The sequence below is a fragment of the Hemicordylus capensis genome, chromosome 6 (assembly GCF_027244095.1).
Source record: "Hemicordylus capensis ecotype Gifberg chromosome 6, rHemCap1.1.pri, whole genome shotgun sequence".
Lineage (NCBI taxonomy): Eukaryota > Metazoa > Chordata > Lepidosauria > Squamata > Cordylidae > Hemicordylus > Hemicordylus capensis.
Genome location: NC_069662.1, coordinates 28,191,119 through 28,330,097, shown reverse-complemented (window position 1 = coordinate 28,330,097; position 138,979 = coordinate 28,191,119). Strand labels below are relative to the sequence as shown.

At 46.1% G+C, this 138,979-nt stretch overlaps 8 protein-coding genes, 1 long non-coding RNA gene and 1 other non-coding gene across 30 annotated transcripts; 6 read left to right on the top strand and 4 right to left on the bottom strand.

Annotated features, from left to right (window-relative positions):
* Positions 1–9,717: 9,717 nt before the first annotated feature.
* Positions 9,718–25,980, bottom strand: LOC128330176 (zinc finger protein 397-like). 3 transcript variants are annotated; one of them, XM_053262602.1, is made up of 4 exons: positions 25,815–25,980; positions 19,423–20,418; positions 16,890–17,094; positions 9,718–12,158 (listed from the first exon to the last, which is right to left on the bottom strand). In XM_053262602.1, exons 2-4 carry the CDS (start codon positions 20,239–20,241, stop codon positions 11,422–11,424), a joined length of 1,761 nt encoding a protein of 586 aa, XP_053118577.1. In that variant the 5' UTR covers positions 20,242–20,418; positions 25,815–25,980; the 3' UTR covers positions 9,718–11,421. The 3 variants fall into 3 exon arrangements, with proteins under 3 accessions (XP_053118577.1, XP_053118576.1, XP_053118578.1); XM_053262601.1 differs by lacking the exon at positions 25,815–25,980 and adding an exon at positions 25,055–25,307; XM_053262603.1 differs by lacking the exon at positions 25,815–25,980 and adding an exon at positions 25,236–25,265.
* Positions 17,086–39,916, top strand: LOC128330179 (zinc finger and SCAN domain-containing protein 32-like). Of its 6 annotated transcripts, none has more exons than XM_053262609.1 (5): positions 25,380–25,819; positions 27,876–28,003; positions 33,306–34,258; positions 36,363–36,492; positions 37,967–39,916. In XM_053262609.1, exons 3-5 carry the CDS (start codon positions 33,425–33,427, stop codon positions 38,461–38,463), a joined length of 1,461 nt encoding a protein of 486 aa, XP_053118584.1. In that variant the 5' UTR covers positions 25,380–25,819; positions 27,876–28,003; positions 33,306–33,424; the 3' UTR covers positions 38,464–39,916. The 6 variants fall into 6 exon arrangements, with proteins under 6 accessions (XP_053118586.1, XP_053118584.1, XP_053118581.1 ...); XM_053262610.1 differs by lacking the exon at positions 25,380–25,819 and adding an exon at positions 25,979–26,091; XM_053262611.1 differs by lacking the exons at positions 25,380–25,819; positions 27,876–28,003 and adding an exon at positions 17,086–17,246.
* Positions 39,917–43,567: 3,651 nt separating this feature from the next.
* On the top strand, positions 43,568–56,876 carry LOC128330175 (zinc finger and SCAN domain-containing protein 31-like). Of its 2 annotated transcripts, none has more exons than XM_053262600.1 (4): positions 43,568–43,703; positions 45,298–46,268; positions 49,981–50,137; positions 52,254–56,876. In XM_053262600.1, the coding sequence occupies exons 2-4, from the start codon at positions 45,402–45,404 to the stop codon at positions 53,090–53,092; spliced, it is 1,863 nt and encodes a 620-aa protein (XP_053118575.1). In that variant the 5' UTR covers positions 43,568–43,703; positions 45,298–45,401; the 3' UTR covers positions 53,093–56,876. The 2 variants fall into 2 exon arrangements, with proteins under 2 accessions (XP_053118575.1, XP_053118574.1); XM_053262599.1 differs by having other exon boundaries at positions 52,251–56,876.
* A 97-nt stretch (positions 56,877–56,973) lies between these two features.
* LOC128330170 (zinc finger protein with KRAB and SCAN domains 2-like) lies at positions 56,974–66,664 on the bottom strand. 3 transcript variants are annotated; one of them, XM_053262587.1, is made up of 5 exons: positions 66,536–66,664; positions 64,370–65,241; positions 63,231–63,408; positions 60,276–62,216; positions 56,974–57,659 (listed from the first exon to the last, which is right to left on the bottom strand). In XM_053262587.1, exons 2-5 carry the CDS (start codon positions 65,153–65,155, stop codon positions 57,514–57,516), a joined length of 3,051 nt encoding a protein of 1,016 aa, XP_053118562.1. In that variant the 5' UTR covers positions 65,156–65,241; positions 66,536–66,664; the 3' UTR covers positions 56,974–57,513. The 3 variants fall into 3 exon arrangements, with proteins under 3 accessions (XP_053118562.1, XP_053118561.1, XP_053118563.1); XM_053262586.1 differs by having other exon boundaries at positions 64,370–65,256; positions 66,536–66,581; XM_053262588.1 differs by having other exon boundaries at positions 66,431–66,539.
* A 441-nt stretch (positions 66,665–67,105) lies between these two features.
* Positions 67,106–74,987, top strand: ZSWIM9 (zinc finger SWIM-type containing 9). Of its 3 annotated transcripts, XM_053258840.1 has the most exons (5): positions 67,106–67,854; positions 68,712–68,775; positions 70,128–70,404; positions 72,128–73,328; positions 74,229–74,987. In XM_053258840.1, the coding sequence occupies exons 3-5, from the start codon at positions 70,157–70,159 to the stop codon at positions 74,250–74,252; spliced, it is 1,473 nt and encodes a 490-aa protein (XP_053114815.1). In that variant the 5' UTR covers positions 67,106–67,854; positions 68,712–68,775; positions 70,128–70,156; the 3' UTR covers positions 74,253–74,987. The 3 variants fall into 3 exon arrangements, with proteins under 3 accessions (XP_053114815.1, XP_053114813.1, XP_053114814.1); XM_053258838.1 differs by having other exon boundaries at positions 67,107–67,854; positions 72,128–74,987; XM_053258839.1 differs by lacking the exon at positions 67,106–67,854 and adding an exon at positions 67,875–67,945 and having other exon boundaries at positions 72,128–74,987.
* Positions 74,988–76,754: 1,767 nt separating this feature from the next.
* On the top strand, positions 76,755–102,805 carry LIG1 (DNA ligase 1). Of its 6 annotated transcripts, none has more exons than XM_053260687.1 (27): positions 76,755–76,872; positions 80,939–81,095; positions 81,874–81,960; positions 82,986–83,121; positions 83,463–83,574; positions 85,083–85,190; positions 86,336–86,506; positions 87,118–87,238; positions 88,402–88,500; positions 89,410–89,466; positions 89,566–89,738; positions 91,507–91,673; positions 92,254–92,330; positions 92,599–92,690; positions 93,179–93,278; positions 93,882–93,967; positions 94,642–94,757; positions 97,803–97,898; positions 98,095–98,205; positions 98,555–98,626; positions 98,810–98,954; positions 99,079–99,161; positions 99,434–99,586; positions 99,921–99,974; positions 100,367–100,510; positions 101,762–101,854; positions 102,489–102,805. In XM_053260687.1, exons 2-27 carry the CDS (start codon positions 81,079–81,081, stop codon positions 102,564–102,566), a joined length of 2,748 nt encoding a protein of 915 aa, XP_053116662.1. In that variant the 5' UTR covers positions 76,755–76,872; positions 80,939–81,078; the 3' UTR covers positions 102,567–102,805. The 6 variants fall into 6 exon arrangements, with proteins under 6 accessions (XP_053116662.1, XP_053116667.1, XP_053116661.1 ...); XM_053260686.1 differs by lacking the exon at positions 76,755–76,872 and adding an exon at positions 76,946–77,075; XM_053260688.1 differs by lacking the exon at positions 76,755–76,872 and adding an exon at positions 77,125–77,264.
* Positions 102,806–102,865: 60 nt separating this feature from the next.
* Positions 102,866–111,950, bottom strand: ATF5 (activating transcription factor 5). The gene is made up of 4 exons (XM_053260697.1): positions 111,744–111,950; positions 105,809–106,169; positions 104,620–104,898; positions 102,866–104,015 (listed from the first exon to the last, which is right to left on the bottom strand). Exons 3-4 carry the CDS (start codon positions 104,795–104,797, stop codon positions 103,372–103,374), a joined length of 822 nt encoding a protein of 273 aa, XP_053116672.1. The 5' UTR covers positions 104,798–104,898; positions 105,809–106,169; positions 111,744–111,950; the 3' UTR covers positions 102,866–103,371.
* A 3,320-nt stretch (positions 111,951–115,270) lies between these two features.
* Positions 115,271–118,928, top strand: LOC128329452 (uncharacterized). The gene is made up of 3 exons (XR_008309654.1): positions 115,271–115,835; positions 116,781–117,014; positions 117,822–118,928. It is a non-coding gene; the product is annotated as an uncharacterized LOC128329452 (long non-coding RNA).
* A 7,687-nt stretch (positions 118,929–126,615) lies between these two features.
* On the top strand, positions 126,616–133,562 carry LOC128329450 (zinc finger protein 501-like). 4 transcript variants are annotated; one of them, XM_053260695.1, is made up of 4 exons: positions 126,616–126,758; positions 128,385–128,527; positions 130,154–130,912; positions 132,479–133,562. In XM_053260695.1, exons 3-4 carry the CDS (start codon positions 130,190–130,192, stop codon positions 133,292–133,294), a joined length of 1,539 nt encoding a protein of 512 aa, XP_053116670.1. In that variant the 5' UTR covers positions 126,616–126,758; positions 128,385–128,527; positions 130,154–130,189; the 3' UTR covers positions 133,295–133,562. The 4 variants fall into 4 exon arrangements, with proteins under 4 accessions (XP_053116670.1, XP_053116669.1, XP_053116668.1 ...); XM_053260694.1 differs by lacking the exon at positions 126,616–126,758 and adding an exon at positions 127,100–127,313 and having other exon boundaries at positions 128,390–128,527; XM_053260693.1 differs by lacking the exon at positions 126,616–126,758 and adding an exon at positions 127,100–127,313.
* On the bottom strand, positions 131,825–131,902 carry TRNAA-AGC (transfer RNA alanine (anticodon AGC)). Its single transcript has one exon. It is a non-coding gene; the product is annotated as a tRNA-Ala (tRNA).
* Positions 133,563–138,979: the final 5,417 nt, after the last annotated feature.

Here is a 138,979-nt window from a genome sequence, read left to right as displayed (position 1 = left end):
ATTCGTTTTGAATGTTTAATTGTATCTTTTCCACAATTCTCGGTCCTCACGCACTTTGTGAGTCCATGTTCTCATGGACTCACAAAGGGAAATAAGGCACTACTAGCGGACCCCGCACAGAGCATCTGTGTGCTTTGGGTCCGGCTGTTTCCCCCTCCTGCCCAGGTCTCTCCTCTCCCCCTTCCCTCCAGCCCCGAGCTCTCTTGTCCTCCCCCCTTCCGTTCCTCCTCCCCCCACAGAGCCAAAAAGGGCCCTGCCACCGCCGTTACCGCCCACTGCCCACTAACCCTTGCCAACGGCGCCTCCCGCCTCCTCCCAGCCCAGGCAGCGGCGGTCGCAACTGCAGATAAGCGCCACCGCTGCCTCCTCACAGCTGCCGGGCTGCCCTCAGCCACACCAAGTAGCAGGCAGCCAAAAAAGTCCCCTCCAACACTGTTACCACCCGTTCCCACTCACCCCTGGTGGCACCGCCAGGGCCAGTCTGTTCCGCTGCCTCCTGCCTATTCCCAGCACAGGCCATGGACGCAACGGTCACAATCACGGCTGGGCTAGGCTGGCAGTGGCCGCCGCCGCCGTCGCCTCCTCACAGCGGCCGAGCGCAGCGGGAGCTAACATGCAGCTACTGCCTCCTTGCTGCAGCCGCCACCATTTCCCCCTGTAGCTGCAGCTCAGCTCGCATTGCGGGCCGCCTCCACCCAGCCAATCCCAACAGCTCCTGCTGCCCAGCCAATCCGGTGCTTCAGCTGGGTTGCTGCCGGGACGCATCCCCACAGGCATGTCTACGAGAATTAAATATATGGATTCCTCCATGCCATTAGGCCAGGGCTGCATATCTTCAGCCCTCCAGTAGTTTTTGGACTACAACTCTCACAATCCCCAACTATGGTGGCCAATAGTCAGAGATTATGGGAGTTGCAGGCCAATATCTGCAGGAGGGGCAAAGTTGTTCTGCTCTGCATTAGACTGATAGACTAGAGGTTTTAAACTGTCTCTTAGAAATTCCAAAAGTTTCTCAATGTATCCGATATATATTACATAGCATTCATTCATTCATTCATTCATTCATTCTATGTATTTATATTCCACCCAAAATTTACATCTCTGGGCGGTTCACAATAAAATACAAATTAAAACAAAATAAAAAGGCTAAAACCATAATTTAAAATTTAACACAATGATAAAAACTATCAAAACTGTATTTAATTAAAAGCCTGGTGAATAAATGTGTCATATATTAAACTCAAAATTCTTCCCTCATTCTCAGTCAGTTTCATGGTGGTCCAAATAATATCACTGATGTTGCCAATTGCAAGTTTAGTGAAATGTGATCCTGCCAGGAGGGAGCACCAATGCTTAATAAGGAGAGGAAGAGTGTCGGGATTTCCTGTGTTCATCCATGAGACAGGGTTGTTTACCCAGTCAAACAGCAGGATGCCGGGAGAAACTGGGGGTTCCACCTGAGAAACCAGGGTGAGGCCTGGGTCCAGGAGTACTCCCAAGCTGCGCACCTGCTCCTTCTGGGGGAGTGTAACCCCATCCAGCACAGGAAGATCTAACTCACTCCTCAGATTCTGAGCCCCCACAATAAGCATCTCCGTCTTGCTTGGATTCAGCTTCAATTTGTTATCCCTCATCCAGCCCATTACTGCCTGTAGGCAGGCATTTAGAGAATGAGTGCCATTTCCTGAAGATGAAAGGGAGATGTAGATTAGGGTATCATCAGCATACTGATAACACCCAGCACCAAATCTCCTGATGACCTCACCCCGTGGTTTCATGTAGATATTGAAAAGCATTGGTGACAGATGGAGTCCTGAGGGACTCCATATAATAGCTCCTGCTTTGAGGAGCGAATGTCACCAAGCTCCACCATCTGGGATCTACCCAAGAGATAGGAACGGAACCACTGCAGAGCAGTGCCCCCTATTCCCAACTCCCCCAGGCAACCCAGAAGGATACCATAGTTGATGGTATCAAACGCCGCCGAGAGCTCCAAGAGGACCAACAGAGTCACACTCCCTCTGTCGATACCGCAGTAAGGGTCATCCATCAGGCCGACCAAGGCTGTCTCAACCCCATAGCCCGTTCTAAAGCCAGTTTGAAATGGGTCTAGATAATCAGTTTCCTCCCAAACTGCCTGAAGCTAGTTAGCCACCACCCTCTCTATTACCTTGCCAGGCCAGGGGAGATTGGCCTATAACTATCCATCGCTGAGGGATCATGGGAAGGCTTCTTAAGAAGCGGTGTAACTATTGCCTCCTTCAAATAGGGAGGCACCCTACCCTCTCTCGGCGATGTATTTATGATATTAACTAGGCCATCTCCATCAATCTCTCTGCTAGTTCGAAGCAGCCAGGTTGGGCAAGGATCCAGAGAACAAGTGGTAGGCTATACCGCTCCAAGCAGCTAGTCCACGTCATTAGGAGTCACAGTTTGAAACTGATCCAACCTAACACTGCAAGAGGGATCGCGGAATATCTCCCTCACGGACCCTGCAGAAATAGTGGAGTCCAAGTCGGCCAGAATACAGGAGATTTTATCCGCAAAGAACCCACTAAAGGCGTCACAGCAGAGTATCTCCAGGAGCTGATTTGAGGCAGAAGGAGCAGAAATTATACTCCTCACCACCTGGGATAACTCTGCCGTACGTGAACCCGCAGACGCAATGCGCGCCAACCAAAAATGCATTTTTGCTGCATGCACTGCCATTATGTAGGTTTTCAAATGGGTTCTGTGCTGCATCCGGTCAGATTCAAGCCGAGTTCTCCTCCACTTGCGTTCCAGTCGCCTACCAAGCCGCTTCATCCCCCGCATCTCCTCTGTGTACCAGGGAGCCATCTTAGAAGCAGGCCTGGAGGAACGCTTAGGAGCAATAATATCTACTGCCCTGGTGAGTTCTCTATTCCAGGTTCCCACCAGGGCATCGACAGAATTATCGGCCACACCAACATCGAAACCCTCCAAGGTCTTTTGGAAGCCTGCTGGGTCCAGCAGCCTTTTTGGGTGGACCATCCTAATAGGTCCATCACCCCTACAGGGATGGATTGTGACCCTGATACCAACCTTAACCAGGTAGTGGTCCGTCCATGACAACGGGGTAACCATCGGATCCCCCACCCACGGAACAACCCCCTGATCCGAACAGAAGACCAAATCCAGTGAGTGGCTAGTAACATGAGTTGGTTCAAAAATTAATTGGGATAGGCCCATAGTTGTCATGGCCTCTATGAATTCCTGAGCCGCACCAGACAAGTCAGTCCCAAAGTGGATATTGAAGTCCCCCAGCACCAAGAGCCTGGGAGACTCCAACACCAACTCTGCGACCAGCTCCATCCGCTCAGTTAGTGAGTCAGTTGGGCAGCGGGATGAGCGGTACACCAACAGAATCCCCAATCTATCCCTAGTTCCCAGCCTCAGAAATACACACTCAATATGTCAGCTGTCTCACAGGGGTTCTGGTAAGGGAGATAGTGTTTTTATGGACCACAGCCACTCCACCCCACCCATGCCACACCCACTTCCCCTAACCTGCTCCACAACAGAGTAACCTGGAGGGAGAAGCTGAGCCCACACTGGGCCACTCGCCTCCCCCAACCAGGTCTCAGTTATACATGCCAGGTTAGCTCCCTCATCCAGGATCAAATTATGGACAATTTTGGTCTCATTTTGAACTGACCTGGCATTACAAAGCAGCAAGGTCAGGCTCTGTGGGTAGTTGGTGCTGCTCCCCAAGGCCTGAGAGTTGTCAGAACAGTTGGAAGTAGAAATAGTTACTAGATTACTAATTTCGCCTCCCCTGTAACGGCCAGCTGTTCTGCCAGTACCAATTCTTCTATTCCCCGCCACTACAGCAATAGCTGCCCCAAGGCTGCCAGGCACACCCCCTGCATCATCCCCCTCAGGAAAGCCCAAACACATCTCATCAACTAGGCCTGGCACAACTCAGGGCAATAAAAACAGCACTTTGACCCCAAAATCCACCCACCCATGGAACATCCATCCCCCAGCCCTCAGTCCCACCCCCAAAGGCCACACCGCCGGCGTGCCCCTGCCATGTAATGTGGATATGCTTTCTATCCAATGGTGAGCACATTAGTTACAAAAGGGCACTGTCTATACCACAGTTTCTCAACCACCGGTCCCTGGACCGCTGCCGGTCCCCGAAAGGTTGAGTGCCAGTCTGTAACTGGGAGTTAACCCCACCCCCAAACAACTGCAATCAAGGCACTCACTTCCTAAATTTTGCACATGGCACGGAAGCGGAAGAGGAAGAGTATCACAGAGGTGTGGGACCCTGCCTCCACATGCTACTGAGATCTTCCTAAAGCTATCTTATTCCCTATCTTTACAGCTTCAAACTGTATGCAGCACAGGGGCATCGAGGAAAAGGTATGGCAGTGGGCACCACTTGAAGGGCTGCTGGTTCTTGCATGCTCATTGTTTGCAGCCAAAGGTTGATTGATTGAAACCCAGCTGCCTGTTGCGGCCGAGGAGCCTTGAGAGGGAACGCTGTTTCCCTCTTGCATCGGTGGGGCGTTGTGGTTCCTCAGTCCCCTGTAACCCCTTGGCCTGCACTGCTGGTGGAAGACGGCGGTCCCCTTTGTGACCTCGCCAGGGGGTGGAACCTCTGGCCGGGATCATGCCGCAGAGAGGGCTAAGTGGCAGAGGGAGGGAGGAGGACCGCCTTGGCTCGGGCTATGCAGAAAGGGAGTGCCGGTGGACCTTCCTCAGGGGAGGGGGAGCAAGCACGTGTACCAAGGAGGGCTAAGTGGAGGAGTGAGGCAGCGTGGTACGGGGAAGAGGCAAGATACCATTTTGTGCATTCATGCAAAAGGGTCATTGGATGAATGGCACTGGAAGGAAGTGATCCTGGGGATTTGATGCCCAGCACAGTTCATGTCCGATCCAAACCGATTTAAAACCAGCTGCCTGTTGCGGCTAAGGCACCGTGAGAGGAAACGTCGTGTCCCTCTTGCATTGGTGGGGTGTTGTGGTCCCTCAGCCCCCTATAACCCCCTGGCCTGCACTGCCAGTGGAAGACGGCGGTCCCCTTTATGAACTCGCTGGGTGCAGGGGACAACCTCTGGCTTGGATCATGCCGCGGTGAGGGCTAAGCAGAGGAGGAAGGGAGGAGGGCTGCCTTGGCTCGCCTCACAGGTACGCGCAGGCAGCATGTGGGACTACGTGAGCTGCGTGGCCCCAAAGGCAGGCTGGTGTGATTGGTGCACGCAGGGGAGTTGGGAGGGGGGCACAGAAGTGCACGTTGTGAGAGAGGATGGGGGAACACTTGCTACACTCTGGTGCGCAAGCACAGTGGCGGCAGCTCTTGGACCCAGGCGACCTTCCGAGCGCGGTCCGGTGCACCATTGCCTCACCCACCCTGAACAGTGCCTCGTCTCCCCAGCGAGGAAGATGAGGCATCCACCACTACAACGCCCCACGCCCTCCGCCATCTCAGAATCATCCCCTTCCCTTTAATGCCAGGTCCCCACCACTCTTCTTCACATTTTCTTTCACCGTTAAAAAAACAACAACAAACAATTCCCAGCACCTGTCATGTTACCATTTTTAAGGAGTTTTGGAGGAGCTGCGCAGGTTTCATTAGGTCCGCCTCACAAAGTGCACATCTAAGAGCAGGATCCAGATCAAGCCAGGTGATCATGACCAAGCAGCATTGACACAAATGAGAGATGACTAAATTAATTTCAGTGGGTGGTCCTGACTAACGTCGTCTGGATCCGGCCCTGCAACTACACAACTCCTGCTAAAACTCCTCCTCCATCATGAGAGGGTTAAACTGTAGACTTCCGGCTCTACTGAACTTGCCCAGCTCTCCTCTCACCTCCTTTTTGCTTTGCTTGACATCCAGCCTGATGAAGCGTTTTGGGGAATTCAAAAGCTTGCTTGTGTGTTGTTTTCATTGGCCCCATGTAGCTTTTGAATTTTTCTAATGGTCCAACATCCCCTCTCCATTGAGTAATCACAAGCACCCCCAGCCCCACCCCACACATACTGAAGACATACTGGAGACAAATTTGTTCACCCAGGCTTTTAGATTCAAGGGTTCTCAACCTTGGGTACCCAGATGTTGGTGGACTTCAACTCCCATAATCCCCAGCCATAATGGCCAGATGCCATTGTGGTTGGGGGTTATGGGAGTTTAACTGAGGGACCCAAGGTTGAGAACCCCTAATATTCCATGTTTGCAAAAGATTCCAAATTTAATGATTTTAATGCTTATATTATTTTAATTGTAAACTGCCCAGAGATGCAAGTTGTGGGCTATAGATAGGTAGGTAGGTAGGTAGGTAGGTAGGTAGGTAGACAAACAGACTTGAAACCCCTTTACTAACTGCTGGTCCGGGAAACTGAAAGTCCTTGAAACTCTGCATGAAGAATTTAGCGATCCTTGATTCCAAAAAGGTTGAGAAATACTGGTCTATACTTTGAGTGGCCACTATCTTGAAACAAGATGGCAGCTCATCATAAGTTAACCCTATTGGGGTTCTCTAGGGCCTCCTCCCAAGTGCTATGAATTTGATTTGTGTCAACTATTAGATGGGGCCCCACTCTAATAATTGAGAAAGGGGACACACAGACACATACATACAGAGTTTACATACATAGAGTCAAACTTTTCCTTTGGAAAGTAGGCTAAAAATGAGATAACTTCTTGTATAGTTGAGAAATTAATCCTTATGGATGTTCTTTTCAGATGCAAATGACAACTGCCAAAAAGATCAAAATGTAAATAAAGATCAGGTACATCAAAACTACATTTAACTCTTATGAAGTGTTTGTGTGATTCCTTTAATTTCCATTTCTGCATCTCTGTCTCGGTCACAGTTGTGATACTTTGAATGTTTCAAGTAGAGAGAGAGAGAGACTCCCAGCATGAAAGGTAATAAACAGAATCTCCCATTCTACTAAGTTTCTCTCCTACTTTGTTTCCTCTGCTCCTTGCTCATCAGCTGACCTGGGGACAAGACCAGCCTTCCCCAAAAATCTGCTTTGGGTGTCCTCCCTGTGACTGTTTCTCCTGTGCTAGTAAAATGATCACAGTGGCCTTCATGGTCACAAAGCCTAAATTATCAGAAAGTGGTTAGGAAATAATCTTACTGCATGTTGTTGTTCTCTGCTCTTCTCAGGCCCAGCATCAAGTCATTATCATTATCATTATTATTATTATTATTTTACATTTGTATCCCACTCTTCCTCCAAGGAGCCCAGAGCAGTGTACTACATACTTGAGTTTCTCTTTCACAACAACCCTGTGAAGTAGGTTAGGCTGAGAGAGAAGTGACTGGCCCAGAGTCACCCAGCTAGTTTTATGGCTGAATGGGGATTTGAACTCGGGTCTCCCCAGTCCTAGTCCAGCACTCTAACCACTAGACCACGCTGGCTCAAGTCATGGCATCCCTGGGCAGATGCTAAGGCCCCAGCATACTAGCAGGGCCCACTGACCACCACCAACTGCAGGGAGGATGGAGCTCAGTGTAGCAATTTTGTTTTTCTCACATGCTGTAGTGTTGTTCCAGTGCATTGTTGGTAATAAAATGCTGGGGGGGGGGCCAAAAAGAGGTGTTGCCATTTTTATTTCCCAAGATGTCTGATTGCCATGATGTCTAAGATACTGTAGGCAAAACAAAATAGTGCCAGCAGCTTCTAAGAAGCACAACGCTGTCACCAGTTCCTACATCTGCCACCAACACAGAAAGCTACCATATACTGAGTCAGACCATTAGTCTATCTAGCTCAGTATTCCCTACACAGACTGGCAGCAACTTCTCTTAGGTTGCAAGCAGGAATCTCTCTCAGCTCTATCTTGGAGATGCCAGGGAGGGAACTTGGAACCTTCTGCATGCAAGCAGAGAGGCTCCATCCCCTAAGGGGAATATCTTACAGTGCTCATGTAGTCTCCCATTCATATGGAACCAGCCAGGGCAGATCCTGCTTAGCAAAGGGGAGAAGTAACAAGACCAGTCCCCTATCCGTATTCTTCCGTTTTGGCAAGCACTTCACAGCTAGTCATTCTGAAATCGGAACACCAGAGGGAGCCAAAGCCATACTGTTGCAAAGCTGGAATCCTTTCACAAATCTCATTGCAAGTCTCAGGATCTAGTAACTACACACCTCAGATACAAATGGTTGTTAGGCAAGTCCTGACAATTGACAAATAACCAATTCAAACCCAAATTACAGGAAATGAGATACAAATCAGTAAAAGCAATAAAAATGTACTCCGAGGGCAACCAAAGAGGAAAACAAATCCAAACCCCACAAAATGCATGCATGCATCATGGTCTGTACGTGTGTATGGGCGGGGCGGTACTTGTTTGCATGCTATGACCTGTGTGCTTTATCATATAGTCCAGGCCAGACTATACATTTGGGGCTAAATGGACTTTAAAACACCAGTACTGCTGGCGCAACTTGCTTTGCTGTACTCTGGTTTGGATGCAAGCCAATTGCATATACAGCAGCCAACATCGTCATAGGGAAAGCAAATGACTGAAGGCAGAGCCATAGGACGATGTCCTCCTCAAGGGAGCCCTCTGAACACCAGGGCAGTTAGTTTCAGGATAGACTCACACCAGAGGAAAATAAAGCCACAGATATTAACGTTGCCCATCCCATGTTGTGAGAACTTAGGGGAAGAGCAATTCCATTGTATCCTACGTCAATTGTAGTTTCAGGCCTGTAGAAGGAGATTTTACTCTTCCCTCCCCTACATATTCCACTTCTGAAACCCTCTGAGTTGTGGCTAGGAAAATGAAACGTCAAGTCCCTGGTTCAAATCTTGTATTGATAGAAGAATCTAAATCTTTTATTGGCCAATTCTTATGATGGCTCTTAGCTCACCAGCAGTGTCCTCTCTAAGGTGTGCACATGCTCACACTTTTTTTTTTTAATGTCTGCTCAGTTCATTTTAGATCCCACTCAGGTTGAATCAAGAAGGTCCCACTCAGAATGCACGTGCACGCACACTGCCTTGATACTGCCGCCCAGAACAAAACTCCTTCTACACACAGATGGGGGGAAATTAAAGGACACTGCTAACCAACTGGCCTTAGACAAGCCAATCTCTTTGTTTCAGACTCCCACCTGAAATATGGGGATAACAATACTGACCCACCCTAGCAGGATTATGGCAAAAATTACTGAGATAACATCTTAAATCCAGAGAATATTAGTTAGGCTTCAGCACTTTTGAAATCAGTGGCTGGAGTCCAACTAAATTTCTCAATATTACTACTCAAGTTACTCTAAAGGATGACTAAATTTCAGTAGGACTTCCTCTAGTAAATTTAGCTAGAATATCAGCCAATGAAATGAGTTAGTAATGACTAACTTAAATCCCTTTAATTTCAGTGGGACTGAAGAGTGATTAACTTCCTCTGGATTGAGGCCACTTTCTTTGAAATGCTTAATATTACTATACTGGTTAGCAGAGGTTGAAGCATGGGTGACAGCAGCCAGAACTTTAGTTTCCAGCACCTCCTCAGAAACATTGCCAGGAAACCAGAAAGTGTCTCTGGGTGGGGGAGAGAAAGCCTTTTTAAAACCTTTTCAACAACAAGCACACCACAACAAAAACATTTCATATAGAAATTTTGTAATGTTTCTCTCTTGGATTCAGCTGTTGGTACCTCAAGTAGCAAAATGGTCTGACGTGTTGCAGTATATCTGCGGCACAGAGAAACGATACAAATATCATTGACACTTTAATTTTTATTTGGTTTTTTTAATGAGGTAAAAATATTTTTGTTATATCTCATCACCAGCATTTCCACATGCTCCTCACAAAAAGAAAACACCACAGGTTGTGAGCAATTGCATTAAGAAATTTCTCTCTCGGTCTTCATTCGTTCTCCCAGAGTGATTTCCGTTTTGGTTTTTAAACTGCCTTTGCTGAGGATCAGTGGCAAAGAAGATGCAAGCAAAGCCCTTCATACCACTATGGCCAGCAACTGACAATGGCAACTCCAGTGTGTCAGTAAGCCAGCCACTTTGCTTTGAAACAATGAGGAGGGGGCAATGGGCACGTGCACAATTGCACATCACACCCCTTGCATATCTCTGCTGGAGAGCCCCCCTAGTGGTACTGAGTGACTGCAACTCTTTAATGGTGCTGGGCAACTACGGCCCTCCCGCTGTTGTCAGACTACAACTCCCATCAACCCTGACTACTGGCCACTGGGTGGGGAGGATGGGAGTTGTAGTCCAACAAGAGCTAGAGAGCGCAAGTTGTGCAACCCTGCTTTCGTCTGTCTCTCCCCAGTTCTCAGTGCTCCCAAGCGCATGTTGTCAGGAACAGTGAACACGACCCATAGATGAGCCAAAACACAATGACTCTCCCACCCTCGCTGTTTTTACTCTGGCAAAGCCTGCAGCATTGCCACAGTCAGGGATGTAGCTATAATTGAGCAGATGGGTTCAAAGAACCCGGGCCGCCCAGCTCCTGAGGACCCCCCAGTTCCACCCCTCCCTACTTTCTTCATTGTCTCCCTCACACCAAGGGGCTGCTGGAGAGAGGGGTGAACACTGGGCCCACTCTCCCCTAGCTACACCCCTGGCCACAGTGCTTTGGAGAGCAGAGCAGGTCTTGTGGTAGCAATAATGGATTATCCCCTTTGCTAAGCAGGTTCTGCCTTGATTTGCATTTGGATGCAAGATGATGAGTGAGTGCTGTACCCTTGAGGGAACGGCTCAGTGTTAGAGCATCGGCTTTGCATGCAGAAGGTCCCAGTTCACTCCCTGGCACCTCCAGGTAGGGCCAGGAGAGACTCCTGCCTGTAATCTTGGAGGGTCACTGCCAGTCAGTATAGACCGGTGTTTCTCAACCACCGGTCCGTGGACCGGTGAAGGTCCGCGAGGCGCTGGATACTGGTCCATAAGGCATCACTAATAAAAAATCACCCCCCAAAAAAATAAAAAACAATTTTGGAGCCACTGCCGGGAGCTCACTAAAGCTTATTTCCAGGCAACCCTCACTGCTGGATAATGTTTGTTTTGAGGAAGCGAAATGAACGTTATCTAACAGCAAGGGCTGCTTGCCTAGAAATGAGCTCTGGATTGCTCACCTGGGCTCCGTGGACCTTGAGCCCCGCCCTTTCTGCATGTGACATCACTGGGGGTAGGGGTGGTGGCGAGGGGGGTGACCCTTTTAGTAACTGCTGGTCTGGGAAACTGCGCATGAAGAATGTACCAGTCCATGACTCTAAAATCATGGAGAAACACTGGTATAGACAGTACTGAGCTAGATGGACCAACAGTCTGACTTGGAATAAGGCAGTGTCCTATGTCCCTAAGCAGGATCTGGACCAGTATATTGTGTTCTATCAGAGACTGCTTCTGAAGCACTGCTTATGTTATCTCCAAGGAGACTGCAGATAAGAATGATTCCATCCCACCCTCTAGTCAGTACAGAGAGGGGACTCTCCCATCCTCATGGATCCTTTGGTGAGCGAGGAGATCCTTGTGCTTGCTGAAGCAGTCCCCACATGTGTCACAGACATAAGGCCGGTCCCCTCGGTGCCTTTTTTGGTGCTTATAGAAATTGGACGGGTCCCCAAAGGTTTTCCCACACTCTGTACAGTGGTAGGGCTTCTCGGCCGAGTGGCTCCTCTGGTGCTTGTAGAAGTTAGAGGCGTCCGCATATCGCTTCCCACACTCGGTGCAGTGGTACGGTTTCTCGCCCGAGTGGATCCGCAGGTGCGTGGTGAGGTGATACAGCCGGGTGAATCTCTTCCCACAAACGGCACAAGGGTAGGGCCTCTCCCGCCGGTGGATTCCTTTGTGCAGGGCAAGCTCTTGCTTCCCTCTGAAACTCTCCCCACACTCTCGACACAGGTGAGGTTTCTCCCCCCAGAAGAATGTCCTTGATTGGCTTTCTGGGGCCTTAAGTTTCTGCAGCACCACCTTTGTCTCAGAGGTCTGAGAAGGAAGGAATGAAGGACCTCTTCTCTTCGGTGCTCTTCTCTGGGTGGCAAGTTCGTCTTCTGAAGAGCCACCGCCCTCCTCACCTGCCCGCCTGTCCTCCTCCCACTCAGAGGAGGTTGCCTCACCCACATTTGCCCAAGTATCCCTGGGTATCTCCAAAGCTCCAAGGCCCTTTTCAGAAGGTTGGTCTGCAGCTTGGCTGGTAATGTTGGCATCTGCCGAGATTAAAAAAGGAAGACACCAATTTATTTTTTTCTCATCACCACATTCAAATTATTTCCAGCAATGGAATCAACTTCAGGAGCTGCCTGCCATTAAAAACAAAACAAACTTGGATTCAAACCCCATAAATTTCAGTGTTTGTCAGGAAGGGGAGAAAACAACAAAAAGTGGACAATTATGTAACACTATGTTTTCAGCTGCATTCGTTACACTGGTCTTAAATATGAATTAATTTTGCAAGGTCTTGGGGAGCAGTGAGATCTAGTCACTGCTGCAAGACAAGATTCTCAGCAGACTCCGTTTGTCTGCTCATTTTCAATCCCTGGCTTTTTTGCCATATTAATCACTATTGTTCATATAGCATTTCGGCCCTATTCACCCCAGCACAGTACCTCCAGTGACTGTTGCTGGTGTCTATTTTATGTTTCTTTTAGATTGTGAGCCCTTTGGGGAAAGGGATCCATCTTATTTATTTATTATTTCTCTGTGTAAACTGCCCTGAGCCATTTTTGGAAGGGCAGTATAGAAATCAAATTTATTATTATTATTATTATTATTGTTTTGAACACTTTACAGAACATAAGCCCCACACACAAAAAACAAACCCAAGTGTAGAGTAGAGTGACATAAGCCCCTGCCCCAAGGAGTTTGCAATGTGTGTGTCTTATCTGCACAGTTTAGATTGTAAAACTCTCAAGGCAGAGATTCACAGTCTGGTCAAAATATGCAGCAAATGGACAAGACTGAAGTGATAAAGTGGATTCTGCTATGTCAGACTACAGATGAACTGCAGATGATTTTTAATGCACTCCCACTTTTCCTTTTTCTTTTTCAAGGGGAGGGGCAGGGAACCAACCTAAGTAAAACAAAACCATATCAGGGAGAAAGGTTCCACTCGTTTTCCCTCCTTGCTAATTTTGTACTTGCAAAGGCTTTTTCCAAGTAGGAGGGCCTTTAATTCTACATGATGGCCGCACCTGCCATCTGAAGTAGTGCAGTCCACTATGCCACTCCATGCTGCTGCAAACGTACAGCACACCTCAGCCATGTCTAGTGACGTGAGTGGCAAGGAGTAATGCAGCTTTCCATGCCACACTGTTTTAAAGAGCTTTCTGGGTTTAAAAGCTTTAGGTGCTGTGTGTTCCTCCACTGCATTTGAAACTGAAGGGCAGCAGTGCCCATCCATTTGGAAAAAAGCACCAAGCCCCACTCATTGGCAGTCTCTCTCTCACTCACACACACACACAGACACACACTTTTGTGAATATTTGTTTCTCTTTCGTTTAGCCTAGTGTTAATACTTTTGAATTTCAAGGTTTGCTTCTCCAGCACGGGGAAAAATTCACACCCATACCAAAAAACTCCATTAAGCACAGAAGGAATGATGCATACTGTATTCTTAAACAGACGTGTGGGACTGTCACAATAAGCATTAGGCAAATATGAAGCTGAAACTTAAACCCTGTGTACGCATGATGTTCAACATACGGACAGTCTGTGTACAGGGAACACACACACAGATCTGTACACATGTACAGTTATTCAAACATTAGGTGTTTGACACATATACTATAGTACACTTCCTGTCTGTACCTTTGCCTTTGAGGGGGCCTGCACTTTTAAAATGAACACATGTACAGTCATCCACACAAAGACAAGGACATTTTAAAAAGTTAATCAAGACACATTTGTTCACCCAGGCTTTTAATTAGATTTACAGTTTTAATACTTTTAACTTGTTAAGTTTTAAATTGTTTTTAATGCTTTAATTTTGTTTTGATTGTGTTTTGATTGGAACTGCCCAGAAGTTTTGGGCGGTCTAGAAATTTGTTCAATAAATATGTCCAGACACCTGTCTGTACGGCCAGCATAATGCCCGCATAGGGCTTCCGTTTCCACAAATGCTTGGGAAAGCCCTGTTCCACACTCCAGCTTGTACCTGGTTTGATCCAAGCCCTTCAAAGACAGAACAAGATCCCTGCACCCTCAAGCACAGCCCCAGGGGTTGCTTAGCAACCATGTTGTCTCTGCTCAGGATACCACGTCTAGCCTCAGGAGCTTCCGGGTAGGCATCCCCACACCCACCCACTAAACCAGTCAGAGCCTGTACTGGTTTAAGGCTAGTATTACCTGCAAGGTGCAACCTGCACAAACCGGCTTAAGAAGCTTGCTGACCCAGTAAGAAGAGCAGCTGTGTGTGAAAGAGCACATTTATGTCCCCGTTGAAGCAATCTTGGTCTCAGCTGAGAGTGACTGGTTTGTCCCTCCGAGGGAAAAGCAGCCCACAAAAGCGACCATGGAGAGCAATCCAAAGGGATAAACCAGAAACTTTGCAAACGTTTTCAAACATGTTCAATGCACGGAGAAAGTCCAGGATATGCCTACACCAGCTGAAAAGGGGAAACTATGCCAAACGATGCCATTCATCCCATCTGGCCCGGATCTCTGCTCCAGGGCTTGGGGTTTTAGCATGGAGCTAAGCCCCCATTCAAGACATTTTAAATTTCCATAGCTGCGTGAAGGGGTCAGAAGTACCACCCCAACCCATCAGTCAACTTGTGCCCCACTGCTCATGCTTAAGAGTGGGGTTTGTCCGAATAGGGAAGTGCCATATCCGTAATGGTGGGTAGTTCTATGATTGTAAGGCGGGATCGTTCCAGTTTGGTGATTATGGAAGTGCCCACATCACAGAGAGGGTGCTTCCCTATTCAGACAAACCCCACCCTAAGAGTGGGCGGCAGGGCACGAGGGCGAATGAGGATGATCCACGTGTGGGACTTCTAACCTGTTAGTGCCACTGTAACCATGTACAGCTTTTTAAAAAATGTCTGAATGCAACCATAGACTCTCACTAAAGAAGTACTCAGATTTGTGCAACAATGCTTACTACACTAGTTTAGCCATGCTGTAAGGTTCCCTACCCTGGCCATTGTTCTGCAGCCATTCCTCTCTAGGATTCTTCTTAATACAACACTAAAGATGAGCATACAACTGAGCAAAGAGGCACCTTTTAAAGTGGCGATTCTCTGACATTTAACAGGGAGAGAGCAACAGGCCCTACCCAACCCCTCTACAGCAACCCTCCACTGGCTATCGCTAGGAGAGCCAGCATGGTGTAGTGGTTAGAGTGCTGGACTAGGACCGGGGAGACCCGAGTTCAAATCCCCATTCAGCCATGAGACTTGCTGGGTGACTCTGGGCCAGTCACTTCTCTCTCAGCCTAACCTATTTCACAAGGTTGTTGTGAGGAAAAATTTAAGTATGTAGTCACTGCTCTGGGCTCTTTGGAGGAAGAGCAGGACATAAAATGTGAATAATAATAATAATAATAATAAATAGTATCTACCTTATGTTCTTTCTAGATTGTGAGCCCTTTTCATACAGGAAACCATCTTATTTATTTTCTATAGTAACCACTTTGAGAACTTTTGCTGAAAAGCACTATTTACCTATTCATGTATTGCAACATTAGGCAGCTAATTTTGTTTTTCCTGACAGCACATAGCCCTGTAACTTCCAGGTTTTCCCAGAATCAGAAGTGTATTTGAACCTCCCTTTCTCCTTTTTAAAAATTTACTCATGCAAAGACACTGCTAAGCTCATGTGTGTCTATAACAGTCGTCTGGGCACATATTCAGCTGCTTTTTAAAAAGATCCAAAGCGCAGCCCATAGCCTTGCAAGGAAGAAACACAAATGACTAGGAAACATGCAAACAAGCAGGAAAGGAACAATAAAGAGAAAGAAATTTGTTAGCAGACAGAGCGTTGGACATTTTAGAGCAGGAAAACCTGGGATCAAATCCTACTTGCTAGGTGGCCTTCAGCAAGTGACTTTTGAAAACAATTTTGTGCTCTGGACAGCATGCTGGACTACGAGTGCCAACATGATGCAGTGGTTATAGTGTTGGATTAGGACCAGAAACCTGAGTTAAAATCCTCATTCAGCCATGAAACCGATGGGGTGACTCTATGCCTGTCACTTATCTCTCAACCTAACCTACCTCACGGTGTTATTGGAAGGATAAACATAACCATGATCTCCTTCCCAAGCATCTTTGCTGACACAAGTTCCTGGGGAGGATGGCTGGCCCCTGGGTAGCATTGCTGGGGTGCAACCACACCCTGCCAAAAACAATGCTTTCAGCCTGGAGGTCTCCCTGGAAGTGGGGTTTATAGGATATTTAGCACCCCAATAGAGATTTCCAGAGATGCATCTAGATTTTGGACTAAAGCTCAGACTTTGGGGACACCATTGCTCACATACAAACCTAGGGCACAAGTCTCCTGATGGGAGGTCTGAGCCAGCAGAATTAGCAGAAAGGAGAGCCTGATTTGCAGGTTATGTTCAACACTTATACAACGAGTGTGTGGTGTTTGAAGATAGAGATCCATATACAGATACAGTTATTCACACATTAACCATCCTGAGCCATTTTTGGAAGGGCAGTTTATAACTCAAATGAATTAATGAATAAAGCTGAACACAGGAACAGGGGTACACTTCTTAGCTGCACCATAAATTTGAGGGATCTACACCCAGGTTGGCTTTTAAAAATGAACACGGTATCAGTCATTCACACAAAAACCATGTGTAAGTGTTCAAAAAGCTGTACACTTGTTCAACATAATATCTGAATAGGGCTAAGGTAACCCCTAGATCTTTGAACATAGCTCTCGGGTGTGATACAAGGGTCTCTCTCACGCAAACACACGCAAACACTTACTCATTTTCTGTGGAGGCTGAGCTTCTTCCTTGGGGACACAGGTAAGCACATGCTGCTGCTGCAGTTCTAGGGGCTCTCTCCATCCCACTGCCTCCTCCGAGAAGCAATCAAGATGGGACCGAGAGCCAGAGACATCCCACAATGCAACAGGAGATGGCATCTCTTCCTCAGAGGTCACTTCCTCCACTTTCATCCGAACGGTGACCTGAGGAGGAACCAAACCCATCATTTGGAATGAACAGCAGGGCAGAGCAACAGTACCTCATTAACAGTCCCAAGAAAGCTCTCACTACAGAAGACTAAAGCAAAATAACTTTGATTAACTACTGGCCTAGGCGTAAACATCAAGACATCCAGGTATTTCTTTTGTTATTTCTAAGAGGCTTCCATTCTATACATTCTCCAGCAGATAAAGAGTGCATCCAACAGCAGGGTACTCCTCATTACTCGCTCATAATTAGGGCCAATCAGAAACCTCAACACCCTCCCTCCCTAGAGTAGGAGGAGCCTCAATTCCGCCTTGTCTTGCTTCAAGACAGCATGGGAGCCACAGTGCTCTTCATTCTTTCACCCTTTTGCCTTTCATTCCATTCCTTTATCAGACAGGAAACTATAGATTTCCCTTTTTTCACTCTCACACAGCAAAAGAAGAAGAAGAAGAAGAAGAAGAAGAACAAAAACAAAAAAAGGACCGTTGTGGTTGTCAATAGCCAGCCAGAGCATTTATTTATTTATTTATTTATTTATTTCATTACATTACATTACATTACATTACATTATATTATATACTGCCCCATACAGAAAAGTCCCTGGGCATGTCAAACAGGAAGTCAGCCCCTGACACAGACCGCTCTCCTGTGGGGGCTGGCCCACTCTCCACCCCACATGAGCTTTGCCGAGCAGGCTCCAGGGCCAAGCCAACCAAAAAAAGAGAAGAAAATGGTGGCTGGATCGGGCCCTGTTTTGCGTGCTGGGACTTTGGCAGTGCTGGGCACCCAGTTGCTCAGGCAAAGGGAAGGAGGCTCACATACTGCAGAAGTACCTTCCTCCCACTGCTCAGATTTATCACCAATGTTTCCCATTTCCAGATGCTCCCCGCTTGGGCCTACAGGGAGCTCAGTTGAGGAAGGGGATCCATCCAGTTTCAACCCCGTCCCTGGTCCTTGGGAGGATCACCTCTTCGGACCCCTTCTTTGGGGACAGACCCCTTCCTAATAATATCAAGCATTGGCTTATGGGGGATGGTGCTGAAGGAGGTAAAGAAAGGCTTTTCTGATCACCACCGTTCCCTTGACAACAGGGAGCATGGCCCGGTGTGGCCATCCAATTTTGGCACAAACAGCTCCTCCACGAATCAAGAGCCACTTCCCCGGCTCTGAACGGGGCTCTCCTCATCCCTTGGCTCAGATAGCCAAAGGGGGATTCTCATCCCAACAGACTGAAACAAGCCTCCTGGCCCTGGGGGGTCTCTCCAGGATGCCCCGCACGCTTGCGCAGGACATCCTGGAACTTCCTGGGGCTGCGCAGCCCCCAACCCCCACAGGCCCCGTTAGCTCTAGGGATGTGCACGGAACCACAGAAGCGTGGTCCGGCACTGGGGGGAGTGTCTCTTTAAGGGTGGTGGTGGTAGTACTCCCCCCCCCGCCGCTCTTCCCCCTCCGGCGCTGGTGCTTTAAAAAATCTTCTTGGGGCGGCAGAGTTCCTCCCTGCTGCCCCTGCCCCCGTCGTCGTCCTTCTAAGCTTTAAATGGAGAAGAGCTAGCGGCGCGCATGCACCCTGCACGGTGCGCTCACTCGTCTTCGCCGCTGGCGCGTGCGCACCACATAATGTGGCCCGTGCGCGCCAGCGGCGAAGACAAGCGCACGCACCGCGCAGGGCGCATGCACGCTCTTCTCCATTTAAAGCTTAGAAGGACAACAACGGGGGCAGGGGCGGCAGGGAGGAACTCTGCCGCCCCAAGAAGATTTTTTAAAGCACCAGCGCCGGAGGGGGAAGAGCGGCGGGGGGGGGAGTACTACCACCACCACCCTTAAAGAGACACTCCCCCACCCTTCCGAACCTCCGGACCGCCAGAATTCCGAACCGGTCCGGAGGGCTTTTCAATTGTGCCCGAACCGAACCATGCACACTACTAGTTAGCTCCGTGACGGAGCCGGCAGTCGTGTGGGTGGCCAATCCAGTTGCTAAGCCTGCTTTCCCCACAAATCCTCTGCAGGCAGGTCTCACCGTCACCAATTGTGAGACTCACCTGACTGTTTAGTGTTTTATTTATTCTTACTGTTTTGTTTTTCTCCGTATGTTGTTTTTATCGTTCTCTTGTTTTATTGTTATTTTAATCTGTTTTATAAGTTGTAAGCCAGAGCACAACTGCATCAGAGGAGCAGGACATACAGTACATAATAATAACTTATTTATATTATAATAAAATAAAAGATAATAAATAAATAATATTTTAAAAGTTTAAAAATCATAAATAAGTCATAAAATATTATTTTATAATGATAAATAAGTAGGAAGCCAAATTTTTGCTTACGTGCAGGTCTGATCTCTCAGTCTCCTGTTGCCTCAAGGCAAACTCCTCCGCGAAGGTCACAGCCTCAGCACAGGTCTCCGGGCGACATTCTCCAACCCAGGACTGCATTTCCTCCGGCAAAATGTTCAGAAACTGCTCCAGGACCAGCAGTTCCAGGATCTGCTCCTTACTGCGGATCTCTGGCTTCAGCCAGAGACGGCAAAGCTCCCGCAGGGATCCACAAGCCTGGCGAGGGCCCTCGGCCTCCTGGAAGCCATAACGCCTGAAGCGCTGCCGCCGGGTCTCACTGCTGGGGTCACAGGAGCACAAAATGGCGGCTTTCACCTTCCCATAGTCTCCTCTGTCTCTAGCACTGAGGCGGCTGTAAGCCTGTTGGGCTAACCCGCAGAGGGAGGGCACTAGGCGGACCACCCACTGTTCTCTTGGCCACTGGCAGGCATCAGCCACACGCTCAAAAGTGGACAGATAGACCTCAACGTCATCAGCCAACGTGAGCTGCGGTACTAGAAGGTTGCCCCAGGCGGGAGAGGAGCCCAATGTCACCTCAGGAGTGACAGTTTCCTGCCACTGGACTTCCCAGCGCTGTGGGACCTCCCGGCATTCATTCCTGGTCTGGTGCAACGTCAGCCACCTCAGAAGGTCCCCAGATGTCCCAGCCTGGATGATAAATGGAGGTTTTCCTATCCCCTTCAGTCCTTCTTCTGGCCTGTATTCTTCCAAGTCCTGCTCTTCCATTTTCACTGCTGGTGGGAAGCCCCGGTGAAGCAGAGCTTCATTTTGCAGGCCCAAGATTTTTACAGCTTCCTGCACTGCAGCCATTTTGTTGTTACCCAGTTCTAAAATGTGCTTTCGCACCTGAATCCGTATGTCGCCTACCCAACCCGCATGTGGGACCCCGAGCCTCAGGACTCAAACACAAGCTGTACATTCAAAATCCATATGGTATAAAGCTGACCTGTAGGACCATGTTGCTAGGAGAACAGTGGTTTTTTCTATCTAGAGATAGAAACAGAAATTCAGATGAGTATAAGAGAGCACATGAGGAACTCCAACTTTCATGTCCCACATCATCCCAAACTCAGCAAACTGGCCTCAAATTTAAGACTGCCAGAATGACAGGACAGTGCCTTTCATTAAGAAGAATGTCAGCAGCTGCAGCTTCTCCTCCCAATCCAATACTATAAGGGGAGAACTTGCACTTGCCAAAATTATCACTTGCCAAAATTATCACTTCTGATCGGCTTGTGTGGATTTTCCCCTGGTAAAGCCACCTAATGGTGCAGTGGGGAAGCAATCTGCCTAGAGAGCAGGAGGCTGTTGGCTCGAATCCCTGATGCTGTGTCTCCCAGAATATGGGGAACTCCTATATTGGGCAACAGCAATATAGGAAGGTGCTCAAAGGCATCATCTCATAGGGCACGGGAGAAGGCAATGGTAAACCCCTCCTATATACCAAAGACAACCACAGGGCTCTGTGGGCAACAGAAATCGACACTGACTTGACGGCACAACTTTACTTTAACTCTACATATCCCTGCTAGCTGGGCATATAGGCACAATTTCACATGGTGGTTTTTATTATATTTATCTGGGAAAGACAACTGTTCCTATTCAAAACCAGCATGCCTTCTGTGGCTGTTGCTGATGTCTGCCGTGTGTGTGTGTGTGTGTGCGGGGGGGGTTGTTTTGTTTTATATTGTGAACGCTTTGGGGACAGGGAACCATTTTCTTATAATTTTGCTATGTAAACCGCTTAGATAACTTTGTTGTTGAAAAGTGATCTCTAAATTTTATTATTAATCTTAATCATCATCATCATCATCTTTAAACTGCTCTCTCGCTTGCTCTCTCAAGACTGAGGGTGGGAAATGCCATGTAAGAATGTATTACATTTGCATTCTGTTGTTCCAAAAATATTTTTCATTTCACAATGATCCTGTTAAGTAGGTTAGACTAAAGACTATGAGCTGCCTTAAGGCCTCCTAGTTAGCTTCACAGAGAAGCAGAAATTTGAAGTGCTAGAGGAATTCCCCTGCAGCCACTGCATGCAGTTTATATGGCACCTTCTAATTATTTTGAAAAAATGCTTTTCTCTCATTGTTCATCTTCACAACAACAGGCAGGTCATTGTTTCATTTTTTACAAATGGATAACTTTGGCCAAGAAAAAGACTTACCCAAGGCCACAAAACAAAGCCCATGGAAGAGGTGAGAACCCAGGACTCCCAGACCCCTCTAGATAGAAAAAAATATTTGGTTTTAAAAAACCCAAAAACTTCCTTCCCTATGGAGCATAAAAATTTCACACGAATGAAAACAGCGTAGGACAAGCAACTTACCCAGCTTTTGAAGCGATGCAGAGTTGTGATTTTCAATTGTGTGTGAGCAAACCACCAGGTAGGCAGAGGTGGGAGTGATCCTGTGTGAGAGAGGAGCTAAGCCTTTCCTCCCACCTTGTTAAAATGCTGAGTAGGAGGGCTGGGTAACAAGGTACTGTCCTACCCAGCACCTGTCTCACAGATTATCACTCCCCCTCCTCTTACCTACTTATTTATTCATTTATGTATTGTACATATTTTTATACAACCCAAAACTTATGTCTCTGGGCGGTTTATAATAAAATATTAGTTAAAAACAAAAACAAAAAGTTTAAAAATATTACAACAATTTAAAAAATTTTAAGCCAATATTTTAAAACAGCATAAAACCATTAAAAAATATTAATTAAAAGCCTGGGTGAACAGATGCGTCTTTAAAGACTTTTTTAAAACTGTCAGAGATGAGAAGGCTCTTATTTCACTAGGGAGCGCATTCCAAAGCCTCAGGGCAGCAACGGAGAAGGCCCATCCCTGAGTAGCCACCAGACAAGCCGGTGGCAACTGCAGACGGACCTCTCCTGATGATCTCAATGGGCGGTGGGGTTCATGATGAAGATGTTCTCTTAAATACCCAGGGCCCAAGCTGTTTAGGGCCTTATAGGTTATAACCAACACCTTGTATTTTGCCCAGAAACATATCGGCAGCCAGTGTAGATCTTTTAGGATAGGAGTGATATGGTCTCTCCAAAATGACCCAGAGACCAACCTGGCTGCCGCATTCTGGACTAACTGTAGTTTCCGGACTACGTACAAAGGCAGCCCCAGATAGAGCACATTGCAGTAGTCAAGTCAGGAGGTGACCAGCAGATGTGTAGCTCTTTTACCTAGCACCTAGTTCTTTCTTCACACATGATCAGGGCTCAGGAAAAACACCAGTCTACTAGTCTGTGACGAGTGAAAAATGATGCCCGATGAATGAAAAACATCCTGAGTAATGTACCAACCATCTCAACGAGTATAATATTTTGTCTGGCTAGTGAACTGAACCACCACCAACAACAAATACTTATATACTGCTTTTCAACAAACATTTCCAAAATAGTTTACATAGAGAAATAACAAACAAACAAACAAACAAGATGGATCCCTGTCCCCAAAGGGCTCATAATCTAAAAGGAAACACAAGATAGACATCAGCAACAGTCAATGGAGGTACTGTGCTGGGGATGGATAGGGCCAGTTACTCTCCCACTGCTCAATAAAGAGTATCACCATGTTAAAAAGGTGCCTCTTTGCCCAGTTAGAAGGGATTTGCAACATTTCTTGATCCCTACACATGATTGAAAATCAGGAGTGTGCACAGCTCTCAACACATCCTATCCAGTTTTCGATTGTGTGAACTGCCTTACTAAACGATTATTCTGCAATGGGAGCTGAATGAACAGAAAAATTAGCAGATGTTCGTTTTGCCCTAAAAGTAAAATTCCCCCTCAAACATGGCAGAAGCTTAAAGCTCAAGTATGGACAATGAGCCTAATCTCTCAGCCCTGTCCTGACCCAGAAAGTCTTTTAAACACTTTCCTGACATCTCACTTCCAGTTAAGAGCAGGACACTGGCAGAAATCTTAAGTTTTTAGCAGTGGGACAAAGGAGGATTATTTCTCCCCTCATATCAATAGTTACGAGATTGAAACATATCCTAAAAGATACTCCCCCTTGTCCATTTATACTCAGGTAGCATGGTTCTGTGATTTGTGTTTTGGTTTTTTTGTTTGTTTAATTTTTATGTCCTCTTTGGCACAGCAACAAAGCACCTAGTTTTGTAGAAAAGCTTTCCCTCAGGCTGAGCCCAGGGTGTCCCGAGTTCAAATCCTGTGCCAATCCAAGCTGAAAGCAAGGACTTTTTAAAAAAAAAACTGGATTATAAGAGCAAGCTAGTACGGTGAAGAGAACATACTACTGAACTTAGACTATGGAAAACCAAGCTCACATTCCTGCTCAGCCATGAAGTTCACTTGGTAACTTTGACCAAGTTGAATAACTTGGTAACTTTGGTAACTTTGACCAAGTTGAAAGTTGAATAACCGCACAGGGTTATTCAAATTTCAACAAATATTTATATACCGCTTTTCAACAAAAGTTTCCAAAACGGGGTGTGTGTGTGTGTGTGTGTGTGTTCCCTGTCCCCCGAAGGCTCACAATCTAAAAAAGAAACGTAAGATAGACACCAGCAACAGCCACTGGAGGGATGTTGTGTTGGGGCCAGTTGCTCTCCCCCTGCTCAATAAAGAGAAACACCACTTTTAAAAGGTACCTCTTCGCTCAGTGAGCGATAATAAAATGGGGGACAACTTTACATTCTTTGAAAGAAGAGCAGGATCCAAATGTGATAAAGATAATTTTTTAGTCATCTTGGTTGCACAAAGCTTCCCCCCCCATCTAGAAAACATGCATTTTAAAATATAGATGCCACAAATCAGTTATCTTTTGCAGTATTTCACACTACTATCGCTACTACAATTTACAAGACTCTGAGCAACAAAGGAAGAATTTAGTGAAGGGTTCTGTGTAACCCTGAACAGCTTGCATATTAGTCTGCCAATTGAATATATGATAAGTGAGATGCATAACATACAGTTTGAACTAGGACACTTGCAGGTGGGAGGAATGACAGTGGCACAGGAGACTGGTAACAGGGGAGGAGCTTAATCTGAGTTAACGTCAACACCCAAATATGTCAAATCGTTCCAAAAAGTCATATCTGAGCATGCAAAAGGTGCCTCTTCTTCATCCACTGAGCTAAGCAATCACAAGCAACTTTACAATATCTTCAGTGAGTAGCAAAGACTTGAAGATATCCCAAGCACACTGGCGCTCCGGTAGTACGGTTGCCAACTGACCGGGGAAAATGCCTGAACTGCAACTGCTCTAGTTGCTTTTAGCATCAACCGGGTCTGCAGCAATCAAACTGTTTTTCCACAACGTTAAACAGGATCTCCTGCTTAAGTCAAACGCAACACTTATTAAAGGCAGAGCTTCACCACCCGCTTGAAAAGCTGGCAACCCTACTTGGCACATTTCCTTTTAAACGTGAAGCGCTGCCAAAGCAAAACATTCAATTTTGTTCGGGAAGTCAGTTCCCCAACAGAGGAATCTGCAGCTCGATCCGTACTTAGTAAGAGTATTAGAGCCCCAAAGCAAAGGATTTACGAGTTGGGTGGCAAACTCCTTTATCAAGAACAAACTTGGCACACATACAATGCAAAAGCCGGAGAAAATCGCTCCAAGGCTGCGACCCTACAAAAACACACTTACTTGGCAGCAAGTCCCATGGAACTCAGTAGACCTTTCCGGGGATCGAGCTGTTAAGTTTTGCTGCAACTTGTTCCTTGCCCTTCCCTGCTTGTAGACAGCTATTGTGGTTTATCTGGCCGACCAGCCTGCCTCTCTTGCTCCAACCCCACGCCTTTATTTCTCGCCGCCCCGCTAAACTCACCCTGGAAGGCTCTTCTTGCACTCCCCAAATCTGTAGCGGGAAGAGGAAATCCCAGCTTCCTAGAACTATAAGGGCGGCTCTAGGACCCAGCGGGCTCAGCCCATTTAACCCTTCCTCTTCTTGCTTAGCAGCAACTAAAGCTTCGTTTGAAGCAGATCTCGGCGCCGGGAGCTATTTTTCAAAGCCAGAAAGCTCAACTCTTGGAACACATGAAAGAGCAGGAAAGAGGAAGGTGCCTCTGACCACAGACAAAGTGCTTTCCCAGCGCCCCTGCACAACCACAGCCAATTTCCACACATCTGGGATCACCAGGGGGAAGGACTTCCCAGGTCAGAGGGATGTGGTTTCCGGGCAGCCTTGAGCCCCGGCACCTTTTTGTTATTTGGAAATTAACCGCCGGCAGAAGCTCCAGGCTGGCTCAAGGAAACTAGCTCACAACAGCATCAGCACTGGCGGAAGTTGCATTCTCAGGACCACTAAACACGGATCAGTGTTGCACCCTTTAGCCACCCTGCCGTGACTTGTGCTCAGTGTATACTGCTGCTGTTGGACAGAACTTTAATTCCAGCCAGGGCTCACCAAAGGTATAGTTGCACCGTCCTGAGCTCCAGGGTCCTGGATCCTTTGCGGCACCTGATCCTCTATACTGTTTGCTTAGCGCAGTAGTAGACCATAGGAATGGGAAGCTCATGAGCTACCTGGTGAAGAGTTCTGTGTAGGCTACAAACTTGCGGAGAAGAGATGGAGAAACGACCTCTCTCTCCAGGAGAAAGGAAGGGGGCGGAGGAACTAGCCATTGCTTATTTACATATGTTAATTTCTGTCACTTTAAAACTGTCCATTGCTTGGCTTTGAGGTTGAGCTTTAAAAAAACATACACAACAGGGGGTGGGGGGAGAAATCCTGTCAGACCAGCTCAGAACTGGTTAGAGGAAGATCTTAGGGAAGGAACGTTAATTTATTTTAACTAGACAGGGAGGGGCTGGAAATACTATTCAGTAGTAGCTTGTTTTATAACCTATAGTTTAGCAACGGGAGGAGTTAACAATGCTCTTCGGTATCACTGGGAGAAGTTACAGTTTGGTCATTAAATAGTAATCGTGCAATAATCGTAAGGCTGAAATGCTGCGCATTTATTTTAGAGCAAGTCCCATTGAACTTGGTACTTCTGAGAAAACATACATAGGATCAGACTGCAAAAGAATTGTTAACAGAATGAACTGTATGAGATTGTACTTTTATATTCCAGATTAATTAACCCAGGTTTTTGTAATCCTTGCACCTGTATGACCCACTCCTATGCATGTTTACTCAGGAGCACATTTTTCTAATTGCAGTGTAGTTTACTCCCAAGAAATTCTGTTGAGGAGTGCAGTTTCACTAGATTTGGAGAAAAGGGGACTTTTTCCTGCAGATGAATGAAAAAGCTGTACCTGTCAAGACTCCCTCTTTTGCACACCTTTAAGCCTAGTTGAGACTAGTTAATGGTCCAGGTATTTTTATTGAACTGAAGAAATCCAAATGAAGAGAATTTCCACCCTAGGGTTATCAACAACCCCTGATTAGCAGGGATGTGATGGAGTTCTGCCCATTGTCCCATATTTCAGCCCAAAATTGTCTGACCCTTACAGGATGCCATTTGTTCCTTATTTTCAGTTAATGGGGAGAAATTATGGCTCAGATCAAACCAGTTATTTTCACAAATAACAAAATAATGAGCCCCAACTCCTTTCCCTTCTCCCTCCCTGCCAGAGTACTCTGTGGTTCTTGTGGGCTGCAGGCCTAGGGGTTGCCAACAGTCCCATGTTGCGGACATTAACAGCCATCAGCGATTGACTAACTTAGCATTATCCAGATATCAGGATCATTAAAACCATTCAAGAGAGGACTACTAGATAGTGCTCATGTGTGAAACCCATTTTTACCAGCTAACAATGCTCCTCTTTCTAGAAAACAAAATGACATCACACCCAGTTTGGCTAACCATGGTTATATCAATAAGCAGAAGAGAAGCAATCTAAATTGTAACTTACACTGTAGTATAAGTTGAAAGTGGTTAAAACATATACAGCACTCAGGCTCCCAATTATTCCGTCTACTCCCCTCCTCCTGTCCCTTATTTGGGCAGTGGCATGTTGTTAACCCTGCTTCTAACTAAACTTGTTTAGGATTGCAGCTTACACTGGTAGCACACAGTTGGGCTCACTTGCTTGAGCCATTTGGAACAATTCCTTCAGTTTTCATTGCTCCAAAAACTTCTGCAACCTATCCTCTGCCTGATTTCTCGGAAATAAATTCTACATTTAAAATTTGTGTTAATAATAATGAGTGTGGAATTGGAGGGAAGTACTCTACAAATACAAAGCTAAACTTGCCAAATTTCTACAGTTATTAAATGTACAGAACTTCACCCCAGTGTACAGTGAGTCATTCTGTTTTACAATGCAATATATTGATACAGCTCTAAAATAAGTGAGGCAAGGCTCAGCTCTGGTATTCCTTTCTTTTGTTGCTAACCTTTATCTTATAAATGACAAAGTGCTTTTGAATTTCTGACTGCGTTTGTGGTTATAATATTAATTGGGACTGAAGTTTTTAATTGATCAGACTAATTGACTAAATCCTTTCTTGTCTACCTAGAAAGGCATTCCCAATTAATCAGGCAACACATATTTTTAAAAATATGTTAATTATTTGGAACATAAATACTTATGAAGGCTACAGATGGAAGCCATCCTCACACAGGAGAGAATGTCTCTTCTCAGAAGGTGCTTATTTATCTATTTACTACATTTATATCCCTCTCTTATTCCAAGGAGCCCAGAGTGGTGCACATGGTTATTTTTATCCTCACAACAACCCTGTGAGGTAGGTTAGGTTGAGAGATAATGACTAGCTTGGAGACACCCAATGAGTTTCATGGCTGAGCAGGGATTTGAACTTGGGTCTCCATTGTCCTAGTCAACTACAGCACACTGAGACATTTACATGCCCCATCTAAATACAAAGGGAGGGAGGGGGTTGCTTCAGATATATACGTCTGCAAGAATAACTTGTTTTTAATTGGGTGAAAGCCTGATTCTTCAAATATTATTCCCATTTTACAGAGGGAACTGAGGGGGACTGAAATGCCTTTTCCAAGTTCAATTCATTAACCACTGGTCCATGCTGACTCTCCAACTATTGTTTCTGATCCTTGTAACGGTATGTAAAGCCTAGTTCTACTGCAGGTTTAACCAGGCCTGGAACTTGGAAATCGTGCCCATACCATGCCAAGTTAGTTTTAAACACATTGGCCCAATTGGGCAACATCCAGGCTAAATTAGTCATGACTAAATCCCAATGAAATTAATGAGGCTTGAGTTAGTCCTGACTAACTTGTCATTTTGATTTCAATGCTTAGTCATGACAAACTAGTCTGGTGGTTGCCCATTGCTGATAATGTATATAATAATGCTTCCCAACATGGATAAAGTGTTTTTTCCTAACCAGTAGGATGGTCACCATTTAGCAGACCTCCTGTGTAGGATATATGGAAACTTGTCAGATGAAGTTTTTCTCAGTTACTGCCTCTCGTGCCTCTGAAGTGCTGCTGAATTTCTTCCGCTCATCCTGCAAGATAAGGATGAGTGGTGTATCTCTCTCTGTCCCTCTCTCTCTCTCTCTCTCTCTCTCTCTCTCACACACACACACACACACACACACACACACACACACACAAAATCTGGAAGCTTTGAGTCACCAATATTTTGCTTTTGTGGGAAGAAGGCAAAGATTGGGCCGTTGAGTCAGTGTTGATTCCTGGCGACCACAGAGCCATGTGGCTTTCTTGGTAGAATACAGGAGAGGTTTACCATGGTCTTCTCCCGCACAGTATGAGATGATGCCTTTCAGCACTTTCCTATATCACTGCTGCCCAGTATAGGTGTTTCCCATATTCTTGGAAACACACCAGCGGGGATTCAAACCAACAGCCTCCTGCTCTCTAGGCAGGTTGCTTCCCCACTACACCATTAGGTGGGACAGCCTGCCTATTCAGAGGAACCCAACCTTTGCATAATTTCTCAGATATAAATCTATATTAAAATCTGTGGAATCAAGGAGTAAGTGTGGAATCAGAGAGTGGGGCTGATATTTTAACTCAGGACTGCACAGCTTCAGCATTCCTGCAGACGTTGGACTACAGCCTCCATAGTCCCTGACTATTGGCCATTAAGGCTGGGGATGATGGGAGTTATAGTCCAGAAACAGCCAGCAGGCCAGAGTTGTGCAGCCCTGCTCTAACTTAATGTGGAGCACACTAATTGCACTTGCATATGTGGTAGGGATGTCACTCTTCTAGGGACTGAGATTCTCTGTATTTCATAGCTGCATGACAGATAGAAATCTTTGGATAAAGCTTTTTTTTATCACTGCATCTCCATGCAAGGAAAAGCTCCATGTGTGGTGTGGTGCAGCTGTTAAAGGGCACAAAATCTCAGTAGTAGTAGTAGTAGTAATAGTTGTTAGTTTATTATGAACTTGCCAGTATTGTTCAAAGAGGGTTTTTTATTTTCTTTCAAAAAAGACCCTACCTATAGGCTTACAGATCTTTAAGACCGGCTGTGAACAAACAATATTTTGCATCTTTGCATGTATTTGTGAAGGTGATTCTTGTAAAGTGAGGACAGAGGTCTGGAACAAAAAGGAGCCAAGCAGTCTGGCCTGTTGATGGCCCTCTTTTGTGAAGCCAAATCTCTCTCTTGGGCTGGGCTTTTGTTTGCAGCCATGCCAATTGCAGCTATGTTAACATTGCACTGCAGTTTGTGGGAAATACAAAATTACCTGAGAGCACATGGGCACAATGAGGCCTAGCCAGTTGCACAGCCTGCTTGATCTGAGCATGCTTGGGGAGGGGGGGGGTTGATGACATCAGCTTCCAGAGGGTGGGGAATCAAAAAAGCAAGAGCCAAGTGAAAAACTGGCCCCTTGAAACTAACTAAATGCAGCAAAGGAGAGCCCTTTGATGGACCTGATGTGCACAAGCTGACACCCCGTGGACTGATCCTGTATTCTTTGGTTGGAGTATGTAATGTTGCTTATGAGAACTTGACTTGTAAGATTTTTTCTCTCCAAACTGTTCTTCATTTTTATGTATTTATTTATTTTTATCCTTTCATGATCTCACTCTCCTTTCCTTTACTTGATTTGGATTGCTTTGGGACAGTTCACTTATCTGTAGGATTGGTTGACACTCTTTTGCTTTGCTTCTTTTAAACAGGAGCAACATAGAAATTTAGCACTCAGAACTTTTCCAAGCATGGAGATAAATATCTGTTGCCAATTCAGCTTCAGTTGCTTACTTTGTGTGTGCCAGGTTGCTGTTAAAGGCATAGGAACGGTGCCAGGGGGAGGAAATAGTAAAGCGTCCCTGCCTGTTTATTCATCTGTGCAGTTGTTCCGGGTGGGGTCCGTTCGTCTAATCAAGCCAAGTATTGAGAATGTCTGTTGAGAGGACCTGTGCTGCTTTGAGTAAAGGTTGAAAAGATTTGTGGTTGCTTTGCTCATGCCTCAGCTAGGCAATTACCACAAAACATTTTGTGTTGACTGGCTGGGAACTGAAACCACTGCAAAAGCAAACTTTGCCGGATCTGCTCGATGTGGTTATGGTGTTGTGAATTGACCTTACCTAGAGCAGGGAAGTCTTTTTCCCTTTTAGCTCTAGGGATAATAACCCCTCAGCAGAAACTTGCCTTCTATTTCCTGTGGTTTTCACTGTGTCCCGCCTGTGTGTTCAGTGGGGTTTGTGTTGTTCTTAAACTGAAGTGATGCAAATGCCCAGTTTGTGAGTGTTTTCCGAAATAGAAGGGACCCAGTATCAAAGAAGGCAGACTCCTATATCATTAGAAATTGTGTAGAAGGAGGAAGTTCAGCAGGTGCAGCCTTTCTCACTCCTGCGTGAAAAACTGCACCTGGATGCACTTCCCTCTTCTCTACAGTTTCTGATGGTATTGTGGCTTGGTGGGGGAGGGGGCCTTTTCTTTATCTTTTCTTAGGTTATTCCCAAGTGAGACTAGGGCATTTCTGTGCAATAGATAGAATTCTGTTTCTGATGGCTGCCTGTGGGTGGCATAGGCCCCTTCTGTGCCAATGTTGCAGAGTGTCAGGAACGCTTATTATCTTAGTTCATTTTGGAGGGGAGGCTGTATTGTCAATCTCTCTTGTGCTGGAGCACACCTCTATCCATATGGGGAAAGCTATGCATGCGCACACACATGCCTGCAGCATAACAAGATTGTGAAACCTCTGTGGGCCTCATGGGTTTATGAATGCAACTGGTGACTTTTGAGAGCCTAACCACATGTTACAGCAGGACTGCACAACTTTGGTCTTCCAGCTGTTGTTGCACTACAACTCCCATAATCCCCAGTCATAGTTATCCCTGCTAACTTGGCAAAGAGGCACCTTTTAACGTGGTGATTCTCTTTATTTAGCAGGGGGAGAGTAACTGGCCCTATCCAACCTCCGCACTGTACAACAGTGACTGTTGCTGGTGTCTGTCTTATGTTTCTGTTTAGATTGTGAGCCCTTTGGGAAGAGGGATCCATCTTATCTTATTTATTTATTCTTTCTCTATGTAAACTGCCCTGAGCCATTTTTGGAAGGGCGGTATAGAAATCGAATGAATGAATGAATAAAATTAAATAGTGCCAAGAGTGAGGGAGTTATGCAGCCCTGTGTTGCGTGTGCACACACATACCTGTGTTATTAAACTCGGGTGATTTTCTTCTTCTTCTTAAAGAAAAGCCTCTTTGGCAGGCAGTGATTGGAAGCATGGAGATGGAGTTGGTGCCTGGGCCTTTCCCCCCATCTGCTGCTTCTCTGCTCCAAATTCCCTTTGCCCAGCTGTCTCACATGGATTTGCAAGTGGCTGTTTACTCTTGCAAATGTATTTGGAGCCCTGCAGTGAGAAATGCCTGTTTTCAGGATCAGAGGGAATAAAGGTTGGGTTACATACATTGGTGTGGACCATTTACTTAGGCCCTGAGGCAACTGAAGGTGACTGTGCTTATTAGATTTTTATTTACACACATGACTGAACAAAACTACAGGCCAACATAGTTTTAGCTATGTTATTTGTGTAAATAAAAATTCTTGTTACAAGACCGATACACAGGGTTGCCTTTAGTTGCCTCGGGGCTTAAGTAGACTTATGCGTGGGAGATGAATGATGTCTTGATGTGTCTTTGTTTTTAGTGAAATACAGCTCCAGGGGCTCCAAATTTGATCACTGGGAGGGGGGTACTTGACTCTTTCCCCAGAGGTCATTTTTTCCATCAAAATTGTCCCCACCCACAGAAAAAGAAGGCAGCTTTGGGAGGATGTTTTTGACTGTGGAACAAAGACCCACCAGAGAAGGGTTAAACGGTAAAGTGTGCCATCAAGTCGATTTCGACTCCTGGTGCCCACAAAACCCTGTGGTTTTCTTTGGTAGAATACAGGAGGAGTTTACCATTGCCTCTTCCCATGTCATGATGTCTTTCAGCATCTTCCTATATCGCTGCTGCCCGATATAAGTGTTTCCCATAGTCTGGGAAATATACCAGCGGGGATTCGAACCAGCAACCTCCTGCTTGTTAGTCAAGCATTTTCCCACTGCACCACTTAAGGTGGTAGAGAAGGGTTAAGCAACCTTTTTTCCTCCCCCAGTTGCATTTAAAAGAGATGCATTGCTTGTTCCCAAACAGCAGCTTTATTTCACAAAGCACTGGTATGGCTCCGACTGAGTGTTCTTTGCATGAGCTCTGTAATCTTTATTTAAGTCAGGAGTTCTCAAAGTTGAGTCTCCAGATTTTGGATTACAACTCCCATCATCCTCAGCCATAATGGGGACTCAGCATCTGAAGACTCCGTTTTGAAACCCCCTGACCTAAGTGAAAGTATTGCCCAGAACATTAGGTAATTAAACTGAATGTTTAATTACCAGTTAATTGGTTAAAGCTTGCCATCCCATCAGTTATGTAGCTGAAATAGGAATTCTAATGGTCACTTTTATATTTACTTTCTGTTGTATGACTACTGTCCTTCTAGGTTGACATCCAGACCTGTTTAGGAACTCTTTTGCACAGTAGCCTCTCTTGTTGGCAAACTGGTCACTGGAAATCCTGCAAGCCTAGAGGGGCTTCGTAAGTTCAGAGGCCAACTTGAAAATGAGGAGGAAAGTAACAGCAAAGCGGAACATGGTGGCTCAGTATCTCCAGTGTCAGACACCACTAGAGCAAAGAGTGCAGCCATTGGTGAAAACGGAGAAGGAGCCAGACCCGACAGGTTCTGATTCACTGGGAATATCGGAGGGGCCAGTAAAAACCTATCGTATTGTGCAAGTCGGGACCACTGGGGGAGGTCTGAGACTGATAACGCCGCAGCAGTCCAGGAGCGAACGGCAGGAGGCACCCCAACGCTGGGAAATCCAGGGACAGGAATTGCCCACTCCAGAACTTACACCGCCAGTCCAGTCCCCTGCGTGGAGGAACCTGCAGGTGCCGGAACTCACGCTGTCTGAAGACGTCGAGACCTACTTGGCTACCTTTGAGGACGTGGCCGAAGCCTGCAAGTGGCCCAAGGAGCAGTGGGTGACGCGGCTTGTGCCGGCCCTCAATGGAGCCGCACTCCAGGCCTACAACAGCTTAGATCCCAGAGAAAGTGGCGATTATGGGAAGGTGAAGGCAGCCATCTTGCGGGAGGATTCAGCCAGCCTGGAGAGGCAGCGGCAGAACTTCCGGCACTTCCGCTACCAGGAGGCCGAGGGGCCCCGTGATGTCTGCAGCCGGCTACGGGGGCTCTGCCATCGCTGGCTGGAGCCGGAGAGCCGAACCAAGGAGCAGATTGTGGAGCTGCTGGTCCTGGAACAGTTTCTGACCATCCTGCCCGAGGAAATGCAGGACTGGGTTCAGGAATATCACCCCAAGACCTGTATCCAGGCAGCGACCTTGGCAGAGCATTTCCTGTTGAAGCAGCAAGAGGACGAGAGGTGGGATCAACAGGTGAGGGCTTTTCCTTCTGGCAGCAGGCGGGACATCTAGGACGCTGCAAGATCTAGCACAGTATCTAGTAGCTCAAGGGTTCCCAACCTGTAGTACTCCAGATGTTGGTGAACTACAACTTCCATCACCCCGAGGCACAATAAATTGTAGATGGGGATGATGGGAGTTGTAATTCACCAACATCTGCAGTACACCAGTTCACCAACATCTGCAGATTAGGAACCCCTCCTTACACAGAGCTCTGGGGAATCTCAGTTTTTATTTTTCAAAAGAGCAAGCCTCTGCCCTTTCCATTGTGGAGAACAAAACCTTAAACAGGCTTGTGCAACTTTCACCCTATAAATGTTGGACTACAACTCCCATCACCCCTGATTATTTGCCACTGAGGATGGGAGTTGTAGTCCAGCAATAACCAGAGGGCCAAAGCCATGCACTCCTGCCTTAACGTTATGTTCAAAAAGACAGTGGTTGCTGTGCTGGCACTGATGCTGCACTCCTTGATACCTAGAAAGCCTACTCCACTTCTTTCTGGCTTCTGAGATTTCATCCAGCATTGTCCAAACTCCATAAGGGATAGAAACTTGCCTTTTCTCTCATTTGAACTGAAATCTAATCCGGACTGCACAAATCTTTGGATTATATACCTGGCAGGCTGTGCTTGGTCACAGTCCCAGAATACACACAGCCTTTGATACAAACTGATATAAGGAGAGGCCCAATTAATGTGGGCCAACTCAGAAGTGAATACTCAAAGTGGTTCAGTCCTTCTGGAGAGACTGTAAAACCTCTAATTCAGCAGGTGGAGCTATTCTGAGTATTTTAATTCACCCTTGGTGGGCTGCATTCAGCTTGGTGGTTAACAAATTGCCCAGAGTTGCTTATGCTGATGTAAACTCAGCATAGATCAAGCCTTCCCTCTGACCACCACCCCCACCCGCTACTATGCATATTTGAATCATTCCTGAATCAAATTCATGACTCATCCAACCCAATACTGCTTTCCAGTTTCACAGGGGACGCCCTTTGCTTCCCTTTCTACTACTATTAGGTACAAATATTTATGTTTGAACTACTACGATGAATATTTAAACTGATGTCTTGTGCAATAGAGACTGAAACCCTGCAATTCTACTTGCAGCCTTTATTACTGTTTGTTTGTTTGTTTATATTTCTAAGCTGCCTATGTACATCTCTAGGCGGTGTACAAAATTTAAACTAATTAAAAATTTAAAAAATAGTATTGTTACTATTAAATAGTATTGTTGTTACTATTATAAATAGTTATATGCCAAGATCACTCCTGTCCTAAAAGGCCTCAACATCTAAAAAGAAACCCAAGGAAGACACCAGGAACAGCTCCTGGGAGGAATGCAGTAATGGGCTGAAAAGGAACAGTTTTCTCCTCCTGTTAAATAGGAACATAGGAAGTTGCCTTATACTGAGTCAGACTATAGGTCCACCTAGCTCAGTATTGTCTGCACAGACTGGTAGTAGCTTCTTCAAGGCTGCAGGGAGGAGAGTGTCTCAGCTCTACCTTAGAGGTGCCAGGGAAGGAACTTGGAACTTTTTGCATGCAAGTGCTCTTCCCAGAGTGGCTCCGTCCCCTAAAGAGAATATCTTACAGTGCTCACATATAGTCTCCCATTCAAATGCAACCACGGCAGACCCTGCTTAGCAAAGGGGACTGCTTGCTACCATAAGATCAGCCATCTCTTTATTTTATTATTTTACTTGTACTTTTGCATTTATATATCTCTTTTCCTGCAAGAGAAAGAGCAGTGTCCATGTACCAGAGCAGTGTACATGGTTATGTTTATCCTCACAACACCCCTGTGAGGTAGATTAGGCTGAGAGAGAAGTGACTGGCCCAGAGTCACCCAGTGAGTTTCATGGCTAAATGGGGATTTGAACTCAGGCTCCCCTGGCACTAGACCAACACTCTAACCATTACGCCACACTGCCTCTCATGGCAGACACCTCTTTAAAAGATGTCTCTTGCCCAGTTAGCAGGAATAACTTTATCCTCCTCCTTTCTTCGCTGATTTCTTCTTCTTCTCCCCACTGTATCCCTCTGCCTTAAATGGGGTCTTTACTGCTGTTTCAGGTGCTGGGACCATTTGTGCTTGAGGAGTCTGTGAGTTTCCCAGAAACTGAGCAAATGCCATTGGATGCCAGGCAAACGATGCTCTGCAGGGAGGCCAAGGAAGAGGTTAATGAGAACCCCACCTCACTGTGTAAGGATTTGGGGGACCTCTGCTGGGTGGGCCAATGGGGCAATCTAAGGAGAGGGGCCTGACAAAAGTTGTGCTACATGCGCAGCAGAATTGCGTGGAATGGTCCTTCGAGGACTGCATCACTCCAGAATGCAGGTGGAGTGCTGACTTCTCGTCCATATCAAAAGCTCTTCCCAGGTAGAAAATGGGCACATCAGGGAGGGGCCTAGGCTAGAACCCTTCTCCCTGACAGGCTAGCTTTCCACAGGCAGTTTTTTATGTAGGGGAACATTGCTATGCTCATCTGCATTCTGAAGTCATACACACTTAGGATGACCATACTCTGTGACTCACCTGTATGCATAGATTGGCTCTAAGTGTGGACACTGTGCCAACTTCACCAAGGAAAAATAATGAACGTGGAGGATCCTCTTGAGAAATGTGAGGATGCTCTTTGACCAGCATCTATGGGACAGATAGAATGCCTGAAGGATGCCATCTAGCCTACAGGTGGCCAACCTGAGGCTCTCCAGCTGCTGTAGGGCTACAACTCCCATCATCCCCAATCACATACTATAGTCCCAACAATAGCTGAAGAGCCTCAGATTTGGCCCCCTTTCATCGAGCCCATGGATGGATTTCTCTTCTTCTCCATCCCCAATTTTGGGTATGGGCGAGAGTGAGAATGGCTTGCCCTCCAACAGCGTTAACTTCCCATCTGCCTGGACCACTCCAGCCATGGAGTCATTGTTATTAGCAGGAAAAGGTCTATGGCTTGGAAGGCAGAGACCTGAGCTCTGTCCTTATCTCTCACATAGGGTCATAGATGGTGCACCTTTTGGAAAGTAACTTTCAGCCTCTGTTTTGCACCAGTCCAATGCTGTACAACTGTCCTCACTCAAAACCTATTTGTAAAGAATTCTTGGGATCAGTCCTATTTAAAGATGAGCCTTTGTCTAACCAGTATCATTCACAGTGTTGGCATCCTCTTGGACTTTCCTTTCTCCTGTGCTTGCAGCCTGGCTGGAGAGGACAACCCCTGAGCACGGGTAGGATCCCTGCCCCCTAACAAAGTGAAGTCCCAGCTAATGTGTCCCTACTTAGGAAAGCTGGGGAGGCAAGCTGATGTGGGTCAGAGCACATGGCTTCCAGCAGCTTATGAACATATGAAGCTGTTTTATGCTGAATCCGGTACATAAAACAGCAGTGGTCCATCATGCTGAAGTTTTGTCTGCACTGACTGGTATCAGCTCTCCAGGGTTTAGGACAGGGGTTTTGCTATACCAGGGATTGAACCACAACCTTCTGCATGCAAAACGTGCTCTACTGCTGAGCTACAGCTTCATCCCTGTGAGTTTAGAGGCTTGACACCTCTTTTTTTAGACATAAAGCACTTCTTGCCTTCAACAGTTGTGCAACCAAATATTCTAAAGCCCTTTACTAACTGGATCTGGTACATGAAATAACTGCGGTTAATGGGAATGTTTTCTTTCAGTCCCAGCAGGTGATGAGCTCCAGACCAAAAACGAGGAAGAATTTATAGTACAGGACGGTACAAAGGGACAGAGAAGCCGGCTGCTCCCCAATTCGCATCTAGTCCAGTATTCCTGCCAAAACGCCAATAGCCAGCTGCCTGTGAACAAGCAGGCCACTCTCAAGCAAGAAGCGATTTTCCCATGTCCTGAATGTGGGAAGAACTTTTCTCGTAAATCCACCCTCACCAGGCACCGGAGAGTGCACACGGGCATCAAGCCCCATCAGTGTACCGAGTGTGGGAAAAGATTCCTACACAAATTCAACTTAGTGAACCACATGAGAACCCACACACGCGAGGAGCTCGACCGTTGTTCGCTGTGTGGGAAGAATGCAAAGAGGCCACCGGGCCAGGGAGGGCAAGAGAAGAAGGGTGGATGTTGTGAATGCACAGGAAGTTTCGGCATGCAGTACAGTGTGGAGCAGAGAGTGCATGAGGGAGAAGAGTCACACAGTTGACTTGCATGTAGGGTGGAAATGTAGCTGACTTGAAATTGGGAGACATTTAGGAAATATGCTAAATCCAGGGGGTATTGCCCTGACCTGGGGCTTACTAGGAACAGGCACCATTTTCTGATGGTAAAGAGGCTACCCTAACATTGATCAAAGAGTGCTTTCAGCAGCTCAGTTGGGTTACATGTTTGTTTTTCATTTGCCTGTTGTTGTTTTGTACAGTAAAAGCATTTGGAAAGGAAGAGGGGGGAAGGAGTTCGAATCTACATTTATAATATCGCGTATGTCCCTCCTAATAACACCATGAAAGAGAATATGGACAGAGAGTGCTGATGTGCCAATTGCGTGTGACCTGGAGGGTTAGGCAAAAACTTTCATTATTATTTTTTAAAGTGACAGAGCTGCATCTACCCATGCACGTTTCTCAACTGACAGAGGAGCAGAGGCCATACATTATGAAAAATGCATTTTCTTCAGGATAATCAAATGCCCAGTGTAACATCTGACCATGAGCAGTGAAAACATGTTTCGCTTCCAAGATTTTCAGAGTTGTATGCATTTGCATGAATACAAACTGAAAACACCTTTGTTGGGTAGTATTGGGAAACCATATCACTGGCTGTTGTCCATTCATATTTTGACTAATGAATGATGTAATCAGAATTCAGCTAATTGGCAGCAGACCTCCAGGTGATCTGGGACTGAATGTTACCTCAAAGACCAGGGCTGCCTCCATGGTGATTTTTAGCTTGACATATTCGTTATAATGTAGATAAGAACTATTAGACTGACTGTCAGCTTTTGTTTGTGTTCCTTTTAAAATAGTGCCTCCATAAGAGGTGGAGCAGTTTTGAAATCATGTCTGTCAACTATTTGAGATTTTCCATTATGGATTTTTGTGTTGGGAACCCTCCCACCTCCAATATTGTAGGGCACTTTTTTTCTATCAATACATTTATTAGTTTTGTTTTGTTGTTTAAAAAATGTACAAAATTCTGACTAAGATCTACAAAACTGCACAAGTAGTTGCTACTTCAGACTCTGTTTTCTCAAGCGACGGCTCTCCATGGAATGTGGCAAACTGCTTTTGAAGCTGAGGTGACCTTAAAAAGTAATGAGTCATGGGAGTTCTGCTGTTCAAAGGGTCAAAAAAATTAACAATCTCAATGGACATGCCTAGAGTAATTTTCGGGATCCCTGCTTCTACATTTTTCTACATGCCTCTCAAATGAATTTCTAGTGTCAAGTATTCCAAGGCCTTCTAACACTACCATTTTTTAACCCCATAACACTGTTGATTTACCAAAACTGCATGTTTGGGAATTTGCAACGGTTATAGCTGCGTGTGTACATTTTAGATTTTTAAAAAAAGAAAAAAAGGAATTGTGTTTGTATATTTTTTATTAAAGCTTTATTTTTTGTAGTTTGCACATTAAAAAGGTTTAACGTTGTAATAAGACATTTTAGTTTATCATGTTCCGCTTACTCAGGATTTACCACTTTTCATTTTGTTCTTCACTTTTTTGCTTTTATACCTAGTGCTGGGCAGATTGGAACCACTTTATTTAAATAACTGGGGAGGCTATGGGCAGAGCTTGCCATTAAAGCAGAATGCAGGAATTGGTCTAAAACCAAAGGAAGTACAGTGTTTTAAGAATATAAGTAGACTGATGCATACCAAATCATTCTCCTGTTTTATATTAAATGTTTCTATGCAAGCTTTCGTAATACAATAAAAATAGTTTCCAACAAGTCAACAGTACAAGAAGACACCATAAAATCACAAATGCAGAATAAAATCAATACTATAATAATACTCCAATGAGGTTTGTTAAGTCCTCACACAGCAGAGTATGCTCTGGTGGTAAAGAAGTTTAGCCCAAGATATTATCTGGAGACAGCTGGTTGAATTAAAAAAAACCAAAGGTTTACTAAGAAGTGAAAACATCATGTACTGAGAGACATAGAATAACATGCACAAACAGGCACTAGCCTTCAACAACTGAATCTCACTCGAACTGCTGTTAAGAGACCTATTCCTCATGGTCAAAAGAGGTTACTGCGATGCTAAAAGTCAATGCTGTAGAACTCTTATTTCTAACAGTCTGATGGGGTGCAAAGCTATAACATCTTTCCCCCTAAGAAAAAGCAGGGGAAAGGACAGAAACTCATGGGAAGAGAGGTGCTCCATATAGACCAGGGCCAGCTTGTTTAGGGCTTTAGAGGTAAAAAACAGTGCCATGGATTGTGCCTAGGGGGCCAAGAAAGAGCCAACACAACTGTTCCACTATAAGTCTTATAGATTCCTGGCAACCTACCGTATCTAGAGTCATGGAAAGGGTCATCCTCCAGTGTTTCAGCAATAAAATGCAATGCTGGTATATTTTGTCTATTTTTCCAAACCTCCTCTCAGGCCTATTGGTCTTATGTTGGTTTCTGGTGGCTCAAATGGTTGAACCAAACCAGATAAAAGGCAATTTTCTGCAACAGATATGGGGAAGCCAAGCTAAGGAAACCAAGCTTGGAGGTCAGGAATCCTCCTCAGGATCTAACTTTGGGGTGGTTTGGGTATTATAACTAGTTGCAAAGCCTGGATGGAGAAGGAGAATCTCACTACGCTCTTCTGCCTCAGATTGTAATATGAACTTTGTTCCTAACCACAAACCCTTGAAAAGATGTGACTAAAGCCACTACATAATCCAGTGGTTCCCAACCTGGGTTCCTCCAGATGTTGCATAACTACAACTCCTATCATTCCCAGCTACAATTTGGCTGTGGGTAATGGGAGTTGTAGTTAAGCAACATCTGGAGGAACTCAGGTTGGGAACCACTGACATAATCCATTGTTAACTGGCCACCAGGTTGACTTCAAGCAGCTGGTGGCGGCAATGTTTTTCAAGATGCCATTGAAGTTAAAGGTCATGGAAACAATCCTAGAGTTGCCTTTCAGCATCTTTAACAGGGATTTCTAGCTTTGGGTCCCCAGATGTTGGCCTACAACTCATCATTTCCAGCCGTGAGGACCTTCCATGCAGGCATGGGATAATGAAATGTTTTGAGACAGCTCTGCATGCTGTAATTTTGCAAATATTCATCTGAATCCACCCCTAATATCACAGATTGTGTTTAGGTCTGAGGTCCCGGCTCTTTATTGACTTCTGTAAAACTTGGAATAACAATGAATTTCCCCCACTGAATGAATGGGTTAAGGTAAAGCTTGGGGGAAATGCATATACATTAGGGCAGGGGTGGGGAAACTTGGCCCTCCAGCTGTTTTTGAACTACAACTTCCACCATCCCCAGCTGGCTGGGGGTGATGGGAGTTGTAGTTCAAAAACAGCTGGAGGGCCAAGGTCCCCCCCCCCCCCCGCATTAGGGGTTCCCAGCCTTGGGTTTCCAGATGTTAGACAATAGCTCTAATTGACCATTGCAGATAGGGATGGTGGGTTGGGAATGTCTGAACTGGAAGGTGCTATTGAAACAATGATTTTATAATAATGTTCACCATGTTCCTGGATTCAAGAAAAAAATTCTCCTTTTTTGCTGGAGAGCTGGGAGGGAGTGTCCCAGATCCCTTACGCCTATTTTCTGGCCACAGCAAGCAGGCATCTAGTTGTTGCAGACAAGCAAACCAAAAAAATCACTGCTTTGTGATGTTTTAATGTTTTAATTTTGCTTTGTTTTTAATTTTCTCTGGGTGGCAAATTGGCTGTGAGCTTTGCTATGTAATGTTCTTTTAAAATATTGTGTATGGATGTGATCTCTGTTCAGTACAGCAGAGAATCTCAGATTCCTCAGTTTCAATCTTGTCTCTGCTATGAGCCCACTAATTAGTGTGCTCTCTCCCCCCCCCCCCGCCCTTAGTATGGGGATAACAATCCTGACCTACCTTATAGGGTGGTTGTTGTAAACATTACTGAGATGTATGTGAAGCACTTTGAATACTCTAAAAGCACTAGAGAAATGCTAATCATTGTTCCAGGGATATATCAACAGTACACATACTCATTAAAAAGTGGTTCAATCCTAGAGAGAAAGCCCTCAGAGGTCCAGACCTGAGTGCCACTATGCTTTAAAAAAAATATTATTGAAAGACTTACATAAAATAAACTTCCATCTGGTGCAACTTCTCCAATCATTATAGCACTGGGATAGGAATACCCAAAGTGAAATTTGCCTTTCTGGGCCCTCCCAAGGAGTCAGCTAATGCTACATTATGTGATTGATTGATTGATTAAGAGCTGTCAAGTTGGTGTCGACTCTTAACAACCACATAGATAGATTATCTCCAGGTTGATCTGTCTTCAGCTTGGCCTTTAAGGTCTCTCAGTGGTGCATTCATAGCTGTCGTAACAGAGTCCATCAACTTTGCTGCTGGTTGTCCTCTTCTTCTCTTTCCTTTAACTTTTCCCAGCATTATAGACTTCTCAAGGGAGTGGATCTTTGCATAATGTACATTATCATATTAGTAGCCTAAAAATAGTATGTATGTATTACATTTATATCCCGCTCTTCCTTTGAGGAGCTCAGAGCAGTGTACATGCTTATTTTCCTAACAACAACCCTGTGAGGTAGGTTAGGCTGAGAGATATATGCATGGCCCAGTGAATTTAATGGTTGAATGGGGATTTGAACTCGAGTCTTCCCGGTCCTAGTCCAACACTCTAAGCACTACACTATGCTGTAAACTGCCCAGGAATGTAAGTTTGGGGCAGTGAAGAAATATGATATATAGATTAAAAGAGATAAAATAGGCTTGCCGGTGCTGTTAAACAGATGCCAACATTTTTTTCTTGGTAGGGCTCCCATGCCTTTCATATTTCATAACAGGCTAACATTTCAGCAGGTTCCCCTTTCTTTGCAATGAGGGCTCAGTGATGGGGAATGCATTTGCCATCCAGCAGTTAACGACAGGAGTCCTGCGGTGAGGGAAACAGTTGGCAACCCCTAGCACACTTTTTCTGCCAAGTCTGAGAAGTTCTGCGTTTGCTACTGGAATTGGAGAGGGAGCCCAGCAAAGGGTTAATTAGTCCTAGTCCCCGTGACTGACACAGATCCCAGCCAATGCCAATGGCACGCGGAGGGGGGATTAACCCTGCGCACGCTGGTTCCTGTGCCTCCAGGAAGGAACATGATGCTGCTTGCTCTTTGTCTACCCCTAGGAGATGCTGCCGGTGCGGATCTGCCAGCTGCCAAGCCCAGTCCCTTAACTTTATCCACACCTGCTTGCAACCTAGGGAGAACAGGTGAGTCCGCCCGTCGTGAGAACTGCTCCCTTTGCAGCTGCCGGGCCAGATATTTCCCCAAGGCAATGGGGCAGTACGAGAGACCGAGGGGATTGTTGCATCTGCTGTATAGCCGTGGATTACACCGAGCATTATTTTTAACTCCCAAAGACAGAGTTAAAATACGGGTTCGATAGTACATATTTTACCCATATGAGACATGGGTTATACGGTGCATTGAAACTCTTAAATACAGAACTGCAGTAGAGGCTGGTAGTGCTGCCTGGTCACTGTAGGACTCTTTCACACAACAGGTGTAATTATATTTATTTTTCATTAAAACAATCCCAATGGCCTACGTTTTCCTTGGTCACAGCTGCTTTGGACAATGAAGTTCTCCTTTCAAATCTTGATCCTGCCACAGAGTCAGTAGACAAATCTGCCTTGTTGATTGATTGATTGATTAAGTGCTGTCAAGTCGGTGTCGACTCTTAGCGACCATATAGATAGATTCTCTCCAGGATGATCCATCTTTAACTTGGCCTTTAAGGTCTCTCAGTTGTGCATTCATTGCTGTTGTCTTCAAGTCCATCCACCTTGCTTCTGGCCGTCCTCTTCTTCTCTTTCCTTCAACTTTCCCCAACATTATGGACTTCTCAAGGGAGCTAGGGCTACGCATAATATTTCTGAAGTATGATAGTTTGAGCCTGGTCATTTGTGCCTCAAGTGGAAATTCTGGATTGATTTGTTCTATGATCCATTTGTTTTCCTGGCTCTCCTTGGTGTCCTCAAAAGTCTTCTCCAGCACCAAAGTTCAAAAACGTCAGTGCTTTTTCTGTCTTGCTTCTTCAAAGTCCAAACCTGCCTTGTAGGTTGTGCCATGGCTGAGGGAGAGTGACTGGTCCCAGATCACACAGTGAGTTTCATGGCTAAGTGGGGATTTAGGAACACAGGAAACTGCCTTGTACCCAGTCAGACTGCCGGTCCATCTAGCTCTGTATTGTCTACTCTGACTGGTAGCAACTCTCCAGGGATTGAACCTAGGACCTCTGCATGCTAAGCAGATGCTCTGCCACTGAATGACCAGGTCTTGTCCTCCAAGTCCTTGTGATCTGGTCATTCAGTGGCAGAGCATCTGCTTAGCATGCAGAGATCCCGAGTTCAATCCCTGGAGAGTTGCTGCCAGTCAGAGTAGACAATACAGAGCTCAAGGTCACTTAAATAAAATACCCTTTAACCACCATACCCCTGCTAACTGGGCAAAGAGGCACCTTTTTAACATGGCGATTCTCTTTATTTAGCAGGGGGAGAGTAAATGGCCCTATCCATCCCCAGCACAGCATCCCTCCAGTGGCTGTTGCTGGTGTCTATCTTATGTTTCTTTTTAGATGGTGAGTCCTTTGGGGACAGGGAGCCATCTTACTTATTTATTATTTCTCTGTGTAAACCTCCTTGAGCCATTTTTGAAGGATGGTATAGAAATCGAATAAATAAAATAAATAATAATAATAATACCATCATGCTTGTAATCATGTCCATTGCAAAGCTGATGTGTCCCATCCTTTCTAAATTTCCTGCTCTCAAAATTGAAAGCGTGTTTTCTCACCCTCCACAGGTGTTACGTTCTCCTTCTGATATCCCCGTGGTCCCATAGCTTTTCCCATAGCTGCTTCAGGAAAGTGGGATCTTCGAAGCAGAAAGACAGTGGGGCTACCCGAAATGCAAAAGCCAGACTCCACGCTCCAGAGTCCACGCATTACCATGTCTGGAGAGTACCAGGGCCGGCAGCTCCTCCTCACCCCGAACATGGCCATGCTTGACCACACCAGTTCAGCCGAGGTGAAGGCAGAAAAGGAGGAATCTGAGAACACCAAGAAGTTGAGTGAGAAGTGGAACAGAGCAGGAGACATCCTTCCAGCAGTGCTGCCCAACCAAGCAACTTCCTGTTCATCGCCACCTGAACGGTTGGAGGTTGGGAGAGGGCAACACAGAGTGACCCAGCGCTGGGAAGAACAGTGCCGGGAAAGTCTACGGGCCACCCCAGACAGTGTGTCTGCCTCAGACTACGTATCCTCTTGCCAGCTGCTTGAGTTGACACTTGAGGACGACGTTGAGGCCTACTTGGCCACCTTCGAGCGAGTGGCTGGCATCTGCCAATGGCCCAGAGGGGAATGGGTGGCTCACCTCGTCCCTTCTCTGAGCGGCAAAGCCCTACAGGCCTACAGCAGCTTGGACATCAGAGATGCTGGAGACTACGGGAAGGTCAAGGCTGCCATCCTTCAGGGCTGTGACATCAGCACGGAGATGCAGCGCCTGCACTTCCGGCAATTCCGTTACCAAGAGGCTGAGGGACCCCGTGAGGTGTGCAGCCAGCTTCGGGAGCTGTGCTGCCATTGGCTGAGGCCAGGGCGCCGCACGAAGGAGCAGATTCTGGAGCTGCTGGTCCTGGAGCAGTTCCTGATGATCCTCCCAGAAGAAATCCAGAGCTGGGTTTGGGTCCGACATCCAGAGAGCTGTGCCCAGGCCGTGGCTCTGGCAGAGGAGTGCCAACGGAGGCAACAAGATCCGGGGATGTGGGAGCAGCAGGTGAGGGGGTTTGTTTCCCCCTGTGTGGGTCTTGATAAAGCTAAGTTTGGGGGCTGCACGTGTTAAGGATCAAGGCCAACCATACCGAGAGATAAGGTGTAGTAGTTGCTTTGGGGGGTGATTCCAGGGAGGCGCCGTTTTCGAGCTTCCAACCTTTTATCTCCGTGAGTCACTTTTTTAAAAATTGACAGATTAATGGGGGCAGGGGGAGGTGGGAGGTAGTTCACCTTCCCTTTTTGTCACACGAGCAAACTGGATTTCTTTGGTCCTCTCTGCATTCTTGCAGCATGGCAAGAACTTACCACTCCATTGGCTGTAGCTGCTTGTATTTTGGAGTAACAACATCAGTTGTCCTTCCCGTATGGCAGGAGTTTCCAAGTTTGCCATTGTGGCTGGGGATGATGGCAGTTGTAGTCCAACAGTATCTGGGGTCCTAAGTTTGAGAACCGCTGCTATATAATATTATTATTTATTACATTTATATACCACCCCATCCAAACAGCTCTGGGCAGTGCAGATATAGGGGTTGGCAAATATAGTGTTTGCCTTCACATTCAAGGCCAACCTGATCTGCAGTTTGAAGGTTTAATTACCTCCTTCCCTTGCAGTGTGCAGATTCACTTATGTGCTTGAGCCACCTGGATTGTCCTATTTCTAAGCTACAGGTGAAACTCGGAAAATTAGAATATCGTGCAAAAGTCCATTAATTTCAGTAATGCAAATTAAAAGGTGAAACTGATATATGAGACAGACACATTACATGCAAAGCGAGATAAGTCAAGCCTTAATTTGTTATAATTGTGATGATCATGGCGTACAGCTCATGAAAACCCCAAATCCACAATCCCAGAAAATTAGAATATTACATGGAACAAGAAGACAAGGATTGTAGAATAGAACAATATTGGACCTCTGAAAAGTATAAGCATGCATATGTATTCAGTACTTGGTTTGGGCCCCTTTTGCAGCAATTACTGCCTCAATGCGGCGTGGCATGGATGCTATCAGCCTGTGGCACTGATGAGGTATTATGGAAGAACAGGATGCTTCATTAGCGGCCTTCAGCTCTTCTGCATTGTTTGGTCTCATGTCTCTCATCCTTCTCTTGGTAATGCCCCATAGATTCTCTATGGGGTCAGGTCAGGCGAGTTTGCTGGCCAATCAAGCACAGTACACTGTATACTTTTTGGAGGTCCGATATTGTTCTATTCTACAATCCTTGTCTTCTTGGTTCCATGTAATATTCTAATTTTCTGGGATTGTGGATTTGGGGTTTTCATGAGCTGTACACCATGATCATCACAATTATAACAAATTAAGGCTTGACTTATCTCGCTTTGCATGTAATGCGTCTGTCTCATATATCAGTTTCACCTTTTAATTTGCATTACTGAAATTAATGGACTTTTGCACGATATTCTAATTTTCCGAGTTTCACCTGTATATTTATTGTATTGCTTATATATAATTCAACATCATTTACGGTAGTGGTAGCTGAACTTTGCCTGGGCGCTTTCCAGATTACCCACTACAACTGAGGAAAATGCTTTGGCTTGGCAGGATCGTATTCACAACTATCCCCAGAATAAAAAAGTCCTACAACGGGAAAATACAGCAACCTTTTTGTGACGTACATATGATGTTGTAGCACTAAATCACAGCGATTAAATCCAAAGCAAAGCATCCGGAATGTAAACAGCATCCTGCTGACAGCATAGGGACTGCATTGTCACAACACAGGAAGTACAGAAGCACACTTAGCAGATACGCTGTGACCCTGTCGTAGGGTCTAATCTAGAAAGTGCCCTGCTCTTATTTTCTTTGCATCAGAGTTAACTAGGTTATTCTGTAAAAAAGCACAAGAGGGCAGCACTTGATCAGCAGCACAGGCCAAAGATGAGTAGGTAATAGGAAGCTGCCGTCTACTGAGTCAGACCATTAGTCTATCGAGCTCAGTATTGTCAACACATACTGGTAGCAGCTTCTCCAAGGTTGCAGGCAGGAATCTCTCTCAGCCCTATCTTGGAGAAGCCAGAGAAGGAACTTGAAACCTTCTGCTCTTCCCAGAGTGGCTGCATCCCCTGAGGGGAATACCTTACAGTGCTCACATGTGGTCTCCCATTCAAATGCAACCAGGGCAGACCCTGCTTAGCTAGGTGGAACAAGTCATGCTTGCTACCACAAGACCAGCTCTCTTCTTGAATAGAATGAATGAAATTTAGTAACTCTGCCCAACCCTTTTTGACTTTGAAAAACTCTTCTTCAGGAGAAAGAGACAACTTCTTCAGTTCAAATAGAAACTGTCATGCTGTATTCAGAAATGTCATTGCAAGAGATTCTCTTTATTGACGCCTGCGATCTGAATACACGTCTATAGTACCTGGATCGCAAGAACACATCCAAAATACCTACATCATTAGTTTGGAGAGGAAAAGAATCTTTTACAAGCTTCTGCTACTGGAAGTTCTCTGTAGTGTGCTGAATCATTTAATAAATGCCTTTTGGCATATTTTATCAGGCTTGCTCTGACATAACAATAATTGATCAACTTAAAACACCTAAGCTCTGATGGATGCCTTCTATCAAACCTTGCTGTCTGATTGACCCAAAACTAAAAGGAAAAGAAATGGAGAGGGAAGAGGACAATTAACAAAATCCAGTATTAGCTGTTACTGCATTATTAAAAAGTGGGATGGCCACTGCAGTTGGGGGGTGGGTGCGGGGAGCAAAATTGCCATTCACCCCCGCCAAGCCAGTGTAGAAGAGAAGCCATGGTGTGGCCCAGAGGTGGATCTTCTGTCTAGCCAGTAGATATTGTTGCCGCCTTGCAACCTGGAGTTTGGTCCGATCAATCAGTCCTACTTTGTAAGAAAGTTACTGCTGCACTTCACATCTTGTATCTTTCTCTTGCTCACCTTCTTCCCCAGCTGGTTTAGAACAAAATTCAAGTCCACTTGCTTCAGAGGATTGAAGAACTACAACAACAAATATTTATATACCACTTTTCAATAAAAGTTTCCAAAGTGGCTTACATAGATAATTAATTAATTAAATGGATCCCTGTCCTCAAAAGGCTCACAGTCTAAAAAGAAGCATAAGATAGACACCAGCAACAGTCACTGTAGGTGCTGTGCTGGGGGTGGATAGGGCCAGTTACTCTCCCCCTGCTAAATAAAGAGAATCACCACGTTTAAAAGGTGCATCTTTGCCCAGTTAGAAGGGATGATTGAGGAGGAAGAAGAGGGTGAGTGATGGTTCAGAAGGGACAGGGACAGAAGCTGCTTATGCATTGCTGAAGGGAAAGATTTGATCCCTTGGCTACACCCTGACAAGCCTACCAGTGAATTGGTTTCGTCGCCCCTGCCCCCAAATCCTCATCTGCAGATCAAATAATATCTACCAATACAGATGGTAGTCGCATTTGTACTTGTAGAGCCAGCGTGGTATAGTGGCTAGAGTGCTGGACTAGGACCAGGGAGACCCGAGTTCAAATCCCCATTCAGCCATGATACTTGCTGGGTGACTCTGGGCCGGTCACTTCTCTCTCAGCCTAACCTACTTCACAGGGTTGTTGTGAGGAGAAACTTAAGTATGTAGTACACGGCTCTGGGCTCCTTGGAGGAAGAGCGGGATATAAAATGTAAAACAATAATAATAATAATTTAGCCCTCTCCTCAGCCTCCATAGAGTCCTGTCTCCTGTTTGTTTCCAGGTGACAGTAAGTGTTAAAGTTGAAGATGTGGAGACCCCCGCAGCCTTATCTGAACCGCAGCCACTCCCTCAGCTCATGCCCCAGGCAAGGCCAATGAAGAACCAGCGCAAGTGCTCTGCAGGCCTTGGGAAGGACTCTTGGATGCTACAAGACGCAGGTGACTCTGGCCAGTGGTCACTGAGACCTTGGGGAAAATCATGTATCTATTTCAGGCGGGCGTGGCAACATACTTGGTTGCTTGTAGTAGGTGAAAATTGTCTCCAGGCAAGGTAAAGTTTACAAACCGTAGCTGCTTTTTTCATTTCGAGCACAAATAATGAACACAGGCATCTGACTACTAATGGAGCGTGTGGATAGGCAGGCTCAGAAAGTGAGAGAGAGAGAGAATTGGGAGAAGAGGGGTGAGGGAGGAAGAGAGAAAGGAACACAATTGACAGTCAGTGTTAACAAGACACAGGGTGCTTGCACACAATTGGAAGGGGGTGATTTGTGGCTTGGAAGAGTCCTTACCCCCACACTGTGCAGATGAGCAGAGCGTCTTTCAGATGAGCGCCACAGCAGTGAGCTTGGGGCAGGGAAATCTACCCAAGAATCAGAAGAACCTTCCCACAATGCACCATGCTTTCGGGAGGAAACCTTATAACGGCTCAGCTGTTCTCTGAGTGGGGAAGGAGGCAGGGCAAGCCCCATTCATGCTATTTCAAGCAAGTGGGCTGTGCAAAGCGGCACATTCACAGATCACAGCCTGTTCAGCTACAGGCTTCTTTAAAAAGCCCATGGCGGCTGGCTGCTGAGACCAGAGACAGGGTGGAAAGCACGCACACAATCCCAAGTGCCAGGGCCTCTGCTCTGCACTAACCTGGGCTAAGACCCAGGATTAGAAGCAGGGTTACCCAGATTCAAGCTACCAAGGCTTTGGGGTTTTGCCCTGGTTCACACAAGCATGCAAGCCTGGGTTAGAGGTAGATAACCCACGTTTAGATGCTTGTGTGAAGAGACTTAATGGCTGTATTAAAAAGGGGGTGGGGAGAAAATGCCAGACACAAAAACAGAGAGGATGTCTTAAAAACAAAAGGAAACTAATGTTAAGAAAAGAAGAAAAAACATTGTGAAAACAATAAAATATAATATTCCAAATGAGAAAACAAAGAGAACTCCTCTGATTAGACCCTCTTAACTCTGCATTTCACTTACCTGCTGCATATCAGTGCCCTTTTCTATCCCCTCCTCACCAGTTTAACACAACAGTTCAGATCGAATTCAATACTTCTAGTTGTGGGTTCTGCTTATTATTAGGAATATTTACATATTGCTTTTCAGTAAAAGGTATGTGTGGGCAATCAGGCTATTTTTTAATCTTTTCTTTTTTTTTTTCCCCTTTTGAGAATTTGTTAGCAAGGCTGTTATACTTGCAGTGCAACATAACTCTATAATTCTGACATTTTTGGATTGCATGAAATTTGGAAAAACCATAAAAAGCACATTACTGTATAGTGTAGTCTTCATGAAAGAATGTTGTCCACTTTTGTGAAATTTAGCACACTGCCATAGATGTAAAACACTAACTGGATTTCTGTGGGAGCAGGCATGAATTGTCCCCTTTGCTAAGCAGGGTCTGTCCTGGTTTGCATTTGAATGGGAGACTACAAGTGAGCACTATAAAATATTCCCCTTAGGGGATGGGGCCACTCTGGGAAGAGCACCTGCATGCTTGCATACAGAAGGTTCCAAGTTCCCTCCCTGGCAGAATCTCCAATGTAGGGCTGAGAGAGACTCCTGCTTGAAACCTTTGAGTTGCTGCCTGTCAGTGTAGTTAATGCTGAGCTAGATGGACCAATGGTCTGACTCAGTAGAAGGGAGCTTCCTATGTTCCTATGAGGAGGTGGATGCAGTTTTCTGTTTCTTTGATCTGGATGATCTATCTGGGTCTTGAATTTTCAGAAATCACTTACCATCTACCTGGTTAAGAGCCCAGGGCTTAAATCATTTCTGAGCGCTTAGGTGTTGTGAATGTGGAATGGAGTTTATCCTGTGGAAGTCACAATGTATTTATAGCTAAATTGAGCTTTCATGTACTGATATGATTCCTGGCTGACCACTTTTGGAAACAATGTACTAGGTTAAGGAGAGCTTGGTCAGATTCAGTAAGACAATGATTATGATTGGAGGTCTGAAGGACAGGTAGTTCTGGGTTTCATGGTAGATGCAAATCTAATACCTCTAGTAGGGGGGAAATTCAATGCATGAAGGTAATTCTCTTTTCTATCTAGCAGGGGAGAAGATTCTTCAGGGAGCTGCAGGGTCACCAACGGATGAAAATAATATGGCTCTTTCAAGAGTTCTACAAGGGGCTTTGAGAGAGAAGTCTGTCCAGGGAGAAGAACAGGAAGGACTTGGAAAGAATCCACAAGGAAATCCAGTCACAAACCTGCAGCAGTGTCTGCAGGGGAGACCTGAGAGTACAGGTGACCTGAGGAAGAACGGATGCCCCATTTTTGTGAGAGATAAGCCCCACAAATGCAGGGACTGCGGGGAAAGCTTTTGGGAGAAGCAGGAGCTGACAGCTCATGGGCGAATGCATGAGAAGGACCGGCCGTACCCCTGCGCCGAGTGTGGGAAAAGTTTCAGCCGGCTGACACATCTGAAGACACACCAGAGGACGCACACGGGGCTCAAGCCATACACCTGCGGGGAGTGTGGGAAGAACTTTGGCCACCTCTCCACCCTGACCACACACCAGAGACTCCATACTGGGGAGAGGCCTTACTCTTGTGACGAGTGCGGGAAGACCTTCACGAACCCCTCGGACTTGAACAAACATCAGCGGTCGCACACAGGGGAGCGGCCGTACCCTTGTGGGGAATGCGGAAAGCGGTTCAGTCAGCTGTCCAATCTGACCATGCATTATAGGAGCCACACCGAAGACAGGCCTTACCCTTGTGGGGAGTGCGGCAAGAGCTTCAAATACCTGGCTGACCTCACCGTCCATGAGAGGAAGCACACAGGCGAGAGACCTTTTCCTTGTCCTCAGTGTGGGAAATGTTTCAGCAACAAGTCCTCCCTGGCAAGACACCAGAGAATCCACACCAGAGCCTCAGCCCACAGCAAGTGAGCATCGTCCCAGGTGGAGGGTCCACCTCAGCCTAGTACTGTATATATAATAACATGAAGTCTAAACCGAACAAGGGGATCATAGCACAATCTCACTGGAAGGGAAGAAGACCACTTCCAAAGGAATTGCCACTTGTAAAGAAGGAACTGGGGTAGTTTCTTTGCGTCTGGCACTAGTAAAGAAGATAGTGCAGAGGTAGGCAACCTTGGCTCTCCAGCTCTTGTTGAACTACAACTCCCATCACCTCCAGCCACAACACATTGTGACTGAGGATGGGAGTTGTAGTTCAACAATAGCTGGAGAGCAAGGGTTGGCTGCCCCTGAGACAGAAGATGAAGGGCTACAGAACACTCAAAAGTGGGGAACAGAATGGGACAGAACTTGCTGTGGAAGTAGATGCTATAGGAACCCACATCTAGGGGCATCACAAAACTAGAATTCAGGATCCTGTTAAGGCAGGAGTTCTCAAACTTGGGTCCCCAGGTGTCTTTGCCGAAGGCTGGGAATGGTGGAAGATGTCGCCCAGCAACATCTGGGGACCCAAGTTTGACAGCCCCTGTCATAAGGCTTTTGCACCTTGTGCTGCGTCCTGCCAAAACTCCAAACAAGACTTCTTGGCTTTGTTTCTGGCCCTGCTTGCAATAATGTCTGGCATCTAGAGTAAGTTGCTCAGTAATACTACTCGGGAGTTACTCTAAAGCAGGGATTCTCAATGTTGGGTCCCCAGATATTTTGGACTTCAACTCCCATAATCCCCAGTCCCAGTGGCCTTTGGTTGGGGTTTATGGGAGTTGAAGTCCAAAAACATCTGATGACCCAACGTCGAGAATCCCTGCTCTAAAGGATTACTCAATTTCAATAGGACTTCTACTGAGTAATTTAGGCAGGATGTCACCCAACATTTTTTTAAAATGACATGAGTGAGATGACTTTAATCATTTTTTGTCCTTCATGCTAGCAAACCTGAAGCTGGAAGATAGGATTGGTTACATCTACCCCCTTGAACAGAGGTTCCCAACCAGTGTTCTCTCTAACAGGGATTCCCAGATGTTGTTGACTACAACTCCCAGAATCCCCAGCTGCAATGACTTTTGCATGGGGATTATGGGAGTTGTAGTCATAAGAACATAAGAATAGTCCTGCTGGATCAGGCCCAAGGCCCATCTAGTCCAGCATCCTGTTTCGCACAGTGGCCCACCAGATGCCGCTGGAAGCCACAGGCAGGAGTTGAGGGCATGCCCCCTCTCCTGCTGTCACTCCCCTGCAACTGGTACTCAGAGGCATCCTGCCTTTGAGACTGGAGGTGGCCTATAGCCCTCCAGCTAGTAGCCGATGATGGACTTCTCCTCCATGAAGTTATCCAAACCCCTCTTAAAGCCATCCAGGTTGTTGGCTGTCAGCACATCTTGTGGTAGAGAATTCCACAAGTTGATTATGCATTGTGTGAAAAAGTACTTCCGTTTGTTGGTCCTAGATTTCCTGGCAGTCAGTTTCATGGGATGACCCAATAGCATCTGGGAATCCCTGTTAGAGGGAACACTGTTCCCACCCCTGTGGTCCTCCAGATGTTTCTGAACTACAACTCCCATCATCCCCAGCCACAATTTATTTTGATGGGGGGGATGGGCACAGTAGTTCAGCAACATCTGGCGGACAACAGGTTGGGAACCCTTGCCCTAGACATTTAAAAGTGGCCTCACACCTCAAGTCCCATTATTTTCTGCCTAAAGGGTTCTTCCCTCCTGCAAAGCTCTGCTACCCCATCCAGCAGATTTTGAGTTCCCTTCCTCTTAGCACAACTCTCTGACTCAGCAGGATTGGACGAGAGGGACATAGGAAGCTGCCTTATACAAAGTCAGGCCATTGGTCCATCTAGCTCAGTATTGTCTACACCAGGGATTCTCAACATTGGGTCCCCAGATGTTTTTGGACTTCAACTAGAGCTCCCACCGTCCCTAGTCGCAATCACCTTTGGGATGATGGGAGTTGTACACCACCATCTTGTGGGGATCCAAAATTAAGAAACCTACAGGCAGCAGGCTTGGTGCCAGTTAGAATCCTCCCAAGTCAAGCACTGATGCCAGGTCTGGCTGCCTTGGCTTCCTCATTGGTGAAGGAAGCAATCAAACCCTTCCCGGAAGCACCGGATCTTCAGACTGTAATCCAGGAGCAGATAAATATCTTAGAGCAGGCCAGGGCTGTAGCTGCCCCACAGACAGATAGCAGCTGTAGCTCAGTATATTCAGAATGTGTCTGGGGCTGGTGCCCTGAGTGTCCACAACATGCTCATCTATTCTGCTTTCCCCCACTCAAAAAGATCATAAAATGAGACCAAAGGTGGATCGAGTCTAGGATTCTGCTTCCAGTAATGGCCAGCTCTTGGGAGCTCACGAGCATGGTAACTGCCCTCCTGTTGGTCCCTCGCATCTGATAGTCTGATCATGGTCAAATATACAACCATTGAACATGCAGATTTCATTCAGTTATCATGACTGATCAGCATTCTTCCCCAAAGGAATTCTAACTGACATGCACCATGTATCTTTTTTAACCCCACGACACTGGAACACAGAGCATAGGATGCTGCCTTATATCAAGTCAGACCATCTAGCTCGTGATTGTCTACACCAGGGATCCTCAACATTGGGTCCCCAGATGTTGTTGGGACTTCAGCTCCCATAATCCCCCAGCCCCAGTGGCCTTTGGTTAGGGATTATGGGAGTTGAAGTCCAAGAACATCTGGGGACCCGACGTTGAGAAATCCTGGTCTACACTGACTGGCAGCAGCTCTCCAAGATTACAGGCAAGAGTCTTTCCCTGCCCTACCTGGAGATCCAGGGATTGATCATGGGACTTTCTGCATGCAATGCAAATACTCTACCACTGAGCAATGGCCTTGTCCATCAATAGGAACCCTGTGAAGTGGAATAGCTGTGAGGGAAGTCCTGTTCAGATGTTATATTGTACCTGCATTGAGATATCTGTATACAGGTGCATGTTTTTGTGTGAATGGCTGTACCTGCATTCCTCTTAAAAGTGAACTGGGGTAGAGGTCCCTCAAATGCAGATACCAATAGGAAGTGTGTTGCTGTACCTGTGTTCAACATAACATGGACCTGTGTATACTATTAACAGTTGTATGAATACTGAACATAGTATGTGAGAAGGCCTCGAGTGACTCACCAAAGGACACTGGTGAGCTTCTTAGCTGAACAAAGAGGAGCCTGCATTTGCCAAATCTAAGAATGTTTTATTCCCATCTCTAGCAAATGGAAAGTATGCTTTCTGATCCCAACCAAAACATCTCCCACTCTCAAGTTTACCTTTGGGAATTTCCTCATGAATCACAATATTACACCCTGACTTCTCAAAAGCTTTCCCCCCATTCTTTACTAAACTCATAGTAGCTTCCAGCTTTACCAAGGGCAGTCTCCTGGAAACAGAATCATTAAGACTGTAAGACTTCACTTCGTGGCATGAGCTTGAAATAAGTGAACCGCACCTCCTGTTTTTACAATAAAAGTGATTTATTCAATAGAAAAGTTTGAATTAACAAAAGATGGGTCTAAAATGCTCCAAAAAAGATTAGCCCCAAAGGAACTGATGCTGCTTTAAAAACAGTGCTGAAAGGGGCTGCAATGTGGCTCAGAAAGCAGAGTGGTGGGGAGTGGCTAAGGATGTGGTAGCTGTGGCCCAATACAGTTGGGAAAGGAAAAACAGGAAAGCCAAAGGAATGGCTTAAGACTGGCAGCAGAGCCTCTTTGTAATCAGGGTTATGGGTATGCTGCGATTCTGCTGGAGTACCCACTCCCCCAAATGCCACAGAATGTGGTACTGGCCCCAGGACATGGCTTCTGGAGGATCTTGGCTTTCATTAAAAAAAAAGTAGAATGCCAAGTTTCTAGTTCTTATGGTTGCAAAGATAGGCTTGAAAGTGTATAGGCAATGCCTGATGAGGTTTCGGATGCCAGAGGACTTAAATAAAGTTTCCCAGCGGTCAAAGGGTGCCCCCTTGCCTCTGCTCACAACTAAAGCAGAATAAATCTTGCAAAGTAAGAAAAAGTGTACACGTGTGCTTATTTTCATGATGTATACAGGTCACAGAATTCTACTCGTTGCAGAATTTGAATTATCTTGATGCAGAATTTTGTTTGGGGGCTTTTAAAGCACAAAGAGCGCAGACAATCCTGATTATAATGTGGCCGCAAGGCATTTGCCCTGCTCTGCATGCAGGCTGTCCAGGACTCTTGGTCTGTCTTATAAAACTCTCCCCTTTGGTTGTTTTTCTCCACTTTTGCCATCCGTCTTCCTCTCTTGTCTCTCTCGTCCAATCCCAGCTCTACATTCTTCAGTTCTGTGCAGTTCCAGCAACATCAGAGCCCAGTCTTCACCTCACAGTCAGCTCCTCCTTCTGCATCCGTTCACAGGACCACACGCCGCTTGGTTTCTGCCATCTGTTCCTGGAAGGCTTTCCCCCGAGACCTCTTACCACGGCTGCAGGGACTCCACAGATGCCCATCACCACCAGATGTGGGCTGACCCAAAGCGAGGCCAGGAATCAGCCGCCCTGTTTGGAGGCAAAAGAGACGGACACGGTTAAGCAGGCGTGCAGCAGGGAAGTGAAAAAAAATGACCTTCAGGGTATGGCATAGCTCAATGACCGGGCACATGCCTTGCATGCAAGAAGGCCATGGCATCTCCAGCTTAAATAAATTAACTAATGTGGCTAGCACAAGGACCTCTACCTAATTCTTCAGAGAGCTGCTGCCGGTCAGAGTAATCCGTACTGGCCTCTAAGTGCTGTTTACTTTGGTTGTCTAATTTTTTTATTTTTTTACATTTTATATCCCGCTCTTCCTCCAAGGAGCCCAGAGCCGTGTACTACATACTTAAGTTTCTCCTCACAACAACCCTGTGAAGTAGGTTAGGCTGAGAGAGAAGTGACTGGCCCAGAGTCACCCAGCAAGTATCATGGCCGAATGGGGATTTGAACTCGAGTCTCCCTGGTCCTAGTCCAGCACTCTAACCACCTCACCACGTACACCTCTAGGTGGTGTACAAAATTTAAAATATTTAAAAATCACAGATTAAAATACATGACGATAGAATAGAATAAAATAGTTATTAAAACAAGTTTTCAACATTATTAAAATTTCTAATTAAAAGCCTGTGAAAACAGGAAACTCCTGAGGTTCTTCCTTAAAACAAACGGAGAAGGAGACGCTCTTATTTCAGTAGGGAGCATATTCTAGTCCAGCACTCTAACCACTACACCACCTGGCTCTCTAAGGCAGTTTTCTCCTGAGCCAGAATGCAGCAGTTGTCTCCATGCAGGGACTTGCAACTAGAACGGGCCAGAACCTGCACGGGAGGGGCGGGTGCCCTTGGCCAGCCCTCGTGTCAATGGGGCTTGCCCTGGAGACCTTCCAAGGTGCTCTGTGCCCCCATGAGCCACAATCAGGGCTGTCTGCACAGAACTCTTGGGCACAGAACTCAGCAGCCTGAGAACCTCCGCTGCTTTGCTGAGAACGACAAGTCTCTACTGCTGGTGGTGATACGCTTGAAAACATGAGGCCTAGTGCCTTGTCAAACCCCGAGAGAGTTCTGAGGAGGACATAGTCTGGGTGAAGGGGCAGGGCTTTCGCTCCTTGCCACGGGCAGCCTGCTGATGGGGCGTGGTGAGGTAGTCACCTCAAGCAGTGGAATGGCGGGCATGGCAGATAAGCTGCATCTTCCTTTACAGGACAGCAGCTTCTGCTGCCGCCACCACTCTTCTACAATGCTTGTCTGCCCTCTGTGAGGAATGGAGCGGAAGGAAGGGTGGAGTAGTCTTCCACACAGTTCCTTGCCCTGGGTCCCACCCGCTGCCTTTTCAAAGAGCAGGAAGAGCAGTGGCAGCTGCCACCACCAGGTAAAGGACGTTAGGGAGGAAATTGGTGGGGGAGGCGGGTAAAAGGCAGGGATGGGGACACTGCTGGACAGTGCTCCCCACGCTTCAGTTGGAAGGAGGGAATCGGCGGATGGCAGGGCTGGTGGTGCACAGCATGTCCATGGGAGTTAAGGCCAGTGCCTTGACACACCATCCCAGGGAGGCTTGGGTCAGGCCTCCTCTTCCTCCTTAGCTGCCCCCATGGCTAAAAGAATAAATTACCCTTCATAAGTAAGATTTGCTTAAGTAATTCACACTTTTGAGGCGCTTTGCTCGTATGGAAGACCCGCAGACCCTGTCATATTGGATGTCTGGCCTACGTATGCTTTCTTCCACGAATTTGTCTAAGCCACATTTAAAGCCATCCAAGCTGGTGGACATCACCACAGCCGGTGGCAAAGAATTTCACAATGATGTGCGGTGTGAAAAAGTACATACTTTTGCCAGTCCCAAAGTTCCTGGCCATCAGTTTCATGGGATGACCCCTGATTCTAGCATTGTGAGAGAGGGAGAAAAAGTTCTCTCTATTCACTCTCTCTGTACCTTGCATAATTGTATAGATCTCTATCATGTCTCCCGGCAGTCATCTTTTTTTCTAAACTAAAAAGCCCCAGATGCCGTAGCCTTGCCTCATAAGGACGGTGCTCCAGGCTCCTGATCATCTTGGCTGCCCTTTTCTACACCTTTTCCAGTTCTACAATGACCTTTTTGAGATGTGGTGACCAGAACTGTACACAGTACTCCAAATGTGGTGACGGAGCTGGTCTTGTGGTAGCAAACATGACTTGTCCCCATAGCTAAGCAGGGTCTGCCCTGGTTGCATATGAATGGGAGACTAGAAGCGTGAGCACTGTAAGAGATTCCCCTCAGAGGATGGAGCCGCTCTGGGAAGAGCAGAAGGTTTCAAGTTCCCTCCCTGGCAGCATCTCCAAGATAGGGCTGAGAGAGATTCCTGCCTGCAACTTTGGAGAAGCCACTGCCAGTCTGTGAAGACAATACTGAGCTAGATAGACCAATGGTCTGACTCAGTATATGGCAGCTTCCTATATTCCTATGACACCATCCAAAAGGCACTATAATCCTTTATAATGGATTGTTTGGATAGGGTCAGTTATCAGTAGTAATACAGAAGTTTCTCCCAAAAAAACATTTCCCAGAGCATAATGTTGCCACATGACCATCCCTCCCTACCCATTTCACCCACTGCAATGGCAATCCTATGTCACACAGACAGATACAATGCTGTTAACTTACTAGGGTTGTCCAGTCCAGCTGCCTCCTCCCTCTGTATTTGGCCAGCACTGCCAGAGCCGGGCAGCCAGGTCTCCACCAGGACTGGTACAAAAGTACAGGGCAGCATACTGGGAGAGACTGATCCTGCGTCATCCCCTGCCTTTTCTCCCTCGCTGTGCCCACTGCCCTTTGCACACCAACGCCCCAAGATAGCATCCAGTTCTTCAAAGTACTGCCACACTTGCCGGCCACGGCCATAGCGCCGGTTCTGGTCTTTAACATCTCGGTAACTGCGGCGAAGATCCTTGGCACGCTGACGGCACTGTTCCCAGTCCCGGTCATACCCAAGGGCTGCCATTTGCCCTGCAATCTGCTTGTACACTTCCTCGTTGCGGTACTGCTGGTGGAGTTGGCTCTGGACGCTCCCATGTCCCCAGATGCTCAGGAAATCCCGGGTCTCCCTCTCCCCCCACCGGGCAGCTCTCTGGCCAGGAGTCTGGCTACCGACATGCTCCGTTTGGCTATTGTCCACACTTTCATTAGTCTGGGTATCTGGCAAATCAGATGATTCAGCTGGGCTTGTGGTCCACGTTTGGGATGAAACACGGTGCACTGGCGGTCCTGGGGCACGTATCTCCATACAGGTGTCACCCGAAGCCATTTCTTCCTCGCTATGCCCACTGCCCATTTCGTACCACCGCCTCAGTATCATGTCCAGCTCCTCAAAGTACTGCCACATTTGCCGCCCACGCCCAGAACACCGGTTGTGGTCCTTTGCCTCCCGGTAGCCACGCCGAAGATCTTTAGCCCGTTGTCGGCACTGCTCCCAATCACGTTCATACCCCAGGATAGACATATCGGCTGCAACTTTCTTATAAACCTCCTCATTCCTGTGCTGGTGATGTAATAAACTCTGGACGCAGTCCTGTCCCCAGATGCCCAGGAAATCCCGGGTTTCTTTCTCCCCCCACTTAGCAGCCCGTTGGCAGGGCCCATAGCGGTCTTCTACCTCCTCGCTAGACCCTGACATCACATCAATCTGATCCGAGTCCTGAGCCTCCACCGAGCTCACGTTCTGTGTGGTGAGTCCCTCACCCGAATCGTCTGCAGAATCATCCCCCCAGCTCTGCATGCTGTTTATGTCACAGGAGGCCTCTGCACCCATGCCCTGGCCCAGAATGGTGTCCAGCTCCTCAAAATACTGCCAGACTTTACGCCCACGAGCAGAACGCCTGTTCTGGTCCTTGATATCCTTGTAGCCCCGCCGGAGGTCCTTGGCGCGCTGGCGGCATTGCTCCCAGTCCCGGCTGTAGCCCAGGGATGCCATCCCCGCTGAGACCTCTTTATAGACATCCTCATTCCAGTGCTGCTGATGGAGCAGTCTTTGGACCCGCTTGCACCCCCAGATCCCAAGGAAATCCCGCGTTTCTTTCTCTCCCCAGTTGGCAGCCCGCTGGAAGGTCACCTGGCTGCTATCCATCCCCTCGTGGAACCCTGCTGACCAAATACCACCGTGGTCCAGCTCAGCAGGCTCAGTGGAGTTGGCAGCATGGGGCCCCATGGATCCCCCAGTGCACGTGTCCTCACCCAAGTCATCTGCTCCATCTTCCCCTTCATATCCATTGCCCAGCTCAAACAGCGATCCAAGAATTGCATCTAACTCCTCAAAATACTGCCACACCTGTCGCCCCCGTCCAGAGCGCCGGTTCTGGTCCTTGATGTCCTTGTAGCCACGGCGAAGGTCTTTGGCACGTTGGCGGCACTGCTCCCAGTCACGGTCATATCCCATGCCGACCATTTGCACTGCAATCTTTTTATACACCTCTTCGTTCCTGTACTGATGCTGTAGCATCTTCTGGGTGCGTTCATGACCCCAGATACTCAGAAAAGCCCGGGTCTCTTTCTCTCCCCAATTGACAGCACGTTGCTTTCGGCGTGACGTTGCTTTCAAAGTCTCTGTTACTAAGGGGGACACCCCAAGCAGAAAACAGATTAAGTTCCTAGCAGACCCAACAGGCAAAACAGAAAACAATTCCCTTTATGAGTATAATCTAGGCACGGGCAAAAGATAGCTCTACTGACAAATTGTTGGATGATTTGTAGGAAATCGGCCAAAGGTTCTGACTCCCAATTGTTCACTGAAAGCAACAAAGATGCTTCCCAAATTAGGCTGTTAAGATCCCCAATTTACTGTAACTCAGATGCAGATTTGTATTTTTATAAGCAGGCCATCCCAATGTGCAGCTTGTGAGTTACACCGCTGGGACACCATTTTGCACCCGAATCTATTTGGTAGGCCTTGGGGTTGTCATAAGGAAGGTAGGGAAACAAATATTTACAGTTACAATTTATCCACAGGCAATAATTCAAAGAATTAAAGACCCAAAGCCCCAGAATGTATCATTTGGGCAGGCTTCAACAAATCTTCTTTGGTTCTAGGAACCAGTCCAAATATTTAAGAGCCAGAGTGCACTTGGAGGCCGACTCAGTGTTTGCTGCCAATAATGCAACCAGGAGGAGGAGTGAGCATGCAAAGTAGGGACAGTTTGCTTCCTCCTCCTCCTGGTCATGTCAGCCCATCATCTGGCTGAGCCAGGCAGATGCAAACAGGAAGAGGATGGAGTAGGCAAGGCTGGATGGGTGGCTCAATCAATCAATCAATCAATCAATCAATCCTTTCTTATGGTCTCTGACCAGCCAAGGGTGGATTGCTCACTTCCTCTTCCTGGTCGCATCCATCTGACTCAGACAATGGATCGACACAACCAGGAGGACTGAGCAGCCCACCACAGCCCTGCTTGCTCACTCCCCCTCCTAGTCGCATTCATCAACCTCTTGGTTTAAGCTGGTCGCATTTATCAACTGCCTGGTCCAAGTGCCATGCTGCAATTTCCAGGCACCGTGGTGAGTTGGCACCTGGAAACTGTCAAGCCCTGGGGCAGAGGATGAATATGTAGCTACCCATCCTCCTCTTACCTATTTCTAGTGGGTCTCGTGGCTCCTTTCCAAGAACTCTGGGTAACTCATACTCGCTCCGTCCTTCAACCTGTTGGGAGACTCCATCAGGAACAGGTTGGGAGCTGGGTGATTCCCAAAGGTTGCCTGGGAGCACCACTTCTGAAGTCATCCCCTCAACTTTCATATACATGGTGACCTATAGAAAAAGTCAACTGTGTCCTTATCAAGTGAAGGCCAGATACGCGAAATCTTGAAGTGAAAAATTAAATAGATTCACTCTCACTTCTTGTTCATTTATTATTATTAAATACGATGCACAGAGATTTATAAGAAGCTGCTTTATACTAAATAAAGCTGCTAGTCCATATCCCCCAGTCCCCACCCTGTTGTGTATAGAGTAAAACACATTCCTAAGCCAAACCCCAGACACCAGGGAGCCATGGCACCTAGAAATTCAACAGTGGTGCCTGGACTAGGATATTCAGAGGTAGAGTTATTTAATAAAATCTTTATTTGTCCCAGGCAGCCCTGCATTATATTACCTGTAAAGAGGATAGAGAGAAGTCCATTTATTCTCCCCCATTACCTCCATTCGGTAATTTTGTCAAATGTCCATTGTCTGGCTCCTAAAATTTTAGTCTACCTCCTAGATCCAAATAAAACTTGTCAAGGCCTATCCTAAGCACTTCATAAAAAGCTTTTTCACTCCAAAAGCCTCCCCCCGCCCCGTAAATATTTCTATCACATGCTGCAGCCGTCAATTCCTGTTTTCCACTCATTATCCTTTGCATTCAACAGTGTTATGAATTCAAAACAAGCAATCCTTAGAACAAAGGGGGCAATTAACAGCCTCAGGTGAGGTTCATATGCTGCATAAGATGGTATCAACTCAACTGCTGACCATGTCCATCTCAGAGACCCTGCAGCTCAGAGACAGAGCATCTGCTTTGCATGCAGAAGGTCCCAAGTTCAGTCCCTGGCATTTCCAAGGTAGGGCTGTGAGAGCCTCCTGCCTGAAGCCTTGGAGTGCTGCTACCAGTCAGTGTAGATAATACTGAGCTAGATGGACCAAGGGTCTGACTCGGTATACGGCAGTTTCCTATGTTTGTGTTCCCCAACAAGTCAATATGGAGGCCCTGAGAGAACCTTGTTCTCACCTGGTCTTCCCTGGCCTTGGTCTTGAGCTGCCCCTTTTGGAACTCCTCTGCCAAGGCCACTGCCTGAGCGCAGGTCTCCGGGTGACACTCCCATACCCATCTTTGCATCTCCTCCGGCAGGATCGTCAGGAACTGCTCCAGAACCAGAAGCTCGAGGATTTGCTCCTTGGTGCGGCTCTCTGGCTTCAGCCAGCAACAGCCCAGCTCCCAAAGGAGGCTACAGGCTTCACGGGGCTCCTCAGCCTCCTGGTAGCGGAACTCCCGGAAGCGTCGACGTCTCGTCTCTGGGCTAACAGAGTCCCTTTTCAAGATGGCTGCTTTCACTTTCACGTAGTCCAAAGCATCTCTGGGATCTAGGCTATTATAGACCTGCTGGGCATCTCTCCTAAGGAACGACACAAGCCGGGTCACCCACTCAGCTTTCGGCCACCCGCAGACTGTGGCCACTCGCTCAAAGGTGGCCAAGTAGATCTCCGGGTCGGCCCCCGGAGACAACAGGGGAAGCTGAGGGTTCTTCACAGCAGCTTCTACAAATGCCTGCGAGACTTTCCACTCCTCTGGCCACCGGATCACCCAGTCCTGAGGCAGCTCCTCCTGGGGTTCAGTAGCGCGTGAAGGAGCTGTCCACGCTGGACAGGACCTGATGCAGTCTCCATCTTGGCCCTTTCCCGAGTCAAGAACCGGAAGCTCTTCAGGCTCCACCTTCACCTGGGACAGCTCAGCCTGATCCACGGGGGCCACAGCTTGAAAGCCCAGTGGACAATGGCCCTCCAGCCCTGCAGCCATCTCAGGGCCTCTGCTCTCTGGCTCTCCCAGATCTCGGTGGATGGAGTGAGCTGACCTTCCAGGGTTGGAAGCCTAAAGCTGAAACACTGAAACAGACTTAACTGTGAGATGCAAAGGAAAAGCCGTGGTGAGAGCTCACTCTCTCTTTTGCTCACGCACGGATCTGCAAGGACCATCTCCCCAAATTCATTTCTGCTTTATTTATTTACTATTCTTTATTATTATTATTATTATTATTATTATTATTATTATTAACTGTTCTTGTTAGTTACATTTATATCCCGCTCCTCACAATAACCCTGTGAGAGAGGTTAGGCTGAGAGACAAGTGACTGGCCCAGAGTCATCCGATGAGTTTCAGGGCTGAGTGGAGATTTGAACTCGGGTCTTCCTGGTCCTAGTCCAGCACTCTAATCACTAAATCTACTTGGGCGTCTGGTGTGGGGAGTGGAGTCCCACCTCCCACCCCACCCTCGGGATTCATGGCTGGATTGATTTGGACTTGGAGCCATCGGTAGTGTCCTCTAACAGGGATTCCCAGATGTTGGCTACAACTCCCAGAATCCCCAATCAAAGACTCTTGCAGCTGGGGATTTTGGGAGTTGTAGTCAACAACATCTGGGAATGCCTGTTAGAGGGGAAACTGGCCATGGGCCTATTTATTTATTTGTATATACTTTGCCCGGCCCCAGAAAAATCCCCGTGGACACCCACACAAATACACCATCCTTTCCTGGCAGAGGCTGACCCAAATCTGTAATGCAATCCCCTCCCCACTCCCTCCATCCTGGTCCTATCTCTTTTCAAGCAAACCCACAGGTAAGATATTGCCACAGTAACCCGAGGGGCAGAGGATTACACTTGGGAGTTGTATTGCTCTCAAATACACAGGTCTTATTCAATAAGAAAAAACAATATTTACAAATCAAGATGCAGCACAAAGATAGAGTCGCTCAAGAACAGGCACAAGATTTGAATGGTTTTTATTCGTTTAAGGAAAATTCATACAAAGAACTGGAGGATGTGTGAAGCGGGGCATGATTCCCTCGCCCATATGTACTGTACACTAAAAAAAACAAAAAGATGCTATAGAAATGAATACTCTCCCCGACCCCTTAGCCAGAGGCCTCTTGCCCTGAAAAAGATGGATTACTCCACGCCTTTCATGGTGGAAGACCTCCTCAAACCCAGCCTCACTTCCTGACCTGCTTCTCCCTAACCTGCACAACATCTTGCAATCCCCCATGTAACACAACTCTCTTGCCCTCACACCCACCGGCGGCCGGTGCAGCTAACGCTGCTTTCTGCATCCCCACACACAGCACAAAAGACCTGGCATGGACGAGTTCGTGCCAGCCCGTGCATGGATCTTCCCACTCACCCTCCTCCTCTTCCTCAAGTCCGTAGGCTCCAGGTCGCGAACTCGCAAGCAGCAGTAGCACCCCTCCGTGGCTTCCAGTGTAGGGACTAGGAAAAAGGGAGCTCCCCCTGGCGAAAGGAGGGTTAATCTTCTTCCTTCCGAACGCGCCGTCGCCAGTGGTCGAGATGCTTGTCATTCAGCGGCGGAGGCGGAGGGGCGAATACTGGGCTCTCTTTCTGGGCAGTCTTGTACCACGTGTTGCTTGCTGCTGCTGCTGTGGCCGCATTTTCTCTCCACAGTCACCAATGTCGTCCCGTTCAGTAGACTTTTCCTTTCCTCCCCTCGCCGCTGGTCACTGCGCCCAGGCCCCAGACATCTCCTTTGAATGCCAGCTCGGTTCTCAGCCGCCTTGCAACGTGGGAAGACAAAAGCGCCCCCGAGCATGTGCAGAGTGCATTCACTTGCCAGTTGGCTGCCGCAACGTCTGCAGACTTTCAACAAGTGCAACTTTCCCCGTCACTGCTTCTCCTCCATGCGGCGGGGGGGGGGGGGGCGGGGAGAAGTCTCTGGGGTTGGATTTCTGCAGATCACAAAACGATTAAAAGGGCAGCAGTTCTGCGGGGGGGGTGGGGGGGAATCTAATTTGCGCTGATGGAGGACAACTAGAGGATATATTTGGGCCTCCTGAGCACGTGCAAAGTGGATTTCTCTCACTATTGGAAAAACTACATCCAGCTACACATACACACACGTGTCTGGGGATTAGACATTTTTTTGGATCTAAAAAAGAATAACCAGCAGGATCAGTCGGTAGAAATCAGGGCGGTAATATCCAGCACAAAAAAGATGTGTCCCCCCCCCAAAAAAGCCTTCCTGCAAGTCACGTCTTTCGAACAAGAAGCTCTTTAACCCCTAATCTCAGAGAGGCGTGAGCTGAGCTGTAGTTAGCAGTGAAGGGAAAGTACTCTGCACGTGGCTAGAGGCACTGTCTTCTTCATCGGTTATCCGCAGCGCTGCACAAAGACTGTCGAGCTCTCCTTGCGATCCTTTCACGGTGTCCTAAGTGGCCTCTCCTCCTCGGCCACCCCCAGACATTTAGCTTTATATTTATTTGTCTGTTTCCCCCAGCCGGTGGTTGCAGCGCCATCAAGCAGCTGGACTGCATTGCTGGAAGCTCCAGCAGGCGGAGCTCGCGACTCGCTTTTTTGCCCAGCCGGAATCAGTAAGCGGGGGACGGAGCGCCCGGGTTTGTTTCGCTGCGCGCGGGCCTTGTTGCGGGCTGCGGCCAGGACAAGCAAAGAACCAAGGCGCCTGGAAGGGGTGGGGAGAGAACCGGCCAGGTACGGGTCTGATCCGGGGTCCTTTGGCTGGGGAAACAAGGGCTGGGGGCCCAGAGACGCCTGGGGATGCTTTCTACAGCCGGGAAGAAAGGTTTGAGCTGCCCCCCAGGGCAACGGATCTGGGTTGGCGGAGCCTATAAACGCATGCATCTATATATATATATACTTGTATGCACTTCTCTTGCAGCATGTACCCTTCCCCTCAACACATAGTCATGTATAGTTTACATTTACTCCATTATGTATGAAATGCACATTTTGAGGTCCCTTGCAGTATATTATGTATGGGTTTATACGTGCACTTTGTGTGTATGTGTATGTGTATTCACATGCAAGATATGGGCTTGGTGTGGGGATCTAATTTCTGTAACGTCCCACCATGTATGTGTGTCATTTATATGTGCCCTGTAGAGAACAATGTTTTCAGCTCGAGGTACCTAAAAACTGCATCCAGTTGGGGAGCCCAGGTGACAGGTGTGTGTCCCTTTTCCACTCTTGCGCAGATACACAGCCATGTTGTGCTTCTTGTAGTGCGTTAACACCTCCACAACTTCGGATCTGAAAACTGCATTCTCCAGCAGACCCACCTCTGCATGCACAATCCATCTCTTTTGCTTATGAAAATGCTTTGAAAACTTTTTTTTGGTTGAAAAGTGGTATATAAATATTCTAAATAATGCTCATTGCCATTTCTTACCTCTTGCGGTCCTTACTCAGAGGCACCAAGTTGCGTTATATCATCAAGCCATCTAGCAGCTACTGGAGGTTTTATAAGTTTACTCAGTGTCACACACACTAGTATGTTCCCATATTTGGTCCTTTATTTATAAACCTACCTTCTTCTTCTTCTTCTTCAGGTTACATTTGCTTTACAAAGTGGCAAAGCATCTTAGTTCACCGAAAAGGCATCTTCTTGAATAGGTACAGTATCTGTTTAGTCACTATAAACTGTAGTTGCTGATATATACTCAATATCTAATGCTGAGGCATCTCCTCTAAGTCAGGGGTTCCCAACCTTGGGTCGCCAGATGTTGTACTACAACTCCCATAATCCCCAGCCAAGTGGCCAAATCCACTGTGGCTGGAGATTATGGGAGTTGTGGTACAACAACATCTGGGGACCCACGGTTGAGAACCCTTTTCTAAGTAGGAGTGCCAGATATTGTGCCATCTTTCGAGGTCCTTCACACAATCAAAAACTGTTCCACCTGGGTTTGGGAGCTGTATGTATTCCCAATTTTCAGTTGTGTGGAAGCAAAACCTGGGTAGAAGTGACTGTGTAGAAGCCAAGTAGGAGAAAAGCAGACTTCCTTGCTTCCACACAATCACTTCTACCCAGGTTTTCCTCCTATCTTGTTTCCACACAACCAAAAATTGGGAGCATACACAGCTCCCAAACCTGGGTAGAACACAGTTTTTGATTGTGTGAATGACCTCTTCAAGTACCAGATTTAGTAGGCTTTGTGCTGAAATTCTGAGATCAGGAGTTAGAACTCTGGGGAATGTTTTTTAAAAAAATAATCCAGATGTGTAGGTTTTACATAATGGATAGTATTTATAGACCACTTGTTCAAAGCAAAATGCGGGGGGATGCACCTTTCAGGAGTTATGGGGATGTACGTCTTGTAGAAAAGGAGAAAGTCAAAGAAAAAGGTGTAACAGAGAAGCATTAAACTTTGGGCATGGCTTGGCAAAGTTGATTTTATTTTAGTCCCACCAGTCTCAATGAGACAGTTAAGCACATAGTTAAATCTCTCCTACTGAAATCTATAGATTTAGGAGTGCTTAACTTTGGCTGGATTGTGCTGTAATTTGTACACAGTCAGTCAACCTGAACTGATGGAGTCCACAAATTCAGTATCTAGAGAGAACAGTCACCATAAGGCAAAAAAAAAAAGTTATTCTACTGCTGCAGGTACTTATTGATTTAAATCTGGCCTCTCTGATGAAATAGAGATGCAATTGTGTGAAATATGTCTATTGGAAACAATATTGCATTCCCTGTGGATGCATCCATTTTTGATCCCATAGAGTTAAGTTTGAGAATAAGTAGTCACTGAAGGGGTTTTTATCATAGCCTAGTGATGTGTTTCATTTCTTGGTGGCATTTTAGAGTAAATTTATTCAACCCTAAAGCTGTAGTGATTTGTGAGCTTCTGTTGTTGACAGGGGTAGGGGGAGTGACGGGTTTCCAAGTACACAAAATCATTTTTCCCATAAGCATCATTGTTGGAACTCCTCATCTCACCTCCTCCCACTTATTTTTGCTACAGTGTGGTTGGCTGTGCTGCACACAGGCGCCATGGGGGATCTAGGCCTGGGCCGGGAGTTCCACACTTGGCACCAGTTCAGCACGTTCTTTGACGACTGGTGCGAGAAGCACAAGGTGCTATTCATCATCGCCAGCCTGAAGCCGCTGATCTCGCTGCGCCAGAACCCGATACACTATCAGCCCACTCTGGCAGAGACGCTCCGCTTCCGTTTTGTGCGTCTCGTCTGTAAGCACAGCGGAACCTACGTGGGGCAGAGCACGGTGCAACGCAACCGCCTGTAAGTGTGCCTTCATATTGGAGAAGGGGAAGATATCTCCAAGTACCCTGCCAAGTTCCATAGAAAGCAAAAAGTGGAAATGACATCCTGGTGTATTGTAAGGGCTAAGATTGTGAGCCAGGTTCAATTTCAACTCATGTGCTTTAGATAAGGGATCCTCAACGTTGGGTCCCCAGAGGTTATTGGACTTCAACTCTCATAATCCCCAACCAGAGGCTACTGGGCCTGGAGATTATGGGAGGTGGAGTCCAATAACATCTGGGGACCCAACGCTGAGAATCCCTGCTTTAGATGACATAGCTCAAAGGCAGAGCACATGCCTCGCATGAAGAAGGTCCCGGGTTCAGTCCCTGCCACTTCCATTGTAAAGGATCTCAGATAGCAGAGCTGGAAAAGACCCCACCATGAGGTCCTGCAGAGCCAATCTGTTGGTCAGAGTAGATCAGAGCTGCACAATTTAGCCCCTCCAGTTGTTGCTGGACTACAACTCCCATCATCCCTGACTATTGCCTATTGTGGCTGGGGATGATGAGAGTTGTAGTCCAACTACAGCTGGAGAGCCAAAGTTGTGCAGCCCTGGAACAGACCATATTGGGCAAGATGGACCAATGGTCTAGGTCAGTAGAAGATTGCTTTGCAGATATCTAAGATGACCTTAGGGAAATCACTGTTTCTCATTCTCGGACCTCTTTCTGCAGTATGGAGACAGAAATACCAATCTATCATACAGAGTTGTTCTAAAGGTTATGTATGTGAGTTGCTTTTAAAATATGCTATAAATGCTATATATTAATATTAATAATAGGAATATCTTCTCACAAGCCTGCACCCCAAGTATCAACTCCAAAATTTAGAGACAAAAGGCTTAAAAAAAACTTTCCCCCTAACCTAACCCTCAAAAAATGTAAATTGTTTTTACCTGAATGGTACCCTATATCATTTTGCAAGCGCTTTATTTATTTATTTTGAGAACTAGCAGTGTTCCTATTAAAGAATTTGTCTGCACCTCTTGCTCAATCCATGTAACTTAAATACATTTACTGGCTTCTGACCAGATGTATAGAGATGGAAACAGATGTAATCACTTCTCTAAAGATGTATATTTATGAATATGTACAGAGAGAGAGAGAGAGAGAGCAAGCATCTTCTTTCAGAACTAGGTCAGAATGGGAAACAGTCCCCCTCTCCCCCACAAAAAACCAAACAAACCAGCAAGACTCCCTAGTAGACACAGGGCTAAGATTTGACCTAGATTCCTTGCTCCAGTATTGTTGAGTTTCTCATAGAGAAATAATTAGCCCCTTCAGAAGCAGAACAGGGATTTCCCCAGATGACTTCACTAGAAAGTACGTTCCTTATGCTACTACAGTGAATTCCTACTCCTGTACAAAAAGCAGACATGAATAGTGGGGAATTAAAGCAAACTCTTCTGGGGAAATCCCACTGCATTGGTTAACTTTCTGTTTTTGTTCCCATGTACACTGCCTGAGTTCCAAAAGCACCATAGTTCCTAGTGACGTTTGGCTTTGGAAAGTCACAAGATACTGTGGATATTTTTACTTTTTCCTCAGAGGTTTAGTTTCCCCCTAAAGAAAGAATGGACAGGGAGGTGGCAGTGACAGCAGGTCTGACCTCCGTCCCGTTAGAGTTCTGTGTCTTCTGCTGCATTCTGTAGACCAGTGAACTGACCCATTTTCCATCCCGCCCACCCTTGCCACTGCAGCAGTGAGAAGATCGACTGCCCAGCCTCCATCACTCTGCGCCTGGGCCCCAAGAAGGACCGCTTGGTGGTGATTGAGGCCAACCTGGAGCACAACCACCGTCTGTCAGAGCTGGAGTTTGCCCGCCACTTCAAACGGCAGCAGCTGAGGGCCAGCATGGGGCTACCTATCCGCATCACCAACACCATTTCCAAACGCTTCCTGGCACCTGACCTTATCGGGACCCTGGAAGACTACAGCAAAGCCAAAGACAAGGGCATGTGTGAGCTCCTGGCTGTTCTGGATGGGCTCTTCAAGAGAGATCCCGGTGCCAAAGTCAAACTGGTGTTCCAGGAGGACGTGGCTGTCCTCAACAGCATCTTCCTGGTCACCTCCCGCATGTGCGAACTGGTGCAGCGTTTCCCCGCCCGGCTTTTCCTGGAACGAGCAGCCTGCCTGGATGCAGACTTTGAGCTCTATACAGTCCTGTGCCAGGATGCCAATGGGCGTGGGCGCGAGGTGGCCTACTGCCTGGCACGCCAGGGGCTGCCCAACTTCCTCCTCTTTATTGTGGCTTCCCTGGTGCAGAGCGCCCCAGACATCAAGTTGCGGGTGAAGGTGGTGACCGTAGGGGCTGGCGTGACGGGGCTGGACGCGGTGGAGGAGGTGCTGCCCTGCGCCCGGGTGCAGATCTGCCGCCTGCAGGTCTTGGAGGCCCTCTACCTCAAGGCCTGCGAACTGGCTGTGCCCAAGGAGGACCAGATCCGCAATCTGCTGCTCAACCTGGCTAATGCTGACTCGCCACGGGTCTACAGCCAGTACTTGAGCGACCTTGAAGATGTGGCGCCACTCTCCTTCCTGCAGTACTTCTTGGAGCACTGGCACCCCCACAAAGGAATGTGGGTAGAGTGCTGGGCTTTTGAGAAAAACCAGGAGTGCTCCTTCCTCGACCACCTGAGCACCCACCGCCGTAAACTGCTGACAGTGCTCAGTACCCCCGTGGCACTGCCTGCCTGTGTCCAGGGCCTGCTAGACCTCCAGGCTCTGCACGTGGAGACTTCCACGTTCAACGTGGCACCTGTGACTGAGCTGTACCACACCGCCTGCCTGCCTGACAGCACCAGCCTGGTGGCTGAGGAACTGGACCTGGTGCCCCATGCCTACTACGAGCTCAAGGACACACCTGATGGGTACCTCCTGGAGGGGAGCACCTGCTCTTTTCTGGTGAGCCACGATCTGGCCACTTGCAGCTGCTCCATCTACGTGGCTCACCAGCTGCCCTGCCGGCACATCTTTGCCGCACGCCTTTGGGCTGGAGAGCCTCTTTTTGATCCCAGCCTGCTGCCCAGCTTTCCAAATGGGCATCAGGACATCATAGGGCAGGATGAATGTTAGCTGTGGTACTCATTGAACCAGACGCCAGCCTATGAAGATACCATGTGCATTGAATGGCAGTATGCAGGCCTGGCAGCCACCTCAGTCATTGCCAGTCAGGTACAAGGGTCTCTGTACTGCCACACATACCTTGAGTGAGAGTGATCTGGTCTGGGGCACTAGACAAGAGCCCACCTCTATGCCCAGGGTTTGGTGGCTGCTGAAAAAATATCACATGGACACAGCCAGGGTCTGGGACAGGCATTCTGTGAGCCATCACCGTGATGCCAGGGCTGAGAAAAGGGAACAGAAGGAAGTACCGTTGAAAGGGCAGTGTCTAGACGTCACTCACGCACATCTCATGGGGTTCGATCAGAACTCGCTGAATAACTTGCAAGCAGTTGCTGTGGAGTTTTAGACTTGGAAGCTAGTTTGTTCTGCAAATGAAAGCACAAAATCCTGCAACTGGGAGAACAGATTTCTGCTGGGTTTTTTGTGAGCAGAGTAAATAGGACCATGTACACTCTGCCTTAAATAAACATCTATCTGTAATAAGGTAGCCCAAATTTTATTCTTAAGACTGGATTTTTTAAACCTGTATCCATTATGCAGCATGCAGCACAATCCTGGTTAGAATTAGAAATAGAATGCAGCAGTTGAAATCAGGTTATGCTTAGGTGTGCCTAACTTTGCATAGGGTCAAGTTGTTAAGCATAATTGTTTGTTCTGTATCATTTATTTTGCTACTAGTTACAGGAAGGAGCAGAGAGCTAAGCAAGGAGCTGAAAGCCCATCTTGATTGATTGATTGATTGATTGAGTGCCGTCAAGTTGGTGTCGACTTTTAGGGACCACACAGATGATTCTCTCCAGGATGATCGGTCTTCAACTTGGCCTTTAAGGTCTCAGTGGTACATTCACTGCTGTGGTAATCAAGTCCATCCACCTTGCTGCTGGTTGTCCTCTTCTTCTCTTACCTTCAACTTTGCCCAGCATTATGGACTTCTCAAGGGAGCTGGGTCTTCTTCGCATAATGTGTCCAAAGTATGATATTTTTAGCCTGGTCATTTGTGCCTTGAGCAAAACTACCATTTGTTTGTTTTTCCTGGCTGTCCATGGTATCCTCAAAAGTCTTCTCCAGCACCAAAGTTAAAAAGCATAAATACTTTTTCTGTCTTGCTTCTTCAAAGTCCAGCTTTTGCATCCATAGAGGGTCATGTGGGAAAGCATTGTCCGAACGATTCTAATCTTTGTAGGTATAGACACGTCACGGCACCTAAATAGCCTTTCCAAGGCCTTCCTATTCCTTGGAAATCTTGTTCAACTTTCTTTATTTTCCTAAGCTTCTGAGGAAGTGCCCACACACTCCAGACATTAGTTCCAGGCCCCATATCAATTTCGGCACATGTAGAATATACACAGTTCTAGAAATAAGCAATGCGCACAACATTATGCTGTTTGATTCTCTGACCTAATAAACCCACCCGTTGTTGACTTGTTTAATTGTTAACATGTTTTGTTCAGTGCATTATTAAGAAGCATGGCTTACTAGCTTTCACACTCTAAGCTAAGCAGGGGGCAAAGCTATTTAGGTTAAAGAAGTCTTATGTGTAGTGGCTTCAAACAGAGTACTATCAATCAGAAATTGGAAACCGCTTTCAAAACAGCCGTTGAGAATTGTAAAATTTAGATTTCCAGTTTCAGAACAAATGTGCAAGTAAGACAACCTCAGACGTTTAAGCATATTTTTTAGTTTTGTAATCTCCAACGTAGCCAATATTGAATGAATGAATAGTTTATTATGGTCCATGACCAGTTAATAAAACAGGATACAACATAAAACATAACACAAAAGTTCAGAACAATAACTTAAATAAAAGTGAAATTAAAAGCTCACAACTGAGTTGTTCTCGTCTCAGTTTGCTAGCCGCTGCACATAATCTTGCTAACCTCTCTGTGATCTCCATGTGACTATCCATTAAAAAGTGAGAAACATAATAATCATCCGAGTGACCCGGCCTATTTTTTAATAATGGTTCTATCCAGATGGAGCGAATGGTCTTATAGAAAGCACAGTGTAGTAAAATGTGGGCTACCGTCTCAGTATCACCCCCACCACATGGGCATAGCCAGGGAAATTCCTTTAAATCTCTCGTCTAAGATGGCAGAAGGCAACACATTGAGCCGGGTCTCACAATCCGTGAGACCCGGTTTCTTCAGGTGAGCGGGAGGGAGCCCTGGGCGGCCGGATTGTCCGCCCACACAATTGCCAGCTCTGAGATGGAGCCGGCGGGGGCTAGGGAGCACGGGCCGCATGGCCCCTGGAAGCCCCAGTATGCCCTACACGGGCGCGCAGGGCATACTGGGGAGACCCCCGGAGCTGGGAGGTGGCTTTTCGTCTCTCCTCCAGGGGTCTACTCATGAGAAGGCGCAGTGCGAAGCTGTGCTGCAGCTACTCACGATTTTAAACCAGCTTTGCGGAGCACTCACTCCACAAATCTGGTTTGGGGGCAGGAGTTCTTGAGCGGGTTACCCGCTCCAGAATCACCAGGCTCACAGCCGAGCTCGGTGGCTCTGATGATTGGGGAAAATCGGGCTAGGCTTTCCTAGCCCGATTTTTCCCGATCGTGGGAATAGCCCCATTGGATCATGCTTGTGAAAATGCTCTCCTCTGACTTAATGTGTTCAGGTGAGTGAGGTATGTGGCAGGCTGAGGGTAATTTGGAAATCTACCTAGGGTGTTTTGAGAAGTAACCAGGCTTAGGTCCCTTTGTTTCTCCATATCTAACACTCTCCAATTGACGATCTTTTTGGTAGCCAATAATGGTATCAGAAAAGCTGTTTAAAAAAAGAACTTATATAGGAATTTGGAAATAACCAAGAGAGCACCCTATGTTATAAGAGAGGAGCATCCACACAGGATAGGCTTTGAACCATGAGTTCCATGGTTGTAGCAGAAATGCCTATTAAAAACAGGGCAAACACCTGAAGATATCCTTTTCAGAAGGACTCCAAGCAATTGTGGGCCTTTATCTCATCATTAAAATTAAGTACAGACACCATTGGTGAGCGTTTTTATACACTAATATTTACATCGACAAACAAGCACGAATGATTATAGTTGCAGTTTCCCGATGCGCGGCTGCGATCAGCAGAGGACTACCGTTCCCAGCATGCCTGTGGAAGGACAAGCGCGGGAAACGAGGGTAGAGAGCCTTTGAAGGGACTACATTTCCCAGCGTGCTCTGTTTTACAAGACTCGGGGCGTGCGACGCACGCGACGTCAGCGCCTCGTCGCTCCTCGGCCTGCTGGTCAGAGTCTGGGTTAAGTTTTCGCGCGAAAAAATAAAGGTTGATGATGCGAGGGGAGGGGAGGCCGTTGGAGACTTGCGCAGGTAATCTTCCTTCCCTTGCGCGCGCCCCCTCCCTCCGCTGCGGGGTGGGGGGGCCCTCTGAGAGAACCTTCGCGACGGCGGGGCGACAGTTTTGGCGGGAATAATCGCCCCGAGTGTGAAAGCGCGAGACAGAGAGGGGCCCCTCGGGGGGGGGGGGTGGCGGGAACGCAGCAACCCCTCCCCCCACTCACCTGTCCTTCGCGGTAGCGCCCCTCCCCCCTTCCCACCTGTGCTTTTCTTCTCCTCCACACACACACACACACACAAAAGAGGGAGGCCTCCCTCGGTGATTATCACCTTGGCTTTTCATTTTCTCAAAGGGTGACATGGCCGAGAGGCGGTGGTGAATGGGGGCGATGGCGCCTTTGCTTCCCTCAGCTGATGACTGCCTTGTAACTTGATATATTATTTGTTCATTTTAGAAGTAATGTCGTGAGGGCGCCTGGCACTTTACAGAGTGCCGATAGAAAGTCAAGTCCGCCCAAGGCCCTTCCGATATAATATTTGTCACCGAAAAAGACAACAGTGGGAGGAGGATGACAGGGAGGGCCAACTGGACAAATATGTGTTCAGTGTCCCTGTGCGGAGAGGGGATGTCTAAGCTAGGAGGGATTGTGCCCACGTCATTGTGGGAAAGGGTGTTTTGTGTGGTGTTTTTTTTAGTTTTTAAAGAGGGATCTGAAGGAAGAGAAATATCAAGGAGAGAATTCTAGTCTTACCTGATGTTTAAGTTCTTCGTTTGTGTTTTGTGACTCTTAACACTTTTCTATTACTTATGCAGTGAATGAGAGTGGTTGGTGGTTCATTTCACAAGCAGCTGTCATTCAGATCTATGTTGCCTAGAATGTGGTTTGAGGGATTTTGAGAAGAGGGGTAGGAGTACAGTAATCATTGGAAGAAGGAAAAAAAGGAATAGGGTGCATGCATGTTTGCCTTTAATGCCTTTTGAGTGTGCACTTTTGCATGTGCATGCCCTACTTTGTAAGAATGTTAATGTGGGATAGGAAAAGGGGGTAGGGGGGCAACGTAACTCTTTAAAATCAGACCGCCAGAATGAATGCCTGTCTGTGTGACTGGCAGACAGCACAGGGAGGAAAGGGTCCAGGGCCATTGGGACCCCCTGCCACTGAGCTCGTTTTGCCCTCACTGCAACACAGTCTGCAAAAGCAGGGCTCTATGCCCACCCCGCCCCCAGTGAATGACCACATACACTTACATGGAAGAAAGTAAAGGAGTATGGTCAGGATACTAGTGTGATGGGAGCTAAAACTGCCCTTTGTGTAATCTCACACATTATTATTCATCTTCATAGCCTCATCCTGGGTCATGTTTCTGGGTCATGCCACGGTATAACAGAATATTTGCCACTGGCTTTTATATATTTAAGTTGGTAAATTGTGGCACGTCTCTCTACTGTATTGTATCTAAGCCTTACCACATGTACATGTAACAATTGCATATCCTTCCCCAGCATATTTCTTCTACTTCATTCCCCTTCCTTTTTTGGCTTCCCTGTGTTTCTTTTTAAATTGTGAGCACTTTAGGAGAGAGTCCTGTCTTCCCAGGCCTCATACTGGGAAGACAGGGCTCTCAATCTTCCCTGTCTGGAAGACTTTCCAGACTTGGCACCAACCATACACACAGTTGGTGCTAGTTAAAAAAGGACTTGCAGTTTGCAAACATAGGAATCTCTCTGTGACTCTAGTCTTTTTCTTTGTCTATGAGGTAGCATTCTCCATCTTTTCCACTGGGAGAGTTTTCCTGCTTTTTTCTGGGGTATTAATGAATTTTCCCAGGATTTTGGATTTTTGTGGTAGTCTGGCCAAGATCTGGAACCTGCTTGCAAAAACAGCATTTCTATATTTTGTGCTTTGGTCTGGGAGTTTCCTGTCAATCAGTGAGGCCCAAGAAGCTTTATATTTATAGATACAAGTGACCCTCGTTTTCCACAGACTCCGTATCCGGGGTTTTGCATATCTGTGATTGGGACTTAGAAACCCAGTTTCATTATCTGCAGGTAGAAAAATAAGCAAAATTCACCTATCGGTTTTGAGTGGCCGGAAATAACTTCTGATGTCATTTACGGCCACCATTTTCCAGCAGAGGGTCATTTTGTGGCTCTTTAAAAATAATAAAAATAATAATTTGGCAAATATTCAAACATTTTGAAGGGCATTGCTGGAAACCTAAGCAAATTGTAAACCGCCCTGAGCCATTTCGGAAGGGTGGTATAAAAATCAAATAAATAAATGTGGAGAAGGAGGATAAGGTACTGTCCTCTTCTTATTTCTGGAGCTCCTGCCTTTTTGGCCCTTTTTGTTGTTGTTAGGAATTTAACCCCCCACTTCCCATTGACTCAAGGTTTTGTTATTCACAGTTTCCCTATTTGCGCCTATAGGTGAGAACAGAAAGCCTGTGAATAACGAGGGCCACCTGTATACTAGTAAAAGGGCTTGCAGTTTGCAAGCCCATGAATGTCTTATCTCTCTGTGACTCTAGGCTTTTCCTAGCTCTATGAGGTCTCATTTCCTAGGCTTTCCAAAGGAAGAGGTTTTTTCAGATTTTCTGGGGAAATAATGAATTTTATGGGGTTCTGGATTTTGGAGGGCACACTGGGCGAGGTCTGGAACTTTCCTGTGAAAACAGCATGTTTCTATCTTTCGTGGTTTGGTCTGGGAGTCTCTGAGGCCAAAACAGCTTTATAAAGGGCTTGCAGTTTTCAAGGTCGCCTCCAGGGGGCATCTGTGACACTAGTCGTGTAGCTCAGTGAGGTCTGGTTTTTCCAAGAATGTAATAAATTTTTCTGAGGTTTTGAATTTTTTTGGTGGTCTGGAACCTACCTGTCAAAACAGCATGTTCCTATCTCTTGTCATTTGGTCTGGGAGTTTCATGTCAGTCAGTCAGAATGAGTAAATGAGGCCTAAGCAGCTTTATATTATAGATATGTGCATGTAATGGATTCCTATAAAATAATGCTGGTGACTAGAGTACCCACACACACAAAAAAGGATGGCGCATCTGCTTCTTTAAGTGGTGGAAAAGAAAATTTTGGCAGTTATTGCTTGTCATTCAATAGTGAGAGAAACAACTGTTGCTGAAATTTCCTCTTCTATATAACTATCCTTCTTTCCATCTGGTGGCATCTGTAGAACAATAGAAGTTCTGTCCCTTGCAAGTGTCATTTCATGTACTTCTTTTCAAGCTTTACATTGTATGTTTAGTCATAAGAGGTATCTACCACTCAAAACATTAGCTCCTGATAAAGAAGTGTCCAGATAAATTACCTTTCCACTGCTTTTTCTGCTCACAGATCATTTATCCCTTTAAACTGATATTTTGAAATCTGTAAGCTCCCACTTTCTACTGAGGAAAACCCCCCACAATTAAAAAAAAAGATTTTTCAGTTTCATACACCAAGCTCGGCAGCAGCCACGCTCCACTCGAGTCAACCAGACCTATCAGGACTGCTGGCAGCAAATATAGTTGTATGAAGAAGTTGTCAGATTGTGTGAAAATGATAAAGATTCTGGATATGGCATTGTCTGATCATAGTCAGTCCTGATTAATGCAGCATATAATAATATGACATTGAGTAGCCTGGGATTATGTGTACAAACAATCATATTTGTTTGAAACCAACATCTTTTCCTATGCATTAATATGCTGTTCAGGCATATAGTAGTGACAAAGCAGTGGCTACTCTTGTCTTGTCTTTCTGCTTCTTTCCCAGTGCAGGTACAAAAGTGTGTGTTTCATGGCTCTCTCTCCTGCCTCTCTTTCTGGGAGCCTGATGATATCATGCCTTATTGCTGTAATTTATTTCCATTTCTAACTAATTGCATCTCAAGGATTTAGGAGATAGAAAACAACACATGAAACAAACAAAACAGCCATCAAAATATGAAGCACTCTATCCAGAAATAGCTTAAAATTACCCCGTACTTGCCTCGGCTTTAAAATCAATCCAGAGAAGATCTTACAGTGCTTTTGGAAGATGTTCAGATGCTACTGTTGCATGACTCATATACAGTTGTTCACCCTGCTGCATATCTCCACTTTTCATTAGTTGTGGCCTGAGAAAGAACAGGATCTGACAGCTGTCCTATTCCATGAACCTCACTTGTGTTCTTCGTACCTTGTGGAGCTGGCCCACTGAGCTATTCCCCTGACAGTAGGTTTAGTGCCTACTTTTTCCAAACCTCCACTATGCAGAGTACCATACGGTAAGCACCAGCTTAAGATTTTGTAAGGTCTTTAGCGCAAAACCTTGGAAAACAATTTTTTGTTCTCTATCTTCTAATATCTAAATCATAAATGTTGGAAAGATTGGGGACATTTCTTGTGAAATATTATTGTTCCTGGGGTGAACATTGTTACAGTTCTTAGAACAAATATTTAAACTAGGGCTTTTATTTCTACCTTTAGAAATATTTTCTAGAAATATTTATCCTCTTAGACAAGCGTTGCTTGTACTAAGTAATACTAAACATGTATGAAAATGCTGATACAAAAACAATTTTGTACTTACAAGAAGCACTATTTTCCCTTCTGCTAGTCTCTCAGGAGTAAGGAAGCTGTAGTGGTACAAAAATCCTGAAGTTTTCTTCCTAAGCCATCTGTTTCAGAGCCTATAACTGTTTTGAATATTGGGGAGGCTGTTTGCATTTTGAATTGGGATGCTAGGAGAAACATTGATGCTTTATTAACATAGATGTATTGTTGCAAAAAATGTAGTGAGCTCTGCTTAGCAGTATAGGAAGCTGCCTTTTACTAAGTCAGACCATTGGTCCCTCCAACTCAGTATTATCTGCACTAACTGGCAGTGGCGCTCCAAGTTTTCAGGTAGGAGTCTCTTCCAACCCTACCTGGAGATGCCACGGATTGAACCTGGGTCCTTCTGCATGCAAGCAACTGCTCTACCACTGAGCTACAGCCTCATACCTCTTTAGGATGGGTATATGGGAAGAGAACCCATATAACTGGTTTTTTGTACTGGGTTAGATCATTCTTCCAGCCTTTGGCACGGACAAAGCCTGGAAAAGAGACAACAGAAAAGAAAATCCCGAAAGAGGAACTGACCCCAAAAAGGTGAGTTATTTTGGAGCATGAAATGGTGTACTGACAAAACTGTATACTTTGAACTCTACCTCATTCCTCTTAATGTAGTCTAAAGCCCTTGGGATTCCCAAACTTACAAATACAGTGGTCCCTCGACTTACGAAGTTAATCCGTTCCGAACGCACGTTCATAGGTCGAAATTTTCGTAAGTCGAAAAGCGCACCCACAGAGGTCTGGAAACATTCCTAAGTTGAGGAAACTGCATCTAAAAATTCATAAGTCATCTAAACCGGCAACGCATCTAAACCGGCAACGACTTCCGGTCATTTTTGTCGTTCGTAAGTCAAAAACTTCGGATGTCGAGTAGTTCGTAAGTCGAGGGACCACTGTAATACCAATCAATTGCTGACTGTGGTATACACAGTCTTTCCTTTTGTGGTCAGAATTGCACTCTGCTCTCCTTTTAAAATTTAGGGTTTTATTTTCTCCCTCTAAAAGCAAGAAAGAGCTATAATTGGAAGGGCAACATTGTTTGAAGTGGTCTGCTGATGAGAAAACTTTCTCTAAGAGAGGTTCAATTGGCAGATTTGACATTCATACTCAAGGTCTAGCAAAGTCATTTTATTTATTTATTTATTTATTTAATCATATTTTATGCTGCCTATCTCTAGGGATGGTATTTTTCAGGGATGGTATAGAATCCTTCCCCGATTTGATTAACTAGTGACAATCTTCTTCCTATTTCCATATCCACTGCTCATATGCTTGAGCCACCTAGGTTGTCATGTTAAATAATTTTTAGCATGTGGAAATCTCTTAAATTTAGTGCTTCTTACTTGCACTTGCTCTCTGTTCATACCACATTGTGCATTATGTCCATGTAACTGTAAAAGTACATCAAAGTGGACAAGGATAGACTTTAGGTTCTGTGGGTAAGAAAGAATCTATAGTCTCACTTTAGGAGTGGTCAGTGCATTTTTGCATTTCACTTTGTATGTGTAGGAAATAGAAGTAGGGTCCAAGGGTTCTGTTGCTAAATGCTCTGCTCATTTCAGAGAACCAGCACATTCTGAACAGCTGGTGAATGGTACAACTTTCTGTGCAGCCAAGAAAGTTGCCAAGCTCCATAACAGTGAAGAGGATTCTGGGAAGCCAGGAGAAAACGATGTAGAGGGACGAGACTGCAAACAGGTAGGCCCCTTCCTAGTACATCCTGATTACCAACTATACAGGCATCCACTCATCTTCCAACTCTGTAGTGCAGTTTTTCTCTTTGCAGCTCTGTACTTTGAGCTACAATATCAGTTCCCAACAACTTGTCCTAGTTAGGGTACCCTGGCTGGGGACTATGCTCTGAAGACATAATCAGTGCTACCTCCCTTCTTTGCCCTGGAAACCACACCAGGCAACTTTTTGTAGTGTTTTTCCCCTGCCCAGAATAATTTTCCCTTTATTGTTTTCTTATCCAGCCCCAAGAATGCAATAGTTTGATTTAGGGTACACCTTTTCACCTTGTAGCTCTACCATTTTAGGCATCTGACTGTGTTCCTGAGCAAAAGATTCCTGCAGATAGCATCGCTCCAATATCCTGCCCAACTGCCTCTAATTCACCTGCACCCTCCAGCATCCCCCGGCGTAGAACTGGTAAGTAACCTGCCCTTTGGGTGTCCAGGATAGTCAGTTTTTAGGGCCTCTTTTTGCATGTGTGTCACACAATATTGGTCTGGCTGCTGCCTTACAACTCTTGACTTCTCTGCTACAGAGCTTCCTTAATGGCCTTTGTTCTGAAGATACTCTTTAACCCTTAGTAGACATCAGGATGGATCCATTTGAGAAGGGGAAAAAGTCATAAAACCCTGTGTTCAGTATTCTTCAACAGTGCTGCTGATCTTTTTTTACCGTGCAATTGGTGTCATGCTTAATGCAACCTCCAGGTTTTTAATGTGTTTGGGTAATTCAGGGTATTTGTTACCCCAATACCGGATTGATACAGTACATTTGTAGTCTCCTTAGGGAACTACTTACCCCAAAACCATTTGCAGACATGCTTGAGAAGAATGATTGCTTAGTCCATTAGAAATCTAGGCAAAAACTTGCATGTTCAGCCTCTGTGCTCATTTCCTGGAAGATATGGATGAACAGGTTCTGGTCTAAACATCTACAAGACAGGGAAGCATGCTTATAGTACTTCAATGGCATTTTGTAGGGTTTAAAAAAAAATCCTTAGCACCATAGGGGTGTGAGGATGAAATGCCACAGGGCACTTAACCTCATTAAGATTGATCCTGACCTGCAAGATGGAATTGCAGAACACTGACCACAAAGGTTTTTAATGTGGTTTTGTTTTTTAAACGTCTCAGATGGGGTACAATCAACCCCATTTTCCACCAAAAGTTAAAATAAATCTGGTTTAAGGTGTGACCTTAGTGATTCACAATATTCCTTGATGTACCCTGTTATAACTATGGCTAAACAAATTGATAGATTGATCTACCCTGGTTTGCTCTTGAAAGCCTAGGTGCCAATCATGTATTTAAGCTCCCTCATTCCTCCATGTCTGGCAGGTTTAAGAAGTTGGAACAGAAGTAGCAATGGGACCCACAGTCTGAATTAACCTTTTTTTTAAATGATGCAGCACAGCAGCTTGTAACCATGATGCACTGGAAATTTGATTTAATGCACACATTTGATTTAATGAATGAAATAACTTTATCTCTTAATGCTTTATTAAGTAGAGTTATAGGAGAGATTTGGTAGTGAATGAAAGGCCAAATATCAGCCTGAAGAAAGATTGCCCTCTGGGATAAAGCACAGTATGCTGCCTGGAAACTTGTGCCTTGGGTTCCAGATCTTGTAGAAATAACTTTCACTCCTTGCTCAGAAATGCAGGGAATTTTCAAAATGTGAACCCAGGCAATTAGAGGCTGGAACCAGGGCTTTTTGCATAGTATTTTTAAAGCCTTGTCTGTAGTGCTGCAGTTGTCCTCCCTTGGCCCCACTTGGCCATCTTGTATCGTAACCCTTCTGGAAAAATGTTTGAATTAAGCAGATATCTCCATGAGCTCTTAGGCCATAAGAGTGCAATCTTACTGTCTCGTAAGAAAAATGTAGTGCCAGCTTGGATGTCACTAAGACTTTGTCTCTACCTTCAGCACGCAAGCAGATCCCCAAACATAAAGCAGAGGAAGAAGCTGGCAGCCATGACAATACCCAGGAAAACCTTAGTGCCAAAAGAAGGAAATGTGATGATGTTGAAGATGGTGAGTGCATTCTAGTAGCTGCTTGAGAGGTGGAGAAGGATCAGAACATACGATAATGAGAGAGTAATAGCATGGGGGTAAGCAGGGAATATAAGAAAATGAGTAGAGGGATACCTATCCTCCCTCTTGAATAAAAGTGTGAAGCCTGCCCAACAAGAAGGTGAGAGGTGTGTGGCAGTCCTCCAAGGTCCTTAGACTTGGAGCCTCATGCTTAAGTCTGCTTCATAATATCACCAATATAGTTCTATTTCATCCCTTGTCAGTTTTGTACGTACTCGGTAAATGTACCTGCTAAAAATGTAATGTGTGAAACAGCCTTTACATCAAATATATGCTCTCCCCCCGCCCATGATTCCCCTGCTAACTGAGCAAAGAGGCACCTTTAAGTGGTGATTCTTTTATATTTAGCATGGGGAGAGCAACTGGCCCTATCCAGCCCCAGCACAGCATCCCTCAAGTGACTGTTGCTGGTAACTACCTTAAGTTTCTTTGTAGATTGTGAGCCCGTTGGGGACAGGGAACCATCTTATTTATGTATTATATATTTTTCTATGTAAATCGCTTTGAGAACTTTGGTTGAAGAGCGATATATACATATTTGTAGTAGTCAAGACTGTTTCTGTTTTCCAAAGCTTTTGAACCTGGACTGCCTTCAGCTCCTGTCTAAGCCTAAGATTCAAATGTTGTTTTTCATTTCATTGCAGGAATCTGTAGTCACCTTAGGTTCTGCTTGGAGTAGGGATGTGCACAGAATTGGCAACTGCTGGTTTGTCCCCCACTCTGTTAAAAAGTGTTGTGTTAAAAAGGGTCCCATGGGGCAGCAGCATTCCTCCTCCCCCCCCGATGCATGTCGGACTGGAAGTATCCCCGAAAGTACCCGGTGCACCGTGGGGGGAGAGCACCCTCTCCAGTCCTTAAAACTCCCCCCCCCCTTCGAACTGGCTGAACTGTCAGACTTTCAAACCAGTTTGGAGGTCCGTAAAAGGGCCTCCAAACCAGTTTGTGCACATCTCTAGCTTGGAGATGTCTGAAAGCAAGCCTACTGTGACTCCAGGTCTGAGTTGGGACTGTTTGTGTAAAAGAGATGCTGGCAGGGCCGTCGTCTTCATATTCTGTTGAACATTTGGCTTCTATTCCTTGTATAGATTCAAGAAGGGAGCTGGATGAGAGACCCATAGAGGTGGATGAGAGACCCATGGAAGAAGCAGAAGATAATGATTCAAAGCTGGTAGAGCATAAAACAGAAAAAAATGCAGAGAAAGAGAAAATTCCATTGCCTCCCAAATCATCCAGCAAGCCTATTCCTAGTTTTTTTGGTGAGAATATGGGAGATGTAGCACCATTTATGCCTGAATATGTGCATCCAGCAGATCCCTGTTAGGAATGTTGCATGCGAACATGTCCACATCTGAGCATGTTTCCTGGTTCCACCTGGAATCTGCCACATGATGTAGATTTTGGATTTCTGAAAACATGATAGTTTATAAATATTTTGTAATGAAGAACGGTTGTGAAAGAAGATATCTAAAATGTGCGTGCAGAATTGGCAAAAGACTTTGCTATGTAGAAGAGAGGATACTTTCTATGTCAATATCCCATGGCACAAGAGGAACAGATGCCAAGAGGCCAACCTACTGTCCCATGATTGTTTTTCAATACTGCTAGGTCAGGATTCCAGAGCCTGCTTGAGGGCAAGTGCCATGTAGAGTATGGTAGGCCTAGAGGGGTGATGTTGAAGCTTCCCTTCTGATGTCTGGAATGGAGCAAAGAGCCTGGCTCACAGCAGCATTCTCTAGAAGTCTCAGACTTTGTTCTGGAACCTCTAGGTTTGTGATAAGAAATCCATCAGCACTCAACACTGTGAGTTGTGTGTCTGCTCTGTATAAAAACAGTATGGGTGGTGGTGTTTGTCCCTTTGCTTTTGTAGCTCCCAGGAAAGCCTCTGTGAAAGCAGGGAAAAAGCAGGAGCCAGTGATGAAAGAAAATATATCTGCACCAAAGAGCTGTAAGGAAGTCAGAAGCCATGAATCTGATAGCACAGCTGGTGGGTAAGTGATTGGCTCCTTCAGAAAGAGTCTGTCCCATGATTATTGAAAAATCACTGCTAGACTAGGACTCCAGAGCCTGCTTGAGGGCAAGTGCCATGCAGAGGATTCATACAAGTGCCAGTCCTCTGTTTGGAAGTGTTTTTGCTAAGTCAAGCAAGCTATTTAGAGGGAAAGCCAAAGTAGAAGCATTTTGTCCACAGAAAAGAGCTATAGATATGGTTCAATACAGTACATATAATTTTCTTTCCCTTTTGGAGTGATGGTGATCATCTGCATGTGATGGACAGGAGCATTCCAGGGCAGTTCAAGTTAGACGCAGTTAGAAAAGTGAATGAGAGAAGAGAGTAGAGTAAAAGAGAATAGGGGTGCAACTTGAGGAAGCAATGTCAAAAGAGGCAGGATGTGCTTAAGTCTGGGACAGAGGAAGCTACCCAATTCCATATCCAAAATTTCTTCTTGTGAGACTTTGAGGTCATTCACACAATCAAAAAACGTGTTCTGCCGGGTTTGGGAGCTGTATGTGCTTCCAATTTTCGGTTGTGTGGAAGCAAGGTAGGAAAATCTACCCAGGTTGTCCTCCTATCTTGCTTCCACACAAAGCACTTCTACTCCAGGTTTTCCTCCTACCTTGCTTCCACACAACTGAAAATTGGGAGCACACACAGCTCCCAAACCTGGGTAGAACACAGTTTTTGCTTGTGTGAATGACCACTTTGTGACATCAATTGGTTCTCCAGTATTGCTCAAGTCTCCATTGGATTCTGCAGCCACAGGCCGGACCTTTTGGTTCTGGCTATATTATTAAATTTCACTACTGCTTGATGTTTAGTTAGGCTAGCTGGTTTACTACTCTTATCTTTTGTCAATACCCATAAGTCATCTGAAATCTTTTTCGATCCAGTCAGTACCGTCTTTAGGGTAGGCTTGTCAGTGATTGTTCTGAATGAGAATGAGCTTCATGAAGGCAAGCAGAGAATCTTTTGTGGACAGGATGAGAGTGAATGCTTTCTCCTACCACCAGGCTGTAGATAGGCCATCAGTGATTTACAGTAGTTTGCATAAGAGGGATGGTAACCTTTGTGGGTATTGTAGGGTTGCCCTCGCCTAGGACATCGGATATTCATGCTCAAACTAACCACATGCTTTCCCCCCTGTTTTTATAGTACCCTCAAGCCATCTCTTACACTTGACCCTGCCGATTACAAACCTGCAAAGGGCAGCTATCATCCTATCCATGATGCTTGCTGGGGCTCTGGCCAGAGGTGAGGTACTGCTAAGGTGGGACTTTGTCAGAAGGCTTTCATACCCTACTCTTGCTTCCATATTCTTCTTATCACCCCAATGCTAGAAGATGTATCTGTATTTCCTGCTTCATGTCAGCCTCATTTAGAGCTTGTTCCATAGAATAATAGTGTTGAGAGTGACTGTCCTGATCTTCTTCTCTGACTCCTGAGAACTACTGCTGCATTTAAGACAAGATGCTACATTTCAGGATTATGCAACTTCCAGGATGGTGGATTGTATCTGTTGTTCCCCCAAGTTTTACTGTAGCTTGGGTTCTTGTTTAGAGCTCAGAATGATCTACCTGTTAAATTAGTTATCTAGGATCTACTAAAAACATTCTAGTGACTAGCTCTCTTCTTCTAAATCACTAGTTAGCATCTTTATATTTGATTTGCTTTTAATGGTGGGTGGGGCAGTGGTCCCTCTAATATTTTTCATCTCTGTGCAAAATGTGTTTTGTTCTTGGTGGCAGTATCAAGGCAGTGTGCGCACATGTGCATTCAGAGTGGGGCTTTACTGCTTCAACCTGAGTGGGATCTAAAATTAACTGAACAGACATTAAAAAAACTTGTGAGCACAAGCATATGTGCATGCCTTAGAGAGAGCACTGGTGGAGAGAGTGGCTTTCTCTGGCAGTGTGTCTTGGCTTACTGGTTTCAATCTATGGCTACCTACTCTCTGCTTGTGGCACTCCAGTATTTGGATCTGTGTGAGATTCTGTCTTTGGGTGCAGAGTTGGAGTAAATGGTATTCATTCTGATATTATGCCTCTCCCCCAGAACTAAGCAATATAAGAGTTGTGATGAGAAGAAGGTGGTGGGCTCCATTGTTTTTCTGATCTATGTGGTTTGACTTCATAGCTTGTCCCCATTCCCCACCCCCCACAGGGTACCATACCTGGCTGTGGCTCGTACTTTTGAGTGGATTGAGGAGGAGTCTGCCCGGTAAGGAGACTTGCCAGAATCCACGGGATGAATGAGAGAATCATATTTTTTCCTATTTTCCCCAAATTCATTGAACATATTAATGCTCTTCCTTTCCAGGCTGAAAATCATAGAGACTCTCAGCAACTTGTTCCGCTCTGCTATTGTTTTGTCTCCAGAAGACCTGCTGCCCTGTGTTTACCTTTGTCTCAATCGGCTTGGTCCAGCATACGAGGGCCTAGAGCTGGGTATAGGCAAAACTATCCTCATGAAAGCCTTGGCTCAGGCCACTGGTGAGTGTTCATGATTACAATTACAATAGATTAGTACACAGCCAGGCACTTCTGCCCCATAAAACAGCGGAGAAGACAAACAGATATGATTATGGGTGTCTTGGTCGTTACCTAAAATACACAGTTCACATGTAACCATGTTTTGTCCATTAGGCCTATGCCTTGTGCTTGCACTCATGTCATCCTTGCCTCTCCTTTCTAGCCTCATACATCTCAATTCCCACCTTCATTTTGGGCTTTCAAAAAGCTTTTCATAAAGTTCTCCACCAAAAGCTCTTGAGTAAACTATAGCATTCATGGGATAAAGGGACAGATTCATGTGTGAATTGGTAACTGGTTGAAGGAAAGGAAACAGAGGGTGGGAATAAATGGACAGTTTTCTCAATGGAGGGAAGTAAGAAGTGGGGTCCCCCAGGGGTCTGTACTGGGACCCAGTGTTCCCTCTAACAGGGATTCTCAGATGTTGTTGACTACAGCTCCCAGAATCCCCAGCTGCAATGGCTTTTGCTTGGGGATTATGGGAGTTATAGTCAACAACATCTGGGAATCCCTATTAGAGGGAACGCTGCTGGGACCATTGCTTTTAACTTGTTCATACATGATCTAGACGTTGAGGTAACCAGTGAAGTGGTCAAATTTGCAGATGACACTAAACTATTTAGGGTAGTGAAATCCACAACAAATTGTGAGAAGCTCCAAAGGGATCTCTCGAAACCAGGTTAGTGGGCAACAAAATGGCAAATGCAGTTCAATATAAGCAAGTGTAAAGTGATGCATATTGGGGTTTAAAAAAAACCCAACTTAATATGTACACTGATGAGGTCTGAGCTATCAGTGACTGACCAGGAAAGGGATCTTGGGGTCATGGTGGACAGCTCATTGAAAGTGTCGAATCCATGCACAGCAGCTGTGAAAAGGGCAAATTCCATCCTAGGGATCATTAGGAATGGGGTTGAAAATGAAAATGCTAATATTATAATGCCCTGCATACTGTACTGCATACAGTTCTGGTCACCGTATCTTAAGAAGGACATTGTAGAACTGGAAAAGGTGCAGAAGAGTGCAACCAAGATGGTCAGGGACCTGGAGCACCTTCCTTATGAGGCAAGGCTACAGCATCTGGAGTCCTTTAGTTTGGAAAAGAAGGGCTATAGGCCACCTCCAGCCTCAGAGGCAGGGTGCCTCTAAATACCAGTTGCAGGGGAGCAACCTCAGGAGAGAGGGCCTTACCTCTTGCCTGTGGGCTTCTCAGAGGCATCTGGTGGGCCACTGTGTGAAACAGGATGCTGGACTAGATAGGCCTTGGGCCTGATCCAGCAGGGCTGGTCTTATGTTCTTATTTTCTGGTTTGGGCAAACGGCTTTATACCATGTTTTTTTAGTCTACTTGCAAGCAAACTGTGGTTTATGCCAGGTCTACTCAGCTGCGGCCCTCCTGCAGATGTTGGCCTACAGCTCCCATAATCCTTGGCTATTGGCAACTGTGGCTGGGGATTATGGGGGTTGTAATCCAAAAACAGCTGGGGGGCCTATGTTGATCTGGCCTTGTTTATGCAAACCATATTTGCCCTGTTTAGATTTAACAGCAGGCAATAATTTGCCCAAACCTGGGAAATAATTCAAGCATGTGAGGTGGGGGAGAAGGAGCATGCAAACCTAAGACACAGTCTCTCCCCAACCCCCAAGAAGGCAGTGCTTTAGGTATGAGATTAGCTATTTGAGATGAATCTTATTTCTGTGGTTCATGGCTTTGCTTCCTTCCCCACCAGGTCGGCAGCTTGACCAGATCAAGGCAGAGGCAGCAGAGAAAGGGGACCTGGGTTTGGTGGCTGAGAGCAGCCGGACCACCCAAGGCATCATGTTTGCCCCACCCAAGCTTGGTGCTGCTGCTGTCTTTAGCAAGCTGCAAGCAATTGGGCGCATGACGGGAAGCTCTGTAAGTATTGGGTGAGTGGGCATGGATGGTCAGGAAAGAGGATCAAGAGGGTGGCATTTAGCTGTCACTGAATAGGGCAAGGCTGAGGGTAAGGTGAGCCTAGTGGGTACCTCCCTTTTCTGTGGCAATGCTCAGCTTGTTCTGAACGTCACACATGTCTGATCTTATATTTTTCCAAGACAGGCGGTTTAATAGAACATTAAGCTGGAGGCGCATGGGGTGTAGTACATGGATCCTCAAATCGGTATAGAAATCGAATAAATAATAATAATAAATCAAGGTGAGAGGTTTTTCTGGTACTTTATAGGTCTGTGTTCTCTCACTGCCCAGGCTCTGCAGTGGGCCCTCTAGGGTCCCTAAAGTGAATGAGGCCATGGTAATAGCTGAGAACAGAGATTTGCCAGAATCATAAGTAGTGAGGTTGGAAATGAATATGTGTGGAGAGAGCATTTTGTTGTGAACTGGCTATCACTCTATACTATAGCACTAAGAGTTTCTGCCGCCTATTCTGGACTTCCCTTCCCTCTCCCAAGCCTTCAGGATGCATGTCTTTACTCACTGCCATTTCTTCCTCTTTTAGTCCATGAACAAGAAGATTGATATTATCAAGGGCTTGTTTGTTGCTTGTCGCCACTCAGAGGCTCGTTACATTGCTCGGTGAGTGTGATCCCGCCCCCCCCCCCGTTTATGTAACATCTCGATTTCCACAGTGTTGTATCCCCAAACTATTTAGATACTTAGCCTGCCCACACTATAATTTATTCCAGCACCCATTCTCCCACCCTTACCATTGGCACAGTACTTTGCCTCTCAGTTCCCACTCATAATCCCTTTGTCTCCAACAAACAGACCCACACAAACAGTTCTTTTGGAGCCCTTCACTACAGCTTTGCAATGTTATAACAAACCTTTTTGTGTATTGCAGGTCACTGGAAGGGAAACTGCGGATTGGGTTAGCAGAGCAGTCTGTCCTGTCAGCTCTAGCTCAGGCAGCATCGCTCACTCCTCCAGGACAAAGTGAGTTCAGGGTGCTGTGGGGAATGACAATGATGTGAGCTTAGGGGAGGCTTAAGGGGTTAACTGTGGTGTGTTGCACCTGTACTTCCAGCTTAGTACAAAGAACTGGTGTAGCAGCAAAATATCTGGCTGCTGCTTGCAGAAATTTGTGGGAAGTTTGGTGCAGACCAGCACCAAACCTGCATGTTAGCCAGAATTAAGTGGATATGCATAATTTTTGTTTCCAGAGTTCAAGCTTCTAAAAATGGGACATCTAAAACCAGAGCTCTTTCTTGATACTCACCATGTTTCCAAACTTGCGGACTAGAAACTTGCTTTTTCCCTATTTCAAATTAAAATTTCAAGATAGCAAACCTCTGCTTAAGAACAGATCCTGTGCTTTGCATGATAAAATTATGAATGTGCTAAATACCCATGTCCCAACCACGGATCCTAACACCAGGCAAAACTGTGTCTTAAATATGCATGGTTTTCTTTCCCTTCTATAGAATTTCCTCCAGAGATTCTGGATGCTGCTAAGGGCAAGTCTGCAGAGGCACGCAAAGCGTGGCTGGAGGAGAGAGCCCTAATTGTTAAGCAGGCCTTCTGGTGAGTAATATTTTGCTTAATGATGTGGTCATGTTCTTTTTCCATCTGTTTCCAGCTTTTTGTTTTGAGAGGTTGGTTGCAATAGCTAGAGTTTTAGAGAATGGTAGATTTTCCAGGCAAAGCAACATCCCAGACAGGGGAAAAACTTTTTTGGGGGGAGGGGGTGGGGGGGTAAGGTAATCTGGCTGGGATATTTGCTGAAGTGCTAATTGGCATTTTCCTCACATTGCTCTCCCACATAAATTCCCAAATTCTTTCCCAAATTCTGTCTGGATTCTGACAGAACCTCGTGCAAGGGAGAATAACTAGATAGTTATTGACAGATAACTATCTGTCAATATAACTATCTGTCAATGATAGTTATTGACAGATAGTTATTGACAGATAGATATCTGGTGCTAGATAGACCAGATGTAGCCTTAGGGAGCATTGCACAGGAAATGCTGGCTTGAAGGCCTTCTGAATCAACAGCCTGGGACTATGAGCCGTAAACAGACCTTTGCAGGAGCTGAGCCTGGGACTTGATTCCTTTTAGTCACCCACAGTTCAAGCGCTTAGCAGAAACAGGGCTGAGTCTGTCATTTTGATTTGGTTTGTTTACAGTGAGTTGCCAAATTATGACATAATTGTGCCTGTCCTCCTGGAACATGGTGTCCAGAGCCTGCCTCAGCACTGCAAGATCACACCAGGTATTTGCAGCATTTCTTGTGATGGAGAGCAATTGATACAGAAAAATGTCTTGCTAAAATGCAGCTGACGCCTCTAGAATTATTTGTAGTGCTGAGTGTGAGTTTGGACTGTGTATAAAATGATATCCAGTGCAGATTATGAATTTCTGAAAAACTTTTTTTTAAATTTCTAGCCCTCATGGTTGTGAGTGTATATTTAAAAGCACACAGACCTGCCTGTGAAATGATCCACAGAGTGGATCTTCCATGCCCCACATGTTTAGGTGCAGTCATTCTCCCTTAACTGCATGTATTTGCTGCCTTTCCCACCTCTCTCCTCTCCTGTTCTCCCCCTCACCATGTTATTTCATGCTAAAGAACACGAAAGTATGCAAACATAGAAGTGTATATTTAAAACATGTTTATGCAGAATGAGCAACTTCGTGTATATTTACAAATTAGCATAATTATCTTTTGCAACAAGGAAAGCTCAAACACTGTGCCCAAATTGGAAAGGATATACAAAATCTGGCAAGGAAATTCTGAATGTCACTTGTTCGTTTTTTCTCCCTTACCATCTTATGTAACCTGAGTCCTGTACTTGTTCATACTGAGAGCTCTGTCACTTCACTGCCTTCTGACTCAAAGATTGGGTGCTGCAGTAAATCCCAGCTTTGTGAACCTTTTCCACACAGGAATTCCTCTGAAGCCGATGTTGGCCCACCCAACCAAGGGCATTGGGGAGGTATTAAAACGCTTTGAGGAGGCAGCTTTCACCTGTGAATATAAGTATGATGGGGAGCGAGCACAGGTAAGGATGTGTGGTGCAAGTCCAAAAATGGGAGCTTCCTTTTTCTGATGCTGGGGTCAAGGACATCTCTATAGATTATTGCCATCATATGCTCCAAGGCAGGACAATTTTGATTAGCTAATGAAAAATATATGCCTACTCAAACCTGGATAGCTCCGCCCCAGTTCTTTCTGTCCTGAGTAGTTCCGAGCAGCTCCAAAACCTTCTCCTATACCTTTCTATTTTCTTATATTTTCTGCGCCTTCAACCCACTTTTCTCAGTCCTTCTTTGTCCTTCCTTATTGTTGTCTGTCAGGAGGGAACAGGGCATCTATTCGATCTTGTTCACCGTCCCCAAAAAGGATGAGTCGAAATGACTTGAAATATCTAAACAAATGGTTTAACCACGAAATATTCCAGATGTAGTACCTACGTTCTGTTGCGGAAGAGATTCACCACTTGGACTACCTGTCATCAATAGACCTGAAGGAAGTGTACCTACATTTCCCGATACATTGCAGCAGCAGCCACCTCCTCAAATTCAACTATTCCGGTGGCCCTTCCATTCAATCTGTCGTTGGTCCCTCCAGTCTTTACAAAATTGTTGGGGCCACTGATGGCCTACCTCCATCTTCGGGGTGTACAGATATCTGCATTTCTGGACTATCTCTTGATCCAGTCTTACTTGAGAACAACAGCAGAGAGCGACATCCAGACAACCCTTCTGACGTTACAAGATCACGGCTTTCTTGTCAACCAGGCAAAAAGCCAGTTGGTTCCATTCTACAGACTGGTTCCATCACAGCATCTGGGGGTGGTAATTGATACCCTCCAGGATCAACTGTTTCTTCCTCTTGACATATCCCAGATGCTCTCCATGGAGATAAAGGCGGCGCTTTCAGCTCCTGCAACTCTCCTGCTCACTCTAGCAAGGATTTTGAGCCTGGTGGTGGTGACACTAGAAGGCATTCCATGGGCAAGATTCCATTTGAGAGACCTGAAATGGTTTCTACTACTGCATCAGGCAGCCATTGCAAGGAAAAAGTGCATGTTATTACACTTGCCTCTCCAAGTCTGTCACTCCTTACGGTGGTGGTTGCTTCCTTGAGACTTGTTACAGGAAAAGCAGTTCTTGGACCCACCAAGGGTGATTGTAACTACAGACACCAGCAACAGGGACTGGGGAGCACACTCTCTACAGTTATCAGCGCAAGGGACATGGACAATACAAGATAAGTCTCAGTATAAATTGGTTGGAGCTAAGGGCCATCCACTTGGCTCTTGGGGCTTTTCATCAAACACTACAGGGCCGTCACGTCCTAGTAAGAATGGACAACACAACAGCGAAAGCCCATGTAAACAGTCAAATGGGCATGAGATCAAGGTATCTTCACACAGAGGTGGCCTTGTTGATGAACTGGGCAAAGTTACACCTGGGGTCCCTGACGGCCCATCATGTAAAGGGAGACTTCAACCATCTGGCTGATTGCCTGAGTTGGGAGGATCTGATGCCGGGCAAATGGTCTCTAAACGAGAAGGTCTTTCAGCAGATAGTACAAAGGTGGGGAATGCCAATTATGGACCTGTTCACGACTCCCCAGAACACTTAGTTGCCATGATTCATGTCCAGATTCCCCTGCAGGGAAACAGAGAACATAGACTCATTATTGACACAGTGGCCGGAGGGCCTTCTCTACGTGTTTTCACCAACACCTCTGATGGCAAGAGTGCTGAGAAGGGTACGTCTGCTAAGGGCAAGAATAAGTTACAATACTAGTGGCTCCTTTCTGACCCAGGAGGTCATGTTTGCGGAGTTATTACATCTGGCAACCGTGGAGCCATGGCTTCTTCTGGTAACATCAGATCTTCTTCTTCAGGGCCCAGTGCAACATTCCAGCCTGGACTGGTTGCGGCTTGCTGCGTGGAAACTGTGAGGAGAATATTGAAACAACAAGGATATTTGAATAAGGTGGTGGATACTATGTTGGTGTCAAGACCTGTGTCAACAAACAAGATTTACCATTGTATGTGGAGAGCATTTTTAAGATGGGGGGCACGTCATTTGGTGCCTCAGGGTGCAGCGTCCATACAACATCTGCAATTTCTCCAGGAGGGACTGGAAATGGGCCTCAAACCAATCACACTCAAAAGACAAGCAACCTCACTAATAGGACTTATCTCTGGATTATTGGCTAGGTCCATACACTCACACCCCTGTCTAAAAAGGTTCTTATGAGGGACAACATTGATATCGGCACCTACAGTGCACCGCTGCCCTTCTTGGGACTTACACACAGAGTTAAAGGCTCTACAGTCATGTCTTTACAGTCCATTCCCATAAGGGTCCTATCCTGCAAGTTAGCGTTTTTAATAGCAATTGCTTCAGCAAGAAGGTATCGGAACTCCAAGCATTGTCCGTTCACAGAGCATATTGCATATTCCAACAGGAGTTGGTACACCTTATTCTCACCAAAGTAGCATCACCATTTGTCTGTCTCAGTATGTATTTCTTCCCTGGTTCTGTCCACATCCGAAGCATCCAAGGAAAAACAGTGGCATAAGTTGGATGCTTGTCACTGTCTCAAAAAGTATATAAAAGTCCACATCCTTCAGAAGTACAGATTCATTGTTTGTATCATTTTTACCATATTTTCAACTGTACATACCTGCCATCAGTCTGAGGAAGGTAAATTCTTACTTGCTTTTACAGACTGATATGAACTATTGGACTCTGTTTTTCACTCACTTCAGGTTGAGTGGTTGTTATATGTACTTTTCATGTTCCGTTTCATGTTGGTTATACGTTGACCTTTCTATCTGACATAACCTTTTGTCATTGTACCTTTCCGTAACTTGGCTTGAAAGGACTGGGGCAGGGCTATCCCCCTCAGGCTCTAGTAAGCATGTATCTTTCATTAGCAAATCAAAATTGTCCTGCCTTGGAGCACATAAGGGGAATAACCCACAGAAATGTCCTTGACCCCAGCATCCAGAAGAAACCTGGTAAATGAACCAATGCTCCATTCTACCTGTAGTCCAACTCTCTCTCTCTTGCCTTCCTCACAGATTCACATCCTGGAGAATGGTGAAGTACACATCTACAGCCGGAACCAGGAGAACAACACAACCAAGTACCCTGATATTGTTAGCCGTATCCCTAAGGTGCAGATGGTTTTGGAAGTGTGGGTTGTAGGGCATGCATAGCAAGGAGGGAAGAGACCATGGCTGTATGTTGCTAGCACAGGAACATCCACATGTTTAATGAGGCTTCCGAGTGTGGCTTCTGCTGAATAGCATTGAGGTTGGGACTTTGCTGCAAGAGGAGGCTTATCTGAATTGAACCAATTTCCTTATGCAGATGAAAAAGAGCACTGTACAGTCATGTATCTTAGATACGGAGGCTGTAGCCTGGGACCCTGATTCCAAACAGATCCAGCCCTTCCAAGTACTGACCACCCGCAAGCGGAAGGTAAGTTGTCATTGCTGGACTAATTTACAAACTTGTTCCTTGACTTGGGATCCCCTTGTCTGCTCCTGTCCTTTCCTTGGGACACACCATAGTTGGAATGAGATAGATTGATCTTGGGGAGGCGGTGGCTAGGGTATTGCATGGTGGGAGTTTGTTACTTGAGAACAGAAGCACCCACCATGAACAAAGGGGACATGTGGGGAAAATATTTGTCTTTTATCAGCTGTTGTGGTATGCAGAAGACACCTAAGGAAGGTCAAAGCCAATATTCAGAAATATTTCAGATAATCAAAGCAAAACTTTGCCATCTGCTGTGCAAAATATCTACTCTCTCTTCCCTAATCTTTAGGATGTGGATGCTGCAGAGATTAGAGTGCAAGTATGTGTGTATGCATTCGACATGCTGTACCTTAATGGGCAGGCAAGTGTATCTTGGTTTTCCTACAACTGCATGTTTAGTTCTTTTAGTTAGAATATTGCTTCCAGCCCATGTCCTGCACTGTTCCACTGCCACTTTTTTCCTTTTTTGTGCTTTGCATCTTCCTAATTTCACTGGGGTTCTTTTTATGTGCCTGCCTTTGTAATGAGTCATGTGTCTCTCCAGTCTCTGGTTCGGGAACCCCTATCCAAGCGCCGGGCCTTGCTACGTGAATCCTTCACAGAGACTGAGGGCCAGTTCCTCTTTGCCACTTCCATGGACACTAGTAGCACTGATGAAATAGCTGACTTCCTGGAGCACTCCATCAAAGGTATTGTGGGGGCAATGGGAGTGCAGTCATGCCTGCTGAGCTCAAAATGTGTTGCGCTCTAGTTCTGCTGAGCCCATGGATGTGTTGTGAAGCAAGGGTAATGAAGTGGCTTGTCTCTCTTCAGACTCCTGTGAGGGGCTCATGGTGAAAACACTGGAAGTGGATGCCACATATGAAATTGCGAAGAGGTCCCACAACTGGCTAAAGGTGAGAAGCATGGCTAGCTGGAGATAGAAATGGTTTGTCACCTGACAGAAATAAGTTGCTTGAGCAAATTGCTAACTCAATACAGGGTTGGAGCCAATGTCTCTCCTTCTCCAAACTAATCATGCTTTTTTGCAGAGGAGGAGGCTATTATAGTGGTTTCTCTCCAATATCAAACTCTGGAAAGTCTGCTACCTAGATTCAAGCTTGTCCTATGTGCCTTGAGGGCAAGTGACTTAACTTTTGCTCTCTCCTGTATGTATTTCTCATATCAGCTTAAAAAAGATTATCTCGAGGGGGTTGGGGACACCCTGGACCTGGTGGTGATTGGTGCCTACTTGGGCAAAGGCAAACGTGCAGGAACATATGGAGGCTTCCTCTTGGCCTGTTATGATGAGGAGAGTGAGGAGTTCCAAAGCATTTGCAAGGTAAGGCTTCCTCAGGCTTATCTCTACCATTGGGACATTTGGAGACTTGGACACTGTTCTTGGGGAACAGTGTAGCATCACCCTTGATGCCACCATCAAGACCTACAAAAGCAGGGACTTCTGTCACTGATACCATTTTATCCTGGCTGGACATTTTAGAGGGGGAAAGAAAGCAAGGTTGGTGCATTGGTTTGCAGAAATATGCAAGTGGTAGTATTTCGAGGAATAAAATGGGTTCACTTTCAGCCTGCATGTTTGCTAGCTTTCCAGGGCAACAGTTCCCATAGGAAATGTCCATTTGAATTCTAACAGCCCTGCCCCCCTCTGCTCTCAGATTGGCACTGGATTCACAGATGAGGACCTGGAGAAACTGCATATGTCTCTCAAGGTAGGAACTTCTCTCTGCTCACATGAGACATCACCTAAATGTTTTCTGTGCCTGGATACAGGATAGAGCATATCAAATGCAGTCTCTCTTGCCTGTGTACTCTGACATCATCCTTTCACAGGGAATTTCTACTCTATGCATTGGAGAAAGAAATGGCAGAGTGAAATGGAGCCCTGTCTCCTTGGATATGGCCTTCTGCCCTAGCCCTTTATATCTTGGGTCTGTGAAAGGAGGAGAAATGTTCTTCTGACCCCCATATCCAGAATCAGCCATAAGCAGAATCCAAAGAAGCTGAGAAAACATAACTATGAAGGAGTACTCAATGTACTGTCTCCACCTGAAAAATTATTCCTTTTCAAATATTTCTCCTCATCCGTGTCTCTGTGTTGCAGGACCATGTCATTCCACAACCACGCCCTTACTACCGCTGGGGTGGAACAGCTGAGCCTGACCACTGGCTTGAGGCTCAGCATGTGTGGGAGGTGAAGTGTGCTGACTTATCAGTTTCCCCCGTCCACAAGGCAGCCACTGGCTTGGTGAGTGAATGATGGGCCACTGGAGGGAGTGCATGGGTGGGCAGAATTCTGCACTAAAAAGCTTAAAACATTCTGCAGTATGTATTTAACATACCTGCTTTTTGACTATGCACCATTCAATTTAAACTTTTTGTTCATGTTATAATCCTAACTGCAATCATAGGAAATCTGTGTACAAACAGAAATACCTCTTTTGCCTTGTATAATATATATTGAGGTCATTCACACAATCAAAAACTGTGCTACCTGGGTTTGGGAGATGCATGTGTGCTCCCAGTTCTCAGTTGTGTGGAAGCAAGGTGGGTAGAAGCGATTGAGTGGGAGCAGGGGTAGGAGAAAGAGCTGCCCAAGTTTTCCTCCTACTTTGCATGCACACAACTGAAAATTGGGAGCACATATAGCTCCCAAACCTGGGTAAAACAGTTTTTGATTGTGTGAACGACCTCAGTATGTATCAAGGGTTTTTTTAATTAAGCAGTATTCTTGTACATATTCTTGTACATTCTTGTAGTATTTGCAGTATTGTTGACAATGAATAGAATTCAGATTGAGCAGTTTATCTAAAATTTTATAACTATTTCTTTAGGATAAAAACCCCATTGTTAATTACTACTCAAGTACCTGCTTACTAAGAGCTAATGTGCTTCTAGGACTGCAAAAGTACAGCTACAAAAGAGGCACCAGGATACTGACAGAGCTGGATCTAGCTACAATCCAGAGCTGCAGATTTTCCCCATAGTTTTGAGTATTTAAAGATGCCCATCACTCCCTGGAAAATTACTTAACAGATTTGACTGTGCCTTTGGCTTCAGACAATGCCGTTGATGGTACTTGAAGGATGTTATTCCAAGGACTCACCTAGACTCTGTAACTGAAAATCTAAACCAATTTTTCAGTTCCAGATTACTAGTGCTCCACTGTCCACACATAATTTATACTTGTGAAGACATGAATATAATTCCTACCTCAATACAACTGCAATGTCTCATCTGGGCCTAAGAGGCCATGGACTAGCTTGAGGTGAAAATAGAGAGATGGTCAGTGGTTTATAGCAATCTGTGCACCTAAATTCTCTTTAAGCACTGAAGTCCCAAATTGCAAAATATATAACTGGGGAGACAAATGAGGACCTTTGAGATCACACATTCTATCCCTGGGTGTTGGGAGCGAGGAGCGTTTGCCTTGTGTATCAAGCCATCTACTGTGGCAAATGAGCCTACCCATTTCATGGGAATTGTGCTTCCACTGCAGGTGGATGAGGAAAAAGGCATTTCCCTACGCTTCCCAAGATTCCTGCGTGTTCGAGATGATAAGAAACCAGAGGAGGCTACATCAAGCACTCAGGTACAGAGGTGGCAAGACATCTTTATGTATGGGATTGTGGGATGAGGAGCCAGACCATCATTGGGTCAGCTCAAACCATACAACTAGGTAGCACAGGTTAACAGGAAGGAGACGTGTCGCAAGTGTGCCCATTGACACACCTTCCACAGATGTCCCAATACCCTCCTGGCATGTCCCTTAATCATATGTGAGGGCTGTTCATTCAAATGGCTCCTAAACATACACTCCAAATACTTTGTTTAAACAATGTGGAAGACATCCTAATAGGTTGCACTCATTGCACCCCCTTCCTATTTGTGTGTGCTGCTGGGCCTTTTTGTTTGAACCATTGTCTGTTTTGCACCCTGTGCACAGAGCTGCCCTAGACATGATCCCTGTTAAGAGGGGTGGGAAAAGAGGGAATCATCTTCAGGTCATCTTGGCCCTTTGAGGACTGCCAAAGATTAGTCCAATTTCTATGAGAACACATGGAACAGATACTTAAGAGCATTTGGGAACCAGCTCTTCAGCAAGTTAGAGGAACACTGAAAAAGAAGAATGGTGAAAGAAGGCTGGCCAGGCTGCAGAGTGAATAGGAAGGGAGGCAAGAGAACTCATCTAACTCCCCAGAATGTGTGTGTTTCTTTGGCTGCAGGTAGCTGAGCTGTACCAGAAGCAGCAGCAGATCCAGAACCAGCAGTCAGTCGAAAAAGGAGATGACGACTTCTACTAAGGGTGTTTCTCTACCACTCCCTTGCAGTGAAGCTGGAACCTTCACACTTGTCAGGCTTGGTCTTCTGAATTCACCCCACCCTATACCCACTTCTGGAGATCAGTTTGAGGAGTATGCTTAAACTGGGTGCTGCCTTTCATTCCAGTGTATAGGCAAGAACACCATGCTGCTTTCCCTGTGTCTGCACAATTGCAGGCAAGTTTTAAATTGAGTCAGCTAATAAACCCTGATATTTTGTAGCTCTTGCCTGTGGTTGGAGGTGCTTTGCTTGGTCTCCCATTCACAGTATGACTCACGGCTGGTGTTTAAAACAAGTGTTTATTGGTGCATAGCTGAAAAAAGGTAGAGCAATAAAGAAGTGCTATTGAAGTACATACAAAAAGCCATCTCACAGCCTTGGGACTGTGTCTGATACCTGATTGTGGGGAGGGAGGGAGGGAAGAGAGAGCCTACCCCAGAAATGGCAAACCTATTGCCAAAATTGGCTAATCTTGGGCCTCTCCTATCTCAGCAGCCTTGATCTTCTCCAAAAGGAATCCCCGCTCCCCCTTGCCTTGACCTAGAGTCAAGAGTCAAACATTGATGCAGAGTCCAACAGCCCCACTTGACTCTGATGTTTTTCTTGCATTGTTCATCTACTAGGCCCTAACCTCCAAAGTGTCACACAGGCTACTAATTCCCAACTTTCTCCAACCTTTACTCTTACATGCTTGCTTCATTCTTGTCTACATCCAATGTCCCCTCAATTTCTCCCTGAGTCTTTGCTTACTGGGGTGGGGAGGAATTGAGGCACAGCTCCCTGCCTCTAAGGGGCAGTGCGCAGGCGCTGACTCCGCGCCTTGTAGACCTCAATGAGCAGGTCCTTGACATACTGGATCTCTCTTTCAATGGAATCTGCTTTCTCACGCAGTTCACGGTTGCGCGCCTCCAGGGCCTGGCACTCGTCCCCCAGCGCTTCATGTTCGGCCCGTTTGCGCTGACGGTACCGCAGGGCTGCTGTCTTGTTCTGGTCCCGCTTCTTCTGGCGCCGGTCTCCCTTGGGTGCCAGGGCAGGGGGCTGTTGTACTGGGACATGTACTTCATGGCCCTGCAGGGAGAGCTCAGCAGGTACATCTCCACCATAGAGCTCCAGCAGCTCCAAGCAGCTTGAATCCAAGGTCTGCAGAGGAGCAGCTGCACTGTGGTGGTCCAGGGGCTGGAAGGCATCACCAAAGGGAAACTGGAAATTCCCATCAGAGGGAGGGGTGCTTGGTGCTACCTGGTCTGGTGAGAGTGACTCCTCCAAGAAATAATCCTCCATTTGCTCCAACTCTTTCTTGAGCAGTGAGGCCATGGCCTCCAGGTCTGGAGCAGGAGGGGAGGGCAGTGAGAGCGGCGAGGGCTCCCCTGACACACTCAGGAGCGTGGCCAGGTCTGTGCGCTCCGTCATCCAGTCTGAGAAGCCATCGCCTTCAGAAAAGCAAGAACAAAGTCAGCAATGGACTGGCAAACAAGTGGACCCTCAGGCAGAGCCAAGACTGACCAGTGATTAGGAGCCAAGATCTCTGCCTCAGGCAGCATCTATCTATGTGGGATGTTTTGAAGGAGGTGGGTGTATGTCTGTGTATAACACAGGAACCAGTGGGTAACTAGAGATCATGGAAAGGTACTGCCCAATCAATTGGAACCTTACCCAATTTTGATGTTGGTTTTGAAACACGGAGACATTTGTTACAAACTCTAAACTGGCTCCCATAACCGTGACAAGGATCTTGATTGTAAGAAGCTGAAACATGAGGCACCATAATATAATAAGCCTCCTATTATTATGAGGCATATAGGTGAGAACTGAGGCAGTATCATGTTATTGAAGCAAATCAGATCTCATAGTTGATCTATTGATACTCTGGCTGTGGACACTCTGGCAGTTTTATTAATGAAATCTATGCAAAATGTTTGTTTGTGAATAGGGTCTGTTGATCTTCCTGGAGAAAGGGAGCCCCTCCAGTTGCACTAGGGCCTGTTCAGCATTCCTCTTTCCTAGTCCTATTCCCTCCCCCCTCAATTTATTTACCTGTCAGCAGCGGACGCTCCATGCTGAGGGCAAAACCCTCGTCCACAGGTCCGGCTAGCAGCTCACAATGACCGGCGTGGGGCGGCCGGTGCTTGAGCAGCTCCGGCCTGCAGGTCATGGTGCTAGCTGGGAGCATGGTCAGGTCCAGGTCCAGGGTCAGTGCCGCCAGCAGAGACATGATAGAGACAGTGGTTCAGGCTGGATACAGGATTGGGATGCAGCGGGCAAGGAGGGCCTCGGCTCCTGTAGGCAGGGATGGCAGCGGTGGCAAAAGGCGACCTTGAAAGAGGAGGGAAATACAGAGCGGTCAGAAATCGTTTCTCAGCAGGACTGGTCCCTTTCCTACCCCAAGGCAGGCCTAACTCACCCATGCTGATGATACTGATGCTTGCTTTCTGTCTCCAACCACAACAGGATTTTGCTGGCTTTGGAGCAGTTTGCAAGGCAGGCCTCTCTATGTTGGTGAAAGGCCACTTGGGTGTGCACAGGGGGGCTGAGCAGCAGCCCTGCAGTACCGTGGGCCCCCTCCCCCTTCATCCCTGCCGGCTGTAGTAAGAAACAGGAAGGCTAGCGGACCCCTCTAAGCCTAGCTCTTGCGGCCAGTGTTCTCCGTATCCCAGAATTAAGCAGGGGGATTGCTATGCTGCACAAAAGGCACATCTGATCTGTGACGTCATTGGAGCTGGAGAAATCCCCCTTCCCAAGAGGCTTGGCCTCAGCAGCAGTGACTGAATCGCGCCCCCTTCTGCTTCGCGTCTCCAAGTGCTCCCGGAGGAGGGGGAGGCATGTCACCGCGCAGGCACACCACGCGTGCCCTGTGAAGCTTTGCATGACATATCGGCTTCCCTAGAGGACTCAGAACTACCCAGCCCCAAGGGACGGGGGCGGGGCGAGAACAGCTCCCCCCACACACACACACACACTTTCTGCAGAAAAATCGTGGGGTTCCTGCGGTTCCAACAAACGTTCAGCGCAGTTTGGCCCGTAAGGGAGATCTCGAAATCTAAAGCCACCCCTACCCGCCTGGTTATTTTCCCTTCCGTCGCCCCCAGCCCCTGCCCGCAAGATAGCCTTAGCCACAGCAAGTTTCCAGAGAGCCTGGCAAACGCCCCACATTCCCATTCCAGGGGAATGGAAAGGTGGGACGACAGCACCGCCCCACGCCGCCGCCGCCGCATCATCTACTCACTCCATTATGTTTGTTTTGTTGCAGCGTGCAATACACGCTCGCTCGCTTCGAGATCCACGCAGCTCTAGAAAGCCATGTCCTCGATCACGCCTACGCGCGTTTCTCTTTCCCTACAAATAACTCCGTGTGTGTGCCTGGGTCCAGAAGAGAATGAATCACAGTAGGGTGGAGTCTCCCTATATATCGTGCCAACCTCCCAAGCCGCAGTGCAACTTTGTCCGTATCCATCCTCCAGTAGTTGCCGCCCCCATAACAGTGCTCGTCGTGGTGAATGATGGTGGGAAGGACACAGAGTCTCCTTTCAACTCAGCCTTTTCCTCTGTCCCATGCCAGAAAGGCAGAGTTAGGCAGTGGTTAATTCCTTTAAAAGAAAGTCGTCGAGATTAAAGTTTGCCTAGAAGATTTGAGCCTACAGTACTTTCAGCTAGACAGAGAGGTAGAGTGTGCTTAGTTAGCGAGGATAATACACTTTGCACATGCTCAGAGACAGCCTAAGGCTTTTACATCAGTATTTTACACGTTCTCGGTCTGAGCCCATGGCCACTCAAATGAAGCTCTGGTGTTAGGCTAAGACTGCAAGATAGTTTGGCTCAATCTGGAAACCATGTCCACCCACGGATGCAGTGAGGCAATTGTGCTTACTCAAGGGAAGGCACTCTGGATATACTCAGTCACTCTTTTGTTACTAATAACATCTTCCAGGGCTGTGCCTTGGTATGCCCGGTTCATTATCATGGTATTTAGGTTATTCTATCCAGTCACATTTCTGCCCCATCCCATAATCTCTTGTGCGCTTGTGCTACCTGCAAAACTATCACAAGCAACTGCCAGGAGACAGGCAGCCTCCAATAACAAATTGCAAGCAGCAAGGATGCAGGCGAATGCAGACAATTTCTTTTGTTGGAGTGATAGTATTTCTAGGATTTGATAAAAATAACAAGCTTTTGAGTTGCACAGAGCTGTTCTTCAGGGAGGGCAAAGATGAAAGATTATCAGCTAATAGAACCAGAGTTCACCTTTTTCTTTGGCCTTTCTTTCTTTACTATCAAGAAGGGGTGTGGCAAAGGTGGAGGGAGGTCCTGCAGTGCTGTAGAAGTTTGCTCCTCCACTTGATTTTTATCATAGTTATTTGCTTCTACATTCCATTTTCTAGTTCTGAGCCTTGCCTTTTCCTCTCCTCCAAATAACCCTATGAATTAGGTCCTTAACATTCCCATTTTGCAGATGGGCAAACTGATGGGCTGAGATAAAGCGATTTGACCCAGACCATCCAGTGAGTTCATGGAAGAAGTGAAGCTTTTAAAAGTTTCCAATCTGAACATCAAGCCACACACTACCATCTCCCACAAAAGATCAGATTAGTGGTCTCTCTGGTCATATTCAGTTGGTGAAGACCTTTTTATCTGCAAAAACTCATTGCTCGGTTGTCAGCTGATTTTAATGGGAAACAGCAGTACTGTTTTTGCATTTTAACTGTGATTTTAAATATTTTTGTGCATTTAACTATATTTTTTAGTTTTATTAACCAATTTGCCATTTTTCTGAAAATCAAGATAAAAATTAATTCATAATAATACTGTATTTACCTTACCCAAATAGAAGATGACCCTGAATTTTAGAAAATCCCTAAAAAATAGAGGTTAAATACCCAAAAGGAACAACTCTCTGAATTTAAGATGACCCCCCAATTTCTTTTTTTAATCAATAATTTATTCGATTTCCCCACAACATCACACACACACAAAAGGGGGCTTCCATCACATCATTAGAGCAAGTATCAATTGCAATGCCAAAGTCTTGCCTGTAACTTAATTGTTCTCCCCCAGTTAAATCATACAAAAGTCAGCTCTAGGGCATTTAAAAAACATTTTTGTGCCATTCAAAAGCCTGATACAAATCCATTTTATATGTTTTAAGGTAAATAAGAAGAGGGTCCCACTCTCTAGCCCCCAATTTCTAACATCAAAGAACTTGGGGGGAAACTTAGTCTTGGATTCAAGTAAATACAGTAGTAATAGTAATAAGCCATTTATTATGATAAGCCCTATTCATCCAGAACCTTTGGATGGATAGGGTGGTATAGAAATGTAATAAATAAATAAATGTATTCCCAACAGAGGTAAACAGGCTTCTTCCAGACTCCCACAGAATATCCTGAGTTCCTTTTATTTCAAATATAATGTTGAAATATAATTCCTTACATTTGGCACCTTTGTGCGACATGCACAACTAAAAATAACAGAGACAGCAAAGCATGATGATAACCCAATGCAAAAGCAACTGGACCTCTGGGAGTTCTTTTTTCATCCCCTCCCCCACCTTATGCACTGTCAGTCCTTGACCTCTCGCCTCATTCCTAATTTTCCCCTTAAGTCACAGAGAAAATCAAATAACACATTTACAGAAACCAGTGTTCATAAAGTGATGTGCAAACTTTGTACAAATGCAGAATTCTTCAGCCGGTGTTTTTTTTTTAATAATACATGTTTTCAATGATTCTTTGTGATATCTAGCCTGGGGGAAGAATGATTTCTGTGTAACACAAAAGTCTGCATATCTTGTTGCTGGCCTAACAAAGTGACCTTTTATTTTCCCTGTTATCTGTTCTGATGCACCAACACAGCTACTGTTTGTATGCATATAACACATACTGTAAGATGAGCCACATCATTTTTATACAGTGCCTAGCATATAGTTGGTTAAATAATATCCTCTTAGTCTTAGATAGATCTTTATTATGATACTTGACCTGAAACTGTTGGCAAGCATACAGTCAGTACAGTCAATCTGTCAAACTAACTAAATTTAGATAATGAACAGTTCACCTAATAAGGTAAATGTCTGTTAACTAACTAAATGAGGGAGCCTTAACCATTACGTGATGGATTTTATACGCAATGGCACAGAATTTAGCAACACAAAAAGTAGCAGAAGCGCTCCTAACAGCAAAAAGATATGTTGCATAAAATTTCTGCCTATATTTCTGAGAGTTAGCAGGACTATTTTGCCAGCGCAAAAGGCAGAACACACACAGTAAAAGCAGCAGCGATGCGACAGATTGCACCAGGGTTGCATCAGCTATGGGTGTACTATGACAGAGAAGGGAAACTCACCAGTCGTCTCTGATTGGCTCCTGGGCAAGTGGGAAGCACAGATTGGCTGCAGGAACTGTCCATCATCTCAAATGAGCTTAGCAATTAAGTTCTGTCTGTTAGGGCTGTCACAGCGCAAAATACACTGAAATGACCCCTTTTATTTGTGTGCCTTATGTTGATATAAAAGTGGACAAACTTGTACATTGTACAGGACTCTTTGTCAGGTACCTGTAGTTACCATGTTGGTCCTAATCTGGCTAAGATTTTCAAATTAGATAAGAGAATTTCTCTAGTATTGCCATGAAAAGTCAGGGAAAGTATTTAAAGCTTATTCTGCTTGCAAAATATCATTTCAGTTTGCTTATGCAGTTCTGTTGTTTTCACTCTCATTTCCATCCATTTGTAGAAATCTGGCCCAGGCCTAAAAAGTATGATCCACCTTTGTTGACATTAAAAGCATTTAGGAACGCACAAATTCAGATTTGAGAATATTTAAGCTACATGCTTCCCCCCAAACTCTCCTACAATTTGCACTGGGTTTTGAAATTCAGGATTCAGATTCTCAATAAGTTTGATTTTGTAATAAATTTGGATAAAGGTAGGGGTGTGTGTGTGTGTTTGTGTGTGTGTGTGTGTGTGTGTGTGTGTGTGTGTGTGTGTGTGTAATTCAAAGTTTGGCAGTGAAACCAGAGCTTCCATCAGAAAAATAAGAAAACTTGCCAGTATGCTGAATTCTTAAATTTGAAGGATTTATTACAATCCTGATTATTTAAAAATTGCTTCTGCTCCAGTTGATATCACCCACATCTATCTGCCATTTATTGTTTTATTAACAGAATCATAGAACTGGAAGAAGCCTTGGAGGTCTTCTTATCCAACTCCCTGCTCAGTGAAGGAATCTACTACAGCAAGCCTGAATATATAAGCCCTGGGGGCCAGATCCAACCCCCCAAGGACTTTTTTGGTGGCCTGCAGGTAGGAATATCCTTCAGCAAAAGCACCCCAGAGAGGCAGAGGTTCAATCTTTAGGTCCCCTCTGCCTTTCTGGGACCATCCTTTGTGGTCTCTGATACTGCCTTAAAACACCCTCCTATGCATGTTTACTCGGAAATATTCCCACAGGGTTCCCAGTGAGGCTTACTGCTAAGTAAGTAGCTTTGGGTTTGCAACCTGAAAGCAACAGCGATTTGAGGAGAGGAGAGGACTTGACATTCATTTGGGGATGGCATGCTCTCCAGATGCCCCAGTGACTAAGCAGGGACAAGGTCTAACTTCTGGCCACTATCCTTAGTTAAAATTGTAGGGAAATAAATGTTCCCCTTAACAAGGAGGAAAGATCCACAAGTAACTAATAATTGCTTTCATTATGTTTTTAATCATTAATGTTAATGTAATAATGTGCTGAAAATTGATCTCGACGTTGACCCCTGAACACCATGTTGTGGTTGGTTCTGGCCCACCGGGCCATTTGAGTTGTGCACCCCTGTGCTACAATATTCCTGGTCGTCCGGCTTCTGAAAACGTCTAGCAAAGGAGAGCCTACTATTGTGCAAGGCAGACTCTTCCATTGTTGAACAACTCTAACAGTTAGGCTAGACATTGGAAGGAATGATCTAATCTGCTTCCTTGTCATTTCCATCCACTTGTCCTAGAGTAGACTCAGTAGCAACAGAAAACAAATCAGTTCCATCTTCTGGGTGATAGTCCTTTTAGATATTTGAAGATGGCTATCATTTCTCTCCTTAGCCTTCTCTTCTCCAGGCTAAACATAGGTCTAAACTATAATGATCCTCATAGAACTTGACTTCCAGATCTCTCACGGTCCTTGTTGCGCCTCTGAACCTCTTCCACTTGATCAATGTCCTTTTTTAAATGATGTGCCCAGAACTGAACATAGAATTCCAAGTGAGGTCTCATCATTGTTTGAATTGTTTTTTAAAATAGTTTTAACCTTTTTAAATTTTAAATGGTTGTTTTTATTGTTTTGTTGTGAACCGCACAGAGACTTGCGTTTTGGCGGTATACAAGTATGTTAAATAAATAAATAAATAATAAAATCAGCACTAAATAAAGTGGAACCATTATGATCTGGACACTATGCTTCTGTTAATGCAGCCTGAGATTGTTTTTGCTTTTTTAGCAGCTACGTAACACTGCTGGGCTCAATATGTGGTCCACTAAGACATTTAGATTCTTTTCACATGTATTGCTGCCAAGCCATGTCTCTCACATTCTATACTTTATGCATTTGATTTTTCGTACTTCAGTAGAGAACTTTACATTTATTTCTGTTTGAACCGAAACATGCATAGGATCGTGCTGTAGGGCAGTTTCAGAAAACCAAATTCCTGTTGGTTTTGACTCAGTATTTGAGCCCATCATTTTGAATCTTGATTCTGCTTCTAAACTTTCCCATGCCAGTTTTGTGTCATCTGCAGATTTTATAAGCATCCCTTCTGCTCCCTTCTGAACAGCACAGAGTTCACAACAGAGCCATGTGGCACTCTGATACTCCCCCCCCCACCCCCGGGTTGATGTGGTACCATTAATGAGCACTTGTATCTATCTGGTTATTCAAATTGTGAATCCACGTCATACTAATATTATCTAGCCTGCATTCTACCATCTTGTTATCAGGGAAGACTTTGTCAAATGCTTTGTTGAAAGCAAGATATAGTATGTCCACAGCATCCCTTTGATCTACTAACTAGAAACTCTGTCAAGACAGAAGCAGAGATAAGATTAGTCCGGCATGATTTTTGACAAACCCTTGCAGGCTTCTAGTAATCACTACAATGTTTTCTAAACTGTCTGCTTAATAATCTGTTCTAGGAACTTACCGGAAATCAGCATCAAGCTGACTGATCTGTAGCTTCCTCGATCCTCCTTTTTGAAGAAAGGAGCATTCATCTATTTCCCATTATCTTTGCCTCTGTCTCTTCTGTAGGGACCACAAGAGGGATTCAGGTAGGAATACGTCTTCATACCCATGGAAGAGGCAGAAATAATGGCTATCGAAGAACTTAAGTCTCCCATTTTCTTTTCTCCTTTTCTCTCTCACCCTACCCTTATGAACCACTCTATCCTAACTGACTGATTCTAACTGCTTTGGAATGTTCCTGAACATTCCAGAAGGCTTAGGATGTTGTTGTTATAACAGCATATGATGGTAACAGGGGAAGGGGCGGTTTTTGACAGCCTTTCCTTCCTCAGGAAGTCCTCTGTGCCACCTGAAAACATGTCCCCGAGGGCTGCACAGACCTCAGGGACATGTTTTCAGGTGGCACAGGCTTTCCAGAGAAGGGAAAGTAGTCAATAAATATCCCTTCCCTTGAGCACCAGTGCATTTAGTTTGGGAGGGCAGTTAGTCCGCTCCTCTTGCTGCTCTGGTACTTCCTTGCTCTGGATGTCAGCTACTGTTATTATGGTCAGGGTCACTCCCTGATGCCCCTCTCAATTCCAGGGAGGTGATTTGTTTTTATTGTTCTATGACAGTTTAGTTTTCTGGGAATTCATTCAGCTTTTACTTTCCCTAGCTGCCACCATATAAATTATTGTTACCCTGGTCTCAGTACACAACACCTTTTACTGCGTAGCCTCGTGATAAGCGTATATGTTCCGGATATAAAATGAAACAAAACTTGATACATTTTTTATCAATACATTTATTATTTATTGATTAGAATAAAGATCTCTGCAAAGCAGGACACACAAGCTTATCTACCAAGTTACTAGATACAACTGCTGTTCAGCTATCTAAGTGTTTGTGTTCATCTGGATAAAATGTAACATATAGGATGTTATATTTGGGACAGAGGTAATTGGGACAGAGGTAATTAAAACTGGGTTTGTATACTTAGTGAATTATTCCAGACCTTCTTGTCTGATACTAGGAAGCTGCCCAGAACACTGCTGGTTCTCCAGCCTCCATGCATCACCCTTCAAGTTTCACACAACCCCACCAAACAATCTTTCCTGTTCAGAACACACCAACCAATCTCTCAACCCTCAGCCCAAAACACCTCCTATTCCCACGCAACTAAATCCAACTTTCTCTCTCTCTCTCCACTGCCTTTATTTTAAATCCCTCCTGCTCTGAACCTTCTGTGCCTGGTTGCTAGGGTAACCCCCACACACGCACTCACCAACTCCTATATACATTTCATCACAATTATATATTGTTATTTATTTACTACTTTTCAGCAGAAAGTTTACAAAGGAAAAGAAACAAGAAAAATAATGAGAAAAATAGTTCTCTCTCCAAAAGAGGCTCAGAATCTGAGAAGAAAAAAACAGGAACAGCCACTGGAAAGACACTATTCTAGGCTGAATTGGGATAGTTACTCTCCCCCTGCAAAATATAAAAGAGCCACACTTTAAAAGGTGCCTCTTTGCCCAGTTAGCAGGGATTACATGTGAAGCTCTCTCCCTCTCCCCTTTGCCAAAATGTAGGTTGTAAGCCCTTTTGGCAGGGCTGAGATCTTTTTGGTTCTGTTACTCTGCAATGCTGCATGCAAATGTGATGTATGTAAATCCCGGAACCTTCTGTGCTGCTTGTATTTGTGGTGTTGCTAATTTAACCACTTCTGGAAGAGGGCCTACCAGGTGGTGTGAGATTGGCCATTATTTCCAATGGGTATCATGTTGTGCAGCTGTGTACATTCTGCAATTTAAAATTAGAACAGAACTGGCCTGTTCTGTAAAACCACCAGTGGGTTTTACACACACACACACACACACACACACACACACACACACACCAGCAACAACAACATGGGGTGTGGGGAGGTGGGATGCTCGATTGCTCACTACGTTCCACTGTGTAGTATGGACCCCCTGGACCTGGAGAAGACCCTCCGCCGTCAAGGACCCACGCCCAGAGGCTGCAATTGGCAGAAGACTGGCACAGCCCTGCCGGCCACACACAAGGTGAGGCTGGGATCTGACCCTCCCTTGGACCTCTTGGACATTCCTCTCCCTGAATTCTTTAACCGGACTCTACCCAAACCCGTAGGAACTTGCGTACAATGCTATATTCTCTCTACCATTGCAACCACACATTCATTAGTTCTCAGCCATGTTTTATCAGGCAATTCTATTCACTGTTGCTTTTGTAAACCATATGTTACACATTCTCTAATAAAAGTCAATCTGAGCCACCAAAAATAAGTTCTTTTGCTTTAAGCAGTCCTGGCTCAAGCTCTGGATTTCTGAAAACCCTGGATAGATTCCTCTTGCTGGGCATCTTATTTGCAGGGAATTTTCAAGCTACATTTTTGCTAGGAACGATGGGAACTCCTGTTGGCCTCTTAACATGTTACTTATGAGTACAATCAAGGCAAAACGCAGAAGAGATCCCTTCCCAGACCCTTCGCTCCTTGAGCCCATGTAGTTTTTTACACTGGAATGACAGATGTGGAGAACACAAATAAAACTAGTTGGAGGCTCTCTGCGGCTTTGGAATTGTTTGTTCCACTGGTAACAGAAGAGTCTGGCCAAGCGACCTCCCCTGTTCCCTTGACTCGGACCAGTTCTGTCTTGTTATAGGGTGACCCTTGCCTTCACAGCTGCAGTCCTAAGGGTCAATAGCCCAGATGGGACAGAGGTTGCCTCATGTAGCCAGCGCGGCAGGGACAAGGCCTTAGACTTCCAGATTAACCATATACATTTTTCTGTCCTTTTGCCAGCCATGAAGACAGCACGTGGAGATTGTCTCCCCGCCTGCTATCAGAGCCAATGAAGAAGCCTGTAAACCTCTCTGTCCCCAGAGTTTATTTCCCTTTATTGTGTTACTTAAAGGGCCATCAATGTGCATGGTGCCCTACTGAGTAACAGCAAGAGGAGTCTCTGCCCCAAGGAGTTTGCCAACCACAATTAGCTACTGATGAGGCAACAGGGGGTGAAGAAGAACATGGAGGTGGGGACCAATAGGCATTCTGTGCAGTAATGTGTATTTAGAGGTAGTTTCAGTAGGAGATGGAGACTAAGAGGTTGCACCGAAGGCCTGATAGCCATACAGCCAGGTATGTGGGGGGTGGCCCCAAAAGCTGCCCATATTACCAATGGTGTAGTGACAATAAGGGTGGTCCCGGGCAGGGGTGTAGCTATAACGGAGCAGATGGGTTTAAAGAACCTAGCTCCTGCAGGCCCCCCAACTCCACCCCTCCCCATTTTCTTCATTATCTCCCTCACTCCAAGGGGCTGCCGGGGACAGGGGTGAACATGAGCCCCCTCTCCCTTAGCTACACCCCTGGTCCCAGGATGAGATATGGGGCAGCCCGAATCGCTGCTGCTGCCACCGTCACCACCCATCACTCGCCTGCCACTCACACTCTCCCTGCTCCTCTGCCACTGCTAACAGGCCACCCAGACAGTCCTCCTGCTTCCCTTTGGCAGGCTGGGCCATGAAGCAGTCTGATGAAGTCACTGTGCTGATGCAAGCTGGCGCCATGATATCATTAGACCATGTCACAACTGGCCAGGGGAGACAGGCCGGTGATAGTGGGGGAGCAGGTGGGGGTGTGTGCAAAGGCTGGTGGGCCCCATCCCTGGTGGTGGTGGCGGCGGCAGCAGCAGCAGGGCAACAGTGGGCACCCAATGTCCAGGTGACCCAAGAGGCAGGGATGAGGGGGGTGAGTCTCTGGAACCCCCAGAAGTCACATGGGCACTTGTGGCCCAGGGACATTTTCCCCACTCCCACTCTTCTCCATTATAGCTATGGGCCTACATCGGGATGGAACTAATGGTGTTCCAAGCTGCCCCTTGGGGCCACCTTGATATCCCTTCCTGCAGCTCACCTGCCTCTGCCATCCAGCCACCCTCCTCCTCCTCCTCCTCCTCCTCCTCCACTGCCTGCCTGCCTGCCAGCCACACTGCTTCTGTTTGTCAGCCCTTCCTGCTTCCGACTCCTGGACCGAAAGCAGGACACGTCGGTAAGCTTGAGCCAGCCTATGAGGAGAGGCTAAAACCTAGCTGTGTGTAACCACACGATGGCCTCACGGCCCTGGTCACATATCATAGATGTGGCGGTGCTGACTGCAATTTCTCCATGGTGACAGAAATGCACTCTGTATATGTACAGAGGTGCCTCCTAATTTAGACTCCACATGTTCCAAGGCTCAGATTCACCCCACGCAGCAAACAGGCTGTGGGCCACAGCCTTGGCTCCGATCACACCCTGTTGGTCTCCAAAGCCTTGTCAACCTTTTCCAGGTTCACACAAACGATTGTTTTTAATGCTGAGCAGACAAAGGTCCCTGATGTGTATCATATCCCCACACACTCACTTCATCCTCATTGCCACCTCCAAGTCTCCATGGTGACTGGCTGGCTGGGGACTCTCTCGGCTGGGTTGTCATGGAGACTTCCTAAGACCTCAAGGAGCTGGTGTGTTCCAACCCGCCTTCCTTGAGGGCTAGGGCAGGATGAGGGGTAGCCATGACACCTGGCCACTCGACTCCTACTGGGGGAAGTGGGACAGCTTTTCCACTGGGCCTTCCTAGGAAAACATATTTGGGTTGTATTACTACGAGGCAGCCAAACTCATGGGCGGCTACTGCTGCTACTGCACCATGTCCTCATGTACTAGAGACAATTCCTATCATTTGCTGAATATTTCTGGTCAATCACTCTCCCTGTCCTGACTTCTGGGGAGATGTTGGAGAAGCCTTTTTTAAAAATGTTGTTACTATTAGTTTGCCCACATGCATGGGTGGCCCAAGGCATTACAGCACCTGAGGTGAGGTGAGCCTCTTAATGCTGCCTTGCCCCATCTTCCTGGTGGGACCCCTATCAAAAATGACCTTTGCCAGTTTTGAAAGTGGCACAGAGGGGAAGGCTGCTAGCTGCCGCCTCGTCTCTCCTTGTGCTTTTTGCAGGCTTTGTAAGGAGTGTGAAGAGAGGTGCTTGGGCCAAATCGATCCTGAAGAGCTGCTCCAATGGCAGCAGTGGGAGACATCTTGCTGCCCTGCTGCTGCCCCAATAATCAGCCACCTGAGGCAACTGCCTCACATCACCTCATGAAAGGGTCACCTCTGCTCGCATGTGTGCTAGCTTCAGTTTCAACACCATCTACTGTAGCCTCGCCAGGTAGTAAATACTGCTGAACATATGTGAGTGACAGCTACTCTATAATTAGATGGCAGGGGAGGCTAGTTGTGGTTAGCCAGAAGGGAAGCCCAATTTGCACATGAGCGGAGGCACTCTTTTCTTTCTTGTGGTTTGACAGGTTTCAGAATAAGCCCTGCTCATTGAAAATAGGTTCCAGAGCTAAGCCCTACTGATCCCTGGCTCAGACCCTAAGAGAGTTGTTTTTCCTTTTTCCAAGCACAGAGCTTAAAGGGCTATGGCTTGTTACTTTCTGGAAGGGAAATAGCAAGCCCAGTTGTCAAGGCCAGATTTAAGCGCAAGCTAAGTAAGCTCCATCTTAGGATCTCACATTTTAAAGGGCCTTTGCATACATAATACATTTTCGTTTAAAGGAATTTCTAATGCAAATAGGTTTATTGCAAGGTAACTGTTTGTTAGTTTGTTAGGTTTTTATTGCATCTTTTCTAAGTAAAAATACAGCTTTATTTTTTTCTATTTTCATTGTCCTTGTTAGAATGAGATAGATATGTTTGTAATGCTATGGGGCCTTTTATGCTTGACATGGCTTAGGGCTTCAGAACGTCGTAATCTGGCCCTGGCCATTGCCCTGCTGCCTACCAAGTCCTAATGTTTTTCGAAGCACTTTGTTTTGTTTTACTAAGCTAAACTACACTGCAAATGTAAAAACTAGGACTTCCATCTAATCAAATCTTGGTTAATCACAGGTGTTTTAGTCGGTAAATTAGTTAACTGTATCTGGCATTAAATGTATCTGGTAAATCAATAAGTATTACTTGATAAATGTATCAGTAATTTGTCTTTAAAAATAGATTTGAAGCAAAAAGCAGACTTTGTTTTCGACAATGCAATTACGCCAAGCAATAAGACACAATCCTTCCTGTGTACGAGAGAAGAAGAAATGCCTCTTCTGAGTTGGCACTTGCTACTTGCAGCTTTTGTAATAATTTGTCTTTAAAATAATATATATTTAAAAATCTGCACCCAGTTAACCAGAAGTACTTTTGGAGCTATTCAAAAAGGATTTAATCAATCTAATTAATTAAACATTGCAGTCTAAGTGAAAATGGTTGTGTCATTGTGACTCACTCCCACTCTTCTCGCCCAGCCCCAGGCTGCCTCACTCTCCCTTATCAGGCTAATGCAGATGCACAGGCTGATTATTCACCTCAGCCAAAGGCCTCTGCAGCTGAGGATCCTGGGAGTTGTAGTCAACAACATCTGGGAATCTGTTCCAGGAAACACTGTCACCAGATTGAATCTTGGTCAAAAGACTAGGCAACTGGGATCAAGTGTCATTGCTGATGGAGGCTAACTGATACTAATCCATCCAATATGACTGCCATTCCACTGCCAAAGAGGGAGAGGTTGGCTAGTTTGGGACCCAGAAGAAAAAATGGAGGGGGGCACAGAAGGGGCAAAGAGCACTTATCGGTGGGTGAACTGTGTCCCCAGGGGTACAGTGGAGGAGGTACATGCAGGGACAGCCTGCCGGTACTTCTCAGCTTCTCTGGCTGTTGGGGTGGGCATGGCCATGGAGGCTGTCATGGAGAGTGCCTGCACTTCTGAATTTGCAACGACATCACTGTATGACCTACATGTCAGATTTCTGGAACAGAAATGGGGGGCAGCTGGGTGGGGTAAACCTTGTCTAAAGGAGCATGTGCCCTCCTGCATCCCCTCTGCAACCTCCCTTGCAGCTACCATTTGGCTCCTTCCCTTCCAGAACTGTTTCCCTCAGTGGCCATTTCATCTGATCAGTATGTAACTAAAATGTTGGTACCTGAAGGGTTGTTTTCCTCTTTCCTTCCCCATCCCATTTGGATTGTGTCTGTTCAATTGTAAACCTACACAGCCACAACCTTTGTTTGTTTGTTTTTAATTTTTGTACAGTGCCAAGAAAAATTTAAGTGACATAAATAAATAATAATATCCTTGAACCAGAAAGTCCTAAGTTCAGTGTTTGCCTCAGCCCTGAGCTCTCTAAGTGACCTTAGGCAGCCTACAATTCTGATAGGATGAGCCCCCATCCTGCGCTATCTGCAACATGGGGGTGATAGCTTGTAGGACTCTTCCAAGAATTGCTAAGCAAATGTATGAAGTGCTTTGACCACTGAGAATGCATTAAATAAATGCTGAGTGCGTATTTCCTTACGTAGCAGAAGTAAATCCAAACGGTTTTTTTTGACTTAATAAAAATGGATTCCAGGTAATCTAAAACTGTAAATTGTACTGGTTTGCTGTGAACACAACCTATGGCAAATCAATCCTCATTGTGCTTTGCCTTATGATGACTTTTCAGAACAGGGCGTGCAAGAAGCTGTCTGTTCCTTTCCATTAAAAAGATTAATATCCTCACCCTTATAGACAGATCCACTATTTCAAAGCATTGGCTGTCACCCAGACCGTCCCAGCATGGAGTCCCTCCTGCGTTAGACTAGCTCCTCTCCCAGCAGGGCTCACAACATTCTTCCCTCTGGACATTTACTGTTTTATTGACATTACTGAGTCACTGAGCAAAACCCATGGGCTGTGTTTACTGTATCCTTTCAGTGTTCCTGCTATCTAACAGCCAGTAGCAGCTCAAAAATAAATAATAATAAATAAAATAAGACCTCTATGCACCTGAGGAATGCTACCAAATGCCGTCCACCCCCCACAACCACACTCACCCCCCCTCACCCTCCCTCCTATTCCATTGTTTAAAAACTGGGGGCAAAAGGGCATCTTGTTGCCATGCTGATGCTCCAATAATTTATTGCCTGAGGCGACTGTCTCATCTTGCCTAATAGAAGGGCCACCCCTACTAACAGCTCCTGAGTTCTCCCAACTAGCATCAACAGGATCACTGATGAGCAGGTGAGGCCTTAACCTCTCGCTGGACCAGCTAACAGTGGGCAAAATAAAACTGATCTAGTACGGTAGTCATTAAAAGCAGAGCTTTGAAAGCCTGAGTAGCGTGTTTTTTGGGGTGGTTTTTTTTTAAGTCTTCACCTGGTATTGGAATGATAGAAAACTCAGCACCAGGCAAGCCTCCCTACGAAGAGCATCTACAGACAGAGTGTCATGCCAGAGAAAGTATTTTCTTCAGTTGTCATCTGCCAAGCCTCAGAAGACAGAGACACATGAAGAAGGCCTCAGAGGATGATCTCAGTATTTAGGCAGGTTCATGTGGAAGTAGTCCTTTAGATACTTGGGCCCCAAGCAGTGTTCCCTGTAATAGGGAATCCCAGATGTTGTTGATTACCATTGCCAGCTGCAATAGCCTTTGGCTGGGGATAACAGGAGTTGCTGTCAACAACATCTGTAATTCCCTGTTAAAGGGGACACTGGTCCCAAATAGGGAGATGAATGCCTGGCGGAAACCCCCAGTAAAAATCCCCCCGTTTTTTACCCAGAAATCTTTCCCTGAAAAGAACTGGGGTGTGTGTGTGTTGTTTTTTTGAAGGGGGAACTCTCCCCCCCCCCCGGTTCTCCCCTGCCCAGCCCCGCCCCAACCTTTACATCTAGTCCCAAGCCATAGTGGGGCTTCAAAAGTTAGAACTAGCACTCTAAATAGTGCTCAGAAATGGAAACAGGCCAGCAGGCAGCTTGGATAATGGTGACCAAGTTATCTCTGTCCAGGAGGGCCTGCAGCTGATACACAAGCCACAGCTAGTAGAAAGTACTTAATTTCACAGATGTTATCAGGTATCCAATGCTAAGGTCCTACCTGCACTACAAACTGATATCAGCTTTGGTGAGGCATCCCCATCTTACCGCTGCTTACAGAACTACAGTTCCCAGTGCTTCCAAGAAAGAAGGAAGACATGTTGAATAGTTTAAGTCTGTAGTGTGGATGAGGAATGTTATAGTGTGGAAATATATATGCAATGGGTCCATTCACATGAGCAAGAATAGGGTAGGAAAAACCTCGTATCCCAGTAGGGGAGCTCTGCATGCTCCCAATATTTGATCATCAGTCAGTTAAAAACAAGGTTGGAGGCACCATCCCTGATCGTATGCTGAACAGCAGCTGGGTCGGAGGACTCGTTGCCCTACCTTGTTAAAGACCTCGGTACAGCTACTAGGTAGGAGGGAGCCCTCTGACCCAGCAGCTGCTCAGCATACGATCATGGATGGTGCCTCCAACCTTGTTCTTAACTGACAATCAAATATCAGGAGCATGCACAGCTCCTGAACTAACATAGGAGGCTTCTCCTACCACAGGGGCGTAAATAGGAGAGAGTAGGCCCAAGTTTCACCCTCTTCCAGGTGCCCCTGCCAAACGAGGTGAGGCAGGTGGGTGGCTGCTAGGGAGAGGGACTTTTTGGTGGTTGCACCCCATTTATGGGATAATCTCCCCAGTGAGGTTCACCTGGCTTCATCACTTTGTTCTTTTAGACACCAGGTAAAGACCTTTTTGTTCACTCAGGCCTTTTAAAATTTTTGATCTGATTTTAACTTTTTAAAATGTATTTTAAATATTGTATTTTGTATTTTCTCCCCCCTCCTTTTTTGTCTGTTATGATTTAATGTGTTGTGTGTTTTTTATTTTGTTTTAATGTGTGTTGTAAGCCAGCGTGGTATGGTGGTTAGAGTGCTGGACTAGGACCGGGGAGACCCGAGTTCAAAATCCCCATTCAGCCATGAAACTAGCTGGGTGACTTTGGGCCAGTCACTTCTCTCTCAGCCTAACCTACTTCACAGGGTTGTTGTGAGGAGAAACTCAAGTATGTAGTACACCGTTCTGGGCTCCTTGGAGGAAGAGCAGGATATAAATGTAAAAATAAATAAAAGCCGCCCAGAGAGCCATTTGTTATGGGGCGGCGAACAAATAAAGTTTATCTATTGTTTGTTTATTTTCACATAGTGAGCACGGGTAGTGTCCCCACTTGTGTTGGCACCCCTGCGCACTTCTAACTCACACACCCCGCCCTGCTGGCTGCCCACCCACCTATCCTCCCACCATCACTGGTGCTGACAACTGCTTCTGCCTCCTGCCACCCGGCTTCTAGGACCATCCTCCTTCCATCAACCCATTGGGAGCATGTGTACATCCTTCTTCCATTGGCTGGGAGCCTATTCAATGGAAGGAGGATGGGCCTGGGGAGCCAGGAGGGTGGCCAAATGAGGTGGCTGGCAGTGACAGCAGGTGAAGGAAGCCCATAGGCAAGAGGTGAAGGCATTCCCTCCCTCTTGCTGTTGCTCCCCTGCAACTGGTATTGAGAGGCATCTTACCTCTGAGGCTGGAGGTGGCCTATAGACTGGTAAAATAAAAACTGGTGGAATAAAAGGAGCCCATATTCGAAAGCAGGATGCAAACTTTTACATTGGGTTGTAAATGGCTGCTTCAGGTGGAAGGCCTTATCATTGTTCAGACCACTGCTTTCTGTTACTTCAACAACAACCAATATTTATATACAGCTTTTCAACAAAAGTTTCCAAACAAAAGTTTACATAGAGAAATAATAAATAAATAAGATGTCTCCCTGTTCCCAAAGGGCTCACAATCTAAAAAGAAACATAAGTTAGACACCAGCAACAGTCACTGGAAGTACTATACTATACTATACTATACTATACTATACTATACTATACTATACTATACTATACTATACTAAACCGCCCTGAGCGATTTTTGGAAGGGAGGTATAGAAATCAAACTAATAATAATATAATATACTGGGAGTGGATAGGGCCAGTTACTCTCCCCCTGCTAAATAAAGAGAATTACCAAGTAAAAAAGGTGCATCTTTGCCCAGTTAGCAGGGGTTAAGGGTTAGCAGGTTTCAAATCCCTGGCCTCCTATCCCCCTGCTGGGGAGGGAGAACCAGTTACGAGATGCTTCCAGATGCCCTCCTTGCAGCAAATTCAAAGCGTAAGGGCATGTACAATTAAGTAGGGATGTGCATGGAACCGATTTGGGCACCCTTTATGGGCCTCCAAACCGGTTTGAAGGCGGGGGGGTTGACTTTAAGGGTGGGGGGGTTCACTTACCCCTCCCTCCGCTTCCCCCCACTGGCACTCCATTGCAAACCAGTCTGGCGGGGCAGCAGCGTACCTCCCTGCCGCCCCATCCACTCCTTGGACCGGAAGTAAGCGGAAGTACTCGGCTGCATGCATATGCACATCGCAGGCACCAGGTACTTCCGCTTACTTCTGGTCTGAGCAGTGGACAGAGTAGCAGGGAAGTACGCTGCTGCCCTGCCGGACCAGTTTGCAATAGAGCGCTGGGGCGGGGGAAGTGGAGGGAGGGATAAGTGCACCCACCCCCGCCCTTAAAGTCAACCCCCCCCTCGCCTTTGAACTTCCCCCGCCCAGTTCAGTGCACATCTCTAGAATTAAGACTGCCACCAGTCATGGTGGCAGGGCTTGTGTGCTTTTTGCAGTTGTGTGTCAGGCAGAGATTCATTAGGTGAAACAGCCCCTCACTTCATGATTATTTTCACCTGCTGAGTTTCTGCCTGTTTGGCAGCTGTTAAAGGGCACACAAGCACTATCTAGAAATGGAGGGTCTGCTCTTGGGAGGATATTACGTATATAATGCAATATATTAATAATGAATGTTTCCTAAACCATGAAATATTTGCATCAACAGTTAATAAGAAATAGGGGAGAGGGCAAAATACCTTCCAGGCAAATAAAATAAATATTCGTAAGAATTAAAGCAGCCAAGACACCTCTGTGTGCCACATTCCCCACCTTGGCAATGAACAGAAAAACAGCCCTGCTGGATCAGGCACAAAGCCTATCTGGTTCAGCATCGTTTCACACAGTGACCCATCAGATGCCTCTTGGAAGCCCATAGGCAAGAGGTAAGGGCATTTCCCTCTCTCTCGCTGTTGCTCCCCTGCAACTGGTATTTAGAGGCACCTTGCTTCTGAGGCTGGAGGTGGCCTACGGCTACCAGACTAGTAGCCATTGATTTGTTCTCCATGAATTATGCATGTCTTTTAACAGCACAACAAGTAACTTTCAGCAGTGGAAAGGTCCCATCACAACTATCTTGTGTGGGGGGGGCTGCTTCACCAGTTGAATCTTCAAACCTGAGAATTTTCTAGATGTAACACAAAACCTTATAAAATTCACACAATTATCAGGAAAATCATTGAGTGGCTGGTTTGTATTTATTTTTCTAATATAAAATCTTGTCATGTTACTCCAGCAGCTCCACCAGGCAGATTATCCCTCGGAGATCACAAGGATCCAGTTTGAGAATATTTGCTAACCACTCAATGCAAGATACAAGGCAGCTTTCGCTTGCTCTCTCTTCTCACAGCCTTGTCTTAGAAAACTCCTCTGCCACATCACACAAGCTGCAGGTGCCCAGAAGTCTCTTTTACTTCAGCCTCTCCCCACACACACTGATTCCCAGGGGTGGTATCTAGACACAAGGCATTCTTCTACAATATGTTTGCCTAACATTGTTCTATGTTATTTAGTTATTCACCCTGAGCCTTCAGAGGTATGGTGTTCTAAAGATCCAAAAAGGAATAAAATATGAAATGGAATCCTATCAAGGGGAGGAAAGGCTCATCTTGGGCCTGCGGAGACAACTGCTTCTTGGGGGAAACTGTTTCCATAGCAGCAAAGCATAAAGCCAGGAATTTTATGGTGAAGGGGCCAATATATGTGTATGTGTGTCAGGGGACGGGAGACACTGTAAGTTAATGTGAAACAGCAAACACCTAAATATAAGACAGGTATGGTGGTCTGATGGTCTGCTCACCATCTTCAGCTTGCTTTTATTCTAGAGCCTTTCTGTTTTGTTTTGTTTTTTAACTTTGTGCTGACACCCCTGCTTCCTGGTGGGAACAGTCTCCATAGCAACCTGTTCTGAGCAGCACTTTGGAACCTGGGGTTGCTACAGAGGTTGCTCCCTTGCCTAGAGCATGTCCCATGGTACCTTATTCATTGCTACCAAAATGGTTGCTATGGCAACCTACACCTGGTCTCCTCCTATTTCTCTGCTCCTGCTTTGGCAGCACTGAACACAATGCTACAACTATATTTCTGGGCATCGTTCTTCCAAGCTGGTCAGTGAAAGGCTGGGTTTTTGCTGTTTCCCAGCTTAGGAAACATCATATGTTGACCCAGCCCTATTAAGACATTATATTATACATGTGTTCAGGTATCTGTACACATGTACATGTTGCATGAATGACTGTACATGCATTCATTTTATACATGAATCTAGGTGCAGGTTCCTTGAAATGCAGGATGCAAATAGGAAGTGTAGTACTATGCGTGTGATCAATGTAACATGTGAATAACTGTACCTGTGTACAGATCTGTATGTGCGTACACTGTACACAGATTATACATGTGTTGGCCATATTGTGTGAATAAGGCTCCAGAGTTACCTCCTTTTACATTTGCTTAGATCTTCCTTAAGTGGATTTCAAAGTGTGCACATTCTGCATTCAAGCATTAGCTATCATGTTTAATTTACATTATCTGTGTCAAAGGTCAATCCAGCTGTGCTTCTCTTTATGAGCATTTCATGTCTCCCTTCTCTAAAGTTACAGCATAAGGACTTTTTTGATGCTTGCCATTTATTTATTTATTACATTTATATCCCGCTCTTCCTCCAAGGAGCCCAGAGCGGTGTACTACATACTTCAGTATCTCCTCACAACAACCCTGTGAAGTAGGTTAGGCTGAGAGAGAAGTGACTGGCCCAGAGTCACCCAGCTAGTATCATGGCTGAATGGGGATTTGAACTCGGATCACCCCGGTCCTAGTCCAGCACTCTAACCACTACACCACGCTGGCACATGGGTTCCCAAAAGGGGGTACCCCTTAGTACCCTAGGGGTCCTTGAAGGGCTCCCAGGAGATACTCAGAGACTTCCTGCCTTCCCATGCTGCAGCTGCACTATTTGTTGTTCCCCATCTGAGCATCGCTGGTTTGAAACTGATCCCTCTTTAGCAATGTGTCTACCTACAGAAGGGGTGAAGACCCTTTTCGTCTGCTCCTGACTGGCTGGCTACATATTGAAGCTCAGAGTACCCTTCCCTCAACCTGTCAGGTTTCAGAAAATCAGCACTGAATACTTCTGTTGAAATTAATGGGACAAGTATACTTTTCACATTAATTTCAATGGGAGTACTCATGAGTAACATAGTCTGCAGAAGCCTGTCTCATAACTGCTTAAATCTGTGTGCACATTCTCTCTCTCTCTCTCAAAATATTTCTGGAGTACCTGAGCTGAAGTCTTTGGACAGAAGGGGTATACCAGTGTTAAAAGATTGAGAACCCCTGCTCTAGCACTTCTGAGCATCTGCAGGTCATGGGCAAAGAGGCACCTTTTACCGTGGTGATTCTCTTTATTTAGCAGGCGGAGAGTACCTGGCCCTATCCACTCCCAGCACAGTACTTCCAGTGACTGTTGCTGGTGTGTGTCTTATGTTTCTTTTTAGAATGTGAGCCCTTTGGGGACAGGGAGCCATCTTATTTGTTATTTCTCTTTGTAAACCGCCCTGAGCCATTTTTGGAAGGGCGGTATAGAAATTGAATTATTATTATTAATTATTATTATTCTCTTTAAACTCCTTGCCTTCCCTAGTCTATACACTCTACAGACTTGAACAGGATAAATAGCATGTCATGGGGCGGGCCTGAGCGGGTTGCCCTATTAGAACTATTGGAATTGAAGATCAAAGAAACATAAGCGAAAGAAAGATCCGCCAAACGATTTCAATAGGGGATTGTGAACTTTGAAAACCTGCTCTATCTAGCCCACGCTCTTACACTCAGATTTCCAGGTAAGCAAATTTAGTGGCTGATATCGGATTCCTCACTATCATAGCATCCTGCGTTATGCTCGAAGCCTGCCCTAGATTTAGGTAACTGGAATCCTAAAACGCACGACGAATGTGTACGAATGAACCCTAACAGTCAGATAAGAAATGCCAGACGATAACTACAGCTGCCAGCCTAGAGAAAATCAGAGGGCAACGTCGCCAACCAACACCACCACCTCCCCCACAAACTATAGTAAGCTTACAAAGCTGGGCATGTATTGTAAACCGAACGGTCGCACTTTTCTGGTAGCAACGCGCGCACCAGCGAGGGCGTGGGGCGCCGCAAGATGGCGCATGCGCATTGGCGATAGAAGGGGGAGGCGGGTTAAGGAACCCCAGCAGTCGGAAGTACTGCCGGGTCTGCAGGGAGGAAGAGGAGGGTTGCGATATGTTTAGTCATTTATTTATTTAATTTAATTTAATTATTTATTGCGCCACGAGGGTGGGGTGGGGGGTGGAGTAGAAGAGCTGCAAAGGGGCGCCGACGTGAAAGGGGCGGAGGAAGGAGGTTGCAGGGTGAGTCACACAGCAATGCCCTTGCGGCCCCCCACCGCCTCCTACAGGCGACGAAGCGGTCGGCCTCTCTTCCCCGCACAGATATACACACGCAGGGAGGGGCGCCGCACCTGGAGTGGGAAGCGGGGCTCGCTCTGGGGTGGGTCACTCCAGGGACAGAGGTTCAGCCGTTGTCAATAGTAGCTCTTTCCCCTTGGCGGCACATGATCCATGAAGGGGAAGGGCAGAAAGGAGGGACCTCCCCCTAGTAAAGGGGTGGAGGGGAGGGACGTCAGATCAATTATTTGAAAGTGGCAGGGGGAGGACTCTGATTAGACTTGAACAGGAAGCACCTTCAGTTTAATCATTCTTTCTGTCTATCTCTTATTAACTGTTGATGGAAACGTTTTATGGATTAAAAATTATAATACAAGAATTCCCATAGGTCCCTTTTCCCAACAGCAAATATCTCTTGGCCTCTTCTCTTAATATTTTGTTTTAAATTTCACTTAACAGAAAGAAAGAAAGAGGGATTAAAACAAATAAAAGAAGTGGCTGATTGCCAGGTGGTAAACATGATCATTTCTATCCGCTAAAGGGTACTTCTTCATTTGTCTGAAAGTAATCCTTTCCCATTTTATTTCAAGAGCCCAGAATGGTGCTTTATTGTCTCTCTTTTGCTGGTCAAATGACCGTAACAATAAAGATTTGATATTGTCTCTCCTGCAGGCAAATTTCAGTGATTCTTGGTGCCACTTGTTTGCTTTAGGTGGAGTTTTGTTTTCTTTGACATTAAGACAAGATGGTGTCTGTCAGTGATTCTTGAAGAACAAAACGCTTATGGTGTTTGCCCAAATCGCTGGCGTTTTTCCTAAAATGACTGTGATGAAGGGCAGACTGTCTGGAGTTCAGGTTGCCTAGCTTATACTATGGTAAAATTCCTGCCAGAAATATGTTATCGGATGACAATGCCACATCACATGTCATGGCTCCTGGAGCCTGATTTTTCAGCAGTATTTATGATTGTGTTACTCCTATTTCTGCAAATCACTGAAGAGTCCAGTAAACTCTCAGTATTGTTTTTTTTGTCAGATTAGTTTCATCCTGAAGCCCAGAGAAACTGAGGAGATGGATAATATTGCTGCCTCTTATTGCTTTGGAAGTATCACTGTGCTGGATTCCATGTTCTATTTCACTCACAGATAGTCTGTGTCTGGCTGAAGCATTTCCTTTAAGTAAGTATTTGTAAACATGCAGTAGATCTTTTGACTCCATCATTTTAGATAAGAGTAGTGACATTTCTGAAGTTGTGTTTGGTCCCCAACTCATTTGATACAACCACTTTAGATGGTATTTTGGAGAATGGAAGAGAACTCTGGGGTTAAATTTAAACTTGAGGGTTAAGCTCCAGAACCTGTTTGGAATACCAAGGTTCTGCTTTTGAACATGCTAAAGTAACACTAAACAGGTGTACCTCTGAGCATGAGTAGAGTACATCCCTTCCCCAAATCTCCAGCAATTACAGTTGAGATCTGACATATTTGGGATGTAAGGAACAGCATTTCCAGGTATGGTTGGTTCTCCATCACCACTTTTTTCTAGAAGGTATTCCCTACCCAAACTTAAGCTCCCCACAAAATTCAGGAAGACACACATACACACTCCCTCAGCTGCAAGGCATATGTAATCGTCCCTTTTCCCCTGTTCACTCCCCAGTAGCTAGCACATGTGGTTTCAAATAGGATCCTTTCCCCCGCTCTCACATGTTTGGCAAGACTGGTGTATATATATTCTTTGTTGATATTGCAAAGCATCTTGGGAAATCAAACTGTGGTGAACTGACAAAATGTTAACAAGTTCCAAAGAACAGCCAATGCAATGCAGTGTAGTGGTTATAGTGATGAACTTGGACTGAGGGAAACCTGGATTCAAATGTCCACTTGCCATGAAACTCACTTGAGAACCTTGGAACAGTCCCTCTCTCTCAGCCTAACCTGCCTCATAGGACTGTTGAGAGGATAAAAGGAGGGGAGATCCTGGTATATTAAAAATGTAATAAATAAGTAAATTATGACATTTCTTGCATGTTTATCATGGAGCTTAGGACTGCTTAGAACATGACAAAAACCCTAAGGGAAGCTGCTTTTGTGTAGCAGATGCAAAGCCTTGAATGGCCACGATATTCATGTACACACATAGTAAAATAGTTCTGAGTGCGTTTGCCACACTTGGTAAATCTGCACGTGGGTTGAGTACTCCTTTTTATGCTGAAGTGCTTTCTGTTGCATGAATTTTTGTCACTAAAGTTGAGGAATGACTTTTAATGTGCCAGCGAAAATATGATCTGCTTTTTCACTGATTGGCTCACAGAAGCGCTGACTGCAGTTAATGCCGATTACCTCTGGAACATACTAATGCCAGAGCCATCATCCACTCTATAGCCAGGAGTTCAAGAGCTTGAAGAAAACCAAATTATGCTTGCCGGGTGATTGTGACTGGGTCAGAAAATGTGTTCTCTTTTTGAATCAGTGTCATGTAGAGTTTAAATCTCTACCTGAGCCATGATCCTTAGAATTTAAGAATTGAAAGGGACCTTGGAGGCTTCTAGACCAGCCCCTCCACCCCACCCCCGCCTAGTGCAGGAAACTGCTACACTCGAGGTGGTATTAGACAAGCCTCAGTCCTTTATTTGTGGTAAAAGCAAAGTGCCCTTGAGGAATTGTCAACTCCTGGCAACACCGTCTGTGGTATGGACATACAAATATGGAAGCATGTTGTAAGGCTGAGAATGTATGTTAAGTGTTCTGATTTCTACAAAGTAGTTGCTATATAAATGTTTATTGTATTGTTCCTTTTTATAGAGGGCACTGCTGGAGAAAGTACTGGCACCTGTCCTGATGGAGAGCTCCTCTTCTCACACTAGTGAGTTAGCTTTCTCACCTGTGCCTGAGAATGACTCTGAAGAGCCAGAGCTGCCGGTGTCTCTGGAGGACTGGAGCGATGGTGAGAAAGATATGGATTCTGGCAGAAGCTCTCATGGCCACTCTAGCAAGATCCCTTTTCTCTGTGTCCCTTCCGAAGGCAAAGATGTCCCCACCGCCACCCGGGATCCTGAGGACCAAGATACAGAAGTGCGGCTGTTCTGGCTCTCGCATCACAAAACCCAGCACTGTAGGAAGCAGGGGGTTGTGGCTCAGGAGGCAGAGAAGCCTGCAGCTATCACAGAGGAAGCAGGACCTTCCCAGCGGAGTCGTCTACAGCGGAAAGATAGCTGCAAGATGAAGGGATCTTTGGAGAACCAACAGGAGGTGGAAGAAAAGCTGGACGCTCCAACTCCTTGTTCAGACGGCTTGGTGCAGCTGATAGATGAGCACGGGGTGTATTCCTCGGCCAAGCTGGTGCCCGCCACCGATGCGGCATGCCTCGTCTCGCCCCTCCCGCGGCAGTGTTTGGAGCGCAGCAGCGGGGAAGGGGAGGAGTTTGAGATCCGGGAGGTGGTTGTGGATGAGAAGCCATTCCAGTGTGCCCTCTGTGCCAAGGCCTTCAAGCGGGCATGGGAGCTGTTCAGTCATGAGGTGGTACACAATGAGGAGCGCCCATTCCGCTGCCAGCTGTGCCAGGTAAGAGGGTGAAAGCGGGAAAGGAGGGTGTGGTCAGAATCAGAATCTTTATTGTTATGGTCACTGCCAGATGTGGCCCTTTAGCAATGGTAATCTTCTCTGAGTGGTAAATATGGGAGGAGGAAACACTAGAAATTTAAATTAAAAATAAACTGGTTGCTCATGTTGAGTGTTCAGAATGGGCTGAATATCCAATGAGACAGAGACTTTCACAGCTTGAAGGAATCAAATAACATAGTGTTTCAGATTTCCCACATTTTCCTTGTGAGGAGAGAGTACACAAGAAGCTGCCTTATACCCCATTAAATCCCCATTCAGCCATGAAACTAGCTGGGTGACTCTGGGCCAGTCACTTCTCTCTCAGCCTCACCTACTTCACAGGGTTGTTGTGGGGAGAAACTCAAGTATGTAGTACACCGCTCTGGGCTCCTTGGAGGAAGAGCGGGCTATAAAATGTAAAGTAAAATAAAAATTAGAAAAAAATACCGCAGTGGGGAAATGCTTGACTAACAAGGAGAAGGTTGCCGGTTCGAATCCCCGCTGGTACTATATTGGGCAGCAGTGATATAGGAAGATGCTGAAAGGCATCATATCATACTGCACGGGAGGAGGCAATGGTAAACCCCTCCTGTATTCTACCAAAGAAAGCCACAGGGCTCTGTGGGTGCCAGGAGTTGAAATCAACTTGACGGCACAATTTACCTTTATACCAAATCAGCCTATTGGTCCATCTAGATGTATGCACTCATCTCTTGCCTGTGGGCTTCTTAAAGGCCTCTGGTGGGCCACTGTGGGAAACAGGATTCTGGAGTAGAGTTGCCTTGGGACTGATCCAACAAGGCTGTTTTTATGTTCTTATTGACTGGCAACGACTCTCCAAGGTTTCAGGCAGGAGTCTTTCCCAGCCTTTCCTGGAGATGCCAGGGGTTGAACCTGGGACCTTCTGCATGCTAAGCAGATGCTCTACCACTGAGCTATGACCCTATCCCCAATACTCTGTTTATATGCAATTAGACATTAAGCAAGTGGGGGAATCAAGCATGCTAGTCTTTAAAGCAGCACCCGTTCTTCTGAAAACCAACAGCTTGTTCTTGGCAGAACCCAAGGCTTTCCTTGCCAGCCGACCAGTCTGGTATCTCAGAATTGCCAAATTGTTTTCTTCGGCCTCTACCCAAGCAGGTATGATGCATCTACAAGCTCGTCCAAAAATAAAAGGGCAGGGGGGATTCCAAGGACTTAAGCGGAAAATATTATTATATATAAAATGTCCCATGAATCCTTCCTCCTCTTTGTTGGCTGATGTTTGGTGCAGCCCCTTTTTACGCCCAATAACTAGTAGCCACCAGCTATCCAAAAAAGCCATCCAGGCCTCTTAAGCAAGCAAGCACGATCAGTTATGAAGTGATGCAGAAGCTTAGAGAGCTGGACATCTCCTCACTTTGCACTGCCCTCGGGATCCGATGCTCCGTGGTTGTCTGTGCTGGAGGACATCTCCGCGGTGGTGCTTGCTCAGCCCTTGTGTGTGTCTGTGTCCTTTCTGCCCTGTCCCCCCCTCCCCCCCTCCAGGCCTCCTTCAAGCGCCACTCGGACTACAAGAGCCATGCCCTCGTGCACACAGAGGAGCGGCCGCACCGCTGTGAGCTGTGTGGGAAGCGTTTCAAGCGGGCGTCCAATCTCGCCGAGCACCGCCGCATCCACTCGGGGGAGCGGCCCCACCGCTGCGCCGCCTGCGCCAAGCGCTTCAAGACGCCCTACGAGCTGCAGCGGCACACCCTGACCCACTGTTCGGAGCGGCCCTTTGCCTGCGCGGCCTGCGGGAAGGGCTTCCCCGCCGCGGGGCCCCTCCTCCTGCACCAGCGGCAGCACTGCGACGACAAGCCCCACGCCTGCGGCGTCTGCGGCAAGCGTTTCTCCTACGGACACAGCCTGCGGGTCCACGAGCGGGTGCACACGGGCGACCGGCCGTTCTCCTGCGCCCTCTGTGGCAAAGCGTTCAAGCAGTCCAACGCCTTGGCCTCCCACGAGCGGGTGCACACAGGGGAGCGGCCTTTTGCCTGCCCGACGTGTGGCAAAGCCTTCAAGCAGTCCTCGTACCTCGCGATCCATGCCCGTTCACACACCGGCGAGCGCCCCTACGCGTGCGGGGCCTGCAGCAAGGCCTTCTCCCGGCCCTCGCTGCTCCTGCAACACCAGCGCGTCCACAGCACGGAGCGGCCTCACCGGTGCCAGCACTGCGGCAAGCTTTTCAAAGACCTGGCCTACCTGGCCGTGCACGAGAAGGTGCACACAGGCGAGACTCCCTACAAGTGCCCCGTCTGCCAGAAGGGCTTTGCACACCCGTCCAACCTGTTGCAGCACCAGCGAATCCATCGGGACGGATAGCGGGGGGGAAAGGGCTGGTTGGCTGATTTTGTGGGGTTGTCTTCTCACGAACAGAAACATGTTTGTGCAATTTGCACACGTGCTCCAATCTGCAGCAGCACCTGGGTGTGCCCTGTGGTGGATGGAGAGTGCCATTTGCATGCCCTTTGCACCCCCACCAAACTACACTCCAGCTTTGCTGGATGTGTGTTGTACATACCGGCACTATGGTTTTCTCCCTGCTCCAGCACTATCCTGTGTCCTGTAATAAATCGTACCTGGAACGTGAGTGGCAGAGCTCTCTCTGTGTATTCCACACGTCCTGTTGAGCACAGAATTTGGCCACTTGAAAAACTTAGTTTTGTGTTGTTGTTTTTACCTCTTCCAAGCATGTTTCTAGTCCATATGACTATTAGGATAAAAACTGCCTGGTGGAATTTTATCCTACAGAACCAATCACTGACCAGAGGGCAGGTGTTACAGTGCTCCCTGGAACTTTTTTCTCTTTCTCTGTAGCTGACAAATAATAAATTGTGTAAAATAAGCACATGGATATACATTGGCTTAATTTGCAAAATGTATTCCATTTGCTTCCCCCCCCCCCTTTTTTTAAAGTACAGACCTGCTGATCAGCATTGTCCTTTTGCAGGGGGCCTAGCAAGGTTGGAGTGGACCCTGGGACATAAAGTGAAGATGGGCCTCTGCTCAGAGAGGTATGAGGAAGAGAATAAACAAGAAGCTTTCACCCAGCTGGGGTGGGGGGCCTTCCTCAGGAGCCCAGGGACATTCCGCCCCCCCCCCTGTTCAGTTGTAGATGCAGCCCTGTCCTTTTGTGCTTCTTGCATACTTCGCAGCTGCCAATATAGGGTTTGGGGAAAATGCAATTCACACATTATATATGTGTGGTTAGATGCCAGCTCTATCACAGTCCTGGGCATTGGAATGCAAGCTGTGAAGTACAACAGAGAAGTGCAGAGTCCAGTGCTGCATATATACGTGTGCAGAATTGCTCCTGTTGTCTGCATACTTACTCTAGGAAGACCTAGATTAAGGTCTCCATTGTAGCTTTTGGAGAATGTCCACTGTTAGTGCCCTGGGCCTCCTTTCCTTTATCACTGCCATTGAATGAGGGTGTTTGTGATGCACCACTGTGGAACATTCTAAGCTTGGAGTAGCACCATTGGCATGTGCGTAGACAGTCAACTACAAATACAACTACAAACTTGCCTAAGGCCAACTAGTGAGTTTGTGGCAGGAGCAAAATTTGAACAGGGAGCTTTCCACTAAGGATGTGCACGGAACTGGCAGGGGCCGATTTGACGGCAGGGTGGGGGGGTTGGCTTTAAGGATGGGAGATGAGGCACTTACCCACCCACCCTGTCGTGTTTCCCCCACTGGGGCACAATTCCCTAAAGGCCTGTCAGGGTGGCAGCATACCGCCCTGCTGCTCCGTCCCGACATTGTCTGGATATGACCGGAAGTATTAGCTGCGCCTGCACGCGCATGCACCTGACGTGCGTGGGTGCGACATGCGCGTGCAGGCGCAGCTAGTACTTCCGGTCATATCCAGACAATGGCAGGGCGGGGCAGCAGGGAAGTATGGTGCCGCCCCATTGGGCTTTTAGGGAATCGTGCGCTGGTTGGGGAAATGTGGCCGGGTGTGTGTGTGAGTTCTTCCTCCCCCACCCTTGAAGTCACACATACACCCCCTGCCGTTGAACCTTCAAGCCGGCTGGGGTTTGAACCAGTTCAGAGGCCTGTAAAAGGGCCTCCAAACTGGTTCGTGCACATCCCTAATTTCTACCTCTCATGCTTGACCACTAGGCTATAACTGCCCCATATAACTAAGTACAGTCTGCAAAACTTTCTGTGGTTTATAGGAGTTTTCTAGCAGCAAACCCTTGGTGTTGTAAAAGCTGCTTGCTATCATGTCAGTGTTCTTTCTCTCTTGATTATCAGACTGAGGTGTCAATAAGCTTATAATCTTATCAGTCACAAGGTTTCCAAATGGCATGCAAGACAGCTCCCTTGTTTGTAGCAAACTGCTCTCTTTTAATCTGTTGCTGCTTACAAGGACAACTTAATATGTTCCTGAGGTGCCCTTTTAAAATATGCACGTTGAAAGTGTGGGGCCCAAGAGCACTTTCTCAAATGTCAGGGAACAGAACTGAGCAAGGCGCTTTCTTCGAGATCTTGGAAGTTGCATGGTGAAAAAATGTTAAGACCATTTGTTCGGATGTCTTTTTCCTTGTTTATTTATGCCTCATCAGAGCAACTTTTTTTTTTTACTCAAGTCATAGTCTTTTGTGGAAATAAAGGAATCTATGCCTTTGACAAACTATACATCACATTTACCTTTACCATTCATGTGTGCTGCACATTCAGAACTCTTCCTCTAGGGGGCAGAAGCTCCTGAATATTCTTCAGAGGTGAGGCTCAAAGTACATTCTTTGCCTCTTCAGCATAATCAGGTTAGCAGCTGCACATACAGATTTCACGACAGAAAGGGGTGGGAAAGAATAGAAGTTTGGAAGAACGGGTGGGGCGAATGAAGCACCTGCCAAATAACTTTCCAGATTAGCAGACGAGACCCACTAGGTCCTCCTACCCCACCACAAGTTATTTGGATCACACTTGATTGCTCTTCAGGAGTATTTGTTTCCAGTGAAGCTGCTGATTCTACATGCGGATGACTGTTAGAAACAATTAAATAGGCCTTGATATTAATACTAGTTATGCATGTTGCAAATGAGGCTGGACTGTAGCTCAGTGTCAAATGCATGCAGAAGTCCCAGGTACTTCAATCCCTGTCATTTTCAGGTAGGCCTGGGGAAATTGTGAAATCCTGGAGAACTGCTTCTAACCGTTCTGAGCCAAATGGTCTGACTCATTATTCAGACATTCATGTCAAAGGCACAAATCCCACAATTTCCAGAGGAAAGTATGACTGCTCTATGCTGTCTCTCACACAGGAGGAAATGTTTCTTAGAAGATAATTGCTGCGATGACACAAATACAGGACTGCTCAACTTAGCCCTGCCAGCTGCTTTTGGACTACAACTCCCATAATCCCCATCCACAATGGCCAATAGCTAGGGATTATGGGACTTGTAGGCCAACATCTGCAGGAGGGCTGAAGTTGAGCAGCCCTGCACAAATATATATGTTTTGTTTCAGAACTCTTGTTTTACCCATCTGCAGATTCAAATGATGGTCACCTCCAATCCCCTCTCTTCCCTCAGATCCTTTTCTGGCACACAGGCAGAGGCCTTAGGAGGGGAGCAGGTCTTCTGTCATTTGCACTGAGAGATGGAGATGGTAAGAAACAGTGGGAGCCTACTCCTACTGCTCAGAAAGGATCCCTGTGGCTTCTTACTTTCTAAAAAATGGCTGTGGAACTGAGAACTCTGGTGATGAGCTCTGTGTAGTGTTGGGTCTCCTGTTCACCAGAAAACCTGTCGCTGGCAAGTGGATTTATAGATTTCTGTAGTTATTGTTTGAATGATGATTTTTCTATAAAACAAAAAAACACTTGCCAGATAATGTAACTGAGGTCTGTAAAACCAGTAAAGAGATCCCCTCAAGTCTTTACCCTGAGAGCATGAGAATATTTACTGTATAGGCAACAGCTATAAAAGTTATTTTGTTTATGGTGGCTGACATGATGAGGAAAATTACACAACGTAGTCCCGTTGGATTAAAAGGACAAATTACTTTCCTTTTAATTTTAATTGGACTACTTTGAGTAATTTTCTTCATCATGCCATCTGGTGGCTTTTCATAACAATTGTTATAAGTTTAGAACAGTCACCCCATTGTAGTGGATTCATCATATGAGATTTAGACAACTAATACATTAATTAGCTATCTGTATGCATCTGTATGTAAATGCATACTTTTGAAGTTGGGTGGGGGGAGAGCTTTGCTCATGCTCTTCTGATCTGTTTCAACCCAAATTCTTCCCCTTGGAGACTCTACTTCATATACAGAAGACTCCATTTACAATGAGTGAAAAGCTTTACATCCTCTGAAGCCTGTTTATAAGGAGTAACAACCTTCTGTGTGGTGTAATGCTGTGCATACTTTCTTGGAAATAAGCCCCATTAAACATTGTGGGACTTAATTCTGAGTAAACATGCATAGGATTTTGCTATATATCTCCTTAATGCATACAGTAACTAATTCCCAAGAGGCAAAGACCAGGGAGACCCGAGTTCAAATCCCCCTTCAGCCATGAAACTAGCTGGGTAACTCTGGGCCAGTCACTTCTCTCTCAGCCTAACCTACTTCACAGGGTTGTTGTGAAAGAGAAACTCAAGTATGTAATACACCGCTCTTGGAGGAAGAGCGGGATATAAATGTAATAATAATAATAATGAGTTTTACAGCTGAACAGACAACATTCACTTTAGTAAAATATATATTCAGCTGTGGCATGGAAAAATTCTATCAAGACTGCACCTAACATAACGACCCTGCAGTTGAGAGTTAGTTACTAAAGTTGATATTTTCAGCTTGGCTGTGGAACTCTAGAATAAGATACAGGTAACAAACATATTAAGGGAAAAAAGAGATGCGCAACTATCTAGCCCTCACCATTACAATGTATTGATACAAGTTCCCCACTCCTTAGAGAAATCCTGAGGTAGGATAATCCTGAACTACCAGGTTTATTTTCCTTTGGATGCAAGAGCACTGGAGAGACATTTTAAAAATATTTTCTTTGTTTACAAATATGCAAGCAACGCATAAGTGGCAAGAGGCACTCCCGCAAGGCCACCGATTAATCTACTGAGCAACTTGAGAAGAACCCCACCGGTACCCATGTCCAGAAGCAGCTAGAAACATTCTGTTCTTTCCTTCTGTCTCTTCCAAACTGCTCGCTGCTGTCTCTCTCACGCACAGGTTTTTCCAAGTTCTCTCAGATCTCACCCCCCCTGAAGGCGAATGAAATGCCCATTCAGCAACCATCCACAGCCACTAAAGAAACATTAAGGCCCCTTTGTCAAATCCTGGACTCCCCATTCAGACAGCAAAATCACAACACTGCATTTGAAAATATGTAGAGAATATGTCTTGGAACAACCTCCCCTGGTCTCTCTCCCTCCCTCTCTGGTGGCAGGGAGCTTCAGTATTTCCATGACAACATAACCCTTCAAAAACACTTTCCCTTTCCCTGACTAAATACTGATTAATGTCCCTTAACATGTAAGCCTTAGGGGGTAAAATTATTGAGAGAGTGGCAGAAAATACTGTTTGGTAGGCCATGAGCCTGCTTTGAATTTTCTGTAGTGTTTCACATCATGGATGGTGACCATCTACGCTTATCCAGTGAATTTACAAAACTGTGCACAGTAAAAACAAGGGTGGGGGGTGGAGAGTAAAACCCTGAAACTATCTTTTGACCCAAGGGAGGCGGATAAGAAAGATTGTCTTGGTAACATAGACACCAGTCTATGTGGGACGTAACAGACACAACGAGCTCTGTCCATAGACGAGAGACACAACATCTGATTCACATTACTTCCACCCACACACTGTTTTTTGAAGCCAGGGTGAATGGGGGACACATGGATTGTCTTGGGCTTTCTGTTAATAATTTGTCTCTGGGCTGCTGGCTGCTCTGGTGAGAAGCTTATCAGTTTCAGGCCTCCAGGAGGGGCACGTGTGAGGTGCAGCTTCAGGTGGATAGTGCAGGACTCGCCT

Excerpts from the sequence above, each read along its gene's own strand:
- LIG1 (XM_053260687.1), top strand. Across the intron at positions 92,691-93,178 it reads GCTCACTCCTCCAGGACAAA|AATTTCCTCCAGAGATTCTG; the intron begins GTGAGTTCAGGG and ends TCCCTTCTATAG. Across the intron at positions 101,855-102,488 it reads AGGCTACATCAAGCACTCAG|GTAGCTGAGCTGTACCAGAA; the intron begins GTACAGAGGTGG and ends CTTTGGCTGCAG.
- LOC128330170 (XM_053262587.1), bottom strand. The coding sequence starts at position 65,155 with ATGGCTGCAGGGCTGGAGGGCCATTGTCCACTGGGCTTTCAAGCTGTG. Across the intron at positions 62,217-63,230 it reads ACGAGACCCACTAGAAATAG|TAACAGAGACTTTGAAAGCA; the intron begins GTAAGAGGAGGA and ends TGTCCCCCTTAG. Across the intron at positions 57,660-60,275 it reads AGCTGGACTGGACAACCCTA|GGCGGCTGATTCCTGGCCTC; the intron begins GTAAGTTAACAG and ends GCCTCCAAACAG.
- LOC128330176 (XM_053262602.1), bottom strand. The coding sequence starts at position 20,241 with ATGGCTGCAGTGCAGGAAGCTGTAAAAATCTTGGGCCTGCAAAATGAA. Across the intron at positions 17,095-19,422 it reads CTGAGAGATCAGACCTGCAC|GTCACCGTTCGGATGAAAGT; the intron begins GTAAGCAAAAAT and ends GTTCCTCCTCAG. Across the intron at positions 12,159-16,889 it reads TCAGCCTCCACAGAAAATGA|ATGCCAACATTACCAGCCAA; the intron begins GTAAGTGTTTGC and ends TAATCTCGGCAG.
- ZSWIM9 (XM_053258838.1), top strand. The coding sequence starts at position 70,157 with ATGGGGGATCTAGGCCTGGGCCGGGAGTTCCACACTTGGCACCAGTTC. Across the intron at positions 70,405-72,127 it reads ACGGTGCAACGCAACCGCCT|CAGTGAGAAGATCGACTGCC; the intron begins GTAAGTGTGCCT and ends TTGCCACTGCAG.
- LOC128330179 (XM_053262611.1), top strand. The coding sequence starts at position 33,425 with ATGAGGAGGAAAGTAACAGCAAAGCGGAACATGGTGGCTCAGTATCTC. Across the intron at positions 34,259-36,362 it reads ACGAGAGGTGGGATCAACAG|GTGCTGGGACCATTTGTGCT; the intron begins GTGAGGGCTTTT and ends CTGCTGTTTCAG. Across the intron at positions 36,493-37,966 it reads TGAGAACCCCACCTCACTGT|TCCCAGCAGGTGATGAGCTC; the intron begins GTAAGGATTTGG and ends GTTTTCTTTCAG.
- ATF5 (XM_053260697.1), bottom strand. The coding sequence starts at position 104,797 with ATGTCTCTGCTGGCGGCACTGACCCTGGACCTGGACCTGACCATGCTC. Across the intron at positions 104,016-104,619 it reads GGAGCGTCCGCTGCTGACAG|GCGATGGCTTCTCAGACTGG; the intron begins GTAAATAAATTG and ends GCTTTTCTGAAG.
- LOC128329450 (XM_053260695.1), top strand. The coding sequence starts at position 130,190 with ATGGAGAGCTCCTCTTCTCACACTAGTGAGTTAGCTTTCTCACCTGTG. Across the intron at positions 130,913-132,478 it reads TCCGCTGCCAGCTGTGCCAG|GCCTCCTTCAAGCGCCACTC; the intron begins GTAAGAGGGTGA and ends CCCCCCCTCCAG.
- LOC128330175 (XM_053262599.1), top strand. The coding sequence starts at position 45,402 with ATGCAAAAGCCAGACTCCACGCTCCAGAGTCCACGCATTACCATGTCT. Across the intron at positions 46,269-49,980 it reads CGGGGATGTGGGAGCAGCAG|GTGACAGTAAGTGTTAAAGT; the intron begins GTGAGGGGGTTT and ends GTTTGTTTCCAG. Across the intron at positions 50,138-52,250 it reads TTGGATGCTACAAGACGCAG|CAGGGGAGAAGATTCTTCAG; the intron begins GTGACTCTGGCC and ends TTTTCTATCTAG.